Below are 144,179 nucleotides of genomic sequence, written 5' to 3'. Positions count from 1 at the left end.
CTGCCTCCTATTGTGAGACTAAGTTCACATCTTATGGAGGGGCCATTGAATTTTGGTGATTATTTGTGAAGTTTCTACAGTTTTCTATACAGTGGTACCTCTGGTTAAGAACTTAATTCATTCTGGAGGACCGTTCTTAATCTGAAACTGTTCTTAACCTGAAGCATCACGTAAGCTAATGGGGCCTCCTGCTGCCGCCGCACGATTTCTGTTCCTACCCTGAAGCAAAGTTCTTAACAGTGGTACCTGTATTGGATTGTCAGAGGAAACAGTACGATACATGGTGTCTGCTTATTGCTACAATTTTGCAGACTGCTTTTCTGAGCCTCTTTGTATTTATGGTGCTTGTGTCATTGTCCTGGCCTTAGTTCGAGGCTGTGATGGGGACTTGGGATTTTTGGGGAGTCGTTTAACTGCCCCCCCATTCCTGGTTACAGTCAATATGAGGGAAAGGGAGAAAAGCTTTGTTGCAGCGTAATGATTCCATTGCTGGCTACCGTAAATTTATTCTTTTGATTTTCTTTCCTTCCCCACTCCTGTTTCATGTGTGTGTCCCCCTTTGTTTAATGCTCCTCTTCTGGTGGTGTCTTCTGTTGTTTTCCTCCAATGTGAAACACAGTTTAAAAAGCTGCCGTTGATTTCAACTAAAAGCTCCCTGTGGCATTATAGCAAAAACAAAAAACACACACAACCACACACAGAATCACAGAGACCCCTTTGATGGTTTCTGTGGTAGAAGTAATAATAATAAGTAATTGGGAAAAGCTGAAGGATTTCTGGAAAATTGGCGTGGCTCTTGGGGGTGCTGATGGGGTTTGTGGGGGAAAGCAGCTATATTGCTACATTGCTACATTGACTGGGGGCATAATCAAGTTCTAATACTGATCTGCAGGATATAGTCTGAGGGTGGGGAACCTGAATGCGGCCTCCAGATCTCTCTCTCTGGCCCTTGAAACTCTCTCCAGCTCATACCCCTCACTGTCCTGACTTTGCAACCCCAAGCATTTTTGCCTGGCTGGAATGTGTCTTTTTTTTTTAAAAAAATAATAATTCCTAGCTGCTTTGCTCCCACCCCCTTTTAAAAAAACCCATAATTTTATTAATCTAGATTTTCAGGATAGCCTATGAAAGAGAACCATAGAGCAGCTATAAAACAGATAAAAAACATTAGAAACAAAAGCAATTATCACAGCAACAGTAAAAATACAAAAACCAGAACAGTAGATATAAAATCAGTTAAAATCCAGTGGGGAGGGGGAATGTCTAAAACTTGGCTCTTTGGGTTGGAATGTGTCTTTGAGCTCTGATAATGCATTTTGCTTGTGTGGATGGAGAATAATTTGTGTGTAGAAGCTGTCCTACTGTACAAATGTAATATTTTAATATTATTATTAATTATCATCAGTTATTATTATTATTAACATTTATTGCTCCACCCATGTTTGCCTCTGGCTCCACCCAAAAGGGACTGTCCAGCTGAAAATGCTTTGCCCTGCAAATAACCACCAAAAGGTCCAGTAAATAAATGTAAAGGCTCATATATTTTCTGTTTTGTGTTATGTCCATCCAACATGGCTACAAATACTCAGCTATAAAAGAGCCAAGAGTCCCTGGAAAGCTGACCCAGGGTGATTTATCTGCAACGGAAGGCCTGTTCCGTTTGCTTTCGCTCAATGGCAGCGATCATTTAGGATCCTCAGTCTTGATAATAATTGATGTCTCCTTCCCCACCTGTTCTATTTCCTGCTTTATTAAGCTTTTGCAAACATTCTCATCTCGGGGGGAAACAGTGAAGGGGAGGGGGAGGCAGCTACTGGAAGCAAAGCAAATCCACTTGTTCTTAGCACCCAAAGCTCAGTGTTTCAGCCAGCCTCTTTTGCACGGAGTCCTAAAATGCTCTCTGAAAGGCAGCATGGAGTTTTGATTTTCTCATTGTCGTCGGTGGCTATCACATTATTAGGTAAAGGTAAAGGGACTCCTGACAGTTACTGTAAGTCTAGTCACAAATGACTCGGGGGTTGCGGCACTCATCTCGCTTTACTGGCCGAGGGAGCCAACATTTGTCTGCAGACAGTTTTTCCGGGTCATACGGCCAGCAAGACTAAGTTGCTTCTGGCGAAACCAGTGCACGAAAATGCCATTTACTTTCCCACTAGAGCGGTACCTATTTATCTACTTGCACTTTGATGTGCTTTTGAACTGCTAAGTTGGCAGGAGCTTGGACCGAGCAATGGAAGCTCACCCCACTGCAGGGATTCGAACCGCCGACCTTCTGATCGGCAAGTCCTAGGCTCTGTGGTTTAACCCACAGCACCACCTGCGTCCCTAATCACATAATTAGCAAAGTGATAAAACCAAATAGCAAGAGCTGGTGTGCAAAGGGTGGAGAGCACTTGCTACGACTCGAAGAATGCAAAGAGCTTGGTTTATTCATTGCTATGCAATTTTTTTTTTGGGGGGGGGGTACAAGAAGGTTCGCTTGCTTCCTCTGTGCACTGGAAACCCCCAGAGGGTGATGACTTTATATCCAGGGCAGTGCACATTCTCTAGCCTCTCCCTGACAAGTCCAAAGTCTACAAGAAGAAAGCCAGAATTTGGTGGCTGCTCCTGGACTTTGGGACATCCTTCCTAGAGAATTAGACTGGCTCCACCCTTCAATGTCCTTCTGCTGGTGGGGGAAGATCTTTCTAGTCTTTGAGGTCTTTGAGGACTGACTGTTTTTGAGGAAAGGGCTGTTGTTGTGCTGTTTTGTCTACATGTTTAATGGCTCTTTTTATCCTATTTTAATCTTATTAATGCTTAATTACATTTTAATTATAGTATTTTCTAGTTTTATCCGGGTAAGCCACCTTGAGTCCCAGACTGGGAAAAGGTGGGGAATTACGGTATTAATAATAATAATAATAATAATAATAATAATAATAATAATAATACTGCAGGCCTTTGGGAAGGAGGTGTCAGGGGAGCATTTAGGGGACCAGCCTAATCCCCTAAATCCATGGGTGCTAAGCTACCCAGTTCAGGCCCTAGCAAAGTAAGAAGTAAGTCCCACTGAGCCTAGGAAGACTTATTCCCTGGCTGAGGTTGAAGGAGATTGAGAAATTGTCTTTTGCTTCATTTCAGGGTTTGCAGAAACGGCTGCTCCAACCACGTGGGGACACCTCTGGGGATTTGACCTTCTGGACCTAAAGAATGGCATAGTTGCCATAGTAATCCAATACCCTCGCAAGCCAAACAGGGCTGTATCAGTGTAATCAGCAATCTTCTGGCAGAAAGAGCAAGCAGTGATATGAAACCAATAACTTTTCAGGTTCAGTGATCTGCTATAGGCAGCTGATGACTTTTTCGGAGTAACCATAATTACCTGGTGCAGAGACCAGAGGTGTGCCGACAGCAAATGCCTTGCTTCCATTGATGTGCTCCCGCAGCCCAAGTTGTTTTGACACCCTCTAGCACACACCTGTAATTTTACACAAATATAAGCTGTCCTCTATTCTCCATCTTTCCCGTCACCTTGTTCTCCACCTGAACCTCATTCTTTTATGCAGTACAGCGATGACACCAAAGGCTTATTAGTCAGCAGGCTCACAGGATTCACATGACAATGAGATCTTGTTCTTCCACTTCCGTTCAACACCTCCGTCCTTGGGCCATTATTTAGGCCCCATAGCCTGTGGGGCATCTTGGGACCACTCTCATGCTCACATCTGACACCCCATGGAGAGTTAGACTGGAACATCTGAACTGGTGATGGGGGAGAAATTTGATATGGTTAAGACTGCATTGCCCTGGTTAAGACTGCATTGATATGGTTAAGACTGCACCCAATTCACTTTCCAAAACAATATGTGAATCAAAACAGCCATCCTTTGAAATTAACATGAGCTGATTTTTGTAGTGCAGTTCTCCAATCAACAATATGCATTAAAATGCATATATTAATGGAAATAACATAAAATGCATTACATGGGGGGGTGGCTTTGCAAAACTGGGCATATCAAGTACACAAAAATGTGTTTATTAAGAGAAATGTGCACTAAAATGCTGAATGAATTTTCAGGAGGACTATCTATCTTTCTAGCACAAACTGATGCAGTGATATGGAGAACTTAGTTTAGGACTGGCAACTGACAGATTTGCCATCCCCAGTCCTAACCGGGGATGGGTTACATAGCTCAGCAGGGAGCCAAGGAAGTGGAAGAGTAGCATACACAATGGAATACCAATTGCCCACACACTGCTGGAACCACTAGTGGCAGGAGCAGGTTGTTAGAATTCCTGCTCCATGATTGCAGTCATGGGATTGTTGTCTTTCACATGACGGTATATGTTTCAACTCCACAAAGTAGGAAGTGATAGAGACAGGATGTTTGTGTTACTGTGTTCCGTGAAGTGGGACTATTGTCCTTTGTTTTCTCTCTTTGCTGTCTGATGCTAGAGAGAGAAGAAGCCATGCTGCAGTGCTCCGTGTGTGTTTATATGTAAATAAAGTAGATTAGCCCAAATGCTGAGTTGCTGAGGTCTGTTATGCATGATGCGCAAACGCTGTGGATCCCTAAGTGTGCTGGTGTCGGTTGGCATCGGTCGCTGTGATGTTCAGGCTGAAGAAAGCTTTTGAAGCTCCCGAACAATCAACCAGGAGGGAGAGAACATGCCAGTCGGGCATGTGTCTCTGCCAGGGTCCTATTTGAGTGTAGGCTGAACTCCTGACATAGGTTACTACAGAGTCATGATCCGCTGTCACAAAGGCTAAAGCCAGAAATTGTTGGCTCTGTATTTACCTGCCCAGGTGCTGAGCCACTAGAACTGTGGACTGGAGCATCTGCCCGTATGGTATACAAATTAATCTCAGGGTTATGAGTTCAGGTCCCACATCATTCCTGTATTGCAGGGGGGTTGGACTAGATGACCATTGAGTCCCTTCAAATTCTCTCTCTGTGATTTTTCATATACAGTAGACATAATGTACATAATAAGCATAATTCGTCTCAGCTTATTCTGCTGGGTCCCTTCCAGCTTTGTCAGCTGGCAATTCCTCTTGCTCCTCCTATCCTTCATTCTGATGATCTGACCAGCCCCTCCGGGACATTTCCTTGGGACTCATGACAACTTTGTTCTGCAGTCTTTATAAGAATCCCAGCAACTAGGGGATGCTAGGTCAGAAGTGGGGAATCAATGCCCCTCCCCCGATGTAGTGGGACTCCATCTCTCATTAATCCCAGTAAGCATGACCAAGGCCACAGGTAGTGGGTGCTGGAGCCCAGCAACAGACTGAAGGCCATAGGTTGCCTACTCCTGTGGTAGGTGGTCAACATGACATTGACCAATGGCCCATCATTAGGGGACTCAAAGGCAGATATAGGGGAGTGCGCCCAGGTCCCATGGAAGGTGAGAGGTGGGGGGGCATCAGATTTTGGCATTGCATAGGATGCCACTGAAATTTGAGGCACCGAGGTCTGCCACTGGTAGACTGCATGCTGTCTTTCACCCACTTCCGCAATATCACTTTGTTTCCACTGGACCCAGACATAAAACCTAATACAGATGCTTCCTTGAGCTCCTGAGTTAAGGAGGAAACATCTGAAGGAGAGGAGACATATTTGGTACCTTGATAACAAACGACCCCACAGGCACAATACACCTCCCTTGTCTGAGAACCTGGTAAACATCTTAAAGCAATTGAATTGTCCCAGAACTTTTCTAACCCGAGAGCAGCATCAAGAAAGGGCATGATTTGCCCATTTATCTCTTCCGGCATATTCGGCGGCAGCTCACAGCACCTCTTCAAATTGAATTGAGGAGGACTGAAAGAATGAGCCTGCCTTTTTAAATTTCATGTGCTGTGGAACCAAGGAGACCCTATGAAGCCAATATCCCCCTTGGCTCCAGGGTGATACGAGGAGGTTTTCATTCACCGTCGCACTGGAAATTGTTTGCTTAATGGGTGTTAGAAGGCTGCCAATGTTAATAGGGACGGGACACAAGCTCAGTGGGTGCAGAGCAGACTCTTCTGGGCAAGATGGAATGTCAAGGCTAAACTTAGATCATCAGGTGGACAATGTGTGCTTTAAGATTCAGGCTGGAAGATGCTGGCACAATGCTAAGGCTGCCTCCAGATCAGGGATGGGGGAGAAAGCTGATTTTGTTTGCATTTCGGCAAGAAACACCCCAGTCTGCAATTTTCAAACTGATACCCAAAACAGAGCACAACAATCCTTTGAAATTCAGACTTATCTGAATTTTGCTATGCAGTTCTCCAACCAAACGATAGTGTAATGGCTATGAGTTACTCGTGCGTAAACTGGTGCCTCTCTAGGCTAATTTGCCTTGTTAAACCTTTCTGACTGCACAGCCCTTACTCATCGCGGCTGCCTCAGTCGCTGGCAGAATCCGTCAGTGGGCGTTTCTTGAACCTCTTCCAACATAAAAGTTGTTTGACACCCAGTCTCCTCCTCCTCTCACTGCGCGGGAGTCTTCTGCCCAGGGAAGGCATGGGTAGTGGAGGACCTGGGCTCTCCTCACTGATGTCCAGTGAAGAGTCTTGGAGCCCTCTCTCCAATTCCCCCGTCTGCCCCCCTTTATCCCTGGTGTTGCGCTGATTGGCTTCCCCCTCTACTGAGCTGTTTCTCCCCCTGCTGCTGGGTCCTTCGCCAGCATCATCTGGGAGCCTCCCCTTCGCCTCTCGCTCTGATGTCAGTCCCCTGACAGATAGGTACGGAAATGCATGTATCAGGAGATAGTTTGCATTAAAAAATCCATGCATTTGTGAAAAGAACATTATACACATTAAAACAATGGCATGCATTATATCAAGTAAAATTGCTTGTTATAGGCCACCCCAATTTCTGCCTAGCAGTAGCAAGATACCAGAAGTTTTGGCACTTAACCAGAGTTAAGTTAATTCCGTCGGGATGAGGCACAGCTGAAACTAGAGTCTTTATGAAAAACAGTGGGACCTCAGTTTACGAACTTAATCCATTCCGGAAGTCCGTTCTTAAACTGAAACTGTTCTTAAATGGAGGTGCGCTTTCCCTAATGAGGCTTCCCACTGCCAGTGGCCTTCCACCATTTGGCTTCCGTTCTTAGACCGAGGTAAAGTTCACAAACCGGGACACTGCTTCCGGTTTTGTGGAGTTTGTAAACCAAATAGTTCGTAAACAGGGCTGTTCTTAAACCGAGGTACCACTGCATGGTTTATTTTACACATATTTACAACCTGAGTTATCATGGATGCGGTGCAGAACATTGCACCCCAAGAGTGTCTCTCATTGCTCCTCTCATAGTTTCAGCCAGCTTGGGTGTCCAGTGCCACAGTCAGCCATGCACCCTGGTCTCTTGGAATAGCCCCCTCTCACCAGTGCCACATTGAGTTCTTCCCACTTCTTCCTCCTTCTTCCCAGCAGCCTTTGCAGATGACAACTCCTCCCCTTCTGCTTCCAGAACTCCCCCCCTGTCACCCTGGCAACCTCTAATTCAAGAGCCTCCTGTGAAAGACACGCCCTGGCAACTTTCCCCTCTCAATTCTTCTTTTGCCTTTTGCTAACTAATACACAGCTGAGGAAGGGACTCCCCACTCCTCTGTGTCTGACACTCAATGTCTCACCTTCTACAAGGATAATGATTCTGCTATCACTTGTCTTTGTTCTTCGATGGCACTTCTCTAAGCAGAGCTCCAGGGGAAGCTGACTTGACTTCAGATCCCACATTTACTAATTTCAGAAGTTATGGGGAGAACATGGCACCCAAGAATTTTAGGAGATCCTTGCCCACTCCAAGTGTCTATAAGGAGAAATTTGCACTAAAAGGCTGATGGGTTTTCATTTAAATCCCCCTGCCCAAATAAATATTGCAAATTGCTGCAGAAATGTGGGGATCTGAATTTAGGACTGGGGAAAGGAGAAAGTGAAGGAAGTTCATCACTATATTGTGGGAGGGACTCCAGCACATCCTGGGAATTTAAGTTTGTACAATTAAAGTGGATGGAAGCATCCACTTAGGCAACAAATATACTTTTGCACACCTAGTTCAAAATGGCAACAAAATACACTTTTGAATATACAGCTTTGAAGGGGAAATGCACTGAAAATTGAACTATTAATGGGAATATGTGTAAACACCCTGCAAGCAAATCAGGATGGCTGCACATTTTTGTATAACAGCGCTGTAAATAAATGAGAACAAATGTTCAATTAGGACTGGATATTTCCCAACTACTGCAAAAGCTTGTGCGAATGAATGAGGGTGAATGATGAATAAACAGGGGTGTCTTTGAGGAGCCTCAGGTCTTATGCTCATCTTGGAGATTTTAGGAATAGTGCAATTTGCCTTATAACCATATCCAGTTATTTGTCTGTTTAGTACAGTCTTATTTCTCTCGCTAGCAGTAGCCTTTACCATCAACTGCTCCCTGTTCTATATAAGTGAAGCTGCCAAGAACTGAACCCAAGGCTTTTGTGTGGGCGAAGTATGTACTTTGCCTCAGAGCTACAGGGCCTCCAACATTCTGCTTGTTTTAGCCTTCAGCTAAAGCATGTTGTTTTATTTACTTAAAGCATTTATACTTTGCTCTTCAAAGGAAGCAAAACAATAAAAAGCGATCGTCAACATGAGATGCAAAATATGAGGTTGCCTCTCTTTGGGCCTTGCATCTCCCCAGCCTTACTTCACCTTGAGGGTTTTTGCCTAGCTGGGATGGGTCCTTGGACCCTGATAATTTTGCTTTCTCATCTGGATGGAAGACAGAGGGGTGTGTAGTAGTAGTAGTAGTAGTAGTAGTAGTAGTAGTAGTAGTATATTTATACCCCACCCATGTGGGGCAGCCCAACAGAATATTAAAAACACAATAAAACGTCAAACATTAAAAACTTTTCTAAACAGAGCTGCCTTCAGATGTCTTCTAAAAGTCAGATAGTTGTTTATTTCCTTGTAGGAACCAGCCTACTGTACAAAGCTAAAATATACATCAGTTGCTCCACCCATATTTTCCTCTGGCTCCCACCCATTCCTGGCATTTGGTCCTCAGGCAGAAAAATCCCCACTCCTCACCATACTAGCTCCTGCCATATCAACACCCCGGTTTTTAACTTTTCTTCTCCCCATTTGCATTTATTTCATGGGCACAACCATTTCCTCTATTTCCTCTATTTCTTACGACTTGCCATTCATCTCCCGCCTTTTGCTCCAATTCTGTTAGGGGAATGGGAATGTCATAAGATGAGGGATATGCTTTTGAGGGTGGGTGGGCATCTATAATAGAAATATGAGATGCAGATGTTTAAAAGTGTTTTTAAAATACCCCTCCCCCCAAAAAACCCTCTAGAAATATGCCATAATTTATAGACAGCCCCTTTCAAATAAGTCTCCAGTAACAAAAGTTGAATAATTCTGCTACAAAGAAAGATAAATTCTGCAACTTGCATAAATTATGCAAATGACACAATGCTTCAAATACCTGCTTATTGTTAAGGCACCACAGGACTCAAGCCTGGAAGACAGAACCCTCACGATAATCAGGGTTCCTTCACCTTTGCTGCTGAATTGCATAGATGCCCAATGGAATTGTAGTAATCTAAAATATTTCTATATAAAAATGCAATTGGACAAGGCCATGATAGATCATCTACTGCGCTGCTCATGTTTTAATGGGTATGAGTAGGGCTTGGCCATATTGCATTGTTAGATGACCATTTTAATTGGGTTTTTTAAATAAAAAAACTTTATCTGTTTGCATTTTATCTTGCTGTTAAGTTGCTTTGAGGCATTTTTTTTTTTGGTAAAAAGCAACTAACATATGATGATGATAGTAAAATCCCTCCCCTTTTAAAATGTGCCATTATGATGTATGTTTTGGTTCTCTGACAAAATAGCAGCTCAAGGAGGTGATTCTGATAAAGAAAACTGAAGAATGCCAAGGGTTAACTGCCTCCCCACCAGGAGCTATTGCCTTATCCATGGCTGATTTTGTCCCTTTTAAACAAAACAAAACAGAGCAAAAAATGAAATGGCAGATGATCGGATCACAATCCCTCACATTCTTCTCTAGTTAAGCGCTAATGTAGAAAGGGTAGTATTCCTCTAAATGTTTATTTTATGCATAGATTGCAAATGGCAGTTCAAGAGATAGTGTGGACCGCTGTCGTCTCTTCATCTCCGTAACTAATTAGTCCCTCTGTGCATTACGCAAGCCTTAATCCTGAACCCTTGGAGCAAGAAAGCTGCGACGCCGCTTGCCAGATCGGTACGTTTGCAGAAGACATCCATATTTAGGCACAGATTTAGGGCACACTAACAGCACAAACAGAGAGAAAGCCTGATTCAAGGGCTTGCCACACAACTATGTGGGACTGCTGCAGAAAAAACGGATGCTCTGCAAGTCCCCAGTGCACTTAGGTTTGGCAATGGGCCCGAAACAAGTTTGAGAAAGAGAAGCATTACAGGGAAAAAAGAGAGAAATATTGTCGGCAGGTGCCAGTTTTTCACCTTCCCTTAAGTGAGAGCAAAGAGAGAGAGGGAGAGGTTTCTCCTATTGTAAAGGAGTCCCTGTTATTTTATACACATGGCTGGTAATGTGAAAGCGGAATTTACAAGCATGTAATCTGAGGTGTCCAAAGTTCCATCTAAAAGGGAACAATATCACACAAAATAATGATAATAGCCTTGAGGGCATTAAATGCACGGACTGTAACTGTAACCTTGAAGAGCTTGGGGACTCGCTGGGAAAGATAATGGACTGCTTTTTTTCTGACCCATTAAACAACCCACCTCATTTCATGTGAGAAACAGCCAGCCACAGAATAATCATTTTCCTGAAGAGGAAGCTGTCATTGTTCAGGAAGTGACACTTAGTATTTCGGGGAGCAGCCAACCCGCCTGCCTTCTCTTCAAAACCCATAACTGATGGAGGCGTTCTGTTGTCAGAGGTGAAGGAATTTCATGAGAAGGAAAATGTCGAAGCAGAAAGGTTCATGCTCCAGCCCTAAACCCACTTATAGGGGAGAGAGCCCCATTGAAATCAGTGGAAGTTGCTTTTGAGTAGACATGCACAGGATTGCGCTGAGAGTTCTGTCCCCCCCCCATTGGTCCATATAGTTCAATGCATACTCTGACATTTCTCCCATGAAAATAGGGACATTCTGTTCAATACTACTACTAATAATTTTATTATTTATATCCCGCCCATCACAGCCACTCTGGGCGGCTTCCAACATAAATAAAAACATAATAAAACATTAAACATTAAAAAAACCTTCTCTATACAGGGCTACCTTCAGATGTCTTCTAAACATTGTATCTTACCTCCTTGGCTCAGTGGGTCACATAACTCCATACCTGCCAACATTTCTCCCACAAAAAGAAGGAGGTCTTACCAATACCCTCCAACGTTTTGCTGGTGAAAATAGGGATGTTCTAAGGAAAAGCGGGGCATTCTGGGATCAAATCAGAAACTGGGGTGGCTTCTGTAAATCCGGGACTGTCCCTGGACCCATGGCCTAGGACCCACATACCTACAGGACCATCTCTTCTGGTATGCCCCACGGAGGACCTTAAGGGCCACAAATGACAACATTTTGGAGGTCCCAGGTCACAAGGTGGTTAGATTGGTCTCAACTACGGCCAGGGCCTTTTCAGTACTGGCCCCAGCTTGGTGGAATGCTCTGTCACTAGAGACCAGGGCCTCCAGGACTTGACATCTTTCCACAGGGCCTGCAAGACAGAGCTGTTCTGCCTGGCTTTTGGTTTCGACTCAGTCTGACCCTTATGTTTCCCTCCCCTTATGGTCTTGATCAATGGGCTACTTTTAAAATGAGGCTGCATTTTAAATTGCATTTTAACCTGTATTTTAAATTGTTTTTTTCTTTTCCCATTATGTTTTTACTGTAATTTTACTGGTGTTAGCCACCCTGAGCCTGGCTTTGGCTGGGGAGGGCGGGGTATAAATAAAATAATAATAATAATAATAATAATAATAATAATAATAATAATAATAATAATAGAGACACTTGGAAGATATGTCAATATTGCTGATACTGACAACCAATTGGTTTCCAGAGTTTCAGACTGTGGTGTCTCCCAGCCAGAGCTGGACTTGCCAGGGACTGAACCTGCAAAGCTCTACCACTGAACTATGAGCCTTCCCCTTAGGAAGATTGGCAAAGGCTGGCCTAATGTAGACTTCCTTCCATATCAGTCCCAATGCATTTTACAACCTTAGATGTTTAAAAGCCCTGGCAAACCACCTCCAGCCTTTCTCCTCCTCAGATCTTTTATCGGGTCATCCAACCCCTTGGTTATAACAGGTCATAGAATCATAGGACTGCAGAGCTGGAAGGGGCCACGAGAGTCACCCACTTCTGTGCAGGAATCTTTTGTCCATCGTGGGGCTTGAACCCAAGGCCATGAGATTAAGAGCCTCATGCTCTTCTGACTGAGCCATGGCTACACTGGCAGCTGCAGCACCTGAGCTATTTTGAGAATTGCTCATGCAGGAGTCGCCCTCCCCATAAAATGGTTGGATGGCCATCTGTCCTGGATGCTTTAGCTGAGATTTCTGCATTGCAGGGGGTCGGACTAGATGACTATAGGGGTCCCTTCCAACTCTACAATTCTATGATTCCAAGTAAGTTCTCTTAAACCTTTGATTCGCCCATTCATAGCATTGCACAACAACAACAATTTAATATTTATACCCCGCCCATCTGGCTGGGTTTCCCCAGCCACTCTGGACGGCTTCCAACAAAGTATTAAAATACAGTAGTCTGTTAAACATTAAAAGCTTCCCTAAAGAGGGCTGCCTTCAGATGTCTTCTAAAAGTCTAGTAATTGTTCTTCTCTTTGACATCTGTTGGGAGGGCGTTCCACAGGGCGGGTGCCACCACTGAGAAGGCCCTCTGCCTGGCTCCCTGTAACCTAGCTTCTCACAGTGAGGGAACCGCCAGAAGGCCCTCGGCACTGGACCTCAGTGTCCGGGCAGAACGATGGAGGTGGAGACGCTCCTTCAGGTATACTGGGCCAAGGCCATTTAGGGCTTTAAAGGTCAGCACCAACACTTTGAATTGTGCTGTCTCTCCCTGATTTACAGCATGCACCACATGCTGTCATCATGCAAGCTATCACAGACCCCCATTAAAAATTCCTACTGCAAATGCTACGGATTCATAATGGAAGCAGCCTGTACGGCTATTAGCTACTTAATGCAACCCTTTCCTTTGGGTTTAGCAGGGTGACGCCAATTTGAAAATAATGATTGCGGGCACTTGCTGAAAGTGTAAACAATTCAAGCTGGAAATACTGAAAGGATGAACGGGCAGGCATGCTCACCTGCCTACCCACAGAGAAAGTGCAAAGAGGAAAGAATTGCAGGTTTGGCAGGTTGGTATACAGATGGGATTCTTACGTCTTTAAACTTGTTAAAGAACCTGGGAATTTAGTTACCTCTCTTAGCAAGAGTGTTGATCTGTTCTTCTTTTCATTTTTTTTTTAAATAAAAAACTTCTATTTTTAAAGAAATTGGCTTGCTTTTATTGTTTTGAACTTTTAATTGCTCTGGGACATCAGTGCAAATGGATCTAGTCTTAATTGCCATCTGTTTTGCTTTTAATGGTTATATTAAACATTTGCTGGTGGGTAGTTATTTATTTATTTGAAACGTTATTTATATCATTGTTGTGCTCAACTTCTTTTTTTTTTGTGTGTGTCATTTTCAAAGGCCTTTGCACCCATCCAGAGCTCAGTGTGAAATCAAATGTGTCTATGAAGCTTCCAATCAGGTTGTGCAATTTGGCAGGGATGTGGCAGGGCCATAACGCCAAGGGTGGGAATTTTTTTTCAGCCTAAGGGCCTCATTCCTGTCTGGGCTTGCTTGGTGGGTTAATACCCTTCAGCAGTCTTCCTTTGAGTGGGACATCCCAAAATGACAGAAACCACCCCAGCTTTCGATTGGATCCTGGGATGTCCTGTTTTGGCTCCTGCAAGAGCACAGCCCTGAAAGATGCACATCCCAATTTTCCTCTGCAGCATCTATGTGAGTGGGGCCAACAGTCATTTGTTTATAAAAGGCCTTCATATACTGCTTAATCATTTGCTTTCCTAACCATTGGCATTTACCCTTTGGGGCAGTAGACTAGTTGAGGCAGTGCTGTGTAGTGGTTAGAGTGTTGGACTAGGACCTGGGAGCCCGGGATTCAAATCCCTACTCAGCCATCAAGTTCCCTGGGTGACCTTGGGCAAGTCACTGTCTACCTCAGCCTAACCTACCCCACAGGGGAGGCTGAGAAGGATTTTGTGATGGCCTGGCAATCGGATTCAGAGGCTGAACCTGAGGAATCCCAGCCTGCACAGGAGTCCCCACCTCCAGAGCCGGCTGAACCGGGGCTGGGCTTGAACCTGAAAGGCCCTCACCTGTGCCGGATCCTCAGGAGCAGACACCAGCTGAATCCGCTCTGGCTCCAGAGGTGATCGAGGACCCATTGCCTGCAGGTGCGCCTCTCTCAGCCCTGTCAGGGGAAGGTGAAGTTGCCTCTGGGTCCAGTAACCCTCCAGTCTCTCTGGAGCTGCAGAGGCTCAGGGCAGAGAGGTGGAGGGAACTAAGTTCTCACAGTAGGAGTGCTCGCCTTAAGGCCAGGAGAGGCGAGTCACCTGTGGACCGGGGCTGCCGTATGCCTCAGAGGAGATAAAGGCCAGCCAGCCCAGTCCCAGGTTGCGGGAGCAACATCGTTGGTATCCTGTTCCTGCTGGCACCCTGACCTGCTCTCCTGCCAGAGTTCCTGACCACGCCCAACTCCTCGCTTCGCTTCGCCCCTGAAGGACAGCCTCCTTACCCTCAACCTAGTACTGGACTTAGACCATGCTGCATGGTACCCACCCCCCCGGGACCAGCACATATTTGCACCACACTGAGCTCCTTGCATGCAAGGGGGCACCTCGCTGTTTCACTTCAGGTGGCGAAATGGGTTGGGCTGCCCCTCCCTGCCCCTTCCACCCACAAGGTTTGGCATGTATGATGAGCCCAGTGCGCTGGGTAGGATAGCCCTGAGTGTTTATCCCATTCCTATTTGATGATGTTTAAAATTGGCTCAATCAACTTGAAAGGCATATTATTAATGCTGATAACCCTGTTCACTATTTCATGTTGATTGTTGCAAGCAGGAATATTAAACATCACCAGCCAAGCTGTTTCCCTGGCTGTAATTCCTCTTTCCCTTAAGGCAACAAGCACTACCTCTGCCACTCTAAGATTTGTGAGTTGGGAGTAGTGGGTTGTTACCCTTCTGGGCCACTTAATTACATTCTCATTTCTATAGGAATAAAGCTGACATGTAATTATTTCCATGATTAACACTCTTGTTCAGCTAATTGTAATTATACCTTATAATCACAGTTATGATCATCAATTACTCATCCTGGTCTCATTTAGATGTTTTTCTTTATATGAGTTTCAGGAAGTTGCCTTGAACTGATAATACACAGGGGCGCACGCACCAGCAAACTTTGCAAACTTCTGTTTTCCTCTGCAGTGACGTTAAGAGAAGCAAATATGAAATTGAGCCTCTAGGTGGCACTGTGGGGAAATGTAGCAGTTTAGGGTGGAAGGCGGTATTCTGCATATCCGTGCCACAATGATATCTTCTGTTGCTGCATGCCACTGGTATATCCGTTGTTGTTTTTTGCTCCATTTGTGGCCAAAATTCACAGACTCATCTTAGTAGAGCTGAGTCAACAGGTTATACAATTCATAATTTTGAATTTGCAGATTAGTTATCCAAAGTATAGAATTAAACAACAGCTTGGAATAAGGGTGGGAGTAGATATAGGATTGGGACACGGGTGGCGCTGTGGTCTAAACCACTGAGCCTCTTGGGCTTGCCAATCAGAAGGTCAGTGGTTTGAATCCCCATGACGGGGTGAGTTCCCGTTACTCGGTCCCTGCTCCTGCCAACCTCGCAGTTTGAAAGCACGTCAAAGTGCAAGTAGATAAATAGGTACCACTCCAGCGGGAAGGTAAACAGTGTTTCCGTGCGCTGCTCTGGTTCGCCAGAAGTGGCTTAGTCATGCTGGCCACATGACTCGGAAGCTGTACACCGGCTCCCTTGGCCAATAAAGCGAGATGAGCACTGCAACCCCAGAGTCGGCCGCGGCTGGACCTAACAGTCAGGGGTCCCTTTACCTTTTTAGATATAGGATTAAAACCTTTGACTATTTGGACATTGATATAAATGTGCCATCTCCAGGTTTGGGGGACTTTTTGGCAAAACAGCCCCAATAGCCCACTCCTCTCTCATTTCCTCCTTGTTGTTGTTGCCAGCTGCTCTTGCTCCTCTGCCTCACCATTGCTACCATCTGGTTCAATGGTGGCTGGTGCCCACTGAAAGCGATAAGACAGAAAGCAAGGAAGTTAACAGAGCTGGAGCAAATAATAGGCAGAGCCAACCAATTGTAGCTTTGACCTATCGTCCTCCCTGCTAAGTTCTGGAAGGGTCACACTGTGGAAGCTGTCAGCCAGGGCTACTATCTGGACTGCTTGTAAGCAGGGCTTGGAGGAATCAAGGCTGAGGTTGGTGGGGCGCTGCCCCATTGGCACTTATGGACAAGTCTCCACCAATCTGGTTGTTGTTGCCAGGCAGTGCCAGAGAACAAGCTTCCCTCCTCTTTCTCAGCACACCTGTCATATGCTTGCAAGAGTGAGAGGCAGATGAACAAGTAGGTTGCAAGGATGAAGAAGAGGACCAGGAACGGGGGTCTTTGTCAGTGGACCTTCTGATGGGCTGTGGGCGCTTGGCAGGTACTCCGTTATGTCAGCCTTTGACACCAGCTCTTATGGAGTGTTAGCTGAACTGAAACCAAATATTTTGTTCCTTTATTCCCCAAAAAAGTTCTATGTTCTACCTCCACTATCAGAGGCTGTATGCAGCATTCAGAGCATACCTCAGAACGCTAGTTGATGGGAATCCTACGTGCGTTGAGCACTGCTGGAGTCAGGTCCTGCAGGACTCACATTGAGTGTGGTGTCAGAGGGGTAGGAGAGTCAGCAGGACTGGGACTGGTCCTGCTCCTGTGTAGAAAGGGAAACCTTGGACTGCTCTCTGTCTGCTTCCGCACTCACACTGCGACTGTTAGCCTCTAGCCCCGTCCTGGAAGAGCCTCCTTATTCTGGCCCACCTTGATTGCTCCAACCTCCTGCTTCCAGCAACTCCCAGTTTGTTCCTTCCCTAAACTGCTCTTCAGTGTCCCACCACCACGATCCGGGGTCTAAGCCATCTCCTGTGTCGTTCCTGGGGGGCTTGTTAATCTAACCATATCAATATTTGTTCACTGATTCTTGCAAAAGAGAGATGTTATGAGAAGTCACTTACTGTTGGGTTGAAGGCAGGGGCAGATTCTCTTCAGTGCAGAATCTTATTTACATGAGTGTCAGAACACCTGATGTAGAGCATCTGCATAGCATAGCATGGAGAAGGCCCCAGCCCTGCCTGGAGATGCTGGGAATTGAGCCTGGGGAATGTCCTGTTTGAAATCCTTGAGAGTCACTGTCAGTCAGCATAGACAATACTGAGCTAGAAGGACCAATGCTATGACTTGGTACATAGCAGGTTCGTATCTTCAGGGCTTTCCTCGGACTGCTGCCCACACACATCTCTGATGCAGTGGAGGCTTGAAGCTAATTCCTGGTGAAAGTGCTTTATTAAAAGGAGGTTTTCCTTCCTTAGCAATATGATCCATGGTGGATGCAGTCCTGCATGTCGCCACTCATCCCATAGCTGCTTTCACAGAACTCTATAATCAGAATCTTAAAATCAAGGCACTGGGCAACCCTCTGCATTGCAGAGAGTTGGACCAAATGACCTCTGTGGCCCCTTCCAATTCTGCAGTTATATGAGTCTATTATCTGGGGAACAGAAACGGCTATCTTAGAAGCATGAACAACAACAAAAAAACCCCAATGCACTACTTGTCAAGCATAATGGAAATAACTCACACATTCCAAATTATGATTAATGTTCAGTTTGCAATTCAGTTTTGATGTATAGCATATGTAAATATTTGTGTGGGGGAAAGGCTATGGAAATTTGCTAAACTTTGTTGCACTCTTGAAGAGAAATCTTTGTACTTTAAAAAAAAACAAAAAACAAGCCACAGCAATTCCTGGCGTTTTACCAGTTTGCAGCTTCCATTAATTTTCGTGTGGGAAAAAATGGGTTTCCTGACATATTTCACACCCTGTTAATAAATACAGCAAGCAGACACGGGTGCAATTTCTAGAGGTCTGGTTCTTCAAGAGTGAAGGCAGGCTTATTCTTGCCTGACGTCAGCCCTGACTCCAGCTTTTATCTGAATGTAAACTGTGATGGGAAGTGGAGTGTATGCTCTCCAACCTAAAGGTGGATTAGGCCAATGGCTGTGCTGTAGCAGTAGAGCATCTGTTTTGCATGCAGAAGGTCCCAGGTTCAAACCCAAACATCTCCAAGTCAGGGTAGGAAAGTCCCTAGAGAGAGAGTCAGTGTAGTGTGGACAATACCAAACTAGTTGGATCAATGGTTTGATTCACTGTAACACAGCTTCCTGTGTTCCTATTAGGGGAAGGACCATAGCTCAGTGGTAGAACTTTGCATGCAGAAAATCCCAGGTCTGAACTCCAGCATCTCCATGTCAGCTTAGGAATGTCTTCAGCCTGAAACACTGGAGAGCTACTGCTACTCAGTGTAGACACCCGCAGGGATGCGGGTGGTGCTGTGGTCTAAACCACTGAGCCTCTTGGGCTTGCCAATCAGCAGGTTGGCAATTCGAATCCCCACGACGGGGTGAGCTCTGTCCCAGCTCCTGCCAACCTAGCAGTTCGAAAGCATGCCAGTGCAAATTGATAAATAGGCAGGAAGGTAAATGGCGTTTCCATGCACTCTGGCACTCATCACAGTGTCCCCTTGCGCCAGAAGCCATATAGTCATGCTGTCCACACGACCTGGAAAGCTGTCTGTGGACAAATGCCAGCTCCCTCGGCTTGAATGTGAGATGAGCGCCACAACCCCATGGTTGCCTTTGACTGGACTTAACCAACCAGGGGTCCTTTACCTTTTTACTTTAGACACTGAACTAGACAAACCAATGGCTGACTCAAGTTTCCTATCTCTCAATGAGCGTGATTTTGAGTAAATTCTAAATTGTTGTGAGTTTCTTCCAAAGCAACACTGGCTCACGGTTTGGGTTTTGAATAGCACCAGTACAGCTACAGCTCAGCGGCAGTGGCTTTGAATGCTGAAGGTCCCAGTTTGATCCCTGGCATGTTTAGGAAAGACTGGGAAAGACTTTCTGAAAACCTTTCTGAAAACCAAACAGTCACTGGCAGTCAGTGTGGAAAACACTCAGATGGGCCAGGGGCCTGACTTGGTATAAAGGAGCTTCCCATTTGTTACATCCAAGTAAGCTTTACTCAGAACAGCCCAAGTGAAATTAATGTACCATTGTTAGTCATATCTATTGACGTTGATGGGTCTGCCATCTACAACACCTCATCCCTGTTCACAATTTAAAGCCCTAAACAGCCTCCGTCCAGTATACCTGAAGGAGCGTCTCCACCCCCATTGTTCTGCCCGGACACTGAGGTCCAGCTCCGAGGTCTAGCTTCAGGTGGTTCCCTCACTGCGAGAAGTGAGGTTACAGGGAACCAGGCAGAGGGCCTTCTCGGTAGTGGCACCCGCCCTGTGGAACACCCTCCCATCAGATGTCAAGGAAATAAACAACTATCAGACTTTTAGAAGACATCTGAAGGCAACCCTGTTTAGGGAAGTTTTTAATCTTTGTTGTGTTTTTAATATTTTCTTGGGAGCCTCCCAGAGTGGCTGGGGAAACCCAGCCAGATGGACCAGGTAACAACAACAACAACAACAACAACAACAACAATAGCTGCACTGTTTCCCATGTATCCCCTGTATTGTATAGGATCATCAGAGAGGTCTTTCTTGTCACACACTACCTGATCCTTTTTTAAACTGAAGAGGCCAGGGATTGAACCTGAGATCTGCTGCATACGAAAGCTTGTGGTCCACCACTGAGCTATGCTCACTCCCTTTGCTGTGAATTCAGCACACAACAAGCATGGCAAGAGTGTTCAGCAGCATGTAATAACTGTGATGCTCTACTAGCACTGGGGTGTATGGAGTGCTAGTTTCAGAATAACTGTTTTGGTTCGCATATTGTTTCACAAAACGTGAATTGGGTAAATTCACATTGATATGCACTACATTTCTCCCTACCTGACAGAGATGGCGATTTTCCAGGGACCGTACTTGATAATGAGGGACGGTGAGATCTTATGGGGGGTGAATGAACATCTCCAATTGTTCTTGCATACATCAGTGGTTTAGGAGGCCAGAGGTACACTCCTTAAGCCTTATAGATTTTGTTACAAACGCATAGTACCATTTTAAGCTTTATGCTGATAGTGGTGGCGTTCTCATATCTAGACCCGAGGGAACTGATGAAACCCAATAAATGCATTTGAATGTCTCTCATGTTATGAAGTAAAGTGGCCTAAATAGAAACAAAAAACAAAATAAAATTGACCTCCACAAAGCAGGCTACTTGGTTTTTTCTTTTATTTTTATATTTTGCTGAACAGGAATTTTAGGCAGCAGTTTTGTGCAATTAAGAGTTCCAGCACATCAGTTGCTAACACTTTGGCTAACCCTTATGAAAATGAACATGGAGGCAATTATTCTTTGCAATCGTTTTGTGAAAGCCATTGTCCTGGGATGTTGGCTGTTGCAAAATCCTTAAGGTTTGAGCTTTGGGGAGATAAGCAATATAATGAAATGGAAAATGCATCCACAGAGAATTGAGTTTCTTATTGCCGTCCCAGTTAAACTACAAAGTCAGAGCATGGGTCTATTTAGCTCAGTAGTGCCTACACTGACTGGCAGTGGCTGTCCAAGTTTTCAGGAAGAGGCCTTTTTCAATCCTAACTAGAGGTGCTGGGGACTGAACTTGGAATAATCTGCATGCAAAGCAGATGCTCTCAACTCCTGAACCATGGCAACTTTCATAAGATGAGGGGTCCAAACCAGGCATGGCGTGGGAGAACCAATGAGTATTTGTTCATTCATTCATTTATTGCAAATGTCTAAAGATCAGAGAATCAGCCCTCTGGTAGAAGTTGCTTAGCCCTTCTTGTGTCTTTCCATAATAGATGGTCACCCCACAGCTGCTATTAGCTTCACTGGGGTGGGGAATACAGGTACAGTAGGTATCTGTAGCTGCTTTCTCTCTAGATAATTCTCTCTGTGTTGGGAATTACACTGAAGAAAGGGCATGAGAGTTAAAGTTTAAGCTCCATTCCTAAAATGTCACTTCCTTAATGGGCAAAACAAAAATATGAGCAATCTGAATTGCAGATCCTGTATCTCTCAGGGGTCCAGGCACCTCAATACCCTTCAGCTCAAGTCCCCAGATGAGTTTCAAACGCATGGGTTAGACTAGAAATGGGGATGATGAGAGTGGAGGCTTATATCTGCCTAACATTAATCTACAAATGGCTGACATTGAATCTGCTCCCCCGAGGAATAGCCCCACTGATCCTCTGTGGCCAGTTCCAGTCAGGCTAGCAGACAGCAGTCCTGAACACCCTCTAGAAACTGGGTTTTGCCCCTCAAGCCCTTCTAAGCCTGGGGTTGGGCCAGGCAAAAGCTACAGTCAGGCAAAGAATCACAGACACTGAGAGACAACGGGACTGCTCAAGGTGCCCCAACTATAAAATTGGAGAAATCGAGAGATATATAGCCACACCAGCACCATATCTCTTCTTTCTCATATCTAAAAATTCAAGAAGGGCCTTTACACTCACCAGAAGCTTGGTCCTGCCCTCGCTGGTCCTGGAGGGAGCCTTTAAAAAAGTCCCATACGCTCAGAGATTTTGCGCCTGTTCATTGGGGGAGATAGGAAGCCCAGAGCACTTGTTCATTAGATGTCCCTTTTATGAAGAGGCACGTAGTAAGACCATTGATCCCCTACTGGTGAGGCTCGCTGGCCTCCTGGAAAAGAAAAAAACCGACTTTTTCCTCTTAGGCAAAGATCAGAAGACGACCCGGATGGTCGCCAGATTCTGTGTACAGATCTGTAGGTGCAGACCATCTCCCAACTCAAACTAGTTTGTTAAGAAAATCCCCAAACTCAGTTCTATGGGTGGCTCTGGGTCATCTCTCTGCGGTAGTTTATTGTTGTACATGGTGTGTGTTTTATAAGCTGGTCTCCAACTGTAATAAATTATCTATCTATCTATCTACCCTTCAGCTCTAGCATTGTTCATTATGATCCATGCAACCACAATCACAGGGGCCAAGAAAGGAAGGCTGTTCCTGTTGCCCTCCACCATTGTATGGGTCAGCCTCACCGCTGATGCATTGTGACTCAAGGTCTGCAGTAAGGAGCCTGATGTATACGTCTAGCTTCCTCACACGATTTAGAACCCTGCACGGTCAGTGCCTTAAACCATGCTGGGAGCCCCTCTGCATGGAAAAGGTTTCTTCTTCAGACCTTGATTTCCACTGCATAGCTGACAAGGGATGCAACAGACAGCCGTGGCTGATGGGAGGCTCATAGGTTCCCTAAACCTGTTTTAAATCATGGGATGGATTATTGTTCTCTCACAGATCCTCAGCTCATCAACATGCCACAACATGGCTCCACCTTCCCAGGTCCCTATAGTGTAATACCACATTCCAACCACCCATCATTTTTAATGGTACACCATGCTTTATTCCTTATTTATCCTCCCACCCCCTTAAGTAAAATGTTTTACTATGCTTTGTTTGGATCCTGGTGTCACCGAGGAGAACGCGTTTTCATTAGAACTGTCACTTCAATATATTTCCCTTCAGCATGCTGGGAGCCACATACTTTCCCTTTTTTATATATATCCCTTTATATTTATGAGCTATTTTGGGGTTGTTTTTAGAAGTATGCACCTGCTTGATCATATATTAAATGGCATTCTCAAATTCGCTTTGTCTAAGCATCTGAAAACAGGGTGAGCTGTATGCATGTGGGTGGAATTCTGTTTAAATTATTGTTGGGTTCAGTCCCTGCACTGGTCTTTTCCCAGTGTGTTGCCCTGTGAAAAAGGCAGATCCCGTGCTAAGAAAGGAACTGAAAATAGAACTGTAAAATAATAATGCTGCTACACAAATCTATGATGTGATCGCATCTGGAATATGGTTTATAGTTCTGGTTGCCTCACCTCAAAAAGGGTATTGTAGAGTAGGAAAAGGTTGGTGCCTGTGATGCTCTGCAATGGCCAGGAGTGAGCAGCAATGGCTGCAGTACAATGGTGAGGCTCCACGACGTGAAGGAGGTGCTGCAGCCAGCTGCAACTGCTGCTCACCGCAAAATACTACTACTACTAATAATATGGCTACTAATAATTTATTATTTACACCATGCCCATTTGGCTCCCAACAGAATGTTAAAAACACAGTAAAACACCAAACATTAAAAACTTCCCCAAACAGGGTCGCCTTCAGATGTCTTCTAAAAGTCAGATAGTTTTTTATTTCCTTGACATCTGTTGGGAGGGCGCTCCACAGGGCGGGTGCCACTACCGAGAAGGCCCTCTGCATGGTTCCCCATAACCTCACTTCTCACAGGGAGGGAACTGCCAGAAGGCCCTCGGAGCTGGAGCTTAACTGAGGAGGGGGAGAACCTTTTGCACCACCTTGAGCTCCTTGCAGAAAAAGGTGGGATATGAAGGCAATAATAAAACAAATAATAATAATACAAAACAAAACAAAGGGTGTTCTGTGGACACACAATAATAAACACAGAAAACCAAGAGTCATGAGGGAGTGCAAGACCTTCAGAAGGCTCGAGTCGGCAGAGAGAGGGGGGGAAGGTGATATAAAAGAGTGGCAGATTTCATGATGGGAATTACAGATGATTTTGAGTCCCGTGAAGAATGCAAGTCTTGGCTGAGCTCAGCAAATGAAGATGGACAGAGACTGCCTCTGGCAAGCCAGCCCCATCTAAGGCACTGCCATTGGAAGTGGTTTGTGCACAAAGTGTGTGTGTGTGTGTGTGTGTGTGTGTGTGTGGTGCAGGCTTGTTTGACGCTCTTGTTGTTCTTTCCAGGTCACTCTGACAAAGCTCCCAGCTGGAGTTCTGGGCTTAGGCTGATGGGCTATTATAGCTGCCGCTTTTCATTTATTAGTGTGACAGGCGATTCATATTAATAACGCAAGGAATCATGCCTGTGCTGAGAAGAGGGTGGAAGAAAGGATGTGACAGGGGGAGGAATGGGGAGAGGGAGGAGAAGTGCTCTAGTGACATGGATTGTAAGATGCAGTCCTTCCAGAGCTGGGCTATAAGATGTAGGAGCCCAATACTGCTAGCCATAGCTCAGTGGCCGAGCTTCTACTTTACACACACAAAGTCCCAGGTTCAATCCCCAACATCTCCAGGTAGAACTGGGAATATTTCTCGTCTGAAACCCTGGAGAGACGCTACCAGTCAGTGCAGGCAACACTGAACTGGATGGACCAATAGTCTGACTCAATTTAAGGCAGTTTCCTAGGTTCCCCATGAAATGTAGGTGGGTTCCTACGAGGCAAGACACAGTGATAACAGCAAGAACCCTTTCTGAACTACATAACTGGGAAACAGAGGCAAAGCAACTTCTTATATACATTTCTGAAAGCCTGGGCCACTCCCACTCCCAATGTGATTGGCTGTCTAAACTTCCAAACTGCGAATCACGGCTCAGAGTTCAAGGGCCAATGGCACAGGCCCAAATCCTGAAATGTTCTGTGATTGGACATCATGTATCGAATCAGGACACGGGAGCTCAGAATCCTTAGTCCAGACTAAAGCTCAGGCAAACACAGACCACTGAATGAATAACACCCCAATCCTTACTACTACTGCTATATTATTTAGGGGCCTTTGGGGAAGAAGGAGCTATAAAAACCCCATGCAGCCAAACAGTATGTGTCACTGATGTATTTCCAGTTCTATGCACTTGCATTGCTTCTTTACCACATGGTCACAAAGACAGAGGTGAATTTCAAACCGGTGCCAAAATAGGGCTTACTCTTAAAGTACGAAAAGCCCAACACATATTGATTTTTCAAAAAGCTTCCTTGTGCAATGATGAATACTGTCCTTTACACACACAGAGGAACCGTGTTTCTCCAGACCCCTCAATAAAAATGGATAATGAGAAAAAACTGCCCCCCGCAGTGCTTGTGACATTATAATTGCCTGATTACCATGAAATCAGAAGCATCTCTCCCCTCCCCCCCAAACTCTGATTGCATTAAGCGTTTATCCCTAATCCTAGAGATTTAGGTTTATTGATAAGTTAAAAGCTCATATCCCCAAGTTGACTGGCAGCCAGAGGCTAATGAAATTGTGCAGCCGCTTTAATTTAACATGCACACATATTAAGTGGTTATGACTTTATCGCTCTCCGACAGCAATGGTGCCTAAACCATCTGGTGAGATTATTCCGGCCATGACAGGTGTCCCCTGAGTTTCTGCCAAAAATAACAAGCCCACCTCCGCTATATGAGTCTCATTTGGCGATATTTTTTAAACAATCTTTTGAGTAATTTTTTAACATACAGAAAAAGAAAGATACATTTTAGTATAAGCTATATAACAAAGGGAAATTCAACCTAATTGCAACAAATAAAAATTAAACTACGGTTAACTTTCTGGGCAAGCAAATAATGAAAACCTTTGTTAAGGGGTCTATTCAGGCAAGTACATCAGGTAAGCATTTGAACCAATTTTTAATAACTTTTCCTTTTTTTGTTTCATGTTATAGGGGCAACAAAACAGGAAACACTATAAGGAGGTATGAACACTGAGAGAACTCACAGAATTATAGAGTTTGAAGGGACCACGAGGGTCATCTAGTCCAACTCCCTGCAATGCAGGAATCCTTTGCCCAACCTGGGGCTCAGACCCACGACCCTGAGATTAAGAGTCTCATGCTCTACCGACTGAGTTTCCAAGGCAGATAATCCAAATCCCTTTAAAGGCTGGAAGTGGGAACTGCTCACTTTCCTTTAAGTCACATAAGTTACAAAATCATACTATATCAAAATAATTTAATTTTTTTTACTTTGACCTCTAAGAACTCTTAATTCAAATGTGAATTTTTCAAGCAATGAAATCCCATACCTTTGCAAACCAATAATCCAGATTAGCTCCTTCCAAATCCTGCTAGCCCAACTTTTTAAATTGTAAATTGTGTTGCAATAAGAAAATCTTCAACTAATTCCTTGCTGTTCATGGTAGTAGCATCCTCTGTAAATATCCACTCATATTATTGTCATGATGTCTGCAATGCTTCAAAAATGGGGGGGGGAATGCATGATATCCCTTTTCCCACCATAAATACAGAACCATGGGTCAGTGCTTCTGGTTTTGCATGGAGAGCAGATGCTCTGCCACTGAGCTATGCCCCTTCCTTTTCTTCATCCTATGTCACATTGTGGACAATCTGAATGATAAATTAAATGGTCAAGACTGTTAAGTAATGATGTCTGCTTGAAGGAAAAGCTGGGCTCCTTTAGTCTGCAGCTTGAAGTCAAGGCTGAACTCAAGTGTAGAGAGAGTCTTCTTGAAGGATCTGTGCCAGGTGTGATCAGACAGGTGAAGGGCATTGGTGTTGATTATATAGCTTTGACGGCCTGACAGGTCCGAGGTGACAGCAATCTCACTGCCCCACTGTTTTGCCAAAAAGTATTTCGTTTCATTTCATTTTTAATTTGTATACCGCCTTTCTATCTTACAATACTCAAGGCGGTTTACAAGCCGAAGAAACAAAAAATGTACATCTTATAACAATCTAATGCAATACAAAAATCTGATAATAAAGCATAACTTTAAATAGGCAACCTCCATCAAGAAAGTAACATCCAACAATCATTAGAATGGTATAAAATAATAATATCAACCTCTAAAAGTTAAACAGAAATCCACTCAACAGTTACAATAATATCTAAACTATAATCCATAAAACAACGGGAAGCCACAGCACATAAAACATTACAATACACATTGAGAAGCAGAGGGTAGAGCAAGACCGGTGGAAGGATGCCTTGCCTGGTCTCTCCCCTCACAGTTCTTCCTCCAGGAACAGCTTCCTTATGAGGAGACCCAGGGCTGGAGGGTGGAGAAAGGCAGGTGGAAGGAGGCCTTGCCTGATGGAGTCTCTCCCCTCAGTGATAGACAGAGACCTAAAAGACCGCTCACCTTTGCTGGTGGGCGGCTCTGGGGCTGGGCATCCGGGACCCAACAGTGATTTGGTACGAGGGTGGAGATTGACGCCCCCTTTCATGTTTCACCCCAGCCACGTCACCAGCTCTGGGCAGCGCCACACCCAGCATGGTCCCGCTGGCCAATCAGCACTGGCAATGGGCGTGGCCACGAGAGATTTAACCGTGGCATGGCCAGGGTGCCTTCCTCTCTCACCCCTTCTGTCAGATCTCCCTAACCACCCACCATCTTTTTTATGCTTTGTTTGTTTATGACCTTGCTATGGACTACTTTTGGCCACCATATTGTTGGGGCCGTGTAGGAATTTTTTTCTGCTTGGCAAATTGGCACCAGCCGTTTGGTTTTCACCTACCTGGTAGCAATCATCACAACTTTGTGAGGTTAGGCATTGGGTAAGCCTTTGTTTGGATAGAGGGGAGGTTGTAGCTTCCGCCTGCCCCTCCTAATTAAGGGTATCCTGTTAAAGGGATCCAGGGGTGAGGATTCTGTCCGATGTCCAGATGTGGGCTAGGGCCATGCCACGACCCCTTAGGGTGCTCCTATTTGATGTAACTCACAGGGCTCCCCATATTGGTGGTTTACCCTTAGTTGGACTGCCTACAAATGGGCGAGAGTCCAGATATAGCCTGGCTTCAATCAATGCCTAAGCCAAATCCCTCACATCTGTAACCAATAAAGTTGTGGCATATTTGAACCCATAAACCAAAATACTTGTGTATGTGTGTTTATTATCTACTAGGGAACTGCACGCAAGGGCCAGGCATAAAGGAGCTTTTAAAATAATTTCATTGTTCAGGGGTGAAACTAGGTTTATTTCACCTGGGTCAAAGACCTAGTTTGGCACTCCCAATGGGCATTTGCATACACACACACACACACACACACACACACACACAGAGGGTGGGAGCCTCAATGGGGCACCTCTGGAGGCTTCACCTGGGGCAAACCACTTGGCTAGGCCCCCTCCGCCCAATCTGTAGCTATGACTCTGCATTGCTCACCGTTGGAACACTCAGGGAAGCAGAGTATCAGCTGGGAATCTCTGCCCCACTTCCCCCCTTTCTGACACCACACAAGTTTCCAGGGGCGCATGCAAGCAAACACATCCTTCAATGGTGCCTATTTAGGGTGAGACTGTAGCTCAGTGGTATAGCGCATACTGTGCCCACATCCTCAGTTAAAAATGATCAGGTAACAGCGTGAGTAAAACGGATGTGAGTAGAAAAAACCATTTGCCAGATTCCCCTGTGGAGCCACTGCCAATAGGAGGAGGCAATACTGGGATCAATGGGGAATACAGTGGTACCTCTGGATATGCACACCTCTGGTTGCGTATCCTTCAGGATGCGAATGTGGCAAACCCGGAAGTATTTTTTTGGGTTTCGCCATGCACTCATGCACAGAAGCGGTCCCTCCGGTTGTGGAAACCTCAGGATCCGACCAGAGCTCTGGAATGGATTCCGTCCACAACCGGAGGTACCATTGTATAGGACAAAATTGATATAATGCAAGTGTGTGTTGCTATGGTTGAACTTGATGTCTAGGAGAGGGGTTGGGAATGCAATTCCACCTAAGGGTTGCATTTCTGTCTTAGGTTGGGTGGGAGCAGATACAAAAATGGGTGGAGCAATGAACATTTTTTTTTTTTTACCTTTCTACAGTAAGCTAGTTTTTGTGCTTACCTCTCTAACTTCTGGTGAAGCAAGAAGTGTGTTTAGAGTTCAAGGGGAATGAGAGAAGGGCAGTCATTCAGCAATGCCCATTGGCATGAGAACACTGGTGTGTCTCTATTTTTCAGTTAGAGAGAGTGGTAAAGAGCTATTCTCGTGGCGTTGGGTTTCGAGACGAGTGAATCCGTTAGTTTCAGTTTCTATGTTTCTCACTTTTTCCAAACTTGAATTTAGTCCGACACATCTCCACATCGGTTTGCAAAAGTCCCCATGAAAAATTGTCAGCATCTGAGTGCAAATTTCTCCTAATATGCATGCATGTTTATGCAATTTCCTCTTATCCAATGTACTTTTGTATGCAGCAGGTCAGTAGTGGCCACAATGGGCAATTTGAATGACACTTTAAGGCTTCACACATGGCACATGCATGTGGGGCATGTAGGTGTGGTTTTGGGGGAGCGGGCTTGTTGGCCAAATGGGGAGCCATGCCAGGCCTAATTGGATCCTTGAACCAACACAATGCATTTTTGTACATTATTTTTACTCAATGTGTGCACTTCCCCACAATATACTCATTTTTTTGGCTGGAGCGCTAGATCTCAAACTTCAGAGAAGTGCAGATTCCAAGGGATAGCTGTGTTCAGGGTTTTGTAATGGTTCAGAATGTGCAAATCGGGTAGGTTTTCATTTAAATGCAAACTGAACCGATTTCTCAATCATCCCTTTCCACAAGCCACTTTTCACAGGATTTCACACACTGTCTGAAGTCAATGGTCAGATCTTCATCCAGTCATTCCTTCTAATTACCGTATTTTTTGCACCATAACACTCACTTTTTTCCTCCTAAAAAGTAAGGGGAAATGTCTGTGCGTGTTATGGAGGGAATGCCTACGGGTGGCATGCCTACGGATTTTCCTCCTCTAAAAACTACGTGCGTGTTATGGTCGGGTGCGTGTTATAGAGCGAAAAATACGGTAGGTAGTTTTTCTCTCATTTCCTCACCACCTCCATTACCAGTTCTGCTGTACAGAATTTTTATGATGCTTTGTTTACAACCCACTGCGCTCTTAATCCAGTGGCGTAGCGTGGGTTCACAGCACCCGGGGCAAGGCAAGTAATTTGCGCCCCCTAACCCGTGGATTTTAGCACTCGAGTCTCTTCCGCGCCCCCCCCCAGATGTTGTGCCAGGTGCGGCAGGCCCCCCCTGCACCCCCCCACTGCTCCCACCACAAGTCTTCAGGACAGCCATCCGAAGGCTGGCGCGGGGAGAAGGTCTCTCCGCCCCACCGCCAGGCTTTGGAGCAGCCTTCCGAAGGCTGGCGGCGGGAGGAGGTCTCTCTGCCCCACCGCCAGGCTTCGGAGGAGGTCCGAGGACAGTGGGGAAGACGCACTGCGCTTCCCCGCTGTCCCGGAGATTTCCCTATGGACTTTTGTCTTGCGAAGGGCCGGCCAAACGCGCCCCCCCCAATGTTGCGCCCGGTGCGGCCGGCACCCCTGGCACCCCCCACGCTACGCCACTGTCTTAATCCCCCCCAAATGGTTTACAGTGGAATAACACACACACACACACACACACACAAGTATTTCCAATATTGGGTTGAATAAAAATGCTGACTTCTACCATCTGTTGTTGTGCATTTAATGAAATGATAAGAGCAGCAGCAAGCTTTATCAGGGAAGGTGAAATTGAATACTACATAGATATATATGAGAAAAACTCTCGGGTGAATGATGATGGAATGTTTTTCATAGGGCTGCTCTGGGAGCTACAATATAGGTATGCTTGCAGCCATCTGTCTGGGCAAGGCTTTAGAAGACCCCTTGACTTAGGGTCTGGGCCAGCCAAGGTTAAGCATAAGAACATAAAGAGAGTTTTTCCTGATTAAAACAAGGTGAGACCATCTAATCATCCTGTTTTCTTAGTGGACATTCATATGCTTCCAGCAGCCCATAAGTAGGGCAAAAGCTGTTATGCTAGTCATCATCATCATCATCATCATTAGAATTTACATATTGGCCTACACCCAGCATTCATTCTGATTTGTTTGCAGGGAGGTTCTGTGAAAAAGAGCAGTCAGCCTGGATCCATCCTAATTTGCTTGCAGAGGGTTTATTAGGGCTACACACAGCCCTCCTGCCCTGCCCTCTCCCCTGTGGCTCTAGTCTGCCCCCGCTGATAGACCAACCTGCCCTAGTCTTTATATTTAAAAACTTAAAATTAAACACATGGTCTGGTGGGGTGAGGAGTCACTGCATCCCCCCCCCCATGCCAAGTGAGAGAAGAGCAGTTCACTTCTGCAGGGTGCTCATTTACAAGGGATAACTCTATGAGGAAGCTGCTTGTGAGTGAGCCCCCAACAGGATTGATGCCCCTACTCAACAGCTGTTGAGGAAAGAGAGTCTGGTGGTATCGGGTGCCTGCCTTCTTCTGGGGAGATGCAGCCCATGGTCAGGTGGGTCTCAGCCTTTATGCAGGTTTTCCTAACTGATGCCCACATCTCCTTTCTGCCTGATGCCTCGCCCCAACATCCTTGTATCACTCTGAGCCATCTAACCTGGCTCACAAGGACTCATAGCAATCTCAGCCTGACTTGACCAATGCCCAGGGGTGGAGGAAGGGGGGTGGGGGCTGGTCACCCTGGTTGTCACCACTGAGGGGGGTGACAAAATGCTGGGCGGCACTCACCGCGGGGCCTGCAGTGCACCTGAGCCACGCATTTCTCCTGGGAGAGATGCAGTGGCTTGGGAGTGCACAGGATCTGTGCTGCCCAAACGGTCCACCCACTGCCTCCCTCCCAGCTGTAGGGCGGCTGAGTGGGAGGAGGCAGGCAGACTCCTTGGAGGCCCCACAGAGCGTCATGCCCCGGCTGGCCCCACCCCCAGGGGCAGCAGGCCCCGCCCCTGGGCACAGGGCAGGCGCACCGCCCCAGGCACCTGATCAGCTTGCTCTGCCGCTGCCAATGCCTGCATCTCTCTGAATAGCCATGATTTGACTCTGGACTCAGCCAAATCTGGTGCACAGCCCTTGTGCTTTAACATCTCCCCATTAACTATTTGTTCACTCAACACACTTCAAGGCAGTGGCATCGCAATGGGGCGGGTGGGGGGTGGCTCGCCCTGGGTTCCACATCTGGGAGGGTGACAAGGCGGCACCCTGCGGGGTGCTTGCCCTGGCGTCCTGGCGCAATGGCGCAAGCAGCCATCGCGCCGCCGCAGCCTCATGTGGAGAATCCTCCGTTTGTAGCTGCAGCCGTGAGCAGAGGATCCCGGCGCCGGCGGCAAACTGGTATGTACAGCGGATGTGCAGCGACTCATGCATGCACTGTACGTAACGCCAGCACACATGCGCTGTACATAGTGGTTTGCCACCGGCACCGCTCGAGTGCCATATGGACAGTGGTGGGATCCCTCTGTCACCGCTACAACTGCGGAAGATCCTCCATTCACAGCTATAGCCACGAGCAGAGGATCCCAGCACTGTCCGTATGGCGCTGGAGTGCCAGCGCTGGCAAACAGCTATGTACAGCACATGTGCGGCGTCATACGGCACATGCGTCGTACATAGTGACACTGCACGGGCACCCTACATGGCGATGTCCCGCCCCAGGTGTCACGGCGCCTTCGTTTGCCCCTGCTTCAAGGTACTTCTTAGCTACGAAAAGTCCTTTTCTCTTTTTAAGGTGGAATTGCCAGCACACCCTTAAAGAAGACGTAAGAAAGCATTTCCGTGATATTAATTCAAATATAGCAACACAGAGCATCTGCAAACAGCCAAATAAGCATAATTAGTCTGGGCAAGGTTGTTTCCTAAGGCAGGAGGGATTGGGTCCTCCCCACTTCTGGGCCCATTTACAGGCTCCTCCTGTGGCCCCACAGCAAAGGATTGGAAGGAATACTTCCTCGTTGGTACAAGAACCTTGGGTATGTGGACTTCACAAGTGCACTGTGACTGCACTGGGTCAGTGTTAAACTCAATAATGCCTCAGGCATTGATTGAAACATCAAACATTAAAAGCTTCCCTTTTCTTCAGATGTCTTGGTAAAATTGTGCAGTTTTTATCTTTTTGACGTCTGATGGGAGGGTGTTCCGCAGGAAGAATCCAATAATAGCCTGGTTGACATGTTTTACTTACACCTGCTTGAACACAACTCATATCAGTTGCTGCCTTTGCCTTCTGGTATTTGCACCCTTGTTTCTTCTTTTTCTGCAGCTGCTGTGGAGCAGTTCATTGATCTGGCTATTATTCTGCTGAACTGCCCTAGCATCAGCATCCAGAAATGTCAGGAAGCTCCCAGGCAGGGCCAACACCCATGGTCTGATGGGTCTCACTTTAAACAATGCCTTCCCCTGCCCTTGTGCTATTCTCCAGTCAGTGCCCACTGGATATGTCAGGGATCTGCCATTTTAATTCCCAAAATAAAGTTCTTCCCTGCTCTTTTACAACAAACTAAACTTTGTTTTTTGCTGCCTCAGTGCAAACATTCCAGAGTATATTTCAGAGGGCTAGTTTTTTGGTTTTGTTTTTTAAAAATATCTTTTCACAGAAGAATGTAATTTCTTTTCTGCCCAGCTATGAAATTAAAATATTCCAATTACTTCTAAGTGGTTTCCAATTTACTGTGCCTTCAATGTTCAGCTGCCACTCAGCTTGAATGACACCACTGAGGCTTGTTGTCAGGCTTTTAGCAGGCCGGTACTGTCTGGTTTGGGGAGAAATATTTTCTCATTCTTTGGAACCCTTGTAATTGGTGACAGAGGACCTTTATAAATAGAGTCCCCAAGTAATGGCAAGAAACAGGAAACCGTCAAACCAGTGAGATCGTGCAGGAGAAATATCTTGTTCTTCCGTCTGATCCCAGCATTCAATTTGGGGCCAAAACCACACATTAAGTATAGTGGTGAAGTAGGGCAGAAATATGTTGGAGTGTGGTTCTAGCACTCCCCCCCCCAAAAAAAAAGCAGGAGTGACGGCCCCAATTGCTGGAGGGTATTTGCCAGTTGGGAGACTGGAGGACAGGGCTGACTGGGCCCTAGGCTAGAGAGGGGGGGAATTTGATCAAGTTAAATATTTGAAATATCTCATTCACACCTTCCAAAACAGAAACGGGCATGCTTAAAAAATTCTACTTCTTTGAATTTTTCCACATCGTATTCCAAACGAGTAACGTGTAGAAAAATGCATATGCTACAGTTTGCTTCTGTCTGTCTCAAGAGACGATGGAGTGCACCTTCGGGAGTTAAGGCGAACATCTGGGTGAACAGCACTGAAGTGTCCTCCTTGGGGCACAAGCCTGGGTGCTGTGTGTGGAAGTCCTGGGCTGCCCAGGCAGCAAAAACCCCTTCTCAGCCTCACTGATGTGGTCCAAAGGAAAGCAGAGCAATATGTTGGGCAACAGCTTGGCTGCAGGAGTTGCTGGAAGGATGCGTACAAGGCACCATTCAACTGCCTGAAGAACTCCACTCTGGATTTGTGTAGGATATACTCTTTAGCCCTTTCTTCTCCTGAACATATCCTGCTAGGCAGCAGAGGTTTAGGATAAGACTTTTCCTTCTCCTAGATGGGCTACCTTCCCAGGCGGACATGTCTCATCTGCTCCTGACTTCCCTACACCAGCATGTGCAGAAACCACCTTCTGGACCATTGGCCCCAATATTATATGAGAACTTTTTTTTTATTAAATCACAAACTGATGAGGAAATGTGGATAACTAAATTTAAGATTGGAAACACGAGAAACTGAGAATAATATAAAATTAACAGCATAGATTGGGCCAGCTCAACTGATCACCTAGATTGCCTCACAGGATTGTTGGAAAGATGCAGTGAACTATGAACTTGCCCTGGCATTAAAGGGATTTTCTTGTTTGACCTGCTCTGCTACTGCTGTTTTATTGTTTTATGCTGTATGTCTTTAGTGATTTTTGTGGGACACGCCCACATGGACCACCCCCAAAGAAAAAGGTTATTAAGGGGCGGGCATGTGGCCCTAGGATTGCAAAAGGTTCCCCACCTCTGTCTTTTCTCTTTCGCTACATCACATTTTTTACAAGTTGCTTCATTCCAGTTAAATAACTTTTTTGATTTGGTTTAATATTTATATCCTGCTTTTCAAACAATGATATTGAAGAAGAAGAAGAAGAAGAGGAGAAGAGTTTGGATTTGATATCCCGCTATATCACTACCCAAAGGAGTCTCAAAGCGACTAACATTCTCCTTTCCCTTCCTCCCCCACAACAAGTACTCTGTGAGGTGAGTGGGGCTGAGAGACTTCAAAGAAGTGTGACTGGTCCAAGGTCACCCAGCAGCTGCATGTGGAGGAGCGGGGATGCGAACCCGGTTCACCAGATTACGAGTCCACCGCTCTTAACCACTACACCACACTGGCTCTCTATTGAACTCAAAGTGGCCCACAAAAAAAAATGCAATATCATTAAAATTAGTGAGCATTGCAATCAGATGCCTGATGATTGTCTTCCAAAGCAACTACTCTGTTCCAAACTTAAAAATGGAAAGCATAATGCTGGTGGTCAACAAAAGAGGCTTAAAGACTGTCGCAAGGCAAATTTTTAAAAATGTAGTATAAACATCAACAATGGGGCAACACTTGCCTGTGAGTGCTCCAATTGGAGAACACCCTTTACCAAAGGTGTCATGGGCTTTGAAGACACTAGAACTCAGGATGCAAGGGAGAAATGTGCTAAGAGGAAGGCACGCTTGGCAAATCCACACTGTGATCAACTCCCTCCCGGAAACCAATGCTCCCACTGTGGAAAGACGTGTGGATCCAGAATTGGCCTCCACAGTCACTTACGGACTCACTGTTAAAATCGTGTTTATGGAAGACAATCTTACTCGGCTATGAGTGATCACCAAAGAAGAAGAAGAAGAAGAGTATCTAAATAGGACAGGAAACAAAACCAATACAATTCAGTACAAAATCATAGTGGTTCAGAATATCAGAAAGGGCTGCTGAGCACCAGCCCTGTTCCAGTTGATATGCTCTCTCTGGGAAAGCGCTTATTCACTCATTGCAGCAGAGCACATCCCCAGGCAGCAAGATCTTTCATAGCAAGCTATCTTGATCACAGGGGCAGTGCTCCCCCAGGTGAAGTGCAAGTAGGCATTGAGGCTTGTTCTAAGTACCTGACCTTCCAATTGAAGCTCCTTTTCCCTAGAGATACATAAAAACCTAAGTTTGTTTTTCCATGTGATGCTAATAAGCACCTTTGAACCACTCCTGGGCTGTTTAATGTTCATGTGAATATCAATGAAAAGGAGGAATGCATGCGAGGCACAGAATGCCCATTCAAGCTAACAGAGGCCTTACATTCATATTCTAGGCTGATTTCAGCCTAGACTGATTTAAGATTGATATGTGAAAAAGCCCATGTTGGAGCACAATGTTTCCAAGACCTTATCTGAGCTAGTTTTTCATGTTTGTAGTTTAACAGGAATGGGGTTTCTTTTTCTTTTCTTTTTTTAAAAATCATTTGAGTACGGAGTATTTTGAGTTCTAATGCATATTTCACCTGGTTGGTTTTATTGGAGAATCGTTTTATGGGTTTCAAAGCTACAGCTGTGATTGAATGTTGTAGTGGGAAATGTGTGAGTATCTTGTGTAGCATTTTAGGGTGCATACAGCTGTGAATAAATGCAAGTGTCAGCCTGTTTCTCTTTCTCTCTTTTGTCCCTGCAGGGTGAATCTGATTTTCTTCCACCTTCATTCTTCATATTTCCCTCCATCTCCCAGCAGGTACACTCTCTATGGCCAAGAATATGAGCAGCTCTTCTTCATTCAAAATTCAGGTGGCCCACAATTAAGACAAGGGTGGACTGTTGGGTGGACTCAGTTAAAGCATATTGAAAGAATTGTTACATTTGAGCTTTTCTTGCACTGTGCTATATGAAATTAGGTGGTAACCAACTCTGAAAAGAAGCTTGTCAATACGTTTTAGACTATTATTATTATTATTATTATTATTATTATTATTATTATTATTATTTTCCAAAACTGAGCTCTTCATTGACATTGAATAAGTGTCAACTAAGGCCTTGACTCTCCGGGATAGAATCCAGGAGGGACCTGCAACTAATCAGAAACACCCAGTTTCCTCCTTGGTAGCCATTCCTGAGAACAGAGTATTTTAGATTTAGTTATTTGACTAAATTCAACAGCTTCCTTAAGAAATGCCTTTACTGAGTTGAGTTTCCAAGTGATGCCCACTGCAGTCTTGAATGGCTGTTAGAGACAGAATTTGTATTTGTGGCCAACTTCAGGTGGAAGACATCACTTATTATCTGTTAGCCTGTTAGCTTATATAGAAACCCAAGAGTTTATTTATTTATTTATTTAATTTATATACCGCCCCTCATCATAATATCTCAGGGCAGCTCACAGAATTGCTTTCTGAAGCCTTTGTTCACACAAGCAAGCAGGTACAACTCAGCAGAAATGGCTCGGTTTCTTTTGTGTGCCAGTAATAGCTTCATAACACACAGAGTAGCCCTCCACGCACCAGCTGGAGAGAAAAAAATCAGGAGAAAGGAATTAGATAAAATCTCTGTAAGTTGTTTTGATGATTTGGAGGCTTAATCTGAACTCCAGCTAGAGTTAAGCTTGTTGGTGTCTCTGGTATCTTCTCTCCCTCACATTATGGATGTCAGTTTATGTTATGGATGAATGTTCTGTATTATTTTATTAATACTTTTGCTACAAGCTCGGCATGGCCTTTGGCTAAAACAATTAACTTATGAACGTATTTGCTTATTTACCGTATTTTTCGCTCTATAAGACGCACCAGACCACAAGACGCACCTAGTTTTTGGAGGAGGAAAACAAGAAAAAAAATATTCTGAATCTCAGAAGCCAGAACAGCAAGAGGGATCGCTGCGCGGTGAAAGCAGCAATCCCTCTTGCTGTTCTGACTTCTGGGATAGCTGCGCAGCCTGCATTCGCTCCATAAGGCGCACACACATTTCCCCTTACTTTTTAGGAGAGAAAAAGTGAGTCGTATAGAGCAAAAAATACGGTAAATAATATCTATAGCATTTTACATCCGCCTGAAAGAAAATCTCTTAAGTGGTTTACAAGCTTCTGAAAACATCAACTAGAACATTACAAATACAAATAAATAAATAAATAAATAAATAAATGCAAAATATACTAAAGATCACTGTTTAAGGCAGCATGGGAAAGAGATAGCACTATTGTAACATTTCCTTCCAATTGCTTGAAACTAGGCCTGTATTACTGGCTGATGAAGCACACTTCCTGCACAATATCTCTGGAATCATGACGCTAAATCCCCACATCTACAAAAATAGCATGCTTAGGCCAAATGTCACAAGGAATGCATTTTGCAAGACTGAGATGAGTCAGAAAAGGATGAAGTTCATGCATGTGCCAATCCTAAATTTGCTGCCATTTCACTGCTGCATCTTTGACCAGTTCTCTCCTTGGCTCCCTAATTCCAAATCTTGCTGCAGTTTCACAAATGCACTGGAGCAGTTGAGCATCACATAGGCCTTATTATGCTCATGGAATAATAATTCCTTACAAATAAAACCCCCCATTATTCCTGCTTTTGTTAAAACTGCCACTAAAAATATTTAAAGCATGCTTTATTTATTTTTTTGCTGCAAAATAGCCTTAGCAAAGCACCCCCGAGACGGCATAAATTGTTGGCATGATGCAGAAAAAACAAACATCAAAAGAGAAAATAGCACCAGACACTACAAAGCTCCTTTCCCCCCTCCCTCTCGGAGCCTCTTTTTGCTAGGCTTGTTTATGCAGCTTCGTTTAATTCTAGCTAATTGTATAAATCCTTTATTTTTGTTTGAAACCTCTCCCAGATGATGCCACCCCCTGACAATTTTTGATTCCCTTATAACGTATCCTCTCATTTTAAATAAAGAAGCATGCTGTAGGGGGAAGAAGAAGAAGAAAATATTAAGATGGCATTGTTGTCTTTGTGTGCCTTTCTTTGATTTGGGTTTTCCCTTGGAAGGAAATATGCGTCTGGAAGAGGAATGAACGTTGGTGGAATGAACAATTAATTGAAGGGAAAATGCATTTGGGGGAGGAATTAATTTTTTAGGGATGGAGAAATCTGTGTGAGAAATGATCCTGGGAAGAGAGACAATATTTTAAGTTTATACCAAGTCCAGGAATGATAAGTCAGAGTTTGGTTTTTATACAACAATGTTAGAAGAACCTTGCTTCCTATTCCAGACTGGGATCTCACACAGAAACTGCTAAGCCTTGACAAGTGGACATGGTAAGATGGTAATAGGAGTTCAGGACCCTGGTCAGCTCCCCATGGAGAAAACTACCTGCATTTTCTTCACAGGGAGCTGAGTAGCGTCTTGGTTTCCTGTTATTTATATGACTTGTTCCCTTGTTAAGTTCTACCAATATCTCTGCAGAGTCACAACCTGGAACACTAAGGATGTTGTTTCAGTAACCTGAGGGCAAAATTCAAGAACCAGCTTCTTTAAAATTCAAACAATGGGTACCTATGTGCCTCTGGAAGCTCACCAGAATGGCATGATGGTAATAGATTTTCCCTGCTGAATGCCCCCAACTTCTGCTAGCCAAAGTGATGATGACGATGACAACAACTTTATTATTTATACCCCTCCCATCTGGCTGGGCCTCCCCAGCCACTCTGGGCAGCTTCCAACAAAAGATTAAAAATACATTAAAACATCAGTCATTAAAAACTTCCCTAAACAGGGCTGCCTTCAGATGTCTTCTAAACATCAGATAGTTGTTTATTTCTTTGACATCTGATGGGAGGGCGTTCCACAGGGTGAGCGCCACTACCAAGAAGGCCCTTTGCCTGGTTCCCTGTGACTTCGCTTGTTGCAGTGAGGGAACCACCAGAAGGCCCTCAGCGCTGGACCTCAGTGTCCTGGCTGAACGATGTGGGTGGAGACACTCCTTCAGGTATACTGGGCCGAGGCTGTTTAGGGCTTTAAAGGTCAGCACCATCACTTTGAATTGTGCTCGGAAATGTACAGGGAGCCAATGGAGGTCTTTCAAGACTGGTGTTATATGGTCTCAGCAGACTCTCCCAGTCACCAGTCTAGCTGCCGTATTCTGGATTAGTTGTAGTTTCTGGGTCACCTTCAAAGGTAGCCCCACATAAAGCACATTGCAGCAATCAATGGAAGCAATGCAGCAGTGGAATATAACTAGAGCATGTACCACTCTGGTGAGACAGTATGGGCAGGTAGGCTCTCAGCCTGCGTACCAGGTGGAGTTGGTAGACAGCTGCCCTGGACACAGAATTGACCTGCGCTTCCATGGACAGCTGTGTGCCCAAAATTACTCCCAGGCTGTGCATCTGGTCCTTCAGGGGCACAGTTACCCCATTCAGGACCAGGGGGACTCACATACCTACCTGTCCCCTGTCCTCCCAAAGCAGTACTTCTGTTTTGTCAGGATTCAACCTCAGTCTGTTAGCCCTTTGCAATTGGAAGTTCTGTTGAGACACATGGTCAGCAGCTGCTGAGAGACCCACGTCCATCAATTTGTTGAATCTTTTGAGAACATTTGACCAAGTTAGCAACATCTTGTATCAGTGCATACATTAATTAAATGATACTTTATATATGGTTTTTTTTTTAAACCCACACATTTAAAATGAATATATACAAGTCACAGCAATATGGAACATATCTGTGTGAAGTGAGGAAGTAAAATCTTACTCCTGTCCAGGTTTTGGCAACACCAGGACCAGTGAGCAGGTGACTTTGAAGGCCTCCTGCATCAGTGAACACACTGCAACCATCATCATCATCACCATCACCTTATCAGCCTTGGTATAGCTATTTGTCTGCTCCATAAGTTTGCTTGTTGATGAGCTTCCAATTTTTTTAAAAAAAACTTTTTAGTGAAGGTAGACATGGTCCCTGCCAACCAGTCTACTTGAACCAAGGCTGATCTCCTCCACCAGGTCCAATTAGACCTGAGGCTCAAACATTTGGTGGATTTTCAAGAGCATGGCCCCAAAGTTAAAAAAAACACACATTCCAGGCAGAAGCTTTGCATTCTCTTGTCAGTTTGAAGGCTTGTTAGCGATTCTCCTCTGATTTAATTCCCTCTGATTAGCAAGATTGCTGACTTCCAGAGCAAGAGGTGAGGGTGAAAGTTTAACAATGTTCTGATTGCATCCCCTATTTAGCAAGGAGAAGTTCCTGCATTATGTTTTACAACAGATCTTGATTTCTGTAGGTTTCGCAAAGACCGTTGGTTTAGTTTGGCTTGTTTTTTGTTTTATTGTTTATGAGTGGAGTTTAAAGGAAGATGGGCAGCATAAATGTCACAGCAAACTCAGGACTATGTCAATATATAATTATAGAGCTGAGGGGTATGTTGGTTGGGTATTTTTAGCTTGGTAAAGTGCAGCCTGAGAGGAGAGATGATAGCCATCTTCAAATATCTAAAGGGCTGTCACGTGGAGGATGGAAGAAGCTTGTTTTCTCCTGCTCCAGAAGCTAGCACCTGAACCAATGGATTCAAGCTACAAAAAATGAGATTCTGACTAAACATCAGGAAGAACTTTCTGATGGTAAGAGCTGTTCGACCATGGAACAGACTTTCACAAGAGGTGGTGGACTCTCCTCCTTGGAGGTTTATGAGCAGAGGTTGGATGGCCATCTGTCTTGTATGATCTAGTTGAGATTCCTGCATAGCAAGGGGTTAGACTATATAATCCTCAGCATCCTTTCCAACTCTACAATTCTATGATTCTAAGGGACCTCAGAGGTTAAAAAGTCTAATGCACTGCTCAGTGTAGGAACTGCAATACAGATGCAACATCCCTTACAACCCCTGCTTAAATATCCAAGGGAGTCTCTTTCACTGTTGTGCGACTCTTGTCATTAGAAAGCTTCTCTAAATGTTTAACGAAAATATATTTCCTTGCAAATTCCATTGATTGGTTCTAGTCATATCCCCTAGTACTAAAGAGAACAAGGTGGATCCATCTTCTTCTTGATCACAGTGGAGTCACATTGGGAGGTGGTTTGGGGGGACATGACCTCCAGCACAAGGAGGTTCCCCCACAATAGAAGAAGAAGAGTTTGGATTTGATATCCCACTGTATCACTACCCTAAGGAGTCTCAAAGCAGCTAACATTCTCTTTTTCCTTCCTCCCCCACAACAAGCACTCTGTGAGTGAGGCTGAGAGACTTCAGAGAGAAGTGTGACTGGCCCACAAGCAGCTGCATGTGGAGGAGCAGGGAAGTGAACCCGGTTCACCAGATCACGAGTCCACCGCTCTTAACCACTACACCACACTGGCTCCCTTGTTGAGGCCAGAGCTGCAGTGAGGGAACCATGCGCGGGCCAGGCCTTTGGCGCCTGGCTCCAGAGCAAGAGGGATCTACAGAAGCAGCTTCTGTCAGCTGGCTGCAGCTCCACTCCCAGGTCACACCTGACCCGGGGACGGGGGGAAGAAGCAGCAGCAGCGTTGCCACCCCTCTCCTCCACTGGGACTGGATAATCTAACCCCAGCCACACAAAGCCGTACAGGGCTGCCAGGGCAGCATGTGTGTGCCCTTGAAGCAAGTGGCAAAGGCTCCCTCTGTGCAATGTATGCCACCCCGGGAAACAGTAGCACACACTTCATCTCTGCATGACCATCCTTTAGATGTTTGAGGACCACTATCTTGAATCCTCTCAATTTTCTCTTCTCCAGACTGAACACACCTAGCTCTTTCAATCATTCCTCTCAGGACTTGGTTTCCATTGGTCCCTCAACATCTGGAGGCCCTCCTCTGGACATGCTCCAGCTTGTCAACACCCTTCTGAAAACGTAGCACCCAGAATGGGACACTGTGAGAGTAATTCCATGGAGGCGCAGGTCAATTCTGTGTCCAGGGCAGCTGTCTACCAGCTCCATCTGGAATGCAGACTGAGACCCTATCTGCCTGCGGACTGTCTCGCCAGAGTGGTGCATACTCTAGTTATCTCCCACTTGGACTGCTGCTATGTGAGGCTACCTTTGAAGGTAACCCAGAAACTACAACTAATCCAGAATGCGGCAGCTAGACTGGTGACTGGGAGTGGCTGCCGAGACCATGTAACACCAGTCTTGAAAGACCTACATTGGCTCCCAGTACATTTCCAAGCACAATTCAAAGTGATGGTGCTGACATTTAAAGCCCTAAAAGGCCTCAGCCCAGTATACCTGAAGGAGCGTCTCCACTCCCATCGTTCAACTCGGACACTGAGGTCCAGTGCCAAGGCCCTTCTGGCAGTTCCTCACTGCGAGAAGTGAAGTTACAGGGAACCAGGCAGGGGGCCTTCTCGGTAGTGGCACTCACCCTGTGGAATGTCCTCCCATCCGATGTCAAAGAAATAAACAACTATCTGATGTTTAGAAGACATCTGAAGGCAGCCCTGTTTAGGGAAGTTTTTAATGACTGATGTTTTGATGTATTTTTAATCTTTTGTTGGAAGCCGCCCAGAGTGGCTGGGGAGGCCCAGCCAGATGGGAGGGGTATAAATAAATTATTATTATTATTATTATTATTATTATTATTATTATTATTATTATTATTAACCATAGGGCTAAAGAGCTGATACCATCAGCACAAGCATTTCTGTTGGTCTGACAGAACATCATCCCTTCTCCTCTACCTGCATTATGTTCTGGGCTTCTTCCAACCCTCCAGAGCAGATTTTGGGGAGGGAAGAGAGGGATAAAAGCCCTGTTGCGCTAGCTAGAGTACTTGCACCGGCTTCTAGCAGTGGAATTGGGTAGCTGAAATTAATAGATATGGCTAACTTTGACCATTAATTTCAGTGAGTCTCCTCTGAGCAGATGTTAGTTGGTATGATTCAATATTCTAGCTGCCATCTGACCAATGAAGAATTGCTTCCCAGGAGTTCTGTGTAAAGCAGAAGGGCATGGCTAATTGCAGACACCCCTTTTTACTGTACGATAGATCTGAAAAGAGCTATGTAATGTATAAAATATACAATACAATATAAAAATACAATAGGTATATACAATATTAAAATACAATTCCATGCATGCCTACTCCAAGGTATGCCCTACTGCGTTCCAAGAAACTTGCTTTAAGGTAAATGTATCTAGCCTTAAGCTGGGTTTCCCTTTGAGTTCTTGCTCTCTAGTCGGTGCTAAAAACAAATATAGGTTAAGAAAAAACAACACTAAACATCAGAAAGGAAAAGAACATGGGATATACATTTTTCAAAAAAAGATAATTAATTCTATGCTTGTGGTTTGTTTTCAGGTCTTCCTACAGTATTAGTCAATTTGGCAGCATCAGCTGTGGAAACAGTGGCTAAATTGCATTTAGTTTTTAATTTAGAAGCAACGTTGAAACAAGGGTGGTGTATTTCATCTTTAAAAGCTGTAAGCATTTTTCTTTTTTAAAGAAACAGTAGATTTGTCTTGGTTCTGCTCTTTTTCATTTGAGTCAGCTCTTGTAGAGCATGGGGATGGAACCTCAGGTCAAATATAGTCCTCCAGTCATCTCTAACCATCCTTAGGATTCTCCCCCGACTATGCTCATCACTGACCCTGCTTTGAACTCTTCCTGAGTATTTTTGCCTGGCTGGGATATGCCATTGAACTCTGATAATGCCTCTGGCTTTACTGGATCATGGCTACAAAGAGCTTGCTGTACAGGGGTAAAATTTGCATTTGTTGCTCTGCCCACCTTTTACTCTGGCCTTGCCCAACCTTGGCATGTGGTCCCTCAAAGGCTGCCCAGAAGAGACTTTGGCCCTCAGCTGAAAAAGGTGTTTTGAAATGATATTGATCTAAACTGTGCTGGACACTTTGGAAATTAATAACGTATTAACACGGTTCCCTAACAAATCTGCACTTAGCAATACAGAGAGACTCTGATGTCCTGCGTTCTGGGTTAGAGAGGACAGTTATGAGCAGTTCTCTATATAGCCAGAGTACAGTTTTATCCAAGAGAGAGCCATGTCCCATGAATTCATTGGATAAAGATATTGCTTGCACCTTCCATTTTCACTGATGTTGATAGATTACATGCTGCCTCCCTTCACATTCCATTGTGATGGCATTTAAAACCCAGGTGCTCTATACAATCCAAAATAAAATCACAGAGCCATTGGAGTGCTAACTGGCTTGGACATAAATGGCCTGACATTCCTCTGCCCCTTTAACAGAGATTGATCTGCAGATACAGTGGTGCCTCGCAAGACGAAAAGAATCCGTTCTGTGATTCTCTTCGTCTAGCGGTTTGTTCGTCTTGCGAAGCAAGCCCATTGACGGATTAGCGGATTAGCACTATTAGCGGCTTTTAGCGGCTAATCTGCTGATCGGATCAGCTGATAAACGGCTTAGCGGCTTAGAAAAAGGGGGGGGGAACCAGCAGGAACTCGCAAGACATTGTCGTCTTGCGAAGCAAGCCCATGGGAAATTCGTTTTGCGAAGCACCTCCAAGACGGAAAACTCTTTTGTCTAGCGAGTTTTCCATATTGCGAGGCATTCGTCTTGCGGGGCACCACTGTACCAGCAGCAGAAGTTTAGTGTTTGTGTGTTATGGAGTTAAACATGGCTTCATGGGGAGGAGGCATAGCTTAGTGCAGGCATCCCCAACCTTTGGCCCTCCAGAAGTTTTGGACTACACTTCCCATCATCCCTGACCACTGGTCCTGTTAGCTAGGGATCATGGGAGTTGTAGGCCAAAACATCTGGAGGGCTGCAGGTTGGGGATGCCTGGTTTAGTGCAAGGTGAGGGGACTATAGCCCAGTGTTAGGAATCTTTGGTCCTCCAGGTGTTGCTGGTCTTCACCTTCAATAATCCTTGGCAATTGGCCATGCTTGCTGGCCTGATGGGAGTTGCAGTTCTGGAGGGTCTAAAGTTCTCCAAACCTGCTGTAGGCTTTCAGAACTTGCTGAACTACAGCTCCATTGGTTATGCTGGTTGGGGCTGATGGGAATTGGAGTCTACTGTCATCTGAAGTGCTTAGGCTTCCTATCCTTGAATTAAAAGGTTCAGGTAAGCAGGTGATGGGAAAGACCACCACCAGAAAGCTGCTGCAGGTCAATACTGGGCCAGGAAGACGGATATTCTGAGTGGTTTAAGGCAGCTTCCTATGCCAATTGTAGCATTTCAAGTTTGTGTGAAATGGACATCTAGCAGTGACTAAACCAAAAGCTTGCAACTCTATCAAGGCAAGGAGAAGTATTCTCTTTACAGGTCTGAAGCAGCAACACGAGGCATTTATCCTAGGCTATAGGGATGCTTCTGAAACCCTGTCCACCTGCCATTTCTTCCTAGGTTTTGGAGTTCCAGATTACCTGGTCTTATTTTTGAAATGGAATTCATGCATCAGGAACCTTCATTGTCCTGTTTTTAATTTCTGAATTTTGTACAGAGTGATTCCTGGGCATTTGCTGCAGCTGTCATTCCCTTCCATTCTTTTGCTCCTCAGGAAGTTCAGTTTTATCATTTGTGGGATGAAACAAGACATTTAAAAAAAATATATTATTTTTAGATCTCATTACAGGTGTGAAATAGCTTACCAGTGCTACACCATTTGTGTTATCAACACTATTTTGTGAGTGGTCACTGTAATTATTTTTACATTTAAGTGTTAATGGAATTACTGCAGTCTGTATTTCTTCCATTTCATTTCCCGCTGACCTCCGTGCTAACAGTCCCTCCATCCAACCATATGCATCTAAATATCTGCTAACTTAAGATAACATTCCATTAATCTGATAACAAGTACTCTAGTCTCATGCTGTAACAAATGTTAGTTTTCAAGGTGCCACAAGACTCCTGTAGTTTTTCTTGCTACAAAAACTACCCCTCCCCTTCTCCTCTAGAAATGGATCAAACACTTTTTTAAAAAAAGCATCATTGATGTGATTGCATGATCAGTTGCATCAAAAATAACTTTCTGTGGGGTTTTATTGGTGCCCAAGAGTACCCCTTCTCTCTCAGATGCACGAAACCTCTTGATGCAGTTGTACATATTGCATCAGAATTGATAAAGCATTGCCACAAATGAAACAAGCATCAGTAACATAGAGGGAGAAAATGCAGATGAATTGGGGGGGGTGATGAAAATGGCAGCAAACAGTGTGAGCTACATTTCTGGAATCAATCTGAGAAAGTATCTTAATCATATGACAATTAGGCATATAGGAAGTTGCATTATACCAAGTCAAACATGTCTATTGGCACAGTATTAAATACTGACTGTCAACAGTTATCTAGGTTTTCAAATAGGAGTCTTTCCGAGCCCTAGAACTGCAAGGGAGTAAAACCAGGGACCTTCTGCATGCAAATCATATACCTTACTACTGTGGTATAGCTCTGAAAGTAGAATGCAGTGTAGAAACAAAACAATAAATGAAAAGAAAATCTGCTTATCTTTGCTTAGAAATGGGGCATCATGTAGACAGACAGTCTTCACCATGCTTGCTTATTTTTCCTAGTTGCAAATTTGCAGGTTCTGGGATAAAGAGAGTTACTGTTCATATTCAATGCTGGGAGGACTCATCAAGTCTTTTTTTGGACAACATCTGCCTGTATGTAGCTCTTTTCACTGTTGTTAATGAGCATCTGTTTTATGAAGATGTGTTTGATGGTTTTCCTTCTGGAGATGGAGCGAAGGAGGACTCATTTGACACTGGTGTATTTTTGCTGCATTTTTTTAGGTGCTGTTGAGGTGCTTCTGTAGCATACAGAAGAGTTAGTTGATATTACTGATCTCTCTCTCACACACACACTTTGAATGTAACTCAATATCTCGGTGTATTGCTCCATGTTGAAAACAACTTCATTAAATAATATGGTTTTGTCTTGAATATTTTCAGTGTGGTGCATTTCAGCTTTTATTGACCATATTGCTTAGAAATTGCTAAATATTTTGAGCCAGTGGGCACATTTGGAATTCTGAGACAGTGCCATGGGTGGTAGTCACAAAATAGCTGCTGGGGGGGGCATTCTTATTGTTTGTACTACTACAAATTATTTATTTGAACTGTGCCTGTAAACAGACCAGCACCCAATACAGCTTTTTCTAATAAAGGAGTTGTATGCTCCCTATAACCAGCAATCTGGCTGCAGCTCTTTGAGCCAGCTGAAGTTTCTGAATACTTTTCTAAGGTAGCTCCATGTAGAATGTATTTGAATGGGACCAGTGCTTTTCCCCCCCTTCCTAAAAAAAATGTTTAGGGGTACTCTCATTCCATCTGAAACTCAGGAAACACTGTGACAGGAAATGAGGCAGCCATCGGTGGTAGCAACGGAACTGATGATTCACTATGCTAGAGAAGAAACTAATTTTTATAGTTTCTTCTCCCATTAGAAATAAATTTTAAAAATTAAAAAAATGTCCAGTAGCACCTTAGAGACCAACTAAGTTTGTTCTGTGTATAAGCTTTCATGTGCATGCAAACTTCTTCAGATACCATGCGCACAAAAGCTTATACCCTGAACACACTTAGTTGGTCTCTAAGGTGCTACTGGACAATTTGTAATTTTTAAAATTTATTTCAACTGCGTCAGACCAACACGGCTACCTACCTGAATCATCTCCCATTAGATTCACAAAATGTTTAGGGATATACATACCCCTGCATCCCCCCAGAAAAAAAGCACTGAGTGGGACATCCTGGAATTACAGAAGCCATCCCAGCTTCTGACTGGAACTTGGGATGGCATGTTTTGACTCCCATGAGAGTGTGGCCCCCAAAAGACGCTGGGTTTTTTTTTTTGGGGGGGGAAGCTGTGCTCTCAAACAACTCACCTGGCTGCTATGAGAATGCAGCCCCCAAAGACGTGCATTTTTGGGAGCTGTGCTCTTGTGTGAGTCATATAACTCACGCGGGAGCATGACCCCCAAAGAAGCGCAGCCTGTTTTTCCTCTGTGGCATGTTGGAAAGTATGGGTGCTACTGCTGTTGGGAGTCTTCATTGTGGTTCAGTGATTAGTTGGTTAATTGGCCCCAGGACAGCTTTTGAATATCAGTTCAATGTCAGGGACAAGATCCCTTCCCTAAGTGACTAACATCCATATGTTTGTTATCAGAAGTGGCTGAATAAAGCCGACTGGAAACCCATTCCTGATGTAGACAAGAGAGTAAGAAGAACTTGCCTGATCTGGCCAATAGCCCATCTAGTACAGCATCCTGTCCTCACAGTGGACAATCATACAGACAATCTATGAGAAGCCCAGAAGCATAGCAGCACTCTGCCCACTTGTGATTCCCAACAACAGACATTCAGAGGCATATTTACTCTGATAGTGGAGGTAGAACATAGCCATTGTGGCTAACAGCCATTGAGCTCCTTATTTTCCATGAATTTGTCCAATCATCTTTTAAAGCCATCCAAATTGGTGTCCATCACTACTTCTTGGAGGAATGAATTCCAAGTCTTGAGCTAGATGGACCAATGGTCTTATTTTGGTGCAGCACAGTTTTCTATCTGCTCTTTGTATATTTGCAGTAATGCCCCCTGAATCTAGGGGAATAAATCTATTACAAGTATACATGAGTGGGTAAGACAGGCCATTCTCTTCTTCATTGGTCCATGTAGGGTGAGATTAGGGAGATTAGGGCAGGGAGGGGAAACCTATTTTGTTGGTGCATTTTTCTTCAGAAGCCATAGATGGTGCTATTGTACTTATTGTCAAGTAGTTCTATGTATGCATAATTGTATTAAAAACAAAACCTGCTCCAAGTCACAGGGCCAGCAGTTTAAAAATCTGTTTACAGTCATAGTTAGAGTTCATTTGCTTAATTCTTTAAACTTTGTAAAAAGGCACCAGACCCACTCGGTAACAATACTGTAAATATCATGTGAAATTGTTAAGAAAACCACCTACTCAAACCATCTAAGAAATCATAGAATTGTTTCCGTGTGCCCAAGGGAGATTTAGACTTGTTTACTTCCTCAGGGATGGTCTGAGATGTGTTGCTGCCTGAAGTGAAGGACAAGATGCCCTAAATTGATTGGCACTGACTCTTCAGGGTTTCAGGCAGGGTACGTTCCAAGACCTACCTGGAGATGCTAGGGATTGAACCCAGCACCTTCTGCATGCAAAGCAGAGTCTGTATGACTGAACTACATCCTTCTTATTTCAGTGCTGACAATGGGACAGTATCCTCCTCTGTTCTTGAGGGCAGTGGTCAAGTGTAAGGACTCAAATGGGGCACGGCAGGCTATGTGCCACACACACTCCAACATCCTTCCTCCAACTTCCTCCCTCAATATCTGTAACCTGTGGCTGCCCCCTCAATCTGCCTTATGAGATGGCTGGCCCCGTTTCCCCCCCTTGAACACCACTCAGCTTCACCATGCTACATCGCATGTCAAATTGCTTTTGCTTTTTTGAAGGGGATTTCAAAAGCAGCCTGTGATATGGAACGGAGGTCAGAAGTTCAAAGAGAAAAGACCTCGGAAAACTCCATGAGGTTAGTGCAAAAAAGTGTCTAAATCTCCTGTTTGGATCCCAGTTATCTAAAATCAAAAGCCAATCCATATGAGGCCTGAGTGGAAAGAGATGATTTCTGTAAATATTTTCACACCCTTTGATAAGCCACTTTTCAATGAATGTTCATAGGTGAGGCAGAAAAGGAGATTAAAATGTCTGCAATGGAGCTGCAAACGCGCTCCTTCTCTTCCTTACCTTCTTCACACTAACTGCAACAGGAGGGAGCGCAATACCTTCTTTTGCCCTCATTGAGATGATCACATAGCAAAAGCTCATTTGCTAGGTGATGCAGCGATGTCATTGTATTTTCTCTGTGATCCCGAGTTGGCTGGGATAACTCAGAGCAGAAAAAAGACAACAGATGTGAACCACTGCAAATAATAACAAATAAAACGAGTTTTAGACAGCAGTATTTCACACTCTGAAATACTCACAGAGGTCTAGTTTCCCCCTTTTAAGTATGGGAATTTTGATTTGCGTTCAGTTTAACTACAGTACCAATGGCTGATAATAATTTGACTTAACAAACTAATCTGCATCAATAAACACTGTGTTATATAGTTCCATCCTGTATCCATGGTTGTATTAGGATGGATTCGTACAGAACATTATTTACATGATACCAGTTATCACTCAGCATCCTGAATGTGAAAAATAGCTATGATCAAGCACTGATTCATCACAAACCATTGCCTCATCTCAGATGGAAATTGAGAGACAAGCCAGGCAGTGGCTGATACTGCGTACTATGAAATTGCTTGAACAAGTCACATCACAGCTAACTGGCAAATGAGACACTTCCTAATGTTAAATGCCTGAAGTTGGTTCTACTGGGTCATAGCAGGAAGTGAGTCAGTGAATACGAATGACTGGTATGAGAAGTGTTGGAGAGAGTATCCCAAGCTGAAGATGTTTCACTGTGTGCAGATGGCAATTCTGCAATTATCGTTATTTATTTGCACTAAAAAGTCAGGTTATTCTGCTTACCATACTATCCTATTCCAACTGAAACCAGGTGATTAAAATTTTCAGAGGTCCCTAAGGGCTCAGGGTAGATGGTTCCTCCCCTCCCCAGTGCTTCTTTCCCACGACAGTCTAGCTGAAACATGGGTGGGTGGGTGTATGTGTGTGTGTATGTGTATGTGTATGTGTATGTGTGTGTGTGTGTGTGGGGGGGGGGTTAATCCATTTGATTCCTGCCTGCAGCCTTTTGACTTTTGGAGACCAGAAAGGCTAATTCTCTGCTGTGCAAATTTCCTGTGCCTGAGCTTCCAGTTTGACTCTTTATTTGTTTCCAAGCACAATAATTGAAAGTGCTGGTTATCATCTTTATTATGTGAGGGGTAGCCAACGTGGTGCCATACAGAGGCTTTTGGACTACAGCTCCCTGATCATTGGCCAGGCTGCCTGGGGCTGATGATGAGAGCCAGGGGACAACAACATCTGGAGGAAACCATGTTGTCCTTATAGAGATTTTGCACAGGGTATATAATAATAATAATAATAATAATAATAATAATAATAATAATAATAATAATTTATTATTTATACCCCGCCTATCTGGCTGGGTTTCCCCAGCCACTCTGGGCGGCTTCCAAAAGAATATTAAAATACTGTGATACATCAAACATTAAAAGCTTCCCTAAACAGGGCTGCCTTCAGATGTCTTCTAAAAGTCTGGTAGTTGTTGTTCTCTTTGACATCTGGTGGGAGGGCGTTCCACAGGGTGGGCGCCACTACCGAGAAGGCCCTCTGCCTGGTTCCCTGTAACTTGGCTTCTCGCAGTGAGGGAACCGGCAGAAGGCCCTCGGTGCTGGACCTCAGTGTCCGGGTAGAACGATGGAGGTGGAGACGCTCCTTCAGGTATACTGGGCCGAGGCCGTTTATATATAAAACACATGGATCTGGTTGCCTGCTGAGGTCACTGAATGAGGCTTTGTTCTGGGTCCTGCCATCATCAGAGGTGTGGGTGTCTATCACCCAGGCACTGGAGCCAACTCTGGTATTTCCCCCCTCCATTTGATGCTTCAGCACCCACCATAATATATTTGTGGGGGCTGGGTCCCCCAAAGTCAATGGGCAAAGCTGAAGCCCTTTGTTGCTGGTACCCACAATCTTCGGTGTGAGATGGCACCTATGCACCTGGGACAGGGCCTTTTCCATTCCATTGACTGGCCTATGGAAATATGGTGGCCATGGGGTGGCCATGTCCTACTTTTCATGGGATAGTCCTCTATTTGAAGGGATGTTAGAGGACAACCATCTGTTTGAAGGAGCTTTCTGTCTGAAGGTCTCTCTGACCCAAGTCTGCTTTACATTTAAAGTCTGCTTTAAATATAAAGAACCATAAGATGGAAGAACAGCAGGAGTCTTGAAATTGCCCAACCTGAGCAGGCACCACTGTGGCCCCCACTATGCTGAGATAGATTATGTTTCCATTTATATGATAGCATTTCGTTCGTTCGTTCGTTCGTTCGTTAGTTAGTTCGTTATAAACAGCTCCTCCTCACAAGTGGAGAAGCCCAACAAGTGATAGAAAAATAAAAATATGTGTTAAAAACACACAATTTCAATACAGATGCAGAAAGAGTTCTCCTCAAAAATACTTCTAAACTTGCATCTAGACATGTAAATTAGCATATGCAAAACACTGTCCTCTTTTGTTTTTCCTGGCAATGCAGAAGTGACCACACAGTCTGCTCTCTCCTTCTAATGCAGGTAAAGTACAACAACCACTGAAGGTCTTTTATTAGGATAAGAAAACCGGCCTTTGAGCTGGAGATGATTGCTGTTGGCTTGGTATTCTTGATAACCATTTTTCTGATCTACTTCTCCCTCCCCTCTACTGCTACTGCTGGTATTTCCCCCCTCCATTTGATGCATTTTAATTGTTGGTGTTGATGGGAATTTTATGTGGTAACCACCTTGTGGGCTTTTGAGCAGCCTATACTGTAATGTCTAAACAATCACACACACATGCAAGAGGCCTACAAGAAAGAAGTCTATTTTAAAACACCCCATGTAACCAACATGTTGCCCTCTAGATATCATGGGACTCCATCAGCTGCAGATTGCCAATGGGCAGAGATGGTGAGAGATGTAATCCATGACATTTGAAAACCACCACATTGGCTACCCTGGGCTAATGCCCACTGAGAAAAGAGGCATGCCTCTATCAGGCCTGTCTCTCTGATTACTCTGGACCAGGAGAAAGAAAAGGCTAGAGATTTCTCTCTCTCTCCTTTTTCTTCCCATCTAATTATTGTGAATTTTGTGGAACTGTTTTCAGTGTTTACATCTAAATGTTTCATGGATTTGCCTTCTTTCCTGTCATTCCCTATGATTTAGGTAGCAGCTGAAGAACAGCTTAAACTTCCCTTAATAGCTCCACTCAACAAATGTGCCTGTAAATTGTTCTCTCAACAGAGCACCCTCCTTAATGAATTTGGGATGATCGCTCACCATTGTTAGCAAAGCAATGAAAATCTACTTAGGGTCCCCCCTCCCCTTATAGGAACTTAATGAGGCAAAATTGGGAGCTGATCATCAGGAGCTCTTCCTTTCATCTCTTTGGGTCTTATTTACAAAAGCTTATTATGAGCAAAGCATAGGGAGGGTGATATGCAGCGATTAGAATTCAGCTTAATGGTCTCTTTCTCTCAGGCAGTACAAAATACTCTGAAAGAGGCAGATATTTGAGAAATAACCAAGTATGTGCTGGCAAAGGTCCATGAGCTTAAAAATGTGCTTTGTTGTAGAATTGGACCATTCTGAGAAGTGCTCTTTTCCTCAGGAGGAAGCTCCAAAGGGCACAGTTCATCCTGTACAGATGCTAATAAAGCCATGCCTGGGACCCCTAGCATTAAATGATGATGAAGAAGAGTGAGCCATAGCTAAATCAGGATCCACCAAATGATAAGAATATAATAAGATACTTGTGGCTCATATCAAAGGTCCAGCTATTTCAGAATCCTGTTTCCTGCAGTGGCCAACCAGATGTTCCCAGGAAGCCCAGAAACAGGTTGTGAAGGCAGTAGCTCTCTACTGTTGTTGTTCTCTAGGATCTGATACCAAATGATATCTTGCCTCTGAACCTAGAAGTTGCATACAGCCATTATGACTACCAGCCATTGATTTCTTTATGAATGATTTTTTCTATGTACAAGGAGGGGGGGGGGAAACCTGTGTACATCCAGATGTTAATTCCAAGTCTCTTCATCCCCAGCCAGCATGGTCAATGGTCAGTGATGAAGGGACCTGCCATCTAGCAATATCTAAAGAGTCACAGGTTCCCGACATCAGGGCTGTGAGAACAAAATTCTGGTGGACCACCTAGTGCCCTCTGCTTGCCTGGATTCTTGCAAAGCATGTGAAATGAGGTGGACCTGCAACTGATCCAGGAAGCAAGGATCCTCTTGCAAATTAGTTATGCCCTACCCTGGTTAGTGATCCTGAGTATGCACTCTTGCTTTGTACATTTTCAAGTAGATCACATGGATTCTCAGGAAAACAAAGCAACAGATCCAGTGGTAGTGACCTTTAACCCTCTGCCTGACACTGTCTTCACTGGAATTGTCACCTCCCTGGCTCCTGTTTTTCCCAATTGGAGGAAAGTTATTTGGCTGCCACACATAAACAGTTCACCTGAGCCACTGCCCTCAGCAACAGAACAGTACCAAAATTCTGTTCAAATGCTCAATTGGCAACCATTTGAAATGGTTTTGGGTTTGTTTGCCTCCCCCCCCCCAGTAAATCCAGGCACAGCAATTATAACCTTTTTGTGTGTTTGTTTGCTCATCTGTGCAGTAAAATGCTTGCAGGCTTTCATAGGCATCTGATTGGCTCCTGTGAGTACGGAGTGCTGGACTTGATGGGCTTTAACCCAGGAGTCTCTTCCAAGGATCAGAGTAGAGGCTTTCCAGTCACTTTTAAGTTCTGATGCCTTATCTTAGAATATAACCGAAGAAAACAGTGGTAGAGTCAGGAGTTCTCAGCTCCCAGCTGCCTTAAACATCACCAACAAATGTGCTTTATTCAAAGTTAGTCCTACTCAGAGTGCACCCATTGAAACTAAAGTACTAATTACTAACTCAGGTTCATTCATTTCAGTGGGTCTACACTGTGAAGTGTAGCATCATCCACATCTTTCCAAATCCACTTTGCCTGCACCATTGCTTCCTCATCAATTTGCCAGTTATTTCTTGGGCCTGAGCATCCTTCTGCTGCTCTCCACTCCCTGTCACCTAAGCTACTTTCCTTCATGCCACAGTTTGCTCTCTAAAATTCACTCAGCTGCCAAATGAAGAAGAAGAGAAGAGTTTGGATTTGATATCCCGCCTTTCACTCCCTTTAAGGAGTCTCAAAGCGGCTAACTCCTTTCCCTTCCTCCCCCACAACAAACACTCTGTGAGGTGAGTGGGGCTAAGAGACTTCAAGGAAGTGTGACTGGCCCAAGGTCACCCAGCAGCTGCATGTGGAGGAGCGGAGACGCGAACCCGGTTCCCCAGATTAGGAGACTACCGCCCTTAACCACTACACCACACTGGCTCTCTAAGCAAGTTCTTCCCCTATCCTGCCACTCCCAGCATCTCTGCCACCAAAGTCTCCTTGGCCAACCAAATGTCAGCCCAGGTGAGGCTCCTTTCTAGTGCCCCTTCCATTTGCTCCACTTTTGAATACCCTATTCTTTCATTGCATGTGTAGCGCATTTAATGACTTTGATGCATGGTTTGCCTGCGTGATTTATCCCTGTCATATAGGATGATGGATCTGATCACAATTCCTCACCAGCAGGCTATTTGTTGAGTAGGCACTGATGCTGTACATTTTGCCATGAAGGAAGGAACAGCAGCAGCAATGACTATTAGTGCAACATTGGGCAGTGATGAACACTGGAGGAGTGCTGTAACTCAGTAGCGGAGCACACACACCACAAGAAAAACCTTTACTTCCAAGCAGGCAGGCATATGAAAGTCCCTAATTCATTCATTTGTTAAAATACTTATATACCACTGTATCCTTAAAAAAAATCATAGTGGTTTACAAAACATAAAACCAAACAATAACACCACAAAAAGTTACAAACAAGTTAAGCAAAACTAACAACAAACACCAATAGTCCTTTGTAGGGGATGCACTATTAGTTGCCTGCCTAGACCTGGAGGAATAGAAAAAAATTAAACAGGCATTTAAAAGTTAGCACAGAAAGTCCTGCTGAATCTCTATTGGCAGGGTGTTCCACAGGAACGGGCTGATGACACTAAAGACTTGATTTATTCTTGTTGTCGAACCAACCTCACCAACTCGGGAACAACCAAAGACGCTCTTGCAGATGATCTCGGTGATCAAGCTGGAATATAAGGGTTCAGGTGATTCCTGAGGTATCCAGGACCCAAGTTGTTCAGCACTTATAAATCAATACAAGAACCTTGAATCTGGCTTGGTAGCAGATGGGCAGCCAGCCCAGCTGTTTGAACAATGGTGTCCCATGTTGTTGGACAGCAACATGGCTGCAGCATTCTGCACCAGCTGGAGCTTCTGAACCAGACCCAAGGGCAGCCCCACATGGTACATTACAGTAATCTAGCCCTGAGGTTAGCAATACATGGACTATGGTAGTCAGGGCATCACTGCCTAGGAATGGCCATAGTTGGTGAACCAAATGAAACTCCTAGCCAAGGAGGATACTTGGGCCTCTAGTAACAAAGATGTATCGAGGAGCACCCCCAAATTACACACTTGCTCCTTCAGAGGGAACGCAACTCCATCCAGAAGAGGCAACTTGCCAATTTCCTGAAGAAGGAAAAGCATGCACCCAAAGGGCATGGACCCTCTTCCCAGGACATAAACACAGTTTATTGGCCTCCATCCAGTCATCCACTGCATCCAGACACTGATCCAAAGCTTTCACATCCTCTCCCAATCCAGATGTTTTGGAGTAGTAGAGCTGCTTGCTCCCAGCATATTCACCCCAAAACTCATCAAATGACAGCACCCAACGGGTTCCAAGACAGATATTGTGGCTGTACATTCTAGAAAGATGCACATGCTTTATTCTTTTCTACTGCAATGCAATCCATCCTTGCTACATTTCTTGACACCCTCAGTGTCCTTTTAGAAAGGCAGGCTGATGCTGTGGAATGGCACATCTCCTTTCCTGAACTAAGGATAACAGCTTCCCAGGGTGATAGTGGCCCAGTCTTTAGTATAGAGCCTGACAAGGGGTACTATGTGTCACATACAGAAGCTGATATGGCTCAGCTCTCTTCTGTTGGATTACCTCTTCACTTTGGTCTCTGCTAAGCCCTGCAGGGAGTATGATTTTTTTTTGTCAAAAGAGCAGTTTCAACATTTCCCTTACTCATCCTCCCACTGCAACCCGACGCTTCTGCTTCATCCTAGCAAGTGGAAAAACGGAGTCAATGTATCACAGGAAGCAATCATGCAATGCACAAAACAAGCAGTCTCAGTAATTAAACAACTTCCATCCCCTTTTCTCTGTTCCCTTTCAGCACTAGGCTGATGGGCTCTTTATCTCTGGCACAACATAAGACAATGATGCAACCAAACAATCACACGGAGAATGAGCGAGGGAGAAAGCACTTAAAACAATAATTTTCATTCTTTGCTGCCAAGGCATTGAGTTTGGGAAGAAGAAGAAAAATAGCCCATGACTCGAGATGCAAAGCTTTGATGCAATTGTGCAGGTGTTGAAGACCTCCAGGACCTGCTTACTGTCTCCTGGTAGCCCCCAGGCTCCTCCGGGTAGTATTTGTTGCAGATAGAGGTTTGAAAGAGAGATATCTTACTCTCTCATAGCAGAGTAAAACACAAAGGTGATTACCCCACACACATTAAAACTTGGTTAGTTTTGCATCTGCCCTCATCCACCTTTAAAGCAAATGTTCCCTGTGAAAATGAATAACAGACTTAGCTGAATACTTTACTCAGAGTTTCCAGAAGTTACAGCAAACAAGTCTCCATGCACTGGCAGTAAATAGGAAGAAGAAAAAGATTCCACATGGCTTTAAAAACAAAGAACTTGGTTTCTTTACAAAAAGGATCATGCAATCTTTGGGTTAGAAAAAACTATAAAACCTCCCTTTTGGAGAGATTCAGTTCACTTGGCTTTTCTTGCAGCTGGGAGCCATTGGCTAGTGTGGCTCTTTCTTGTTTGTTGCAGTAAGCACAAAGAGAAAAGACTTTTTATTGGGGGGTAGGTAAGCAGAGGCTGCTTTGAAATCATCTCACCATGCCCTCCTAGGACCCTTGTACCTACAGGACCGCCTCTCCCGGTATGCCCCACGGAGGACCTTAAGGTCCATAAATAGCAACACTCTAGAGGTCCCGGGCCCTAAGGCAGTCAGATTAGTCTCAACCAGGGGCAGGGCCTTTTCAACACTGGCTCTGGTCTGGTGGAACACTCTGTCTCATAAGACGAGGGCCCTGCGGGAGCTGATTTTTTCCGCAGGGCCTGTAAGACAGAGTTGTTCCGCCTGGCCTTTGGCTTGGAATCAGCCTGATCGCCTCCCCCTCTTTCCTTTTCCTTCTGTGATGGAAGGAAACTTCCCTGGCATTTTTTTTTGGCCCACGTAGGACCAGTCTGGATAGTTGGCCCTGGTGAAGATTTGACGTTTTGTCCCCCCAAACAGTTTTTGATCTGTGTTTCCACTTAAATGAGGCTATTTTTAAATTGTATTTTAATCAATTGCTTTTATACCTGATGTTAGCCACCCTGAGCCCAGTCTTGGCCAGGAAGGGCAAGCTATAAATAAAATTCATCATCATCATCATCATCATCATCATCATCATCATCATTATTAGGGTCTCCCTCTTTTTTCTACAAATTTTGGGTTTGAGCCTTCTGATACCTGCTTTGTGTGTAGATGGTGCTTTTTTCTAGATACATGGGGATCTACACATGGGCAATTGAGTTTCCTATTCTAACATGAGATAGGATATGAATACAAAGAATTAACATATATTAGCAAGCCAGGTCTGAGAGATCAAACGCACGGTGGGCAACCAGAACTCAGCTGTAATCCCAGCTTTGCGAACAAAAGCACAGTTTCAAGAGATGTCTGTGCTTTAAATAAGGAAAGGGATTCCTGGCATTTTCCTAATGGGGCTAATCTTTGATCTAACAGAACCGCCTGTGCGCCGCAGCTCTTCACTGGCACGGCTGAAAATCTGGGTCTGTGGCATCATGCCAGTTCCCCATTGACAAATGAACAGCTCAAGAGCCTTCAATTTGCATCTGTCATTATCTTTTGTGTGTGCTAAGGTTTAATGTGCAATAAATGTAAATGGGTGATGTATATTCTGTGTTTTATTAGCTCTCATTTATGTTTGGCATCCAGAGTGCCTAGTTTGCATCAGAGGGCATTTAATCCTCTCCCTGATCTGACTCATGATCATCTTTCCAGGTGCCCCTTCCCAGCAACTGGCATATTTATTTTACTTGCTGAATTAAAAAACCCAAAACCCATATATACTGCCTTTCTCCCATGCAAAGAGAGTTACCATTTGAAATATTAAAACAAAAATAAAACACCAACAAAACAACATCACTGTGCATTGAATCCCCAATGCTCCATTGATCATCAGGGCTGCATAACTCTGTCCAATGATGGTTTAGAGTGCTAGTTTCTTACTTCACGGTTTCTCCTTCATGTTGTAAGAAGTCCAAGGTGGCTTCAAGCTATTGACCTAAAGCAGTAATATTTCAATGGACACAACTGCGGAGAGTTTTTATTCATAGTGGGGAACCTGTGGCCCTCTGGATGTTGCTTGATTATTGGCCATACTGGCTGGGGCTGAAGGGAGTTGTAGTCTAAAATATTTGGGGGTGGGAATGCTTAGGTTGCCCCTATTGCAGATATTAGTATTGTGCAGTTTGAAGTAACTGGAAGCATAAGAACTGACTCCTTTTGGAAATGAAGCATTGTCCAGACACCCACAAAAAATTATCCAGACTTTTACTTGCAGAACTCTTCAAAGCAAAACAGAAACATCAAATGATACACCCAAAATATTCACACAATGTCTTGTGCTATCCACCCAGTGGCGTAGCATGGGTTGTCAGCACCTGGGGCAAGGCAAGTAATTTGCGCCCCCTAACCTGTGGATTTGCGCCCCCTAACCCTAACCCCCAGATGTTGTGCCCGGTGCGGCCGGCCCCCCTGCACCCCCCACGCTACGCCACTGTATCCACCACAGGCTCAGCATCTTGGGAAAAAAATGAAAGAATCCATGCAGACCTATAAGCAAAGGTCTCTCTCCTTCAGCATCCATTTTGCCTGGAACGGTTTTCCTGGAGAGCTCCCATGTACATCTTCACTCCGCAGTGTCTTGAAACAAAAGACTAAAGGCAACACCTTTCAAAATGGCAGCTTGCAACTCAATACCTTTGTCACATGATCAGAGGTTACACTCAGTTTAGAGCTAGCAGAAAACAATCAGCAATTAACTCAGCAAGAGCTGAGAGTGCTCTTCTTGGCTTCAGTATAGCCCCATGGAAAATCCCCACATTAAAGCCTTCATTAATACACATAGCCATTCACATTTCAATGTGAATTAAACCAATTATACTTAGCAGCGCCTGCACTATTATGTCTCCCTCTGGACAGAGAGATCTGGTTCTGGAGCCCTTTCTTCATGATCCAGCATGAATACATATTAGCTTGCTAGATTGAAGTATTGGCACTTTAAATCCTATTTAGGTGTAGCAGCATTTGTGCTCTGGAACTCCCTACCTATTGCCTTAAGGCAGGTACCTTCACTATACTGTTTTAGATGTGTGCTGAAAGTTTTCTGTAGTAGCAAACCTATTCAGAGACATGATTTAGTTATGTTTGTTTTCATTGATTTTTTAAATGATAGTTTTAGGTACAGTGGTGCCTCACAAGACGAAATTAATTCATTCTGCGAATTTTTTCGTCTAGCGAATTTTTCGTCTTGCGAAGCACGGTTTCCCATAGGAATGCATTGAAAATCAATTAATGTGTTCCTATGGTCAAAAAAAGTCCAAACAAAGCCAAATTTGGTACAACAAGAGTTTATTAAGTGCTCTTTAAAGTCACACATACTGAAAGAGCATTTCAAAATTCAAACCCAGAATTTTTTTTAAAAAACAGCAGAGTGGCCCAATGGTCACAGAAAATCATAAAAATTCAGAAAAAAACCACAAGCTTCCAGATTCTTGCAAACCCCTCCCCAAGTGTTCCCCCAGCCACCCAGCACACAGAAATTCAAATCCAGAATTTTTTTAAAAAACAGCAGAGTGGCCCAATGGTCACAGAAAATCATAAAAATGCAGAAAAAACACACACAAGCTTCCAGATTCTTGCAAACCCCTTCCCAACACCAAGTCCTTGAATTCCAAACACTCCAACCCCCCAAAAAAAAAAGTTTTAAAAGCTTAACTTACCAAATGGCTGCAAAAGAAGTTTTGGAAAAGCTAAAAAAATCACCAAAGTCTTTAAAAACCTCAAAAAAGGCTACTATGTACACTGCGGTCTATGAGTTGCTCCTCGAAGTCAAGTCGCAACTGTATTAACGGTGTTAAGAAAAAGGAAACAAACTTGCAAGACGTTTTCATCTTGCGAAGCAAGCCCATAGGGAAATTCGTCTTGCGAAGCAGCTCAAAAACGGAAAACTCTTTCTTCTAGCGAGTTTTCCGTCTTGCGAGGCATTCGTCTTGCGGGGCACCACTGTATATTTTTAACTGGCTTCTGTATTTTTTGTTACACTTTATTTATAAATTGGACTTTTACATTGCTTTGAGAAATTGTTTCAGCAAGCTGTTTATACATTTTCTACAAATAAATAATAGTTTGTGGGTATGCGTAGGGGAAGAGCACACTGCAGAAGACAATGGCAGAATTTTCCTTAGAGACAGTGTTCAAGGTGTTTTACATCTTTACATTTATTATATTGTATAATAGGGTTATTATTTGTTTCCATTTTTTAGCTTAAAAAATCTAACTCTGTGCCAGTTCCCTCATTTCCTACTTCCTGACTGGCCTGGGGAAAGTTGCCGCTTACCTATTGCTCCAAGTAATTGCTGCAAATTATTTTTTGCCGATTTTATTTCCCCATCTCTGAATAAAATAAAAATGAGTTCTCTGAGAAAAGTTCTAGTTCTCTGATTCTGGTGGCAATAATCATTGCGGGAAAATGGCAGAGCACAAAATTTCCAACTGGAATTTTTCACCCCAGTGAAAAATGGAGAGAGAGAGAAGTCTGGAGGGGAGACTGTGCAAGAGCTGATGGGGATTTTTTTTTCATTTGCCTTATGGGGAAGGGCTGTAGCTCAGTGGTAGAGCATGCAAAAGACACCAGTTATAATCTCCAGTAGCTCCCATTAGTGTTGGGAAAGACCCCTAAGCATAGCTTTCAACTTTCCCCTTTTTTAAAAGGAAAATTCCCTTATTCCGAATAGGATTCCTTGCAAGAAAAGGGAAAAGTTGACAGCTATGCCCCTAAGCTAAGTGAAATAGGACATGGGTGATGAATCTGTGGTCCTGCAGACACCGTCAACATGCACGCTGGGACTGATGGGAGGTGGAAACCAGCCAGGTTTCCAATCCCTGGCCTAGAGGCTACATTTCCGAACATACTGCCTTTCCCCCTAGACTTAAAGGCCCTGGTATGTTCACCCCATGGGATCATAGATGCAGTGCTAGGGAGAGGGGAACTAACCTTTTACCTATGTTGTTTCCCTACAAAGCCTACCATTAGCCAAGGAGGCTGATCACTTCCAAACCTGCCATTAGTCAAGGAGGGGAGAAAGACAATTCAGCTGTTGGCTTCCCCTGCCCCAACTAACAGTTATTGCTTGATGTCTCTGATTTGATTTGGAGAATGACATGGACTGGGGAGAGATATCTTCTACCACCAGCATTTTGAGCCCAGCTCAATTTGCCCCTCCCCCACTTCTGCTTTGAAGCTTGAAATGAAGAGATCAAATGTAAAACACCTAATCATATGTGGTTAGGTCCCCGATAAGGGGTGGGGGTGGGGGAAATAAGTTATTTATTATCTATTCCGTGCACTTCTGCCCGTAAGGCACTCTGAGAAGCGTCACAACATGAGAAATACCAAACAAAAAGCACACATCAAAAAGCAAAATACTTTAAAAGCATTACTATAAATAAACGAAAAGCAGCAATTTCAAATAACACTGGGGAAATAATAGCAGCGGTAAAAGCTTTAGACTTCAAAAGCCAGTTAAAAAGTACAACTTTCAGTTTACAACAAAAAGAAGCCCGAGAGGGAATGTGATGGACTTTTACAGAAAGGGTATCATCAACTTGTGGCACCGCCACTAAGAAAACCATGCCACATACACTCTCTTCCCTAAAAACAGGAAGCCTGCCTTCAGATTCCCTCCATCTGCCCTTGCTTCCTTTGAATTTTACACAAATGCCTCATCCCATTTTAATCCCCTATACCAAGATGGGGAAATTCAGCCCTAGAGGCTGAATCTGGCTGCCAATGGCTCTCTATCTGGCCCTTGGGATGCTCCCTAGGCCTGGCTCAATGCCCTTCTCAGGTGCAGGGGGGCCGTAGCCCCAGGTGCACAATTTTGAGTGAGCACAAACCAGGTTCTGCCCTGCCTGCTATGAGGGGTCTCTGAGCCCCAGAGTCCAGCCTGGCCTTGCTGCTACGTCCATGGCCCCCTGGCTGAATGTCCGCCCAGCCAGCATCAGGGGGATGTATCACCCAAGGGTTGCATCAGATGGTCAGGCTCCCACTGTGTGAGCAGACAGGCAGCACAGCATGGCCCTGTGAACCATCTGTGCCCCACACCGACCCACTGGTAGTGGTGGCGAGAGCTGGGCTGGCACAGCAGGTTTTGTTCACCCTCCTGGTCTCGCCTGGTGTGTGTGAGTGTGCCCTGGGCACCAGCAAAGGACACAACACCACTGCTTTTGGATTTTCCCAAGTCCACTGATTTTTCCTCCTTGGTGCTATATTGGCTACCCACACTTGTAGCACAACTTCACTATTAGTAGATACGATATACTCACAGTGTACTTTCTAAGATCTGGTTCATACCGCAGTTTATCAGAGTTTATGAGCTATAAACCAAATAGAGCCCCCCCCATTTTTTTCAATAGTCACAATTTCATACCTTTTCATTTTCCCCACCCTCTCTTTATTATATTTGAGAGCAATCCTTTTGCAATATCCTGCACTTGAAGCAAACATATAGCTCCTTATTAAATCTGGAAGTGGGAAAATGTTATTAATCTGATCTTTCCTTATTGCTTTCCTAATCACCTTGATATTAAACAATGGCATTCTGTTAGTGAAAGTGGGCTTGCTTTTAAATATTTTTCCCACTCCTCTGGTAAAGGAGGAAACCCAGCCAAGTGACTCTTTCAGCCAGCCACGGAAACAAAACTGGAAAAGGGAAGTGTGGACTGGCTACTGGCTTGTAGAAGTTTTCCAGGGCTAAGATCATTTAAGGTGTGGAGTAGAAATCAAAACCCTTATCGCCCCAGTTCTATTACTGGGAAGGGCTGCAGCTTAGTGGTAGAGTATACTTGTGGCATGCAAAAGTTCCCAGGTTCACTCCCTGACATTTCTACTTCAAAAAATAATCAGGTGATGGGACTTCAGCAGGTCTGAGTTGATGCAGACAATACTTGACAAGATTGTCAAGATTTGTCTGATTGGTATAAGGCAGGAGTCTCTGTACGGTTTGCAATTTTGCAATTCAGGGTTTGGTATTTGCCATTGGGTGTCCCCGACACTGTTTTTCTTGTAGTACAAAGCTTGGATCTGTCACATAGCTGATGTGCACTGATGGCCAAGCAAACTGCTCAGCCATTGCTGTGCCATTGCTTGGACGCTCATTGTATGTGCATCTGATCTCCACATCAAGTACAGAAGCTGACTGTAGCCACCAGTAAAAATGCATTGCCACGTTGTTCTTATCTACCTGCTAGATTTGTATCATTCCCTTCCTCCGAAGAGCTGTGGACACATGGTTTATCTAATTTTATCCTTGCCTCTAGGGATGGATCAGTCTATTTCTGGTCCATGTCACTTTTGTATGTGTACATGCATGTCTGTTACATCCTGTTTCTGCATTAATCCAGTTTAAAAATAAAAATCTAGGAAGTCCACATTAAGGGAGGGCCACAACTCAGTGCTAGAGCAACTTCTGTGCATGCAGAAGGTCCCAGCATTTCCAGATAGGGCAGCGAATATCTCCTGCTGGGTGGCTCAATGATCTGACTCAGTATAAGGCAACATCCTAGGTTCAGTCCCATGCACGCCCCCGTTCACCCCACTTGAATATTTGAATATTCACCTTTGAATCCATTTTCTTTTAAAATAAGCATTTCTAAACTTATTTGCTATTACAAATTATACACATGTGGGGTGTTAAAGGCACAGATAAGCCCATCAAATGGTGAATTTTCAAATACCGTACGTATCAAGTAACCACACACCCCTTGTGTACAGCAGAAACTAGAATCAATCTTGACTGAGAGCAACATGTTGAGGAGAGATTCTGAACTGAGAAAAATAATGTTTTGGGTTAGTGCATATGGCAGCCATGCTCAGTGCTCCCCCTCCCCCTAGAAAAATAGGTGCCGGACTCACCATGAAGGTGTTACAGTTAGTGTTACACTTTTTAACAGCAACAAGAAAGAGGTGCCGGTATTGTGTATCCTTGAGTACCCCCTGTTGGCAAATGTTGCTGCCCATGTGCCTGAGCAGGGGCCACCACTCTTGAGTCACTGGTGCCCTTGACTAGGATGCTTGGCTGTGAGTGACTATTTTCGATTTCTCATAATGTGCTGGAGCAGCCAATGTAGTGTCAGTTCATTAGCTGGTTAGTCAGGCATTGCCAAATTAAGAGGATGTGCTTCACCAGCAAGGGGGATGAAAAAGGTGGTATTGTAGCCTCTTTAAATGGGGTGGGTTCTGTTAAGTCCTGCCTTTCATTGGTATGGCTGTGCTTTGAGGTTTTTACTTGGTTCTTTTAAACTGCTTTTAATTTAAGTTGCTTTGGCTTACTCCGCAATAAAAGCAATTGACAGTTATAACAACAACAACAGCAACAACAACAACCACAACATGGCTCTGTTCAGCACCAGCATTTGAACATCATCATGTAATTCCAGTTAATTTACAAAAACAGTATCATTTCCTAAAAACTGAAACTAACCAGCCGGACCCAAATAATCCAGAGATTCAAATGTTAGCTGCTGCAGGATCTTTGCTGAAACAAATCAAAACAGGGCTCATTTTTTTGCTGGCAACGAGAAAAGGTCACATTGATGGCATAAGAGGAGAGGGAAATTAAAAGGGTGGTTTCTCCAACAGCCCTGTTTTACAACATTTTCTTTGCTTACAGCTTGTTAATTTTCACAGCAGAGTTGCCGTGGGATGAGAACAGAAGAAGAAGAAGGGGGGGTTAAAAAGGCTGCTGCCTCTAACTGTACTGAAGGCCTCATGCATGCTGCAAAAGCCTTTGATGAGAAACATTAAACATTTTTAATTTAGCACCATCAATTTGAAAATCTAATTTTTTTTAATGCTTTGTAGCGGCAGACGCTTTTTCACGGTCCTGTCACTCCCCTCGAAGAATTATGAGAAACTTGAACCGCAAAAAGTAAATTAGAAAAAAAAACTCATTTCAGTTACTCTAAGAAGAGAGGAAATTAGATTTTGATTAAAATCACTCACACATACAATTTTAGGTAAACTAATTTAGCAATACTGACTATATAATTTTCCCTTGGCTTCTGTGTTCTTTTAATAGCACTTCAGGGGCATTTGTACTGTTGTCCTTCTCAACAGCCTGTTGTGAAGGGAAAGCGCTGCTTAACGAAGTCTTTCTTTCCTCCTGTTCATATGCTGCCTCATTTTCCAAGAGATGATTGACTTGTTAGCCTGTCATTAAAAGCCACCTACTCCTTCCTAGGGATGTGATCATCTTTAAAGTGAAAGGCTCACATGACTGGGAAAAATGCAGGGTCAACTGGCGGAAGGAAGACGATGTCGCTCTGCAACTGGGTGGGTGAAGAAGGCAAAGAGAGTCCTGATGTGTGGCTATATTTGCACATAAAGCCAGTGCTTTTCCTTCTGGGTGGATGCAGGGGATTGCATACCCCAAAACATTTTGTGACTCCAACAGGAGAAGAAACTATTTTTTTTTTTAAAAAAGAATAGTTTCTTCTCTAGCACAGTGAATCATCAGTTCCATTGCTACCCTCAATGGTGGCCTCATTTCCTGTCACAGAAGTGAGCGTTTAATGTGTGAAGTAGGACTTGGTATATATAATTATTATTATTATTAATTTTCAACAATCCAATAAAAGCCACATTAGTAAAGGTAAAGGGACCCCTGACCATTAGGTCCAGTCGTGACCTACTCTGGGGTTGCGTGCTCATCTCGCTCTATAGGCCAAGGGAGCTGGCGTTTGTCCGCAGACAGCTTCCAGGTCATGTGGCCTGCATAACTAACCCACTTCTGGCGAACCAGAGCAGCACACGGAAACGCCATTTACCTTCTCGTCGGAGCGGTACCTATTTATCTACTTGCACTTTGACATGCTTTCGAACTGCTAAGTTGGCAGGAGCAGGGACTGAGCAAGGGGAGCTCACCCTGTCACAGGGATTTGAACTGCCGACCTTCTAATCGGCAAGTCCTAGGTTCTGTGATTTAACCCACATTGCCACCCACGTCCCTTAAAAGCCACATTAATACAATACCAAATTATAATTCAATTTTAAAAAGCCAATTATCCAATTTCAAATGAAATGATTTTGGATGACTTCCCATGTTCTGGATTTCAGTAAATCATGTTCCTCTTCCATCCTGCTCCAATAGGAGTTGGAATCTAGCACAGTGATTGGTCACTTTTGTTGTTACCACCTCCGATGGCGGTTTCATTTCCTTTCCCAGTGATTTTCTTGAGTCAAAATGAGAGTACCCCTAAACATTTTTAAAGAAAAAAAGCACTGCATAAAGCTCAACTAAATTGTGGCTTAGCGCACATGTGCAAAGATGCTAACTCATGGGGGACAAGATTACTACCACTTTGCTCCTCCTGGACCCTTGGCAGATAAGTCAAGGTTAGGCTTAGCATGTCATCCAAACTAGGCATTGTATTTAAGCAGACCCTCCAAGTATCCCTATTTTCCAGGGACATCTCGGTTTCTTATTTGATCCTGGAATGCCCCGCTTTCCCTTAGGATGTCCCTATTTTCAATGTAGAAATGTTAGAGGGTATGGAGTTATCCGACCCCTGAGCCATCTGAACACAATCCTGTATGGGGGAATTTTTTTAATGTTTAATGTTTTATTTTGTTTTTATATATGTTGGAAGCTGCCCAGAGTGGCTGGGGCAACCCAGTAAGATGTGTGGGGTATAAATAGTAAAAATATCATTATGGAATGGGACGTTCCTATTTTCATTGGAGAAATGTTGGAGGGTATGATTTCAGCCCTCTCCTCCTTAACCACAATCTGTCACCACGTTTGCTTTTGGCTATAGACAGTAGTTTGAGAGGAAATACCTTAGCCACAACCCTGGGTTTGGATGACTTGCTAAGCTGAATTTGGCCATAGCTGCCATGCTGCACTGAGCTAAAAGGACTTGGGGGAGCAAAGTAGTGCCTTCCTGGGAGCCAGCATGTTTACATGGTCCTGGTAAGCCATACTTTGACTGTGACATGTGATTCAAGCTGGGGTGTTGGTAGTTGCTCAAGATAGGCCCATGAAGGAGCATTCAGGCTAAACCATTGCCTTTATCAGTGGTTGGGTTACCAAGTGCATGAAACAGGGCTTTCTCCACATGGCACCTGGGCTGTGGAATTCCCTGCCTTATGGTTCTGCCACCTCCCTCCTTCTCATCCTTTGGCTAGCTGGTTAAGATTATTCTCTTCAGTTCTATTTTTTTGAAAATTGATGCTGCATGTGCATCCCTTGACAGTGTGATTTCTACTGTTGGTTACAACTGACTGAGGATAGGATAATAGAAAACTGACTTATACTGAGTCTGCTGGTGTATTGTTTATACCAGCCTTTCTCAACCTTGGGTCCCCAGATGTTCCTGAACTACAACTCCCATCATCTATGACCAAGGAATGATGGCAATTGTAACCCAACAACATCTAGGGAAGTTAAGAAAGGTTGGTCTATATTAAAGGTAGCCATTTGAATGTGACCTTTGCATTATCAGCACCACACTCAAACCAACTGAGCCGGCCTCTACATGTTGCTGGACTACAACTCCCATCATCATGCCAGGACATGTCAGAGAAAGAAGGGAGCTCCCCAGAAGACTTAAGAGCAGCAATCACAATGAGACAATTGGGGAGAAATATGGATGGTGGGAAATAAGGTCACGGACTGCAGTTTCTTGAAGATGGACTTCTGGCAAGTGATGGGCTGCACCTCACAACGGTTGGGAGAAATGTTTTTGCCAAAAATCTCAGAAACCTCATCAGGAGGGCTTTAAACTGACTAATGTGGGGGAGGGAGACAGTGCTCCTGAAGGTAGGAGTCTATCAATTAATGAAGATGATCATCCAAATGTCATAGACCAAATGGAGCAAACAGCACGCGGACCTAGTGGTGGGAGGAAAAAATCCTTAAATAAGAGACACGGGGGAATGATTAATGGACTTCAATGTCTGTACACTAATGCGCAAAGCATGGGAAATAAACAAGATGAGCTTGAGCTCTTGGTACAGCAAACTAAATATGACATAATAGGCATCACTGAAACCTGGTGGGATAAGTCCCACGATTGGAATGTAATAATGGGGGGATACAATCTATTTCAGAGAAACAGACCAGACAAGAAAGGAGGAGGAGTGGCGTTATATGTCAGGGATGTGTATACCTGTGAAGAGATCCAAGATTTAGATCCTCAAAGCCAAAGTGAGAGCATTTGGGTCAAAATTAAGGGAGAGAAGAATAACAGAGACCTCATTGTGGGAGTTTACTATAGATCCCCAAGCCAAACGGAGGACATAGATGATGCCTTCCTGGAACAGATGGCCAAGCATGCAAAAGGAAGGGAGATAGTAGTAATGGGGGACTTCAATTACCCGGATATTTGTTGGACGTCAAACTCAGCCAAGAGCATAAGGTCAAACAGATTCCTCACTGGCCTTGCAGACAACTTCATTGTCCAGAAAGTGGGAGAAGCAACAAGAGGAACAGCCATTTTAGATCTGGTCCTAACCAATGTTGATGACCTGGTTAGTGGGGTAGAAGTGGAAGGATCATTAGGCGCGAGTGATCATGCTCTTCTGAAGTTTACTATACAACGGAAAGGAGTAGCCAAGCATACTAGGACTCAATTTCTTGACTTTAAGAAAGCTGACTTCATAAAACTTAGGGAAGTGCTGGGTGAGATCCCATGGACAACAATACTAAAAGGAAAGGGAGTTCATGATGGCTGGGAGTTTGTTAAGAGGGAGATACTAAAAGCACAACGTCAGGCAATACCAATGAGACGGAAACATGGAAGGTGCCTAAAGAAGCCAGGGTGGCTATCTAAAGAACTTTTAACTGAATTAAGATTAAAAAAGGATGTGTACAAAAAATGGAAAAGGGGGGAAACCACCAAAGAGGAATTCAAACAAATAGCCAGCACGTGTAGACACAAAGTCAGAAAAGCTAAAGCACAGAATGAACTCAGGCTTGCTAGAGAGGTTAAAAGCAACAAAAAAGGCTTTTATGGGTATGTTCGTAGCAAAAGGAAGAACAAAGAAACAATGGGGTCACTCAGAGGAGAAGATGGTGAAATGCAAACAGGGGACACAGAAAGGGCTGAACTACTCAATGCCTTCTTTGCCTCAGTCTTCTCCGATAAAGAAAACAATGCCCGACCTGAAGAATTTGGAGCAAATGATTCAGCAAAGGAAACACAGCCCAGAATAACTAAGGAGATAGTACAAGAATATTTGGCTAGTTTAGATGTATTCAAGTCTCCGGGGCCAGATGAACTGCATCCAAGAGTATTAAAAGAACTGGCAGATGTGATCTCAGAACCACTGGCAGTCATCTTTGAGAATTCCTGGAGAACAGGCGAAGTCCCGGCAGACTGGAGGAGGGCAAATGTTGTCCCTATTTTCAAAAAGGGGAAAAGAGAAGACCCAAATAATTACCGCCCAGTCAGTCTGACATCAATAGCAGGGAAGATTCTGGAGCAGATCATTAAGCAAACAGTCTGTGAGCACCTAGAAAGGAATGCTGTGATCACCAATAGTCAGCATGGATTTCTGAAAAATAAGTCATGTCAGACTAACCTGATCTCATTTTTTGACAGAATTACAAGCCTGGTAGATGAAGGGAACGCAGTGGATGTAGCCTACCTTGATTTCAGCAAGGCATTTGACAAGGTGCCCCATGATATTCTTGTAAAGAAGCTGGTAAAATGCGGTCTTGACTATGCTACCACTCAGTGGATTTGTAACTGGCTGACTGACCGAACCCAAAGGGTGCTCATCAATGGTTCCTCTTCATCCTGGAGAAGAGTGACTAGTGGGGTGCCACAGGGTTCTGTCTTGGGCCCGGTCTTATTCAACATCTTTATCAACGACTTGGATGATGGACTCAAGGGCATCCTGATCAAATTTGCAGATGACACCAAACTGGGAGGGGTGGCTAACACCCCAGAGGACAGGATCACACTTCAAAACGACCTTGACAGATTAGAGAACTGGGCAAAAATAAACAAGATGAATTTTAACAGGGAGAAATGTAAAGTATTGCACTTGGGCAAAAAAAATGAGAGGCACAAATACAAGATGGGTGACACCTGGCTTGAGAGCAGTACATGTGAAAAGGATCTAGGAGTCTTGGTTGACCACAAACTTGACATGAGCCAACAGTGTGACGCGGCAGCTAAAAAAGCCAATGCAATTCTGGGCTGCATCAATAGGAGTATAGCATCTAGATCAAGGGAAGTAATAGTGCCACTGTATTCTGCTCTGGTCAGACCACACCTGGAGTACTGTGTCCAGTTCTGGGCACCACAATTCAAGAAGGACACTGACAAACTGGAACGTGTCCAGAGGAGGGCAACCAAAATGGTCAAAGGCCTGGAAACGATGCCTTATGAGGAACGGCTAAGGGAGCTGGGCATGTTTAGCCTGGAGAAGAGGAGGTTAAGGGGTGATATGATAGCCATGTTCAAATATATAAAAGGATGTCACATAGAGGAGGGAGAAAGGTTGTTTTCTGCTGCTCCGGAGAAGCGGACACGGAGCAATGGATCCAAACTACAAGAAAGAAGATTCCACCTAAACATTAGGAAGAACTTCCTGACAGTAAGAGCTGTTTGACAGTGGAATTTGCTGCCAAGGAGTGTGGTTGAGTCTCCTACTTTGGAGGTCTTTAAGCAGAGGCTTGACAACCATATGTCAGGAGTGCTCTGATGGTGTTTCCTGCTTGGCAGGGGGTTGGACTCGATGGCCCTTGTGGTCTCTTCCAACTCTACGATTCTATGATTCTAAGGATAGCAGGATAAGAATGAGGACAAATTCAGACCACTTTCTGCCCACCTATTGCCACGCTGGAAAGAAGATGTCAAGAGCACACTGGATGAATCTTCCTCTGGGGCCTTATCCTTGTTCATGGTCTTACGTCTATCTAAGCAGCAGGTGCTAATGGAATCATTGCACAGCTGCCCCATGTGGTGAACCTTTGGACTACAGATGGACTACAAGGAAAAACCTTCAGACTAGAATGACTCTGCCCACCCAGGCAGATCCTCCTGGACAGGATGGAGTATTAAGAGGACTTCCTGTTCCAGTTGAGCCTTGTTTGCGCAGCATGGTCTTCCTGGGCTCTAGTGTGCTCCTCCTTTGTTCATTGATTCTGGGTTCTCACTTGCTTCTCAAACAGGCCTCCTGGTTTTTCCTCTGGTCTAGCTCTGACTAACAGCTTGCTCCATGGCTCCTGGGTCACCTCTGGCTACTGACACCAAGCTCACATTATTTTACTTCACCCCCCCCATTCATTCTCACATGATTTTTAGTTATTCATTCTCTGCTTCATGGGGAGGGTGGAAAACTCATATTAGACATTATGCTTCTGGAGACATGGGAGATATTTCTATGCTGTAAATATATTAGCATTGTACATGTATGAGCCCCTTGGCAGAACAAATGTACCTCCAGATAATTGGAGAATGAGCCCTGCGTGTGTAATAATATTCATGCTCAACTAGATCTCTGATGTGTGGGACCCTTAAAAGAAACAGCTGTGGCCTTGGAGACTAATACAGCTGAGGCCAAAACTGCGCAGGCTTTTAAAAATGCTCTAATTACTACTACTACTACTAAAAAAAAAAATCTTCCCTGATTTTTAATAGGCATGTAGGAAGCGGCCTTATAGTGGGTCAGACTCTTTGCTCATCTGACCTAGGAATATCTGCTTCAAGCAGCAGAGGCTATCCAAGGTCTCGGATGGAGAGGTCTTTCATAGCCTTACCCGGTCCTATTTGAACTTGAGAAACCAGGAGCTGAATCTGGAACTGTCTAAATATGTGTTTTGCTACTGGGTTGCAACTTATCTTTCACCAATACGAACCACCTTGAATACTACTATTTTTTAATCTTATGCTTTAGATTTGCAATAATGCTTGTATTAGTTTTTCTCGCCTTGCCCTACTTGAACCTGGGACCTTCTGCATGCAACTACTGCTGGACTACACACCCTCCAAAATTTCTCCAATGAAAGCAGGGATGTCCCATTCCATAATAATAATTTCTCTGTTTATACCCTGCCCATCTGACTGGGTTGTCCCAGCCACTCTGGGCAGTTTCCAACCTATATAAAAAACATAATAAAACATTAAACATTGGAAAACTTTCCTATATAGGGCTGCCTTCAGATGGCTTGGTGGGGGGGTGCATAACTCCATACCCTCTAACATTTCTCCAATGGAAATAGGGATGTTCTAAGGAAAAGGAACGTGGGTGGTGCTGTGGGTAAAACCTCAGCGCCTAGGACTTGCCGATCACATGGTCAGTGGTTCGAATCCCCGCGGCAGGGTGCGCTCCCGTCGTTCGGTCCCAGCGCCTGCCAACCTAGCAGTTCGAAAGCACCCCCGGGTGCATGTAGATAAATAGGGACCGCTTACCAGCGGGAAGGTAAACGGCGTTCCGTGTGCTGCGCTGGCTCACCAGATGTGGCTTTGTCACACTGGCCACGTGACCCGGAAGTGTCTGCGGACAGCGCTGGCTCCTGGCCTATAGAGTGAGATGAGCGCACAACCCTAGAGTCTGTCAAGACTGGCCCGTACGGACAGGGGTACATTTACCTTTTAAGGAAAAGTGGGATATTTCAGGATCAAATCAGAAATGGGGATGGCTTCTGTAAATCTGGGACTGTCCCTGGAAAATAGGGATACTTGGGGTTACTGGGACTACAGTCCCAAACAGGTTGTGCTTTTCTGGCTTTTACTGTCACTGCAAACCCATCTGCATTCTAAGGTCTCAAATACAGAATAAATATTCGTAAATGCTCACATATTTAAATCTATAAACCATGTGTCTGAAATAGTACAGGAGTGCGATCCTGAAGCCATTTTGACTCTCCCAATGACCTCAAATACTCACCTGCAGTGAGGGAGGCAAATGGGGAAAGCCTCCCCATTGTCTTTTCACTTACAAATCCTGTCTTAAAGGTGTATTTGTGTATGAATAGGGGGAGCCTGTGATCTGGATTCAGGAACTAAAGTATTAACCATCACAAAAGAATGGCCAGGCTGCCCAGATAATGCAGTCAGCGACCCTTATCAGGTATCCTGGCATGATTTCTGCTGTAGACCACCTCCAATGATGTATGTATGATGATTTTGGGGTGGTCTTTGGCTAAGGGGGTTGGGCAATGTCAAAAGTCTTTAAAGGTTCCTGCACACTTTTGTTCAGGGTCTCTCTCTCCTTGGAAGGAGGAAAAATAAATCTCTGTCTTGTTTTCCACCGGATCCAGTCTCTATCCATTCTTCTTTGACCAAGCATGGATTTAGGGGAGTCCCATGGGGAGTTGGGCAGCAAAAGCCAAACCCCAATTTTTACCATGCAATTTGTATTATATCTTTTCTTATTATATAAGAAAATTGACTCTTCCTTGAGTCCAAGAAAAGCAGCAGGAAATATCCTTTCCTAGCTCTCACCTTGCTAGGAAGCATAGGCGAGATTGGCTTTAGCATTTTAAATAGTTGCAGATCAGACAGGTAAATCAATGGTGTTGCGGTGCTCCGTTCAACCCATTTACTGCGTCTTAATTCCAGATGCCTTGAGGGGGTGGGGTGGACCCAGTGGCTGAAAAGTTCATCAAGTCAAACATGGCATCCAAATGTTTTGACAATGTGGAACAAACAAAAACAATAGGCTGTCACTGGGGTCCCTCAGGTGGGACTAAGGAGTCCTCAGTTGCAGCTATATATAGACATGACTTTTTGAAGCAAGGAGAAACTAAATTTTTAACGCTAAAGGCACTGGATAAACCATGATTATATTCCAAAAGCCACCTGAAGATAATTTGAAAGGTGTAGTTGCAGAAAATTAAACACTGTAAAATGCTGTCTGGCAAATTATAAGATGTAATTGATTATACTAGCTTATCCTCAAAATTAAATGCTGCTAATTGCTGGCGACAGTACTTGCTTGGGACTATTTTCACCAGCCAATATAAGTTTGCAAAACTGACAGGTGAGGACACCAGAGTCGCTAAATGAACGAGTTTCCTTCCTCCACCCACATCTGTGTCCCAGAGTCACCTGAGCCTGTGGAACATACTGGAAAATGATCATTTTTACAGAGACTTGTCCTTCCGATAGCTTACCAGATGAATGGCTTAAAGCCACCCTGGTTTATAAGCTAAGGTTACCAGATTTTTTTCAATGAATCCGGGGACACAATCAATCAATCAATCAATCAATCAATCAATCAATACTACACGTTCGGGACACTGATGCTGCAGCAGTGGCAATGGCAGAGGGGCGGCTGCAGCCTTGACCTCAACCACCATGTTTCCCCTTCCTCCAAGGCTTCTATCTCCTTTCTCCACGAGCCTGGGCGGCCCCTGAGTTGTTTGTTCTTCAGTGGTGGTGGTGGGGAAGTGGTGCGCAGTGGGTCAGGCATGGAAGGCGGAGAAGGAGGGCCGAGAGCGGCGGAGGCGGCAAGGTTCGGGCAGCGCAATGCCTCCCTTCCCATCGGAGCAGCCCCAATCCCATTCCTACTTGCGTGCAAGCAGGAGGGGGCGGGGATCCCTCAGCTGGGAAGGGAGGCTTCCCGTTGCCTAACTGAGAGATCCCTTCCCCCTCCTGCTTGCACACAAGCTCTGATAGGCAGCATGAAGCCTCCCTTTGCAGCTGCAAGATCCCTGCCCCGCTCCTGCTTGCATGCAAGTAGGAGTTGGGAGGCTGCTCCGATAGGCAGCATGAAGCCTCCCTTCACAGCATAGTTGCTGGGGTCAGGGAAGGTGGAGGCAGCCCAGAAGCTGCATCTTTGAGCCCCTGCACCACCATCATATGGGGGCTTCCGAGCAGCTCCTGAAGCCAGCCAGAGCCAACTGCTGAGACTGCCGCTGCTGCATTTGCCGGGGACATTAGATGAAATCCAGGGACATTTGGGGATGGAATTTGTCCGGGCACTTATTCACAAATCCGGGGACTGTCCCCGGGAAACAGGGACATCTGGTAGCCCTATTATAAGCCTATACAGCTGCTTTGTACAACTGAATTTCTTCCATGGCTAAATGCTTATTGAACGGGCAAGGACTATAGTCAGTGATAGAACACCTGCTTTGCATACTGGAAGTCCCAGATTCAGTCCCTGGTGTCTGAATGGAGGGCTTGGGAAATCTCCTCTTTGAAAACCTAAGAGAGATGCTGCCAGTCAATATTGCTCAAAGGTCTGAAGTCACTCCCAGGTGACCCATTTACGGAGCACTCATGCTGATTTGCTTGCAGGGAGGTTAGATGACATTGGCTACTATTTATTTAGCATCTATGCTTCATTGTTTGTGTGTGGGGGGGTGTTAGAAAGCATTGCATGAAGCGTCACCCCGCACTTTCCAGTCAATTCCTTTATCAGAAAAAGTGGACATAACATTTGCCTACATGGTGGGGAAGACACAGGTGGCACTGTGGTCTCAACCACTGAGCCTCTTGGACTTGCCTATCTAAAGGTTGGCGGTTTGAATCCCCGCGATGGAGTGAGTTCCTGTTGCTCTGTCCCAGCTCCTGCCAAGCTAGCAGTTTGAAAACATGCCAGTGCAAGTAGATAAATAGGTACTGCTGGGGCAGGAAGGCAAACGGCATTTCCGTGTGCTCTGGCTTCCGTCACGGTGTCCCGTTGTGCCAGAAGCTGTTTATTCCTGCTGGCCACATGACCTGGAAAGCTGTCTTTGGACAAATGCTGGCTCCCTCAGCCTGAAAGTGAGATGTGTGCTGCACCCCATAGTTGCCTTTGACTGGACTTAACCGTCCAGGGGTCCTTTAACTTTTTACCTTTTACATGGTGGGTGACACCACAATACAGCCCCCTTAATCTTGTGCATGGTAAAAATACACCCCCCAAATCACCTCTAATTGCGTTCTCAGCAAGCTACCTGCTGTGACCCCAGGCAATGAAAACGTTAATTAATTAACTTCCCCTCCTCTCTATTGGCACATCTTAACCATGGCACTGATAATGACGTTGCTTATGAGATTAACTCAAAGACAAGAAATTACAACCCTCCTTGTGTTTACATGACACCCTGCCTTAAAAGCATTATTTTCTTACAAGCAATAACAAATTGAGTTGTCACATTGTTTGACTCCCGAGCTAATAGCAACCCTTTCCCCCGTAAAGCGGGTTTTCAAGTGCTGTTCATTAAATTCCTTTATGTGCAGGGTCTTTGCTTGGATGCCATAAGAGGAAAACATATCATCTAGGATTCATTGCTAGATCCTATGGCCCCATTCTTCTTTTGGAGGACTGCTGCGGGCATTCTACTGGGTAACCCCTAGCTAGCGTGAGCCGGGCTACAGCTGACAAAGCAACGTTGAGTTTGCATCCCTGGAAGTGGCCTTGCCATGTGCAGATTGTACAAAATGCTTTCTGACAGATTTTCTTTCGTAGCAATCAGGGTGGGATTTGCGTCCCGGACATTTATCTTCCTAACATATAGCCCTCCACGCAACTTCCTACTTTATCACCGCCAGGAAAAGAAAGAAAAGAAAACAAATAGTTGTTGCTGCCGAGCATTCGTCATTAATACAGGGGACTTACAATGGCGGCTTGGCTCTGCGCCCCCGATGCATTGTCTAAATTAAGGCACTGAGGAATATTGAATCACTTAATCATGGCGGAGCCTTAGTGCCTTGGTAAGCACGCTTTCCCTTCATTAGATTTAATATATTTCTCATTATACAAATCTGCCACTGCGACAATAAGTCTTGTTCATAAATCAGGATGCCCTTTTGCTTCATAGTCTCAGAGAACTTTCATCAAACAAGACATAAATGGGACCCGTTAAGGCAGGAGGTCAGAGCTGCCCTAACAGATATTAATTTCTATTCATTAAGCTTATTTTAATAGTGCATTTTAATAGCTTCTGTAAAACAATTATGAGTCCTTCCTGTCATTGCCTTATCCGTGTTTCGACCAAGTAGGGATATAAATAAAAAAAGACAGAAATTATTGCCACCATCATAGCGCTGTCATTAACCGCCACAGTCAAATGATGTCCCTGTTACACTAGCCAGGGCTTTTTCAAGATGAATCATGTATTTATTTTTATTTCATAAATTTATATGCCGCCATTCAAAATAGACTGTCTTTCCACGTTGGTTTACAACATATAAAAACAATTTAGAAACTTATAAAACATCATACAATAAACTAATAATAAGACCAGAAAACCCCCATTTCACTGCTTCTAATTATATTCCATCATAAGAATAGACCTGGATCGGATCAAAGACCCATTGAGTCCAGCATCCTGTTCTCATTGTGGCCAACTAGATGTCTTGGGGTAGTCCACAAGCAGAAGCAGAACACAACAGCACTTTCCCCACCTCTGATTCCTAGCAGCTGGTATCCAGAGGAATATTGCCTCTAACAATGCATGGAGAACATTGTCATCAGGGCTACAACCCACTGCTAGCCTTATCCTCCATGAATTTGTCGAACCCTCTTTGAAAGCCATCCAAGTTGGTGGCCACCACAATCTCTTGTGAAGACATATTCTACCATTTAAGTACACACTGTGTGAAGGAGTGCTTCCGTTTGCCTGTTATGAATCATCCAAGAATCAGTTTCTTTGGATATCTCCAAGTTCTACTATTATGAGACAGAGGAGAGGGAGAGAGAGAGAGAGAGAGAGAGAGAGAGAGAGAGAGAAATATCCTAATTAAAAATAGTGGCCTCTGCCTCTTGTACACAATAAATCATTCACGAATAAAATTTTTTTTAGAGCCCACAAGGGAGGAGAGCTGATTGTATGTCTCAGGGCAAGGAGACCCACAGCCATGGCATCACCGCTGGAAAGGGCCTATCTCTCATGCTCATGATTTTCACCTCTTCCTGGCAGGGAGACAAATTGAATCCCTGTCACTGTTCCATCTCTGGCTCATTTTGGGCACAGGTGGTCCTTCAAGTAACATGGCCCCAAGCCATTAGGCCACATACTTTTCTTACCATGGTGCTGATATTTTGCAGGATGGTTCGAAGAAAAATAAATTTCATGTGGGCTCCTCAGTTATTATTATTTGCAGTGATTCCAATTGCACCAAAACACTTTGATTTTGAGTTGAGAAATTAGGAGTGCAAGAAGCTGCCTAACCCAAACAGGCAATAGAATTATTACAGTTGCAATATTCCATGCTAATTAATGAGGAAATAGCATGGAAAATTAAAAAGTCAAAACATTTTTTTAAAAAAATGGTAATAAATCAGGGGAGCTTTTGGCATGAAAATTGAGAAAAAGTGAACAAAAATCATATAAATAGGATAAAACAAAGGAAATAAGGGAAGGCTTTGTAAAATATTATACAGATCTTTACAGAAAAGGAGCAGAAAAGAAGCAACTGATAGAAGGATATCTAAAAAAGAGTAATATCCCCAAAATCACAATGGAACAAGTAAGGATTTTAAACCAAGAAATAACTATGCAGGAAGTGACAGAAGCAATAAACCAAGCAAAGGCAGGGAAATCACTGGGGCCAAATGGAATAACGGCTAAATATTACAAAAAAATGAGTGAACATGTGATGGCCTGGGAATCGGATTCAGAGGCTGAACCGGAGGAATCCCAGCCTGCACAGGAGGCCCCGCCTCCAGGGCCGGCTGAGCCGGGGCAGGGGCTTGAATCTGAAGGGCCCTCACCTGTGCTGGATCCTCAGGAGCAGACACCAGTTGAATCTGCTCTGGCTCCAGAGGTGATGGAGGACCCATTGCCTGCAGGGGCGCCTCTCCCAGCCCTGTCAGGGGAAGGTGAAGCTGCCCCTGGGTCCATTAACCCTCCAGCCTCTCTTGAGCTACAGAGGCTCAGGGCAGAGAGGTGGAGGGAACTAAGTTCTCACAGTAGGAGTGCTCGCCTTAAGGCCAGGAGAGGCGAGTCACCTGTGGACCGGGGCTGCCGTATGCCTCAGAGGAGATAAAGACCAGCCAGCCCAGTCCCAGGTTGCGGGAGCAACATCGTTGGAAACCTGTTCCTGCCAGCACCCTGACCTGCTCTTCCGGAGTTCCTGACCACGCCCAGCTTCGCCCTTGATGGACAGCCTCCAGACCCTTGACCCAGGACCGGACTCAGACCACGCCGCACGGTAACCCCCCCGGGACCAGCACAGAACAGCTTGTAAACTCATTAAAGGACACTTAATGATAGGAACAGAAGCCCATAAAAAGTAAAGTATTTAGGTATATGGTTAACAGCAAAAAATATTAACATATATAAGGATAATTATGAAAAAGTTTGGCTGGAAGTTAAAATAAATCTTGAAATATGGAACAGGATGAGTCTATCTCTTTTAGGAAGGATTGCAGCAATAAAAATGAATGTACTTCCAAGGATGTTATTTCTCTTTCAGACAATACCAATAATAGCAGGGACTGCATGCTTCAAAGAATGTAAAAAAGAAATTTCAAGATTTGTCTGGAATGGGAAATATTCGAGTATAAAAATAAGATACTTACAGATGTAAAAGACAGAGGTGGCTTCTCACTTCCAGATTTAAAATTGTATTACAAAGCTGCAACAATGGCAAGAAAAACTGAAGAGCTATGCGGAGTTGGCAAAGCTGACAGGCAGACTTAGGGAAAAGTACAATAGGGATTTTGAAAAAGAGTGGGAACCTTTTGTATTATATTTGCATAAACAAAGAAAGAACATCAACCTGATGGTGGGTTTTAAATAAACACTCACAACTTTTTGGATAGGGAATAGATATTGTAATAGAAAGGAAAATATGATATTGGTAGAAAACAGCAGAATATACTAATGAGGGTAATAAATCAGAAATGGAAGTTGAGGGAAATCCAAAAGGGGGGAGGGGGAGATTTTTATGTAAGCTGTATGTTATAAGTACTTTTGTAATGAAAGAAAAGAAAATTAATAAAAAATTAATAAAAAGAAGAAGAAGCTGCCTAACAACCCAAGCCACTGGTCGATCTAATTCTATATTTCGTACACACACCAATGGTTTTCAAATCTTGCCGTTTGGCAGAACGTTAAAAAAATTCTGCGGATCTCCACGCACCAGTTTCTCTCTCTTCTCAGAGCCAACATCATTACATGGGAAGCTTTTAAGGGGGAAATTAACATTTACTTATTCATCCAGTTACTCTCCCACCATCAATATATGATTCCAGAGAATGCTACAGCCATTGCAAAATTGCAATGAATACACTGTTTTGCTGTTTATTGATTATATGGGTTATGTACTGAAGTTCTCACCCTGGGGCAGCAGGGGGATACTGTAGATAGTTTTCACTCAGGTCCACATCAGTTATTTTAGGCGGGAAACCCTGGGTTGTTGTTGCTACAATGTTGACAGCTGGCTGCCTATAAAAGCAGGCCGGCTGAGCTGTTTGCTGTTCAGTTCTGTTCCAGCTTACAAAATAAAGAGCTGCTTTGGAGAAATCGCTGTGTCTTCTGCCATGTCTACCCACTATTTAACAATATGTTTTGCTGCTATTTTACTGAGTACTCCTTCCAGCAACCCCTGCAGCCAAGCTGATGCCAAACCTTTGTGCTTTCTTTTGGTCCACATCAGTGAGGCCGAGAGGGGTGGAGTCTTGTAGTCTGGGCAGCCCAGGTCCTCCATAGACAAAGCCCAGGCTTGTGCCCTGGAGAGGTCACTTTGGTGCTGCTAAAACAACATGGGAAGTAGCAGTTATGAGTCACTGATCACTGCAGCCACAGCAAGCACTACGATTCCCCACTTGTTTGACTTCACCTCTGGAGGCGCACTCCATTCTCTCTCAAGACAGATGGATGCCAGAAACAAAATCGAGTCCATTCTATGAGTTACTGCACTGTTTTTATTATAATGTAGTGTTCCTTTTTCCTGATTTTGCAAATCCATTAGAGACTCCTTATGTAGCAAGTGACTGATAAATTGCACAATGGTGATGATTATGATACCTTTGCGAAGATTCCTGGGTAAATGGATGCACCTTGAGCTAGTACTGAAAAATCAACTTGCACACCAGGCGCAGCTCAGAAGGAAAGGCTTTCAGTGATCAAGAGACCACCACTGGAAGTTCCTGTTCTGTGTCCTAACACTATGCGCCCCACTCAGGAATGGGACCATGTGCTGCCTGCCAGTATTTTCATCCCTCCCATTGCAAAGATCACCAGATCATGTTTGTTTTACTTTCTGTCTGTGAGAAAGGAGGGGGCGGAACTACTCGTCCAGAGTTCTGTCCCTAGCACTGTGCCTGTTTTTCTTTGATCTGCCTAGAGACAAGATGACAGTATGAGAGAGCTGTATCTCTCATACATGTTTGTTATGTTCTTTTATTTGTTTAATCAGTAGAAATAAATTAGGTGTGCAACAAAACCTCCACAGATTTGTTTCTGTTACTCTGCTGCTTTTGAGGTGCTCACAATAGGACCTATTCTTTGGGAATGCTGCTCTGATGTTCCTGCGTTCCTGTGATCGGAAGGTCAGAGAAGGTCTCCCAACACCCAGCCCAAGCAGGTGCTGAAGATGTAGGCTGTATATGGGTGTACGCTCGTCCTGCTCAGATCTTAAAACACACAACATCAGTGTCATATGATTAAAACCATGGCCCTATAGCAGGGCCTTGTTCATCTGTTCAGTTTGTTTTAAGTACCATAACTGAACTAAGCTCACAGTACTTCTACACAAAAATCCACTCCCGAGTACCCTCCAGGGTTTTGTTTTGTTCTTGTTTAATGATTAGAAATCAGAAGCCCTTGGTGATTTACTTCGAATCACCTAGAAATTATGGATCCTGTCCATCTCTGACCCTACACTTTCTGGCTGGCAGATGTTCTCCAGGATTGCAGTCAGAACCAGTACCGGAGTGTACTCAAGGCTGCGCAGTACCGGCACCTCTTTCTGTTGTTGTTAAAAAGTGTGACACTTACTGCAACAACGTCATGGTGAGTACCGACACCTCTTTTTCTAGAAGGAAAGCACCGGTCAGAACCCTTTCCCAAATCTGCCAAGAGATACTAAGGTTTGGACCTAGGATTGAATCTTGTGCAGCCTTAAGAGTTCAAATCTTCCCTCTTCTCCAGTGTTCAAAACTTTAACCTCTTCCAGTGCGGTTATGATGCCATTGCTGAGACCACAGTCAATCACTGCTTCTTTCTCCTTGAGGAAACTCAGTGACATCACAGTTGGCTCAAATTCCTTTAAAAAATCTCATTTTGGGGTGTCCCTGCTTTGTTGCTGTCTCAAGCATGTGCTCAGTCTGCCTCTTGAGTAACCCAGCACTGATGCAGGGCTTCCAAGTTGAGCTTTGACCTCATTGCACTGACTGTTGCTAATGCTGAGACTGACACTTTGTCTCTTTGCAGATGCCTGGGAGAGTCATCCCATCATCTTGAATAAGGTGACAAAAGCCACCACTTGAATAAGGTGACGAAAGCCACCACAATTCTCCACTTGGACTGTACTGAATAGCAAGTGAGACGTAATGACCACTTCCTATTCCTGGGAACATAATTGCTTCGAAATCTCCCTTTTGCCGCATCATGCTGTGAGCTGCACCCGTGTCTCTTTTCGTTTCCTTCATTTTCTCCTGAAGGATGCACATCGCATTATTTATCTCAACTTTTCTTGGCGATGCACAGGCAAAGATCTCAGCTGCCTGCTTGTTCACGAGTCATTTATCTTTAGATTTGCTGCCCAGATCCATTCCTTCTCTCCTTCTCTCGCTCCCCCTCTCTCGGCACAGAACATGCTGGCTCCCCAAGAGGGCTGCACACGAAAACTTGCCCAGCGTTAGTAATAAGCTTGACAAATCACTCTGTCTCTCTGACCTGCTTCTCTTGTGCTATATTGTTAGCCAATTAAGATGTAAGGGCCTGGAAAAGCTCACTCCTTGGCAGTTCGTAGGTGAACACTCTTGTTCAGAAAGTCTCTCCAGGGGCCTCTGGAAACGTTAATGTATGGCCCTGCAATGCATTTTCTCATTCTGCTCCTCCCTATACCCCACGTTCAGAACAAAAGGATTGCCTGGCAATATTTTCGCTTATTTGTGTGAACCTTAACATTGCCCTCTGAGCAGTGGTGAATGGGGCTCATTGGGACTTCCTTGCATGGAAGGCAAGAAGCCCAAACATTAGGTGCAGCCAGAGTCAATGACAGGCAAACTAATTCTAGTTTTCTCCTCATTACCCTTTCTGCAAGTGCAGTGCTGAAACTGAGGAGGAGGAGGAGGAGGAAGCTGAGAGGGACTGGCTCTTGGACTGGCTGTAAGTAGGAAGCCCGACAGGCAGCTGGTGGTTGGCTGAGGGCAGACTGAGAATGATGGGGCAGTACCCTATTTGCTCGTACGCACTGGTCTCTGCAGCCTCCAAGTCACAAGACAGGAAGGAGTTCATCCACAATAAATAGATGTTTCCAGGTTGTGGAGGCCAGGTCTTTGTGCACAGAAATGAGAGATAACGGTGAATAAATCCAATAATTTAATAATATTATTAATAATAATAATCTACATTTGTTTTTAGACCAGCCATTGAAGTGCAAAGTAACCCTTTTCCAAGCACGTCAGGGCACCAATAAAAAGTGGCCCTTCTAAGTATGTAAGAAGGTATGGATTTCCACTCTAATTCATGTTCTCTGTTCCCATTCGGCTGCGGTTCAGCTTCTGTCCTAGGCAGGACTTTCTTTCAGCCGGAATTCACTGGAACTCAGTTTTGGCACCTCTCAGGTAGACACCATTGCCATTGTTAGAGAACAAGGAAGGTGTTTATGGTGAGTTCTGGCCCCTCTTTTTTTCTAGAAAAATAGCACTTGCTCTAGGGATGTTGGAGAAGAGGGATTTATGAAGCATTTATCATTAAACCACTCTGGGAATTGTAGGTCTGTGAGGAGAAGAAGGCTTTTCCAAGAACCCTCAGAACCCCAAACAAATGGCAGTTTGATATTTTGCCATAGTAGTTTGCGAGTGTGTGTGTGCGTGCGCGCATAGAGGCTCAGGGAAGTTGCTTCTTGTTTTTAATAAAAAATAACGCTTTCCACCCACATCACAAATTGTTTCTCAAAGCTGCAATTTGCTTTGGGATGGAAGCTGTCATTTCTACCAATGATAGTTTCCCTCCTGGGGCAAATTGCAGCTTTGGTCTGTGAGCATGAATTGAAGCACTGAGTGAAAGGGTTAATGCCCCCCCCATGTGCTGCTGCTCCAATCCAGATAAGATCTCTTTTGCAATTTTTATTTTAAAAGCCCATGTATAAACAATGGCAACCTACAACGTAACTTGGTTCTAAGCCTTAATGACACCTCTTCTGTTCCATCCATTACACTGCAGACTGAAGCTTTTCCAGGAACATCTGAAGAACAGATCCAAGAAAACTGAAAACTTTATGTGATTTTTTTTCATTGGGCCTAATGAAGATATTACTGTACTGCTGCTTTTGGAGCCTCCACCCCCTTAATGGGCAGACATTACACGCAATTCTTTTATTTTTTTTAAATTGCATTCAGCTAATCACTTCCTTTCAAGATCAACGACCAATTTTTGCTTCTCTTGATATCACTTTTAGTGTTCTGCTTCTCTGACCCCTTTTTAAAAATAAAAAATAAAAAATAAATGTGGCCTTTGGAGAGGATCATTCAAATCCTCCCCCCAATAAACTGTAATCTGTTTACTTTCACGAGGGCTATAATTTAAGCTGTAGCCTCAGCAGAAATCCATTCAGTGCCAACTCTTTCATAAAGTGTCATTTAGGCTGAAGATACAATCTCCCTCCCTGGCTTCCATTCTCGCGCAATAGCATGTTTGTGGAATAATCATCATGGCTTCGCTCAAACCGCCAAGGCTTTATTTAGATTCTCTCCCTACCCACCCCCCTTCCATATTTCTCTCTGCAACATACAAATGCTGCCACACTAAACAAGTGCTCTTTTTGGAAACCTTTTACTGGTATGTAATTTTCTTTCAAAATGTCATAATAAAGCATTGCTTTTTGTTGCTAAGGAAAAAATATGCAGCCTATATTATTATTTTTTTAATAGGAAAAAGCCAGGAAATTCAACTAAATAGAACATCAGGTGCAATTGGGGGAGCACGCAGGCATGAATGGTTGATGGCACTACAAATGACAAATACTTGGTGGGCTCGATTCCTTCTTCTAAGAGTCTCCAATCCATTCGCTTTTTGCTTTGCTATTGAAAACATCCACATGAAAGTTGTATTCCTGCTGCTTAACTCTCGCTGGGTGAGCAGGGTTGCTACTGTGCAGAGCTATTTGAAGGATGTGAGCTCAGAAGTGAAACACTTTTTTGCACGGCCATGCACGTAGTGGCTCGTCCCAGAGAAACCATTTGTTCCACCAAGGGACAGAGGTTAATTTTGGATTTGAACACAACACAATGGAATGAAAGCTATTTTAAAAAAATTAAATAGCTAAGATAAAGCTACAGAACATTACATTTATGCCCACATCCCTCCTGTTTGTCAGAAAACCTCATGATCTACAAAGCGTGTTCTCACTAGCAGAGAGCACGTGTTGCGGTTGGGGAGCAGGCCACCATCATGACTAGGCAATTTTGGGAACCCAAGATGAAAGGGTTAATTGGGTCGCTGGGGAAATTTGGGTGTTGGAAAATTGGAGGAGGGGTTTAGAGTCTATAAATTGAGGAGCTAGACTAGGGGACTTCCTCTTGGCCGTTTTGCATCGGATCACATGGAGCACTTGGACAATCTTCTCATTGTCTGGTTACATTCCTTTATTTCTTTATTTCCCCCTTCTTTTTAATCCTCTCTAGTCCCTTAAATAATTTAATTCCCCCCTTTTCCTGTTCGATTTCCCACCCCACCCCTTACCCTGCCCTGTGGGAAGATTCTCCCTGTATCTGTGGCTTGCCTTTCCCAATAGGGAGAGAGAGCCCCCGTTAGGGGCTTTCTTTCGCAAAAAGGTTTCCCCCATTTCTCTTGTTGAAATTGTGGGGCTAGTCAGGGCTGTTCCCAGCTTAGCTGGTATCACTTTCGTTTATAGTATCCCCGAAGGTTGGCTTTATGGCTCCCTGTGCCTCCAAGGACTATGAGCACTCTGTATATGCTCTTGAACTATGCTGTTTCTGAACAAGTTTATTTTCTTTAAGTTTGTTTTGCCCTGATAGTGGCAACTGCCATTTTGGAGATGAGCCATTGTGGCTTAGTGGCTAAAGTGCAGGACTAGGACCTGGGAGACAGGGTTCATATACCCCTCTTAGCCATTGTTATAACAAAACAAACCAAACTGCTCCTTATGGGTTATTCTGTTGCTGGGTAGTTCGGCCCATTTGTGTAAAAAGAACTTTGGGTTTCTTGAAGGGGTGCTTCCCTCTATTTTTTTTTTTTTTTTTTAATAATAATTTTTATTACATTTTTTACAGAAATAACAGAACAATCAAAGAATAAAAAGAAAAGACAAGAAGAAAAGAAATAAAAAAGAAAAGAAACACGACCACTTCAATGACTTATTTCAAATTTCCATTGGACTTCCCCCGTCCCCCGCACAATGCATTCTTAACAATAAATTTATCAGCAAATTATACCCTTATTTCGTGTATTTCTTTATATTTTCAATTGCAATTTAGATTTAAATCTCTTGATCACCATATACTCTAAAAATATACCATAATATCGTTTTTACCCATTTAAATCTTGGTTCTTTCATAAATCTTATCAAATTTCATAAATATTCAAGTTTCATTACTGGAGCTAAGTTCCCAATCATACGACAACTTATGTTTCATATAACTTATAATACTTTTGCAAATAGTCTTTAAATTTTTTCCAGTCCTCCTCCATTGCTTCTTCTCCCAAGTCCCGGATCCTTGCAGTCATCTCGGCTAGTTCCATGTAGTTCATCAATTGCGAGTGCCAGTCCTCCAGTGTGGGCAAATCTTGGGTCTTCCAATGCTTGGCGATAAGAATTCTTGCTGCTGTTGTAGCGTACATAAAAAAAGTTCTATCCTTTTTAAACACCTTCTGGCCGACAATGCCCAGAAGGAAGGCCTCTGGTTTCTTGGGAAAGGTGTACTTAAACACCTTTTTTAACTCATTGTAGATCGTTTCCCAGAAGGCCTTCAGTCTTGGGCAAGTCCACCAGAGGTGAAAGAATGTCCCCTCAGCTTCCTTGCATTTCCAACATTTGTTATCGGACAAATGGTAAATCTTAGCTAGCTTAACCGGGGTCATGTACCACCTGTATACCATCTTCATAATGTTTTCTTTCAAAGCATTACATGCAGTAAATTTCATACCGGTGGTCCATAACCTTTCCCAGTCTTCAGACATAATATTATAACCAATGTCCTGGGCCCATTTTATCATTGCTGATTTAACTGTCTCATCCTGAGTGTTCCATTTAAGCAGCAAGTTATACATTCTCGATAATAACTTGGTCTTTGGTTCAAGCAATTCTGTCTCAAGTTTCGATTTTTCCACCTGGAAACCTGTTTTTTTGTCTAACTTAAAAACCTCATTAATTTGGGCATAATGCAGCCAATTTTGCACCTTATCCTTTAGTTTTTCAAAGCTCTGCAGTCTCCAATTACCTCCAATATTTTCTATTATTTCCCAATATTTCGGCCAATATGCCTCCATATTGGTTGTTTTCCGAGCTTTGGCCTCTATTGGTGAAATCCACCTCGGAGTTTTACTCTCCAATAAGTCTTTATATTTTTTCCAGACCATATATATTGCTTTTCTGACAATATGGTTTTTAAACATTCCATATGATTTACCCTTGTCATACCACAAATACGCATGCCAACCTAACGAATTGTTAAAGCCTTCCAGATCTAGGACATCAGTGTTTTCTAGTAAAATCCAATCTTTCATCCAGCAGAAGGCCGCCGCTTCATAATATAACCTTAAGTCCGGCAGGGCAAACCCCCCTCTCTCTTTTGCATCAGTTAATATTTTGAACTTTATTCGGGGCTTTTTGCCCTGCCAGACAAACCTAGAAATATCCTTCTGCCACTTTCCAAAGCATTCCACTCTGTCCACAATCTGCAGGGCCTGAAACAAAAACAACATCTTTGGCAAAACGTTCATCTTTATAGCTGCAATTCGGCCTAACAAGGATAATTTCAGTCTTGACCAAATTTCTAAATCTTTTTTAACTTCTAGCCAACATTTCTCATAATTGTCTTTAAATAAATTCAAATTCTTAGAAGACAGATTCACCCCCAGGTATTTCACTTTTTTAACAATGTTTAGTTCTGTCTCTTTCTGAAACCCTTCTGTTTCCATAGCCGTCAGATTTTTCCCTAACACCTTAGTTTTTTGCTTGTTCAGCTTAAAACCCGCCACCCGACCAAATTTCTGGATCAGATCCAAAACTCTTTTTGTACTGGGTTCTGGCTCCTGTAGTGTTAAAACCAGATCATCTGCAAATGCTTTCAGTTTATATTGTTTCGCTCCGACCCGTATTCCTTGTACCTGCCGATCCTCCCTTATCATGTTCAGCAAAACCTCCAGGACTGAAATAAACAATAAAGGGGATAGGGGGCACCCCTGGCGTGTTCCTTTTTCAATATGAAGTTCTTCTGTCACCACATTGTTCACTATCAACTTAGCTTTTTGTTCAGAATAGATTGCCTCTATTCCATTCTCAAACCCCCTTCCCACTCCCATCCCTTCCAAGTTTTTCTTCATAAATTTCCAAGAAATATTGTCAAAGGCCTTCTCCGCATCAATAAAAATTAACACTGCTTTGGTGTTAATATTTGTTTGTAAAAGTTCCAGAATATCGATAATATTCCTGGTGTTATCAAACAGATGTCTACCTGGGAGAAAGCCTGCTTGGTCCTTATGGATTACTTCATTTAATACTTTTTTAAATCTGTTAGCCAAAACATCCGCAAATATTTTGTAATCCACGTTTAGGAGTGAGATGGGGCGGTAGTTCTTAAGTTGAGTCTTTTCAGTTTCCACTTTAGGTATCAGTGTGATGAATGCTTCTTTCCACGTATCTGGTGCCTTCCCTCCCCCCATAATCTGGTTACAAACCTCCTCTAATGGTTGTATCAAATAGTCTTTTAACGTCCTATAATACTTGGAGGTGAGTCCATCCGGTCCTGGAGATTTGCCTAACTGCATATTCTGAATGGCATCCTCAATTTCCTGTTGTGTTATTTTGCAATTCAAGATTGATCTCTTCTCTTGAGATAGTTCTGGAAGGCCATTTTCTTTCAAAAATTGTTCTATCTCGGCTACATCCTCGGATCCTTGTGTGTATAGTTTTTTAAAATATTTCTGGAAGCACTTTCTAATTTCTCCGGGTTTCTGGATGTTCTTTCCTTCAACTTCTAGATTGGTAACATAATTTAATTTTTGTCTCTTTTTCAACTGCCAAGCTAGCAGTTTCCCACATTTATTTGCCGACTCAAATGATCTTTGTTTCATTTGTTTAATTCTCCATTCCACTTCTTGGTTGATCAGTTGCGCATATTGTGACTGGTGGAATTTAATTTCTCTTAGAGTCTCTTTTGATTTTGGATTCAATCTTAATTTTTTCTCACCGTCTCTTATCTTCTCCAATATCTTGTCTTTTTTACCATTCCAGAGTTTTTTCTTAATCGTATTCTGTTGTATCAGAAACCCTCTCATAACAGCTTTACTCGCGTCCCAGATTGTTCTTTTTTCCACCGAGGTATTTAAGTTGATTTCAAAATAGTCCTTTAAAGCTTTTTAGGCCTTCTTTACAATCTCTTGATCTCTTAGCAGGTTGTCATTCATTTTCCATCTGAAGGAATCGGCAGTAGTAAATCTCATTTCCATTTTCAAAGCGTTATGGTCGGAGCAAGTCTTTGGGCAGATTTCTATTTTTGTAGTCTTAGGTGCCAGCCCTCTAGTTGTCCAAATTTGGTCGATTCTTGTCCATGACAGGTGGGCTTCAGAAAAGAAAGTTCCTTCTTTACCTAGGGGGTTTCTCGTCCTCCATAGATCGATTAAATCCATATTGTCAGTTAGTTCAAAGAAAGTTTTTGGTAGTCTTCCATCTTTAGTCAAATTCTGATTCTGTGACTTATCCATCAAAGTAGAGACAACCCCATTCATATCTCCCATCATAATGATGTTGGAATAGTCCAGATAGTCCAATAATGTCTCATGCAGCTTCTTATAAAATTCTGATTTCCCCTCATTTGGTGCATAAATTCCCAATATCAAAACTTTTTCTCCTTGGGTCGAAATTTCAATAGCCAGGATTCTTCCTTGTTCATCTTTAAACAAAAATTTTGGTGAAAGATTCTCTTTGGCGTAAATCACCACGCCTCTCTTCTTTACTCTGTCTGATGAGATAAATTCTTGGCCTAATCTTTTATTTGTTAACACCTTCCTGTGTAGCCTGGTCACATGTGTTTCTTGCAAACAAATTATATCCAAATTCTCTTTCTTTAGAATATGGAAGATCCTTTTGCGTTTTTCAGGGGAATTCGCGCCATTAATGTTCCAACTATACAGCTGCAGAGACATCTTGTGTCAATCTGTTGTTACTCTTGTTGGGTATCTTCTTTTTTGTCCGAATCCGAGGGTGGTAACTCTTTTCCTGACTCTGGTGGTGGCCAAATAGCTGCCGCTCCTTTCTGTAAGTCTTCTCCGTGATCGTGTAGAAACTTCTGGCTATCCTCTTTCGTTTTGATTTTTATCTTCTTTCCTTTGTATTTAAACGAAAGACCTTGTGGAAACTCCCACCTGTAAGGTATTCCGTTACCTCTCAAAAGTCCAGCTAGGTCCGTGTAGTTAGCTCTTAGATCCAGTAATTGTTTAGGAATATCCTTGTAAATTTGTGCTCTTCTGTCCTGGATCACAAGTGCTTTGTTGAAATGTAAATCAAGTAGCTTGTCTCTCTCCTGTTTAGTCCTTAAAATAATCAAACAGTCTCTAGGCCTGTCCTTCCCGGCAACTCTTCCCAATCTAAATGCAGTCGTTATTTTGAAGTCTGTATCTTGATTTATACCCCAGAATTTGGAAAATTCTGCCGTTAAGAAACCAGTCAAATCCTCTTTCTCAATCTCTGGGATAGAGCGTAATCTCAAATTATTTTCCCTGTTTCGCAATTCCACCAAAGACAGGTAGGCCTGCTGGTCCGTAATATGTTTGTGGAGCGGCCTTACCTCTCCTTTCAGTTCCTCCACTCCTTTGGCTGCAGCCTCTGCTTTCCCAATCGCAGCCTCCGCCAATTTTCGATTTTCAGATGTTACGTCGTTTAGATTACCAATATCTTGTGAGTGCTTAGCCACCTGTTCTGAAAGTTTGGTAATTGAGGATGTGGCTAAGTCAATTTTTGCAGTTTGATCATCCACTTTTTTATTCAAAATTGCGAATTGTTGTAGCATTTCCTCTAGCAAAGTGTTAGATCCTCCAGATGCCATATCCTCGCCTGTTAATTGTTCAGCTTCTTCAGCTGGAGTTGTTGGCGAGGGTGCAGTCTGTAAAACAGCAGGGACCGAAGATCTACGTCCCTGAGAAAACAGGGTTGTTTGTGTCAATTTGCCTTTCCCTGCCTTCGACGCAGCTCTTGTTTTCACTCTGTCACTCATTCCACACCTGTCTTAGGATTCAAGGTCAAACTGTCAAAAGTTTCATGAGAAAGACAGGCCTTGGAATAAACAACCAAACCACAGAGAGACAAAGCAAAGTTGGTTCCCAGAAAGTTGTAAATCCCAAACTCCACTAGAGGGAGTGATGTTACAGTTCAGGAAAGAAGGAACAAAGTTTCAGTCGCCATTAAAGTTCCTTCAGTTAAGTAAATTAACAATAATCTTTGGAAAAGACCTTTTCCCTCTGGCAGAGCTCTCACAATGTTGCCACAAGTTTCTTAAAAGGTGCAAGGTACAATTGTTTAATTGTATCCAACAGTAATGCCTCTAAATATCCATTTCAGGTTGTAAATGTATCCGCAAAGTAGCCTTTTGTCCCGCTGCAAGTCCGGAGACTGGGGGTTTTAAAGTCTTTAAAGTTTTTAAAGGTCTAGCAGAGGAGAAAGTCCCCAGATAAGGTACAGAAAATAACAAGAAAATAAGAGTAACTTGCCTCCTTCAATTTCCGACTTCTCTGGACGTATGATGTCTCTCACTTTAAAACCTCTCTGTGCTGCTTCCAGCTTGTCAGATCTTTGCCTTTGATCACTAAGCATCGTCGGGAGACGGACTTCCTTTTTCTCGTCTCCCGCTTTCAGCCGAATTCATAAATTTGTAATCCAATTTTGAGTAAGTCTTACTCACGAGTAGTTGATTTGTAATCCAATGTAGAAGGAAGAAAGGTCGGCGCTCATCAGTAACAGCCGCGCGGCTTCACTCCCGCAGAAAGAGCGATGAATCCACAGCACCGCTTCCCCTCCGCGCTTCCGGAACCCCTTACGGGGTCCCTTCTTCGTTTCGGGGGTCGCTCTTGGTGCCCGCCGGATCCCACGGCCACGAGCTCACTCTGCTCGTGGTTTTTCTTAGTGGGTCGTCGCTTTGCCGCAGCGAACGACCCTTTCCTGCGGAGCCCCTCTTCGCAGCGCAAAGAGGACCGCCATTACTTGCTTCGCGCCGCCTCCGGAAGTCGAAGGGGTGCTTCCCTCTAAAAGGGCAAGCAGGGGTACCTGGACAAGCTGCGGGCTACCTCAACTCTGCTATTTCACTGGAAACATTTATGCCTGGCCTAGCAGGTGATCCTAGGGCTTTGCCCTAGAATTCGATGGCCTGGAAGCGTTTCCGGCCTCAATAGTGTCCCCATGTGGTCCATGAAGCATTGGTTTCACTGGGTCAGCGGATAGTGCCAGTAATGCCTAGGTTGCAGGATTGGTCCCTGTATGGGACAGCTGCATGCTCCCCCATTGCTCTACCTGGACACTTAAGTCCTTTTGGTGGTTACCTCACTGCGAGGGATGTAACGGGCGCCATGTTTGCAATATGCAACTGGGAGAAAGCACCTTTGCGTGCCCGCATTGCAGTTTGCTCTGTACGTTGCAGAGCACGGCGCTGCACGGGCTGCAATTGCATTGCATTGCTAGGAGATTTGCAGGTGCATTGCATGGAGGGTGTGTGTGCATTGCACGGAGTGTGTAGTTGCATTGCATGGAGCGTGTAGTTGCATTGCACGGAGTTTGTTGTTGCATTGCACGGAGTTTGTTGTTGCATTGAACAGAGGGTGTGCAGCGCACGGAGTGTGTAGTTGCATTGCATGGAGTGTAGTTGCATTGCATGAAGGGCGTGTGCATTGCATGGAGGGTGTAGTTCTATTGCACAGAGTGTGTTGTTGTTGTTTTTTGCATTGCACGGAGTGTGTGTGCATTGCACAGAGTATGTAGTTGCATTGAACAGAGGGTGTGCAGTGCACGGAGTGTGTAGTTGCATTGCATGGAGTGTAGTTCATTGCACGAAGGGTGTGTGCATTGCAGGGAGTGTGTTTTGCATTGCACGGGGTGTGTAGTTGCAGTGCACGGAGGGTTTGTGTGTGCATTGCACGGAGTGTGTAGTTGCATTGCACAGAGCGTGCTTTTTGCATTGCACGGAGTGTGTAGTTGCATTGCATAGAGAGTGTGTGCACTGCATGGAGTGTGTTTTTTGCATTGCACAGAGTGTGTGTCTGAAAAGGAAGCTGGCTCGGCGGCAGCTTGGTTGGGACTTCTTTAGGGGTTCTGGCCAGCGTCGGCCCTGTAAATTTACATATCATGATGGCAGCACAAGATGCCCCCTGCCCAAGCGGGGGCTGGAAGCTGGCAAGCAATAGCTCAATACCTTTTGCCCATATTCTCATTTTATTTAGGGATCCAGTTGGATATCGTTGCTAAAACATACCACTTGGCTATGGAGAAGCTGTCTGCCTTGAAGGAAGTTAATTTGTAATACTTCCTCTGTAGCAAGTGATGCTTCACCAGATCCGATCTTGCTGGGTCACTTAACTAATCTTCCCACTAGGCCAGGCTGCCTAGATTTCACCCCTCCCATATCCAAGAATCTCCTGAGGAGTCTGCTGATTCTCCAGAAAGGAGGAGGCGTGTTCTGGTCTCTACTTATTCTGCTCCAGCACCAAGTCAGTCAGTCAGTCAGTGTCGGAGAGGGAGAGAGACTGAGTCTTAGAGATCATGTGTAGAGATAAGGTTGCTGCTAAGGGCAGCTGCAGACACTCAGTGCAGTGCAGCATTTATTTATACTTAGACCTATTAAGCTCTGTATATAGTTTGTATAGTTGTAGATAGAATAAAGAAGATATTCTACAGAGCTGCTCTCCGAGTTGTTTATATACTCTGCTAGACTCTGCTGTACTCTGCTGTGCGACGACTGTCTATTTGTTGGAGTGAATCTGGTGCTCACAACTCTAAGCTGTGAGTCCACAGCACTTTGACCTGTTCCTGTGCAGAAGGTGGTCTCTGGAAGTGCTACCCACCCAGCTCGCCTAGCCCAGTTGGGGCTGAAGTGGATGAGTCCAGTTGGTGGCACTGGCTCAAGGGCGATGCTGACAGAGGTCCCCTTACCTTTGTGTATGCCTACCAAGTGTGGTGAAGGCAGATATCAGGCGATGGTAGCAATTCCTGAATGTATGCAATAGTAGTTCGCCATGGCAGGATACCTTGAACCCGCTCAGGGATTTTCAGGTTCATGCTGGTGCTGCTGGATCTTTGCCCTTTGGTTTTTATTTCAAGGGCTGCTGGTGTGCAAAGCTATGGCCTCAAGCCTGGTGTGGTGAGGCAATCATGTGACATAACTTTTCTTGAGTTTTCCCCATTGTAGTAGCAGTTCACATGTGGCCCGAGGAGTTCAGTGACCATCAGATCTGCTTTTGGTCTGATAACCAGGTAGTGGTGAGCGTCTTGGCAAAACAGTCCTCATGCTGTAGCACAGTCTCCGCCCCTCCGCTCATGCTTTCGAGCTGCGCCACTTAAGGTTTAATATTGTGCTTTCTGCTCTCCAAATTATGCTGACACTATCCGATTTTCAGATGAAGCGCTTCAGATCCTGGGCTCCAGACTCAGCTATTGCCAGACTTTTCCAGACCTGTGGCATTTTGACAACAATTAGTAATTTCAGAGAGCGGCAGCTTCCATTTCCCCTTCTGCTTTTACCTCTTATGGGAAGGCCTGGATGGATTTCTTAGCCTTAAGCTGGCAGTTCTCGGCCATTCAGAAGAATTGGCCCCCATCCTCTGAGCAGATCCTGCAGTATTTGGTCCACCTGCTGCAGATTGGGCATGCGGTTATAACTATCCGAATTCAGTCCGCTGCAATGTCTGTTACATTGAAGCTTTATTTTTCAGAGACCCTTGTATAAAGTTTGCAGTGCGCAGGGCCTTGGAAGGTTGGAATAGGCTCCAACCTCATAGGACAGTGGGCAGGAAGTCGGTCAATTTTTACCTATGCAGTATCTGCAACAAGTTAAAACTTGTCTGCGGGTTAAAGATCAAGGTGAGACTCCTTTCAGTAGTCCATTGCATTTTCGCACTGAGGGTTGGGGAAATGGTTGTTGGTGCCAGCACGGGGCTGAGAGTCTGGAGGCTTATTGCTTCTGGACTTTTCCTTATCCTTTGGAGCTTGTCATTAGAGTTGGTAACTCTAAAACAGACTTAGTGGGCAGGAGTGCCATAATCAGGCTTCCCGCCACAGGTGAGGAGGGCCCTTGTCCGGTTATGGATAACAGAATATTTGGCTTTTTATTCCCTGGGGGCTGGCCCGCTCCCAGTGCATGAAAATGGGTTCCCGTTAGCCCGGCACCAATGTGCTTACGTCGTGCACCAGTTATTACAGCCTGCGGCTTGCTTACCGCTGAACACTCCTCATTCCTTACGATTAGGTGCTGCTGCAAAGGCTGCACACTGGGGGCCTGTCAGTAGACAGGATTGTGAATACGGGTCATTGGAAGTCTGACGCTGACAAGGGTTATATCAGGAAGTGTCACAATGATGTCTGTGCTGATGCTTGTCTGTTGTTTCCTTTTTTCATAGGAGCAGCTGTGCACATTTGGGCCACAGCATTGTACACTAGGCTGGCAAGCATGTTGACGGGTTTGGACTGGGGCGTCATCTCAGTCTTCCTGCCCATGTGAACATATACTGGATGTTCAGATGGGGAATGCTTTGGGAGGAGATCCTTCCTTTGGTGCGGTCGAGTGTGACCTGTGCAGGTCCTCCCGCAGTGCTGGTGGTACAGCTGGGCGAGAATATTTGCTGTCTTCCTCCAGCATAAGTTTGCATTCCTGCATGCAAGAGGGCTTGGATTGAGTTGATGGCAGCTCTCCCTGGACTCAAAATAATTTAAGGCATTGGTTCAAGGTGGTTTGGAGGGGGGGTTGGAGCACCTGTCCCCTCCAATGCGCAAAGATGTTCCATTAAGGGAATCCAAGGATTCGCCATGCTCTTGTCGACCCCTTTTGAGGGGTAGGGCCATGCAAGAGTCCCTGGGAGCATTTGGGGTGAGCTTGAGTCTGATCCTGGGTCATTGCTCCCCCATGCTGTTTACTGGAACTGACGATATGGTGGGGCCCAGTCGTCAGTGCTGCCCTGCTGAGGTCAGGTGCAGTTAGTTGGGAACCAATGCCTAGACAAACTACCACCGAGCAGGCCAGAAAGCATGTTAATAAGGCGGTGGATAATAGAATAAAATAAATAAAGTAAATAAAATAACAAATAAAATAAAATAGGTCCTTGCTTTAGGTGGTTCTGTAATATTGCACCCTCCTAATTTTCTTCAAGGCTATTGCCCTCTTTAGGGCAGATGGGGTGCATCTTTCCCCTATGGGGAACGACACCTGGCGGGATGCGATTGCCTTGGGATTCATTGCTCCCCCACAATGTTTGCTGGTACTGACGATATGGTGGGGCCCAGTCATCAGTGCTGCCCTGCTGAGGTCAGGTGCAGCTAGTCGGGAACCAATGCCTGGACAAACGTACCACCAAGAAGGCCGGAAAGCATGTTAATAAGGCGGTGGAAATAAAATACAGGTCGTTGGAAATCGAATGCATTCAAAGATTATGTTCGTTAACATTATTGGTGTCTTACAATTTTTGCTTGTTTTATCTTATTATCAGGTTTAGCGGTGACCCGTGTTTGGATTGTGGGGCACAGTATCGTCCATTGGGCTGGCATCGCAGCACGGCAATCTGGATTGGGTCCAGATCTCGGCCTTCCTCCACATATTCGCTTGTCTTGGCTGTCCAGACGTGGGATGCGCTGGTCGGAGTTCCTGCCAAGTATCCGGAGGCAGTTGCTCCTGGAGGGGCCGCCAGCTGCTATTGTGGTGCAGCTTGGTGAGAACGGCCTGGTGCCCATGGACTGTTTGTCACTACGTGCTGCAATTTTGGGTGACCTGGAGACGCTGCGTGCAATGGTGCCGACAGCGAAAAAATTTTGGTCAAAGCTTTTGCAACGCTGCGTTTGGAAGGGCAGTCGTTGCCCAGCTGCCACTGAAGGGCCAGAAAACGCATCAATTCTGCCGTGGTTAAAAAAGTTTTGGAGCTGGGTGGCGATGCAATTTCCCACCCAGAGATTCTTTTTGAGAGGCCATCCTTTTTCCAAGCTGATGGCATGCACCTTTCCGCTTCAGGGAATGAGGCTTGGATTGGTGTGGTGGTGACCAAGCTGGAAAAAGGATGGTTGGGGCTGTGAGTGGTTTGGCGGTGAGCTGAGGGCTCCATGGCGGTTAGGCATTGGTTAAATTGGTGCTTGGAGGGGTAAGGTGCCTATCCCTCCAAATGATGCGAATGGGAATTCCGTTAAAGGAATCCAGGGGCTTGCCATCCTTTCATCCTTGTCCGTGGAGCCGGACTTGGGCCGGGCAAGACCCCACCGGAACATGAGGGTGAGAGGTGTTGGACTGCATTTACCCAGCCTCATTTCTCCCCAATACTTGTTTCCCACGCTGGCTTCCGGTGGTGTCCGGAAGTGCCAGCGCTGTCCTTGGGGGGGCAAGGACATAGTCATAACCAATGCCTAAGCAACCACTCACATTTTCTGTATTTAAATAAAGTTGTGGCCAAAATTATGCCAAAAACCTTAAACAAAAAATTAACGTGTGCTGTGTGAATTTTTTTGGGGGTGGCACTGCGGAACTCAACACGCAATGGATGCACTTCTGAAGCTGGGGCTGGTCGGTACAGAACATTTTCTATATCTATTCTTTGTGTTGTTATTTGGGTTATACTTCAGATATCTTTACAATGGCTATACATTTTTGCAAGGGTGAAGGACTACCTAGGGCCTGGCATGCAGCCAACACAGATAACTCTTAAATCCATCCATATAATCTGTAGCAGATTGTGATACCCTGCTAAGGGCTTATCTTGAAGATTAAAATTCCCAAGCTGCACCATCTCAGCCTGCAACTAACTTTTAGAAAATAATATTGTATATAATAACAAAACAATATAGAAAAGCAGAATTAAAGGCCCCATGACCCGCAGGATCTCTAGGCATGAGAGAAACATTGCTGTATGCCACCTAGGTAATGGTAAAGGGATCCCTGACCATTAGGTCAGTTGTGACCTACTCTGGGATTGCGGCGCTCATCTCACTTTATTGGCCGAGAGAGCCAGTGTACAGTTTCTGGGTCATGTGGCCAGCATGACTAAGCCACTTCTGCTGAACGAGAGCAGTGTTTACCTTCCCTCCGGAGCAGTACCTATTTATCTACTTGCACTTTGATGTGCTTTCAAACTGCTAGGTTGGCAGGAGCAGGGACTGAGCAATGGGAGCTCGCCCCGTTGCAGGGATTCGAACTGCCGACCACCTGATCGGCAAGTCCTAGGCTCTGTGGTTTAACCCACAGCGCCATCCATGTCCCCGTATGCCACCTAAAATTTCTCAAAATCGCAACGATCTACTACTCATGCATTCTCTAGTGGTTGCTCAATACATTTTGCTGTCTAGTGCAGAGCTCAAATGGCAGTCCCTCTGTTTGAAATTTTAAAAGCCTTTCTGCATTATGCTGAGAAATCAGTTCCTGCTTCTACCAACCCTCTTTTAATGGTGCCATCTGAATCAGGATGCTTCATTCTGTTGATTGGCAAGGCAGGCTCTGATGTTGGCATGCTGTTCTCTGGCCATGCCTCTGATGCCCATGAGTAGGTCCTTGGCCATCCCAGCTCTGCCCTTCCCTGCTCTCAGAAATACAGTGGTGCCTCGCAAGACGAAATTAATTCGTTCCGCAAGTCTCTTCGTCTTGCGAGTTTTTCGTCTTGCGATGCACGGTTTCCCATAGGAATGCATTGAAAATCAATTAATGCGTTCCTAGGGAAACCGCCTTCAGACCAGGTCCGAGGACAGTCTGTCCCCGGACCTCTTCTGAAGGCTGGGGGGGGGGACAAGGGCTTTTCTTCCCACCCCCAGCATTTTAAAAAACCCCGGGACAGCGGAGGACTTCTCCGCTGTCCGGGCGATCTTAAAATGCTGGCGGGCGGCATTTTAAGATCGCCCCGGGACAGCGGAGGACTTCTCCGCTGTCCGGGGCGATTTAAAAGCCCCTGGGAAGGCAGGCAGGGGGGGGCAAAGACTTTTGCCCCCCGCCAGCCTTCAGAAGAGGTCCTGGACCTCTTCTGAAGGCGGGCGGGGGGCGAAAGTCTTTGCTCCCCCCCGCCTGCCTTCAAAAGCCCTCCGGGACAGGCAGGCAGGGGGGAGCACCGTTCCGAAGCCGGGCGGCGGCGGGACGTGTTCCCTCCCCCCCGCCCGGCTTCGGAGCACCGTTCCGAAGCCGGGCGGCGGCGGGAGGTGTTCCCGCCCCCCCGCCCGGCTTCGGAGCAGCGTTCCGTAGCCCGGCAGCGGCGGGAGGAGGCGTTCCTGCCCCACCGCCCGGCTTTGGAGGAGGTCCGAGGACAGTGGGGAAGACGCGCTGCGCTTCCCCGCTGTCCCGGATATTTCCCTATGGGCTGTCGTCTTGCGAAGCAAGCCCATAGGGAAATTCGTTTTGCGAAGCGCCTCCAAAACGGAAAACCCTTTCGTCTAGCGGGTTTTCCATCTTGCGAGGCGTTCGTCTTGCGGGGTACCACTGTAACACAATTGAGGGTTTCTGCTGGCTACTGGAGGTGAGAATACTTCTAACTGCTGTTGCTTTTTGTTGGGCACAACAGGGACCTCTGCAGCGGCGAAGTCCTGCCACTGGTGGAGTGCATCAGAGGTCAGTGCATCCAAACCTCCTAAAGCATGGTGGATCAGGGCCTTGGATTGCTCTGTTAGAGACAGAGCTGCCAATTGAGGTTTAAATCATGCCTCTACAGTGAACTCACTAGATGCTCTGCGACAAGCTGTTATCTGAGCCTTAGGCCGCCACTCCACTTCTGCACTAACACTGCTCTACCTAACAGGGTTGTTGTAAGCGTGACAGTGCAAGGTAACGTATGTGAAGTGCTTTGAGAACTCAGAAGAGCTGTCTAAACACTAAGCGTTGTTGTTATGTTGTCAAACAACGTGCTGCTTCAAATCCACAGCCTAGTAGGCAAGGTGAGCCATTCCAATAAAGGGTTCAGACAATCTGTGTGATGATTTGTGCTACATGAAAGCTGTACTGTATGTATGCCTTCCGCCGCCTCATTCACACATGCTCTGGATCCTTGTGCAGTGCCTCTCTTTTATCTCAAATCAGCAAGCTTAAGATCTGGCTGTCAGTCAACTTAATCAATCCAAACAGCCTTCATTTATCATGAGATCCACACGCTGCTTACACAAGAAAGTTCAAACAAGATGTTGAAGCTTTTGAATGATACAGAATCTCAGCTTGAAGGAAGGAAAGTTAATGGAGATGCTGCAGTTCAATCTGTCTGTGGTAATTCAGTCAGTCATGGATGGAACCTTAACTGCTTTGTGGTTTCTTCAGCACTCTCAATAACCCCTCCGCACATATAGAAGCAAGGCAGAAAGGAATTCCAGGGACTGTATTCAACCAAACCATTGTGCTAGCAGAAACCCAGTGCAATGATGCCCACTAGTGAAATGGGACGTTCACCCTCTCCTCCTCCTCCACTGTCCCCCCAATCTGGGAATTATGGGAGTTGCAGCCCCAAAACATCTGGAGGATATCAGGTTGGCAAAATCTACTATAAACTGCTGACAATGGTTGCAACAATCTTGCAAGGTGGGCAGAATCTGCATATTCCAGAAGAGGCACTTGAATTGGGATTTGCCTATTCTGGATGTGGCATTGAGGTTGGATTGTGTTAGCAGACCTGGATACCAACACCGATCTATTTATGTTTGTGGCGATCACACAGGGTCCCCGGACGTTTCACCATCTATTGATCCCTGTGCCACCACTTTATTTCTCGCTGCCTCCACCCAGGCCCTACCTGGTGCAATACTGAGTCCAGTCAGGGTTAAATTGGAACATAAACTTCTGTTTATTCATTGCACTTTAACAAGCATGTGGTTTCATAAACTGTATCAGTCAATTACATTCATGGGGTGCCTATCCAGATCTATAACTTCTGCTACCTGCTCTCACTCACTAAACCACCTCTCAGATATTTACTTGTCTTCCCAGCCCCTAACTGTTCCTGACTCAGCCTATTTCGTTACACTAACTCAGCCTTCCCACAAACTCTATCCCAATTCACTCCCACTCCAACCAACCACCCAACTCCCAACAATCTCCCCCCTTTGCCCCTCCCAGAGCTGGTTTTATAGTCCCTCTGACTCCACCCCCTGGGTCCTGATTGGGTCACCTGTTGAACTATTTCACCTTCAGCACTCTCGTATGTTAGTGTCACAATGTTCGGCCAGCAAAATGAGTTGACCAGATCCTTTATCCCAGCCATGGTCACTGGGGAGGGAAAGGGAGGCTCAGCCCTCTTTCTCTAAATTGACTGTGAAGTGAAGAAGGGGGAGCTTTTTGACAGGCACATGCTGATTTGTTTTCTCCGCAACTAATACCCCCTAGTCATCCATCAGGCAGCCACAGGAAGTGATAAGTCACTGACCACTACTCCAGCAATGTGGACACCAGATCACCCTTGGCTAATCATCTAAGGCCCCACATGTCAGAGGTGGATGTGGCCAAAAGTGGGTGTAGCCTTCCCAACACTCCCACAGGCACAGAGAAGACCCCCCCCATCTTTACAGATCAGCTGAGGAGAGAGGTTATTGCCCCCATCTCAGAGTGAGGGTGAATTGCATCTGCGTTAGGGTGCTGTGCTGTGTTGAGATGTTTACATTTCTCCACCAGCCCCAGTGCTGCATGTAGTTTAATTCCCCACTTCCTTGCCACCACCAAAATCAGTGGATTTTAGTGGGCCAGAAAAAATTGCTTGGGAAGTCAGATTAGGCCTCTGGGCGGAGGGCTCATACCCTCCAACATTTCTCTGGTGAAAATATGGACATCCTATTTGATCATCTCCTGCCAACCTAGCAGTTCGAAAGCACGTCAAAGTGCAAGTAGATAAATAGGTACCGCTCCGGCGGGAAGGTAAACAGTGTTTCCGTGCACTGCTCTGGTTTGCCAGAAGCGGCTTAGTCATGCTGGCCACATGACCCGGAAGCTGTACGCCAGCTCCCTCGGCCAATAAAGTGAGATGAGCACTGCAACCCCAGAGCTGGCCACGACTCGACCTAATGGTCAGGGGTCCCTTTACCTTTATTTGATCATCATCATGATACTATTTATACCCCACCCATCTGACTGGGTTGCCCCAGCAACTCTGGGTGACTTCCCACATATATAAAAACATAATTAAACATTTAAAAACTTCCCCATACAGCACTGCCTTTAGATGGCTTGGGAGGCAGATAACTCCATAACCTCCAACATTTCTCCAATAAAAATAGGGACATCCTACCATACCCTGCAACATTTGTCTGATGAAAATAGGGGCTACCTGAGGAAATAGGGACATTCTGGGGACAAATCAGAAACTTGGATGGCTTCTGTCAGTCTGGGATTGTCCCTGGAAAATAGGGACACTTGGGGGGGGGGTCTGAGGGTTAACAACCTCTAGTAGCTGCATTAACTGGCTAGCAGAAACTCCCCAGGTTTTCAGACAGAAGTCTTCTTCAGCCCTACTGGGAGATGCCAGAGAATGAAGATATTTTGCACGCAAAATATGCACTCCCTACTGCTAAGGCAAGAGTCCTTCCCTGACGTAAATGTGTGGAAAGGTACAAGAGAGAGCATCTGTTCCATTGCACTCCAGACCCTACCAGTAGAGTCATTCCATCACTGTTGGGTGGCAGGTTTCCTCCAAATGGGGAGGAGCTGTGCTGCCGTCCCCTCGCTTTGATCATGCCAATAAAGATAAGAAAGAACTCAGTGCATTCTCTTTAAGAAAGCAATGGATTTTGGAAAGGGCATTTTGGAGCTAAAAGTTCAGAAATAATAAGAGAAGGTGCTTTGAGATATCTGAGGCATGCTTAATTATTCCTGAGGGAGCTTATTTGTTCTGATTGCCAGCAGCCTATGTTTCTGTTTTTAACTTGAAATGGAAATAAAGGAGAGAAGTTTCACGGGGGTGGAGGGAAGAACGCAGAAGGAATAATCTCAGAAGGCAGGGGACAAATGTCTTGACACTGTCAGTTTGAGTTTCTTTCAGTTTCTCATTTTTCTAATCCAAAATCCAGTTCACCACATTTCCACATCAGTTTACAATTTGAAAATTGCACGAGCGATGCATTTTTAAATGCTATTTCCTTATGCAATATGCGTATGCAATATGATAGCCTCACTTACCGTAACATACAAGCTTTGGGTCAAAAACTGCATTGGACAATTCAGAGAAGGGCAAATTTCCAAGGAAAGCTGGAGTTTGACATATGTAAAGTTTGGGGCAGTGTTAATTGTGTGGGCCTAATACGTGCGCAATGCAAAGGCATCATTAAAGACATTAAAGACAGACCACCTATTTCTGGCCATTCTATGATTGCAGTAATCCCGACACTGATGTAGGGAGTGGCATTGTAGTGACAGTCCTTGCTATGGGGCCTTCTGATGCATGTGTGCAACATGCTTATGCGCTACAGGCACAACATGTATGATGAGGCAGGGCCCCTCATCACAAAGAGAGGTGCCTACAAGTGTGAAAGCCTTTGCACCTAGGCACCTTGCAGATATGCACTGCAATGTACACAGGGTGGTGGTGAAGCCTGGAACTGCCCCCTGCCTTATGCACAGAGCCCCAACCACACTTGTGTAAGTAGTTTGCCTGCAGTGTTTCAATTCAAAGATCAGATGTACTCACTGGTGGAGGAACGGGAGTGCAGAGGGAGCGGACCGCCCCTGGCACCACTATTCCGGTAGGGTGCCATCGTGGCGGCCCCCCCGACATGCGCCGCACACTCCCCTGGGTGCTGGGCACCACACCTTTGCGGACAGTGCATCACACTCCCTCAAATGTGCACCATGCCCCTGCGGGTGGTGTGCCATGCCCCAGGATGCATACCATGCCCCTCGGGGCACATGTCATGCTCCCCCCAGGGCACCAGCCACGCCCCCGCCTGCTCTCCGCCCCTGGTAGTGGAGCATGCAGCTTCGCCACTGGATGTACTGTACAGTGGTACCTTGGGTTACAGACGCTTCAGGTTACATACGCTTCAGGTTACAGACTCCGTTAACCCAGAAATAGTACCTCAGGTTAAGAACTTTGCTTCAGGATGAGAACAGAAATCGTGCTCCGGTGGTGCAGCGGCAGCAGGAGGCCCCATTAACTAAAGTGGTGCTTCAGGTTAAGAACTGTTTCAGGTTAGGAACGGACCTCCGAAACGAATTAAGTTCTTAACCCGAGGTACCACTGTATATGACACAAGCACTATAGTAGGAATGGTCAGTGCCAAAAACCCTACTCAGAAATGTCACTCATGTGTTCTCAATAGCCATGACCCTGATATCTTGTGAGCCAGCCAGCCCAACACACTGGCATCCGAGTGAACTGGCAGGATGGAGCCTCCATGTGCGCAGCTATATGTGCAGATACCTAGGGTGGGGCTAGTTTGAACACATGACATAGGGGGTGCGACTAATTGTTGCAGGCGTATTACCCCTTCATATGCTAAGGAAACACTTGAGATTGCTTCTGAACAGGGTGACAATTTCCCTGGTTGCACTACAATGCTAGCTTTGCATTCTCCCCCACTCCTCCTCATTTTTGGCAGTTCCTTGCTGTCTCACTAATCAAAATTGAAAAGTAAATATAAATCATTCTCTTTCCCCCCAAATGAGTTCTAATAGATTATAATAAAGACATTTGTACTTGAGATAGCATTGCTACACCCATTCATTACAGAATATTATTACTCCTGGGTTATGTCTTAACACCAGGTAATCAATAGTTGACAGTACGGGGTAATCTGCGCTGAAGTGTTCTATTAATTAAGCGCCCTGACGCGATAGATGACATTCCCCATTTCCTGTAATTTTAGTGATGAATTTGCTGTAATTATTCATTGATAATATCTGGTCTTGGATGCCAACTATCAATCCCTCCCTTTTGGCACAAGCTTTTCTATTTCTCTGCCATGCTATTGATTTTCCATTGTTGATGCAATTATAATGCAGCCTCCTGGGATATTTACCATGTCCCCCTGACATCTTTATATTTTGCACTTTTCAGTGAATAAAACCAGGATTAAATAAACCTCCGGCTCTTAGCAGTTCAATCTATAGTAACTCACTAGCAGCCAGATGTAATTTGTGACAACAGGAACCTTCGGAGAGGTAAAGGATTGGGCAGTAAACTAACTACAGCTCACTTCTTTGCCTTCTCCCCTGGAATTCTGTCCGGCAGGAGGAAGGAACCCTCACCCAGTAGCAGGTGACGTTCTGGAAAGGGCTGTAGGTTGTATTTTCTTGCCCAGTGCAAAGTGAAGGATGAAGGGAGCATTTCAGTGCCTGCCTCCTCCTCTGAAGTAAGGCTTCCCACCTTATTTTCACCCCTTCTCCTTTTTTCTCTGCTATCACCCCACCCCTTGTTTCCATGCCCAGAGTCTTCCCTGCCTCCAACAGCTTTGCTTTATCCTCTGCCCTGAGGCTGCTTCAGCCCTCTCATCCTGCCTCTCAAGATTTGGCCCATCCAAATCATCTTTGTTTGTTTTTAATTTTTTTAAAATTACATTTTCTGTTTTACCATTTCAGATAAACGTTTTGCATACTTAAGATATCAGTGACTTCCCTTCTTCTCTTTCCATGGTTCATTTTACATATATTATATCCCTGCACATTTTACAAGACCTGTACCAATTTGTTTTCCATTATTACATCCATCAAAACTTATTTATACTGATGGATTTATCTTAATGCTGCCAGTGTTTTCAGCTTTACACAATTATTTTCCATATATTTAATAAACATTTTCCAATGTTCTTCGGACGTATGTTCTTCTTGTTCCCTTATTCTGTATGTTAAGTCTGCAAGTTGTGCATATTCTGTCAACTTAAGTTGCCATTCTTCTTTGGTTGGGATCTCGCTCACTTTCCATTTTTGGGCTAACAAAACATGGGCAACATGTTGTTGCATACATAAATAACCTTTTCTGACACCTGGGAATTTCAGTCTGAATTATCCCCATCCAAGTCATCTTTGGGTCAGTCCAAAGGAGAAAGAATGCAAAAACTGTCACCCCACATTACTATCTCGTGAGCGACTAATTTTCCATTAATCCGAGTGATTCTGTTTTACTTATTTTGCTATGTGTGCATGTAAAGTGACTTCAGTTTCTCATCGATCTCAGGCTATTTTTATTATCCTCAAAGCTAATTATTATTGCTCATTGCTTGTGTGTCTGATGGCTGCCCATCTCACAGACCCACAAAGGCTTACCTTAAGCAACACACAGCTGTTGGCTCTGTTTGCAACTCTGTTTGCATCTCCTTAGCATCTCCCCTATCTGCCACCAGCTGAACCATCCTTGAATTATGAGGTTTCTACCACAGCTCCCTGCCACACCTCTCTCCATCTTCCATGCAGGCAAATTGTCACAATTCAGGAACACACTGGAGCCAGGCAGAAAGACTCGAGGAGGCTGCAGAGGCTGATAAGGGGTATGGAATGGGAAGTGGAGTTATTACATGGGCTGCCGGGGAGAGTCCTGAGGGTCAGATAAAGAGGCTTGCATACCCTCCAACATTTCTCCAATGAAAATAGGGATGTCCTAGTCAATAACAGGTGCTGGAGGAAACTCTTGAGAGTCCCATGGACTGCAAGAAGATCAAACCTATCCATTCTTAAGGAAATCAGCCCTGAGTGCTCACTGGAAGGACAGATCCTGAAGCTGAGGCTCCAATACTTTGGCCACCTCATGAGAAGAGAAGACTCCCTGGAAAAGACCCTGAATTGGGAAAGATTGAGGGCACAAGGAGAAGGGGACGACAGAGGATGAGATGGTGGGACAGTGTTCTCGAAGCTACCAGCATGAGTTTGACCAAACTGCGGGAGGCAGTGGAAGACAGGAGTGTCTGGCGTGCTCTGGTTCATGGGGTCACAAAGAGTCGGGCACGACTAAACAACTAAACAACAACAATTTAATAATAATAATAATAAGAATAGTAATAATAGTAATAATAATGTTATTATTTTTGCCCCAGCAGCTCTGGGCAGCTTTCAACATAAATAAAAACATAATAAAACATTGAATATTTTAAAAAAAGCTTCCCTATGCAGGCTGCCTTCAGATGGCTCAGTGACCATACCCTCTGTTGAAAATAGAGACATCCTAAGGAAAAGTGGGACATTCTGGGATCAAATCAAAACTGATGGCTTCTCCAAATCCGGGACTGTCCCTGGAAAATAGGGACACTGGGGGGGGGGTGTCTGGGTTTGGTGGTCCTCATTTGTCCCCAAGGTCTGAGGTTCCCCACCACTGTGCTAGGACAACCAAACACCCCAACATTTCCAAAGGCTTTATGGCCAACTATGCATTTAGAACCAATAGATGAAGCAATAGGTGCTTTAATTCTTTCTCCACTGGAATGTTCAGGTAGGCTGAATACATACATTCAAAGCACATTTTAATTCGCCCCACCCTAATAATCCCAGGAATTGTAGTTTGTTAACATTGATAGAAGCTGTAGCTTTGTGAGAGATAAATTACAGTTCCTAGGATTCAGGGGTGTGTGTATTCTAAATGTATGGCGTTTATGTAGCCATTGTCTCCGCTGAAACGCCTAAGCCTGTTCTCAGATCTGAAGAATTACTCAATCTCTGTGTCTAGACCTTTCTGTAGTTATCAGCAAGAAATGAAAGACATTAGACAGACACCCCAAATATATGATATCTATCTATCTATCTATCTATCTATCTATCTATCTATCTATCTATCTATCATCTATCTATGATCTATCTATCTATCTATCTATCTATCATCATCTATCCATTTTCGAATGAGATAGATAGCCAGATACTCTCAAATCTTTGTAATGATGGCAACCCATTCTGAGCAGCCCTTGAACGCTGCTGGTGAGACAATTCATCACCATTACAAAAAGAATGAATTAGTTTGAGGGCCAATTCAAATTGTCTATTGAGGTTTAGTACAGTTGCAATAACAGGGTTTTCTTTTTCCAGCCTTGTGGAGCGAAATGTTCCCTTCATCTTTCACTTTGCATGAGGCAAGAAAATATATTATTCCTTGAGTGCTTATAGGACACATTTTCAGTCAGCGGAATCAAGCTCCTATTAAAAGGGCCTTTTCTGTAGTGGCTCCCCATCTTTGGGACACCCTCGCCAAGGACTCGTCTATTGCCTTTCCAATGCCAGGCTAAGACATTTTTGTTTAATACACAAGCATTTGCACACTGTTCCCTGTCTTTTGCTTGCTCAGTTGATAGTTTTTAGCTGCTTGGTATTTTATACTGATTGCTTACAATAATGTTAAGGTGGCAGATATGCTTGGTAGAACATTTGGTGGGAACACTTTTAGTTATCATTGTAGTATTTTTTTAAAAAAAAGTTTACTGTGTAAGTTGCCTTGAGAACTTAAGGAATAAGGTAGGTCATGAATGAAATAATACTAATAATACTGATAATATTAAGTTGTATTCAATGTAGCCCTAAGCAGGTAATTCTGTCAGGACAAAAAATTATCCTTGCACAACAGAATGATCTCGATCTCTCTCCTTCCACTATGTACTACCTAGAGGGGGTCAGGAGATGTTGTAGGGGGAAGAAAGGGGAGAAATTCCCTTGCATTAGCACAAAAGTGTGGTTGAATAGCACCCAATAATAATGATTAGAGTAGACCTGCCCAGACCACTCCAAGACCATCTGATTGGGTTGCCCCCGCCACTCTTGGAAGCTTCCAACATATAAAAAAATGTAATAAAACATTAAACATTAAAAAAACTTCCCTATACAGTGGTACCTTGGGTTAAGTACTTAATTCATTCCAGAGGTCTGTTCTTAACCTGAAACTGTTCTTAACCTGAAGCACCACTTTAGCTAATGGGGCCTCCTGCTGCTGCCATGCCGCCGGAGCACGATTTCTGTTCTCATCCTGAAGCAAAGTTCTTAACCCGAGGTACTATTTCTGGGTTAGCGGAGTCTGTAAACCTGAAGCGTATGTAACCTGAGGTACCACAGTAGCTGCCGTCTTCACCCTCCCCAAAATGCCTTTGGGCCTGCCCCAGCATAGCAACATTACATCAGAGGCTGCTGGTTGAGACAATGTCCTCTTTTTCCAGGACATGTCCTCTATTTCATGGGTATGTAAAATGAGAGTCGCCATGGCGATCCATAGTTAAAAGCAGAAGTCTGCAAATGTGTCCTCTTTTTTGATTTTCAAAATATGGCAACCCTACATTTGGGGAAAGAAAAGAGGGTGGTGGCTGTTGCAGACCTGCCCAGACCACTCCAAGACCGCTCCGGCCTGCCACCAGCTCTTTCCCTATCACCTTGTAAGCTCAGGGCTTCAGGACTGGATCACTGGCCTGAGAGATTATACATTTTGGTGTGCCTGAATCACCAGCCTAGGAGATGCTGTGATCAGAGTGGGGTGGGGGGCTGGCCTGGGAGGACCAGGGGGAAGGGGCTGGATAGCCAACCCAGCAGGTGTGGAGGAGTTGCAAAGGTGGTGGAGATCACTGATCCCACCCTTCGGAGAGCTTTCACTATGGCACGGTTTCAAACATTGCCAACTGCATATCTGACAGGTAGATTCACAAAAACCCCAGTAGAACATCGTTTATGCCCTTGCCTTATGAAAATTAAAGAGGATCTTACACATTACCTCCTCTATTGCCCCATCTACTCGGGCTTTAGAGACGCATTGCTGCAAATTATACCCAACTCTATAACCAATCCTGAAGATAGAGTAAAATTCTTGTTAGTTGATGCAAACCCACGTATTACCCGTGAGGTAGCGGTTTTTGTGATGAAGGCCATGAAAGCCAGGGAAAGATTTACGGATGACAATGTAAAGACCCCTTCATCGTCTGTTTAACTCATTGCTTGTTTTCCCTCTCTTTCTATTTTGTGGGATGAAGGTTTTGTTGGCATAGTATGTAATGAATTTTAATATTTTTAACTATTGCTGTGTTGATGTTTGTGTACAGGCATGGTCCTCACAATAAACGGATTTGTTGTTGTTGTTGTTGTTGCAAAGGGGACCCTCTGAGGGTCTGCAGAGGAATCCTTGTTCAAGGCCACCTCAACCTTGATGCCAGGTCTGCATGGGTGAAATGGAGCATGGGAATCCAGGCTTCCTTCTGACATGCCTCTGCTGTGTACCAAATATAAAAGCATATAGAATGCCTCGTAATTCACTTTTTCTATTGGCTGTCTGCAGGCTGGTTCTACAGTCCAGTTAAACAACAGTGCTAGGAACTGCAAGCTGGCTGAGTGTGGTTATTTTCAACTGGCTGAACTGGCTTACAGCTCATCATGTTGGCTAAAGTGCTGACTTCATCAAGAAGCAGCTGCTCCCACAAAGCTGTGTCTTGATCGATAGGTTTCTGTATTTAGTGTCTCACCTGGAATGAGCGTATTAGGATAATTGAAGGGCTATTGCGATCACTGATGAATTTTGCTTTTATTGAAAATCAGTCAGCATGCTTAAAAAGAAGTGCTGGGGGAACTAGCACAAGTTCATAAAGATCTTTCGGCACACACAGCAATAATAAAAATAAAAATGTTCATAATCTTGTGATTGTTGGCTGAATTTCATCAGCCTAGCCAACCTTGAGCTGCTTTTGCATTTCTCTACAAATCGCTTTTTGCTGACAGATAGAGGAATGTCAGTGTAATGGAATCAGTAGGTGGATGCTTACTGGAGTGCCAACGTATGTGTTTTGAAAGAGGAGCTGTTCAGGTGAAAAGATGCCACTTTCAGCCCAGTCTGAATATCATGACAAATTTATCCAAGGCAGAAAAGGGCAACTGAGTTGACTGATTTTATCCTCACAGCAATGCTGTGAGGTAGCTCAGGCTGAGAGACAGTGAGCAGCCCAAGGTCACCCAGGGAGTTTCATGGCTAAGTGGAGATTTGAGTCTCCCAGGTCCTCCCACACTGTAGCCACTATGCTGTGCTGCTTTGCACGTTGCTTTTACATAAAGGGGCCATGCCTGAAGTGAGCTAAGAAAAATTGCAAGGCTGCGGTTGTGTGTGGAGTTAGAATTACTGTCGTCTCCCTCCAACTTTACATGTTGCTCTTAGCAATGGTTTCACATCTGTTCTGCACTCATCCTGCCAGGCAGTATCCCCACCTCCCAGGCAGCTCAGGGTCCCTGTCCTCTGAGGAATTGAATTGCATTTTCTCATCTACAGTACATCTTAATTCTTGGAGTGCTGGGGACTTTCCCTGAAAGAAGAAGTGCTTGCTTGAGAGAAGACAACCTGTTTCCTTCTCCAACAAATAAACGACAATACAGTGGTACCTTGGGTTACAGACACCTTGGGTTACAGGCACTTCAGGTTACAAACTCTGCTAACCTGGAAGTAGTGTCAGGAAAAAGCAGCAATGCAAGAGCGAGCTGCAGCTGCCTGGAATGCAAAACAGGATGTTTATGTTTGGGACTGTACTATTGGAAGAAAGGGGCAGTCTATTCACTGTACTGAGCACTGGATGTTAGCTCAGAGTGTCATCTGACCTGTACTGGAAGTACAGGGGTGGAGTCTCTCACTCTACTGCTGGAGACTGGAGAGTACAGACACGTTTCTCTGTACTGCTGCAATGACAGAAATAGAGACATGTAAATAGATTTCTGTCTATCTCTTTTCCCCTCCCTGAGGGAAGCAGGGAGGAGGGAGGAGTTGGTGTGTCCCTCTCACGCTGAGTGGGATCACAGATAGTGACCTCGCCTGTATCCTGCCGGGAGACGTAGACGGGGAGGTCAACCAGGATCTCAAGCCGAATGCCTGGAGAATGGCCAGTTACCTCTGACTGCGGCCTGAGAATCTGACAAGTAGTACCTCGGGTTGCGAACTTTGCCCCAGGATGGGAACGGAAATTGCACGGTGGCAGCGAGAGGCTCCATTAGCGAAAGCGCGCCTCAGGTTAAGAACGGTTTCAGGTTAAGAATGGACCTCTGGAACGAATTAAGTTCGTAATCTGAGGTACTACTGTAGTCTGTTTCAGTACACTATACAGTGGTACCTCGGGTTACATACGCTTCAGGTTACATACGCTTCAGGTTACAAACTCCACTAACCCAGAAATAGTACCTCAGGTTAAGAACTTTGCTTCAGGATGAGAACAGAAATCATGCTCCGGCGGCGCGGCAGCAGCAGGAGGTCCCATTACCTAAAGTGGCGCTTCAGGTTAAGAACAGTTTCAGGTTAAGAACGGACCTCAGGAACGAATTAAGTACTTAACCCGAGGTACCACTGTACCTGGGTTGAGTGACAAGCCCTTCCTTGGGATAGCACAAGCACAGGTGGAAGAATGTGGCAGCTTAAAAAAAAATGACAAAGGAGTAAGACTGCCGTGATCCTTTTGCTGAGCCCGAGTTTCCAGATTTCACTGCCAACAATGACTGCACCTGGCTTCCTTTCTACTTTGACAGCGGGGAAGCAATTTCGGGATAACATCTTCCTAATGCCACTGCACTCTGCAACTGTCCTGAAAACCGAAGAGAGCAAATTTGCTGGGGCCTTTTGTTGTTTTGTTAATAGAACTATTAGCTTTGATTGCTGCCTCAAAGGAGCTCATTGTGTTGGGAGGAGATCTGTCTGCGTCTCCCCCTTCTTCTTTTGAGCTGTTGTATCATTTCTCCCCTGCCAGCTATCTTTCTCTTTCCATCAGCTCTCAGCTTGCCCTAGAAGTTACAGCTGCTTTGCTCTCTTGGTGCTCTGGTGCCTTCTCAGCTTTGCCACTGAAGCTCTCTGCGGCCATTTTGATTGCCAGGAATGCTTTGTGTGCTACCCGTGTGTTTAACTGCTGATATGCCAGAGGCTCCAGACTGCACCCATGAGTCATACTCATGAGTCAACCTTTTGTAAGAAGTATGCATGGATGACTTAGGCGCATTACATATCCTCCAACATATCTCCAGTGAAAATAGGGACGTCCCATTCTATAATGATAATTTTACTATCTACACCCCACACATCTTACTAGGTTGACCCAGCCACTCTGAGTGGCTTCCAACATATATAAAAATATAATGAAATGGCTTAGGGGTCAGATAGCTCCATACCCTCCAACATTTCTCCAATGAAAATAGGGACAGCCTAAGGAAAAGTGGGACATTCCAGGATCAAATCAGAAACCAGGATGACTTTCCAGGGACATCCCTGGAAAAGGGGGACACTTGGAGGGTCTGCCATTAATCTCAGTGGATCTACCCTGAGTAATACCATGCCATCCCAGCCTCTCACCCTGGGAGACAGACATCCCCCCCCTCACCCAGGGTCCTCCAGCAACCAGCAACCATCTACTACCCCCAGGAGTATGCAATCCCTGGACCTTAATAAAGGCCCCAAACACAGGAAAAAGAAGAAAAGAAAGATGAAAAGGAAGGAAGGAAGGAAGGAGGGAGGGAGGGAGGGAGGGAGGGAGGGAAAGAGAGAGAGAAAGGAAAGAAGGAAGGGAAAAAGAGAAAGGAAAGGAAAATGATTAAGGGAAAGGAAACAACTGGGCTGGAAAAGTATGCAAGTGCTGCCAAATTATAGAGTAGGGCTGGAGAAATTGTGACCCTCCCTCCGACTCCCATCAACCTCAGCCAACACTTCCAGTGGTCAGGAATGATGGGAGTTGTGATTGAAGAGCAACTCCCTAGCCTGGCTGTAGAGGGGAGGGTTCCTTTGATAAGATACAATATTGTTGTGCCCACCCTCACTTCTCCAAGTAGCCAGGAATTTTAGGAGCATAGCTTACCCAGGTTTTGTTTCTTGTTGGAAAGAGATTAGTAGGTGCAAATGTCATATCTGCATTTATTTACAAATACTGTATATAGGTTGAAGGGAGATGGAGCGGAACAGCTTAAAGACTCTAAGAGACAGCCAAAGTCCACTGCTCGCACCTAAGGTCTCCTCCAAGGAGGCAACCAGCACTCCATGACACTGTTAGCTTACCGAATCCAAAACTCCACTCTCTTTCAGTCTTTCCCACATTGCAGTCTCTTCAGATGCAGAGACCTGCACCCCATCATCCTTATTAAAGAGTTAGTCTTCACTGCTTCCATCATGTTCTGAATGTCTTGCCTGGTTCCTGAACCATGAGTCCTGAACTCTGCATCTGCTGCCAAGCCTGTACCATTGCTTGCCTGAATAAATATCTCTTACTTACATGTAAGAGCCTCTGTCTGCATTTGTTGGGTATGAGGCAGGACACCAGGAGAGGGAAGGCTGCTATAACCACTACACCACAGTTCCTCTCTGTTGTTTGTGTAGGCCACCCTGCAGTCCGTAAAACCATGGCTGCACTTTCTTGCATCTAGAATCAAAAGCAATAAGCATATGCCCCCTTTAAAAAAACCTTTCCTATTCACATTACTTCCATCCCAGATCTGGACAGTGCTTGCATTTATATTTATGCATATATTTACCTCCAGCCAGCCTCCTGTTGTTGCTTGACAAATTCTGATCGAGAATGCGCTGCTGACTAGTTAGGATTTAATGCCAACCCATGGCAATAGTCGTAAAGCTAAACTAAGAAATGGAGCAGACAACTTGGGGGCTCCTCTGATGGCTTGTGAGCTGGTTGCGGCATCCATAATCGGAAGAGCCATTAGAATAATGGCGCTACATGAATATTTTACTTTCGCATTGCTAGGGGGGAGTGATAGAAAGCCACAATTGGAGGGAAATTTGGGACACAGGGAAAAAGAGTTTCACCCTTGCACTTCTTCTCTTGGGCTGCACATATTTTGTGCCCAAACCCAGGAAAATTCTATACACGTAGCCTTCATAGTCTCCATGCAAACTAGGCATGGGAAATCAATAAAATGCATACAGATATGCCTATTTAGTTTGCATTAACAAGCTTGATTGTAACCCCGATCTTCAAGCCTTTTTTTTTGGGGGGGGGAGGAGAAATAAACAGTGATTCCAGAGACAGGAGAGAATATGGGGAGGCAATGGGAGGGCATAGGATCCCATATCCTTATTGAGTTGTATTATACATCTTCCCTTCTTCATTCCTAGTCCTGTGCCCACCTGCTGCTGCTGCTAGCTATGTGAGATGATTGCATGGCCTTGTGAGGTCTTCAGGCTTGTTTCCGTAGCACTGAGGACTAGAAACATGCTTTCACCCTTGCCCCCATTTCTCTACTCTTCCTCTGCACTGGGTCTTGGATTGTGAGTTCATCAGGGCAAGAACCTATCCTCTTATTTTTAGTGCTATTAGAAGGTGCTATTCTAACAATAGGGACGCAGGTGGCGCTGTGGGTTAAACCACAGAGCCTAGGACTTGCCGATCAGAAGGTTGGTGGTTCGAATTCCCGCGATGGGGTGAGCTCCCGTTGCTCAGTCCCTGCTCCTGCCAACCTAGCAGTTCGAAGCACGTCAAAGTGCAAGTAGATAAATAGGAACCGCTCCGGCGGGAAGGTAAAGGGTGTTTCTGTGCGCTGCTCTGGTTTGCCAGAAGCGGCTTAGTCATGCTGGCCACATGACCCGGAAGCTGTACGCCGGCTCCCTCGGCCAATAAAGCGAGATGAGTGCCGCAACCCCAGAGTCGGCCAGGACTGGACCTAATGGTCAGGGGTCCCTTTACCTTTACCTTTTATTCTAACAATAATAATATAAAAATTCAGTCATTGTGCTGTTTGATCACAGGAGTATAGAATAACAACTGCAGCCATATTCACATGTGCGTGGAAGCGTAGTGGAGAGTGGGATCATGATTGCTGTCCCTACTCCCAGTCTCCTGTGTGGAAGCCTCCAAACCTAGAAGTTGTATATGTGTAGGATCACTGTTTGACTGGGAGCCCTGGAAGTAGGAAGGTTCCAAACTGCATATACAAGACCTATACTTGTAGGCACATTGGACACACATTGACTCTGTTCAGGCTCATCACTGGCCATACAGTAAGAGCCAGGGTTTTTCCCCATCCAGAACTCACTGGAACTGAGTTCTGGCACCTCTCAGTTGGGCACCATGCCCATTATAAGTGAACAAGGGTTCATGGCGAGTTCTGGTACCTCTTCTTTTAGAAAAATAGCCAATGGCCGCTTTGAGTCCAGCATCCTGTTCTCACAACCAGACGGAGAAATCCTCAAGCAGAATCTGAGTAGAAGTTCATTTTCCCCTCCTGTACCCTCCAGAAGTTGGCATTCAGAATCATTACTGCCTCCAACTGTGGCTGGCAGCCTTCGATATCCCCCTCCTCCATATGGGCTCTCTCTCCTACCGTGGGGTCAGTGATGGGGTCACTGGGCACTGTTATGAGAATTATAAGGTTAAAGATATAAAATAAATGTTCATAAATGTACCAGGCAAACACATACATAAATAAATATATAAAACACATGTCTGAAACAGGACAGGAAAACAGCCCATTTTGACTCTTTCAGTGACCTCAAATATTCCTCTGCAGTTTGGATGGAAATGGGAAAAGCCTCCCCATTCTCTCTGTGCTCACAAATCCTGCCTTAAGGGCACATTTGTGTATGAATAGGGTGAGTCTGTGACCTGGACTCCAGAATTAAGTATTTATCATCACAAAAGAATGGCCAGGCTCTCCAGCTAAACCCATTAACAGGTTTCCTGCCAGGCAGGATTCTGCTGTAGACCGCCCCTTCTGTGATGTATGTATGATGTATTGGGGGGTGGCGCTGTGGTCTAAACCACTGAGCCTAGGGCTTGCTGATTGGAAGGTCAGCGGTTTGAATCCCCGCGACGGGGTGAGCTCCTGTTGCTCGGTCCCTGCTCCTGCCAACCTAGCAGTTCGAAAGCACATCAAAGTGCAAGTAGATAAATAGGTACCACTCTGGCGGGAAGGTAAACAGCATTTCTGTGCGCTGCTCTGGTTTAGACAGAAGCGGCTTAGTCCTGCTGGCCAAATGACCCGGAAAAACTGTCTGTGGACAAACGTGTGTTCCCTTGGCCAGCAAAGTGAGATGAGTGCTGCAACCCCAGAGTCGTTCATGACTGGACTTAACTGTCAGGGGTCCTTTGAGCTTGTTGTTGTTTAGTCGTTTAGTCGTGTCCGACTCTTCGTGACCCCATGGACCAGAGCACGCCAGGCACTTCTGTCCTCCACTGCCTCCCGCAGTTTGATCAAACTCATGCTAGTAGCTTCAAGAACACCATCCAACCATCTCATTCTCTGTCGTCCCCTTCTCCTTGTGCCCTCCATCTTTCCCAACATCAGGGTCTTTTCCAGGGAGTCCTCTCTTCTCATGAGGTGGCCAAAGTATTGGAGCCTCAGCTTCACGATCTGTCCTTCCAGTGAGCACTCAGGGCTGATTTCCTTCAGAATGGATAGGTTTGATCTTCTTGCAGTCCATGGGACTCTCAAGAGTCTCCTCCAGCACCATAATTCAAAAGCATCAATTCTTCGGCGATCAGCCTTCTTTATGGTCCAGCTCTCACTTCCATACATCACTACTGGGAAAACCATGGCTTTTACTATACGGACCTTTGTTGGCAAGGTGATGTCTCTGCTTTTTAAGTCCTTTGAGCTACAGGGTGGCAATTTCAAAAGTCTATATAAGGGCTTGCACACCTTTGTTCTGGGTTCCTCCTCCCTCCTGCGTGGGGGGAGGGGGTGAGCACCCTGTTGCAACAGTTTAATAAAAATCATGCTTACTAGCTGCTTTGTTTCTCAATATTCTCTGGTTGGCCTCTGTTATTTTCTCCTATGGATAGAGAACCTTCTTAAGGACTCTGTATGAGCTCTTGGGTACCCCATAAGGAAAAAGGAGCAGGTTTTTTTTTTCTTATAACAGCACAATACCTCTTCCGTCTCCATGGATTCAGTGTAAACATGGAGAGATCATGTGACTAGGTATCTGACTCACCTTTTCTGCCTGCTGCCTTGGTTTGCAATGTTTCTGTAGTTAGGACCCCTGCCACTCTATTTTCTGGGCAAGATATGGGGAGCTTTTCGGTGTGCACCATGTAATCCAGAGCTGTATTAAGAAGAAACAATCCCGGAAATTGATCGACCGCATGAAACATCACAAGACACTTCATGTTTTACACAATTTCTAGTTACACCAACTTTGCTTTTATGTCCTCTAGTTAATAGCCTCATCATTACTTGCAACAAGATTTCAATGGCTAATCAATACTCCCAGGGGGCATTGGCACCAGTTAGAAACACGCCGGGGGAGAGCAAACCGTGAGGACAAGCAATCCACTTGGTGTCAGAGCAGAGCTGCTGTTGGCCGGCCAGGCAGGTCAGGCAGGTGGAGCGACACCGCTTGAGACTTTGGCCCCTGGGGTATGGAAACAGACATTACAGTTATAGGTGTTTGCGACCTGTGGTGTGAAGTCAGTGCAGCCGGCAGAGTGAGTGCATGGATTAAATAGCACAGAGCCATGGCCGAAAGGTTTGTCTCTTGGAAGAATTTGTAATGAACAACAGCAAAAGGCAACATTGCAAAAAAAGAAAAAGAAAAAAAAGAAAAAAAGAAAGTACATTATAAATCTGCTCCTTATTGTGCAAACAGCTTTAGGCTGACTTAAAAAAAAGCAAACTTTTATTAGCTGCGCATTAGAAGACATTTTTAAAATCATTTGATTATTGTAAGAGAAATGCCAGAAATGCACATTTCCATATAGATAGAACTTTACTGCTAGCATTATAGCGCTGCATTTTAAAGAGGGAAAGGCAGGGTTCACGCGGTGAGTTCTTTCTGAGGCATTTGCACAGCAGTGCTAGGCTGTGACCAGCTTACAGGGAAGGGCTTGCTTAAATAACCCCCACATTCATGAGCAATTAGGGAGTGAGCCTGCTTATTTTGCTTTACTGTGTCTTTACTGTTCCTCTGGTTGTCTCTGTCCTGTGTTCCGCTGCTCTTGAAATCCAGTTTAGGGATAAAGGAGAAATTCATTTTAAACAGTTTTATACACAGAATTCTGACCCAATCCAGTCTGCCTACATCAGACTTCTTCTTGCATCAAGTATATTCGGACGTTGAAGCTGCTTGTGCATTGTTGGTTGTTGTTGTTTTTTTTAATAGCCCATAGATTTGTATGCATTTTTTCCCCTAAATAATAAAAATATGTATATTATAGATATTTATAATGTGCATAACAGAGTCAAGCCCCATATGGTATAATATTTATGCAGCATAATTTTATAAGTATTAATACATAACTAGTTATATACAATTACAGTTGTATGCATTTGATTATGTCACTCTCACCCTTGAATGGGGGCCAATTTACCACACCCCATGTATTATTATTTTCACCATTTTTTTATTATGGTAAAGCCACTGCCATCAGCTCCAGTCAACATGGCCAGTCATCAGGGATTATGGGAATTGTAGTCCAACAGCATCTGGCAGGTACCACATTGCTGTATGTCCCTCCCTGTTTTTCTAGTGCTCAGGCCATGAGAATGGGACTGCTTCATGATACTTTCTTCAGACTCTCTGTTGCATCTAAAAAAACAATGCGAGAAGGTTTTGCTTATACAGATAAAAGAAGATGGCAAGTTCCAGATCCACATTACGGATCAGAGGAGAGAATTCCACCCTTGTTTTGAATGTTCCTGGGACCCTAATGACTTGAGTCCTGCCGTTTTCCCCAAATCGTTTTTCACTTGCTAACTGCAAGCCTTCTCTGCCTTGAGATTTTCAGAGTGACAAGTGGAAAATTGCTCCATTAGCAGAACAAGGGGAAATTAATCCCCCCTAGCACTGATTTCTTTTTCTTATGGCCACAGGGAAAAAAAACTTTGTATTGAATGTGCAATAATGAGGAGAAGAAATTGATTAAATAAAATCACACAAGAGCAGAACTATTCCAAATTCACCTCCTCCCCACACTTACTTGACTCTTGCACTAATTTTGGTACCTATTTGAGTCGGCTGGAAAGTGGTGATTTTGAATAGAAGTTAATTCCAGAAAAATGTGCCCGTGGGGTCTGATGAAGGAAAGGGAAGTCTGAGTCCTGGACACATTGAATACGTGTTCGGGCTTTGTCAGAACATAAGAAGAGCCCTGCTAGATCAGACCCAAGGCCCACCTGCATAGTGGTCAATTAGATGCCTACTAGGGGAAACCCACGAGCAGGACCTGAATGCAAAAGCATTCTTCTCACTTGTGGCTCTAAGCAACTTGGATACAAAGGCATACTTTCTTAGACAGTAGTCATCATGGCTAGTAGCCAATGAGAGCCTTGTTGTCCATTAATTTCCTAGCTGAGATGAGACACCCCCCTCCCCAATTCAGCACCAACCAGCCAGCTTGGCCAGTGATCAGGAATTCTAAATCTAGGAGGCAAAGCCTAGCAACATCTGGAGGACCATAAGTTGCCCACACCTCCTATAGTGTTCTGTAATGCAAAATGAAGAAACGGCTCTCTCTCTCTAAGTTTGGTATAGTTTGGTCTTTCTTAGCTTGCTATCATCTGGTCATTAGTATATGACAATGACCCCAGATGGGGAAAGGAGCTGATCTTTGTTCAAAGCCATATTGTAATGCACATCAAATCAGTTTTTACCTGCAGACCGAGAGGAGAAAATTGTATGTGCTATTTCACGTGTGCTTCCTTCTATAGCCTCAACATCTGCATCTGCAAATAAGGAAAATAGTTAGAAAGGTTCCCAGAGTACTCGATCCTTTCTTCTCTGGAGAAAAGTGACCCTGGAAAGGCTGCCATGGATTTTTTATATGCCAGGGAAAGGTGAACGTGAAGGCTATATTGGTGCATCAAAATCATATGCAGAAGAAATGCCTTCAGTGCCATTTACTTTTTCAGGAAGGTGCAATATATCTTCTTTCAGGTCAAATGTCTCTTCATGAATAAAAATGAAACCCCTTAAAATAAATGCAGTGTAACATCATTTCTCTCCCTGCAGGGTTCTGAATGTAAAAAAAAAAAGGGGGGGGAGAATCAATGGGACCATTACAACTGATCATGAGTTTATAGACAGGGACAAGCAAGAGAGTTGGGTAAGTTGAAAAAAAAGAAGAAAAGAAAGGGATCCAACAGTGTTCAGAAAAATTGACTGGGAGCCCAGTCTACTGGATTAACTGCCTGGTTCAGCTGGAGAGTGGCTGCATTCACACGGCAAGTGATTTCGTTTGCATGGCATTTACCTAACTGTTGGTTTCTGCCTTATATTTGAGCTGCCACACTACATAAAAGGCACTTCCAGAAATATTGTGGGATATTGCACAAGTTTAGAGCTCATTGCTGGCGTGCCTGGAGACACACTGGGCCCACAATGTGCACTAAACTTGTGCTATGTTCCACGGCGTTCCTGGAAGTGTGTAAAGTCAAATATAAGGCAGAAATTAAAGTTAGGAAAAGGCTGTGAAAATGTAATAATCTGCTGTGTGAAGGCAGTCAGTGTCTCATGGGTGGTATCAGATTTGCATGGGGGTGAAAGCAGGCAAGGCACACCCAGGGGTGCTCTCTCTGCACTTCTGAGAATTGATCTCTAACTGATGCAAATAACTGGTCATCATGGGTTGCTCAAGGCTGGTCCTTTTTTTATGTTTAGAGCAGTGAACCTTTTATTGCAGCCTGAGGGGCACTTCCCCTCATGTGCTCTTTTGCAAGGACAGGCTACCCAAAATTGCCACTGACATCAGCTGTAACCTTAGGAACCTGAGCTTACTTTGCCCTCCTTCATCACATCCCTTTTCCCTCCTGATTCCTCTCTTTTTAGATTGGGAGCCTGAGCACAACATCCATTTTAGAAGTGAATTTTAAAAACAAAAGTACTCTGAGAGGTGTCTCCTCCCTCTTAAAACATGGTGTATAATGATGGCAAATAAATAACGGCAGCGCTGGCCTTTGCAATGAAGAAGCCAAACAAATTCTTCCGGAGTGTTAATCCTGATGCCTCTGAAGACGGCTTGCCCCATAAAAGCCACAGGGCCAATTCTCCTAAATAGCAGCCCCCCCTCTCTCTCTCTCTCCCATGCCCTCCTCTTGGCCCTTGATCCCTGTTATTGCCTCCATGAAGTCTCCAAGCCTCCTTCCACAAATCAAGCAGCAAATGTGATGTGCACTCAGAGGCTGGCAGGGAGCAGCCCCTGGCCTTTGGAGAATCTCACAAATCATGTCACAGTGGCTATGAGGATTGGATGACCTTAGCATTCATAAAACCGGGGGAACAATGTTGCTTAACAAAAACACCGAGACAATAACCGAAAGACTTAACCTTCTGTATTGTAAGAACAACAACTACTTTTTTCATCCTGCACGCCAGCCAGGGACCGCAGGAAGGTGCCTTGAGGTGAACACGGTGCACATATACAAGCAAGAACCTTCCATTCTTTGTAAAAGAGGAGGGCTACATTTTAGACATCTTCATCCCATATTATTTCACAGTTCCTCTGTGTTGCTTCAAATGTATCATCCTTCTCCTTGTTCTCCACCACCTGTACCAGCAGTGGGGAGCACTTTTACAACCAAGGGCCACTCTTCCTTCTGCAGAACCGTTTTGGGGGTCACATGCCACTGGTGGTTGGACCCAGGGGCAAAAGTGGGCAGAATAATTACCGTATTTTTCGCTCTATAACACGCACCCGACCATAACACGCACGTAGTTTTTAGAGGAGGAAAATCCGTAGGCATGCCACCCGTAGGCATTTCCTCCATAACACGCACAGACATTTCCCCTTACTTTTTAGGAGGAAAAAAGTGAGTGTTATGGTGCAAAAAATACAGTAATCTAAATTTTATCTTTGTTTATCAGGCTAGTTTGCACTCTCACTCTCACAGCCCTTTCTGTCCTCCATCCAGGCATGTAAGAGGCATGATCAAAGTTCAGGGATGCATTCTAGTCAGGCAAAAACACCCAAGGAAGGTGCAAGAGGTATAGCCTGGGAAGAAGGAATGGCTGAGGAGGATGAGTGACCCAGGAAGATTCCCAAGGGCCACATGGAGAGGCCTGGAGGGTCACATTTGGCCCTTGAGTCTGAGGTTCCTCACTTCTTATTTTCATTTAAAAATATATATAAAATTGTCCAGTAGCCCCTTAAAGACCAACTAAGTTTGTTCTGGTATAAGCTTTCATGGGCCAAATGTGACCCTCCAGGCCTCTCCACATGGCCCTTGGGAATTTTCCTGGGTCACTCATCCTCCTCAGCCACTCCTTCTTTCATAGAATCAAGACAGTCCATGTTTATGGGATATCAGTGAGAAAGGGGTATCGGTTAGTAAGTCTCGGTGATCATCTGTGAGGGGAAAGTCATAGTTCAGTTGTAGAGCATCTGCTTGGCTTGAAAACAGCACCCAGGTATCTCTCTCTCTCTCTCTCTCTCATACAACTTCGTCCACTGCCATAATAACACAGAATAATCACTCCAATCATCAATCCCATATCACTGTCATGTTGGCTTGCCAAATACCCTCAATAGGAACCCAACTACCAATCTGGTTTGCTAGACATTTTCAATCAAGGAATCCCCACCACAGACACCTCTGTGATGATGATGACATTAAAACATCCTCTTCCCCTAGTATGTCAAGGTAGAAGAATCATAGAACTGTAGAGTTGGAAGAGACCATGCGGTTCATCTAGTCCAATCCTCTGCAATGCAGTGCTTGGGGGAAAAAGTATTGCCTGAAATTCTGGAGAGCCACCGCCAATCAGCATTGATGATACTCAGCTAGATGGGCCAATGCTCAGTATAAGGCATGTTCTGTGTTCCATGCCAAATACACCCGGTGTACCTCAAAACAAGCACCTATCATCCAGTGAATAACACACAATCAATCAATACTCCTAATAATCCTATGCTTATCATTATAAATTATCAAAAGTAAATAGCTATTTGTGCATCACATTCTTTCTTCTCATATGTCATGGTGAATTTTGGAATAGTAGGTTAGAAAGTTTGAAAAAAAGAAAAGAATTTTCAGTCTTATGGAACTACAAGATTTGAGCCAAATTCTGCCTTAAAAAAAGTGGGTCAGTGATTATTAAATAATCTATGCCAATGATCATAAATTTAATGTGAATCTTCAGATGAAATATAATTATTAATGTTGTTGCTACTGTTATTAAACAACAACAACAACAACAATTTTAGATCATAGATCAATTTGGAAACAGGAGAGAACAGACTTATGAATGAAGACATGCAAAACGGACAGATTGGAAACAGATTGTCCTGTCCATCTTTATCTCTCAGGGTATTCCCCTCACCCTAAGCGGTAACCTCTTTTTTGTTCGTAGCCCCATTTCTCCTCCAGAGTGATCAGCACGGACCACTCTAGTTGGCTGCTAAAAGGAATGATCCATCTTTCTCTCTGTAACAAGCAGGGAAGGCTGGTGTGGGGGGAACATGCACTTCAGGCCTCTGAATGAATAAATGATGGCCTCTAGTCTTGAGGGTTGTCAGTCTGGTGTGTCTCGCCAGCAGCAGAGTCACTGGAGAGGAATGGAAGCAGCTATCAAAGGGCAAGCCTGACTGTCACACACACTTAAGATTCTCCCACTGCTGTGGCTGCTGGAGCTGATGTCGTGTTCATGCTGATGCTTCTTGTACATTCTTGTAGCGCTCTGAGTGCAATGGAAAATGCCCCACCATCCTCAGTCTGCCCCTCAGCCAGCCCCCCACCTGCCTGCCTCCTAGCTTAGAATCATCTAGGGCCATCTAGTCCAAGAGCCTTCAAGGCAAGAATCACAGCTAAAGAATCCCTGACAGATGGCCATCCAACCTCTGTTTAAAGATCTCCTATGAAGGAGAGTCTACCACCTTTCTGAGGGAGGCAGTTCTACTGCAGCCCTGGGGTTTGCAGCCTCTGCCCGACAGCTTCCTCCTCCTTAGTTTCAGTGGGAAGAAAAGCGGGAGAATCAGAATTAGTTGGCTCTGCCCATCATCGGCTCTGGTTCCACCTATTGTCCAGGCTTCCTGCCTTTGGCACTGCCAGTCTCAGTGGGCATCAGCCACTGCTTCTGAGTCACCACCTTTCACATCTGCATGGAGAGATACCCTCCCAACACAAGAGAATGCTGCTCCATGAAAGATGGCTAACCACCAGGCATATACTCCCCATAAGGATGCTTGGTAATTATGTCTTAGCTTGGGTTGAAGGAGGAGACTATTTAAAAAGGCATTTGTCCTCCTGACAGTTTTACAAGCCACATGATTTCACAAGGACATCCTCTGTCAGAATCATGCCCTTGGCCTTTACCAGAAGTAATTTCTCCACTCAGCTTAAGAATTGTGTCCTAAGACGGACCTGGGGCTGTGGGGTTGTGAAAGAGGTTACCACTAAGGGCCAGTGCATTGCCCTCTTTTGATGAGCAGATCAGATGTGCAAACCTCTGACCAAGCGTCATGCCAGCAACACCAGCAGATTCTTCTGTTTGGCTGTTCTACCACCAGGGGAACTATTATATGGTATGGTGCACCTGAATTAAGAGAGAACTTGCCATTATCCAACACAGAGATGGGGAACCTTCTGGGTGTTTTTGGACCTTCAGGTGATAGCAATTACTAAGGCCACAACCACACCATACATTTAAAGCACTGCAAGACCACTTTAAAGAGCCGTGGCTTCCGCTCCAAAGGTCCTGGGAACTGTAGCTTGTTAAGGAAGCAGCTGAGAGTTGTTAGGAGAGCCCTATTATCCTTACAGAGCTGCAATTCTGATGGTCCCTTAGGAAGAGGGGTCAATTGTTAAACCACTCAGAGGACTGTAACACTGTGTGGGGAACAGTCCTAACAACTCTCAGCACTTTTAACAAACTACAGTTCCCAGAATTGTTTGCAGGGGAGCCATGACTGTTTAAAGTAGTAGCTATCTGAACTAGTCAGGCACTTCCTATAAAGGCACTGTGAACTCCAGTATGTTGAATTTCATTCAACTAATCAGAACTTTAAACCTAAAGACACATTACATAGAGATGCTTAACTATTGTAATATGATATTGGAGATATCATAGCCTTGCCTCCCATTCATCCAAACACCCTATGACATTCCTCTAGTAGCAGAAGCTTCAAAACAAAAGCCCACCTGCTTCAATATTCTGAACCTACTACTTCACAAGCCTGTCTCACCTTTTACTTGGCGCAGTGTATCAAATGTATGAGGGTGAGTCTGAGTGCAATTGCACAAATTCAGCATTTATTAGGGGAGGGGGGAAATCTTCCTGAGCTTGCAGTTCCAAAAGGAGGAAGATGGAGAAATGTGTGCAGATTAGTTCCAGGATAGCAGCTAGGGACAAATGTGAAATGAAATGAAATCAGATGAGTGCTGATGCAGACATACCTTAAAAATAAGCCTCCCCAGGTCTTTCTTTTTGCTTTTTGTAGGCCAGCACTTGAGAGAATGAATGGAAGTAGGGGATCGTGTCATCTAATTGCCGCATTGTTTACAGCATTGTTGAATTGTTGTAATGTGTTGCTACAGTGCTACAGCACATCTTATTTCTTCTCAAAGAGAGTCCTTGGTGTATTTATTTGTTCTTTCCATTAAGTGGCTTAGGCTGAAACTCCAGAGTAGCATGGCATGTATTAAGTGCAAGGGCTAGACCTAGAAAGAGACTGTCAGCCACACAGAGCTGCTGACTGCTATTTTATCCTACCACTGCAGAGCAAAGCATAGAGAAGCATACTTGGGCAGCCTACCCTATCTCCCTCTCCATCCTATGCGAGGTGGGCAAGGGTGTATCCTGGAAGCTTTGGGGGCTGTTCTATTAGGGCAAATGGGACACTGCTCCACCAACCTCAGTTTGTCCTCAACCTGATGCCACCTGCCTGACTTCTTAACTACTGTACATCCAGTCCAGGGGCCGGTGGCACTAAGAATGAGGGTAAGGCCATGGGAGCAACAGACCTGTACAAATTATTGCTGGTGGCTGTCAGTTTCAGAGACTGTGTGTCTTTCTTAAGAAGCAGCTCTGGCTGGAACTTGCAGGACTTGACGTCTCCCTAATCCAGAAATATCATACTTGATATCCAACAGTCATAGTGGATACTTTGACAGGATTTCGGTGATGACCACCAGCATTTCATGACAGATGTCAACCAGTCTGAGAATATTTGATTGCTGATTTCATGAGTGCCTGTCAGTCTTCTAGTCTTGGCAGCAAGCACAGAGGAAGTCCTTTAAAGCTATTCACAATACATTTACTTTGAATGGTAAAATTGTTCATTTGACATTTCTTATCACAATCAGAAAATTAGACCTGACCTTCTGCGAACAAATTTCCAGAAATGGAACAAGGAAGGGAAATAGGTGAGGTGTTTTCTTCCCCCTTCCCTCTTTCTCCACACATTGCATAAAACTCAGCTTGTCCGACAAACAGGAAGGCAGGTGAGTTTATTTGTAAGACTTTGGAGCCACACAGCTAACTGAAAAGACTGACCTGTTAGTGACTTTTGTATAATTCTATTTGCCCCTGTTTCTCACATAGGTCATGGTTGGGCATAATGATTAGTCATGGTGTGGAATGGGAGGAAGAATCCACAAGATCATCTGCTTACTCATCAGTAGCCTGCCAACAATCAGCTTGAAGGAGCTGCTGTTGGGCAAGGTTGAGGCTGCTGGCGAGATGTTGCAAGCATTTAAGCCTCAGAAGAAGTTATAGAAGGGAACCAGAAGCCAGAAGATGAAGCCAGAGGCCACTTCTTGGGAGAGGAAGGTGGCAGGAGGTGGATAAGGTGAACCTGAAGGATTTAGGAACTTTTGGGAAGGGCTAAGCTGTCTCCTCCCACCACCAGAATGAGTTTGGCTACTGCTGCCTTTCAGTAAGATGGAAAAGCTGTCAAGTGACAGTCACCTTAAGAGTCTACCAATGTCTTCACTTGGGGCATGGCTCGCTCTAGATCTGATGGCCTAACATGAAGTGACAGCAGGTGACATGATCTGGCTTTTACTGATGGCATTGCATGGCAGCAGCATACCTGGTGGTGGCTGTTTCACCACTGCAGTCATCACCGGCAGAGGTGTGGGTTGGTGACATCTTACATCTGGGCCTACACTTGATGCTTCTGGTCTGTCAGCAGCCACAACCTTGAACAGTGCGGTTCTATTTTATCCAGTGCTATTTTTCTAGAAAAAGAGGTTCTAGAACTCAACATAAACATCTCCCATGTTCTCTTATAATGGCAATGATGCCTACCTGAGAGATGCCGGAATTGAGTTCCAGTGAGTTCTGGCTGAAAAAAGCCCTGATTTTATCCTGCCTTTGCTCTTGCTATACAGTGGTGCCCCGCAAGACGAATGCCTCGCAAGACGGAAAACTCGCTAGACGAAAGAGTTTTCCGTTTTGGAGGTGGTTCGCAAAACGAATTTCCTATGGGCTTGCTTCGCAAGACGACAATGTCTTGCGAGTTCCTGCTGGTTTTTTCCCCTCCCCCCTTTTTCTAAGCCGCTAAGCCGCTTATCAGCTGATCCAATCAGCAGATAAGCCGCTAAAAGCCGCTAATAGCGCTAATAGCGCTAATTCACTAATCCATCAATGGGCTTGCTTCGCAAGACGAAAAAACCGCTAGACGAAGAGAATCACAGAACAGATTCTTTTCGTCTTGCGAGACACCACTGTACTGTGGTCACTAATAGGCTGTACTCCCACTCTCCATCATTCAGTGATGACCACGTACTGCCCACCTTGCCACCTGCTGCTGCTAACACAACTATATGTAATAAGGACTCACACTAACAAAGCCTCTTTCTGAGCAGCTCCTTTTTCCTCCTCATCCTTTGCTTTCTAAGGGAGAATCGCTAATTGAAATTCATGCTCTTGGGCCCTATGAACCATTCAGAAGAATAAAAGCACTTAATCGCTTAATGAAATTATTGTCTCCAGAAGCGTGAAAAGGGAAAAGGGGAAGAACATAAACTATTTTATAGGAAACCCTTTGAAAACACATCTCACTGATGTTTCCATTCCTTTGTGGACTTTGTAACTCAATATGTTCCTTTCTTCACACTCCTTTTACAAAGAGTGATTGCTAATGCTATTGATATATTTCTCAGCTGTACTATTTGGCAATCATATACCACCTTGGGCTACAATCTTGCATGCTAAAGAGTCCAGCTTTTGCATTCTACCCAAGCTGGGTGAGGGGGCGGGTGGAAAATGATATAAATTTGCAATTTGGCATCCCCCCCCAAACAACAACACCCCAAAATAGCAACTCTTGGATGTGAATTTCTATTTGCAAATTTGCAGTCTGAGGATTCAAGCAAATCACGCCCGCCCCCCCCCCCCAGCTAGAGCATTTTGTTTTTAGAATGATAGATACACCAAAGTTCCATATTCATATTGCAGGAATAGATCGGTTTGTAGCAGGAAAGAAGCAGCCCAAAATGTTGTTGCTATTATTAATTAATTTATACAATGCTTAAATGGATAGTTTAAAAAGTGGGTTAGATAAATTCATGGAGGATAACCTTGTCAGTAACTACAACCATACTCCACCTCCCTGCTCAGAGGCAGTGGTTATTATTATTATTATTGTTATTATTTATTGAATTTATGTACCGCCCTATACTCGGAGGAATAAAGGCAATTCACAGAAAAGATCAACGTAAAAACCACAATATATATTGCGTGGCAAGTACCCTCCCCCTTGTGAAATGAAGACACGGGGCACATTATTTTAGGTTAATGGGCAGAAGAAGGCCACAACTTCCATGGCCATCTGGTTAGTCACTGTGAGAACGTGGTGATGGCCTAGCTGAGCTACTGTCGTGACCCAGCATGGTGTCTGTGTAACCAGAAGTGGATCAGAATCATCAGAACCAGAATCATCAGGCTGCAGCAGCCTAACCAGGTTCAACTTGTTGATCCTAATGCTCTCATTGCCACCTCTCCTGTTTCATCATGTACAGCTCCTCAGTATATCAGGAAACTCTCTAAGGACACCTGGGAGTGATCAAGTTGATGACATTATGCAACCTGCTATTGCAAAGTGAGTCCAACCACAGCAATTGGAAAATCCCCCAGAGCATTCAGAAATCCTTCTGATTCCATTAGTCTCTAGGGGTGGGCCATCTCAATAGGTCCTCTATTCCAGCAAGGGGGCTGGGATGTGGGTACCATTACAGCCCATCTAAACCTTACTAGGACCAAACCATAATGATAAGACAATTCACAGTATTAAGACAGCAACATGACAACAGTGTGCTTCATCTTCGTTCTTATGCAAAGTTATGCAGTTTTAATCAATTAAACAATCCATTAGAACTCATACGATTAATCAGCGAAGATTCCTTTAATGAGGGTGGCAGTCTGAAAATAAAACATTTGCCCACGAAACCACAACTCCGCCATTTTGTCCTCCTCAATTGGTGAAGGACTATAGTTCACTTGCAGACCATGCAGATGTTCCAGTTTCAATGTAGAACATGTAGAACTGGGAGAGAACCCTGCCTGAAATTCCTTAGAGCTGCTGCCAATCAATGCAGACAATACTGAGATATATGGACCGATGGTCTGACTCAGAATAAGGCAGCTTCCTGCATCTTCCACGCTTATCAAAAGCACTGATGACAGATCAGAAAGGCTGCTTAACTTTACACAGAAGGGGCCATTGGGATGCTTCTGTACTCAGGAGATTTGTAATTTTTTCTCCAACCTTCGACCATCAGATAAGAGAAGTCTCTTCTTGGGCCACCAGGGGGCGCATTGGAAGATGGCCGACAATAACATCTCTCCGACCCACACGAGGTAATTAAGAGGCTGCTATGGGAGTATGTAGCCCTTGCCCCCACAAGAGGATGGGGGGGGGAACTGCCTTGCCAGCTGTGTCCATAATTCACCCCCGGATTCGAAATAAGGGGGTGCGGACACTTGGCACGAAGCCCTCGAGTGAGATCGGCTCTCTCTGATGCTGTCTCCAATCAGCGCACTGGTTCGCATTAGCTCGAAATATATAATTGGAAATATATAATTGGTAAGAAGCTAATGCACATACATCAAGTGAAGATCGGGAATAAAGACTGCTGATTAATGGGATCTCTGGGAGCGGAGCGACGGGCTGGATAAACAAATCAAGTGAAGAATCATCATTAAAAGACTGGTATGTCGGAGTGAAACGGAAAGGGGGGGAGGAAAAAACTTTTCTTTTTTTGCCTTATGTGAGTACCAATAACCCTCCCCTCCAGAAAGAAGAATCGTTGCGATTATTAATCACAAGCAGGAGACTAAGAACTGTGTGGGAATGAATTACTGATTAAAGAGAGAACTGGTGGAAACATCGGGGAATGGAAGGAAAGTTTTATGATGCAGCAATAAATGGAATCTCGTGAAGACAGGCTTGCCGAAGGAGGACGAGGGGGAGGAGGACCAGGGTCACTGGAATGTGAATGTATGGTTATCGGAACGTTATCTTGACCTGGCAGGTCCCTCTGAGATATAGATTGGCAAGCCTGTGAATCAACGGACAGACTGTGGGAATGTTTTTAACGGAGGTGTGGAAATGGCGTCTGTCCTTTATGTGATATGATTTTTGGAGAGTGTAAAACCCACACAGGAGATGTTTGTCTTTCACCTGCTTGTGAAGATTATCAGAGATCACAAAGAAAGGAATATATGATAACAACAAGAAGATGAAGAAAATAACAAAAAGACTATCTGGACAGAACTGGATAGAACTGTTTAATCAAAGCAGCAGCAAGAGTGATGTTTGGACCCCTTTCGGAGCTTGAAGTATGGGTACCCCCAACAAAAATTTTAAAAATTTGGCTGTATAATTTTGAATTAATGTGATTTGGAATTAATGTGATTTGATTGGCCTGTTAATAAAAATCATTATTATTATTTTTTTAAAAAAGAGGTCTCTTCTCTAACTGAATCTTCTAGCTTTGGAGTAAAAATAATCAACATCCCAAATGCTGTTTCTGTCTCCACAGTGAACGTAGAAATGGCCTTAATGCTGGCATCTGCAAGAAGACTAGTGGAAGCTTGTCACATTGCAACATCTCCAGATACCACACATTTTGCAGTTGACTGGCTGGGAGTAGAAGTCACCTGGACCACTCTTGGGATCTCTGAGATGGGCAGCATTGGGTATAACTTAGCGAAGAGAGCAAAAGCTTTTGACATGAACATCCTTTGTCACAACAGGAACCACAGAAAAGAGGAAGAAGAACAGGCAATTGGTGCCACTTATTGTAAAAACATAGAAGACTTGCTCCAGCAGTCTGACTGTGATGTTGGTTGTGAATCTGACATCTGAGACACACAAGCTCATTGGGAAAAGGGAGCTGCAGCTGATGAAACCCACGGCTACTCTCATCAACATCTGCAGAGGCGCAGTAGTTGATCAAGATGCCTTGGTAGAAGCGCTCCAAAATGGAGTTATTAAGGCTGCAGCTTTAGATGTGGCTGACCCTGAACCATTGCCAAGGGATCACCTCTTATTGCTACTGAAAAATGTTATTATAACTCCTCACATTGGAACTGCAACTGTGCAAGCCCTGCTTATGATGACAGAAGAAGCAGTGGGAAATATACACACTGTTCTCAATGACCTCCCCAGTGAAGTGATCACCAAATAGTTTGGTGGAGAACATTAATAATCAATGGCTGATCTGCAAAGTACACCAACTGCTAAGTCACAATGGAGTATGAGAATCAAAACTCATCCTAGCTTTCATTTATGGCCTCCCATATTGTAAACATTTTCTGCAATTATATTCTTATGTAAAAGAACTATGTATTTTGTGTTTTTATATAGCCATTTTATCTTGTGAGCTGCCCTGAGACCTGCAGGCACAGTATAGGGCAGTATATAAATTAAATAAGTAAATAAATAAATAACTAGTTGCTGAGTATGTAGACATCTGCAAGAAGCATTATCTGTGCTCGCGAGCCTTGATCCAAATGTTCCACCTTAATAAGAGAATCACTTTGAAGTGAGTGCCAATCTCCGCCTGGTTGGTTTAGCAGCCCTTTGGGATCTTATCAGAGCCAGCATCCTTCCTTGTTAAATATATGAAGGGCAGAGAGCTGGCCAACAACACATTTCGCTGAAATACCTGGTGCCATTACAGTCAAGGGGATTGGGGTAGCGGTAGCAATTATGCCATACACATGCAACTCTTGTTATTCCAGCACAGCCACCTAGAGGCCTTGGATCTGCTCAACAGATGATATATTAGCCCTCTACTGGCAGTCCAAGACAAAGTAGAATAATGATGGCCAGTGTGGTATAGTGATTAGAAGATTGGACTAGGACCTGGAAGACCTGGGTTCAAATCCCTGCTCAGCCATGAAGCTCTCTGGTTGATCTTGGAGCAGTCTACCTCTCCCAGTCTAACCTACTTCAAAGAGTGGTTGTAAGAATGAGATTGTGCAACCCAGGAAGGGGGATAGGGAGGTGGAGAGTGATGTTGCACCTACGCACAGGTGCATCTCTTGCTTCTGTGCTCACCTGGCGGCATCCTTCCCGCCTAGTAGGGATGGATGCATATGTCAATTTCAATTTGCAAGCCTTCAGTTCACCACATTTTCACATCAGTTCGCAATTTAAAAGAAAAATAAACATAAAAAATAAATAGCATTAAGGTGCATTTTTGGTAATAGACACAGTTTTATATGGAGCTTTGTATGCATATGTATGCAAATGTATGCATTTATGCATATTTCAGGAAGCAATTTCCCCACATGTGATGGTCTTTTCACAAATATATACATTTTTCAATGGAGGCTTTCTTCTAATGTGTCCATTAATATATGGATGGAGACTTTCACTGCAAAATCTGGAGCAGCGCAAATTTTTGAAGGATGGCTGCATTTTGATTATTGTTTTGGAATTGTGATTTAGGTACTGCATATCTAGTGCTATTTTTTTTAGGAAAAGAGGTGCCTGAACTCACCATGAACACCTCCCATGTTTTCCTATAATGGCAATGGCACCCACCTGAGGGGTGCTGGAACTGAGTTCCAGTGAGTTCCCACTAGAAAAAAACCCTGGGTATATCCACATTCAAATGTGAACTGAGCTGAATTTCTCCTCCTCCACCCCTGCTGCCTATTGTGGATGGAAGTGTTAGTTTCTGTTTCTCACTGTGCAGCTGCTTGCAGTCACAGGACTGTGTTTACATTCCAGGGATTCCAGGCTACTAGAGTCTCATGGGAAAGGGAGATGGGATGTGACGTTACTGGTTTCCTGTTTCCTTTGTTCAATTGCTCTCTGTATAGAGAAGATGTATATTTCTTTGCTCTCTGCATAGCTTAGTAATAAAGCATGACGTGTAGCTCATACCTATCTCATCCTTCCGTTGTGTTGTTTTGATGCTCTGCTGGGTGGGCTCGGAGGAAGATGAGCCTTATCAGCTCAGACGACTGGAGCTGACAACAGGAAGATGGTGGGATGTAAATGGCAAAAGAAAAAGGGAAGCAGCTCTATACCCAATGCAGTGTGAAAGCTGTAGCGTCTAGTGGACTAGTAATGACTGGGTAATGCTGAAAGCCTCTGATATGGGACCATTCTGGGAGGCCCAGTTGCATGCATATGAAGTGCAAGAACACCTGGGCAGATCAGAGGTCTCTCTCTCACACAGAGATAGCCTCCCTTCCCTAGTTAGGCTCTGAGCCTCTGCCAACTGCTGCCAGGAACATGGGTTAGGTACATCGAGACTCTCCACATGACATCTTCATCAGCATGGCAAATCCCTTTTTAAAAAAGACCTTTGTTTCAAGGATATTCATGGCCAGCACATTCAAACATTCCAACTAGGAGTGGTGAACTCACCCCACAGGCAGGCTAATTTTAGCAGCACTCAACAGGGTTCATTTCATGTTCTCAAAACTCCGCCATAATTTCTCAGTCCAATGAAGCCCTCTTGCTCTTGGAAAATGAATGCACCTGTCCAGGCACCTGTCTCCCGGGAGAGCTTTGGGGATGCCACAGAAAAGGTCCTTTTTCCTGGGGATGACAGTCTCACCTCCAAACTGTATATGATAGGACCTTTAGCAGGGATTTGGTAGCAGATAAAATACTTGTAAAAAGAAGTTAATTTCTGATGCATGTAGACTGAATTGAGACAATGTTTTGCTATTCTACTATAGGTATAAAGCGGCCAAGGGTGGGTTGGTGTGGACAGCATGGTGTTGTTTACCTACCATCCCAAAGCTGCACATTGCTGCTGGTTCCTGAGATGGGGAGGGGCAAGGGAGCACAGAGCTCAGTGAGATGTGGCTGCAACATTGGGAGCATCAGAATGGCTCTGCTGCTGTGCCCACATCATGCTGTGCGCTCTGCTACCTTCACACTCTGCTGTGCACTCTGCTACCCTTTCAGTAACTAGCAGCAATGCACAGTGTTGGAAAGCCAAGTGAGCAATGTGCTCGTATCACCACTTAGAAAAAAATGGGAATGTGCACATTAAAGTAGATAAATAGAAAAGCATTCTAAGCTATGCAGAAGAAGGTTGGAGACTTCTTTTACCTGAACCCCTTTTTGCAAGGATAGGGGTAGAAGGATCTGTCCATTTTAACATTCTCACTTTCCCATTTTTCCAATCTGAAATTCAGTTCACATTTCTGTAGCAATTTGTGATTTTTTCCCCTTAAAAAACACACACTCATGAAAAGCATTTTAGTGTTAATGTCTCCTAATAAACCCATTTTTGTATGCAGTTTTGACTGATGTCCAAATTTTTGCAAGCAAAAATGCATTTTATATCTTATTTTTCTAAGTATTGCTTGGTTGGAAAACTTCCTCACAAAATTCAGAGAAGTTTGGATTTCAAAGGATAACTGTGTTTCGGTTCTCATATTGTTTTGGAAATTGACAGAGTCACTTTTAAATAAGAGCTGAATCGAATTTCCCCCCGTTGTCTAGCAAGCATGAAAGCGTTGCAAGTGGACATGCAGGTTGCAAAGCAAGTTGGGAACCTGGCTGGAAAGTTTGTGGCTTGTTAAAGGTGTGAGGCTTCTCCTTGTCAAAACATATTCAATGCATGTGGTCAAATGACTGCCGGGAGCTAGTGCAAGCCACCTTGGAACCTTCAGCAAATGTGATTTGTGTTAGACATGATGTCTGTATAGGTTAAAAATAACATGCCTGCTCAAACGTGTTAAGCAGGGGAACGCAAGCATCGGAAACATTATGCAAGTTGCTGCAGTTGTTAGACATTTAATCAGATAAAGCTCAGCTGGCTCTGTCTTGGGCCTCTTCTGAGAATCTGGCTCCCCCCACCGTGTTTATGAAGGAGGAGAGCGCCATCTGTCATGTATGCTCATTAGCTGTGCAAGTGTGACTGCCATTACTTTGAAGGAAACAGCAGCAACAACAAAACAGCTTTCGTCACACTTTGCTGCCACCCAACAACTCAGGGATTCAGGCAATCTGTGGACAAACGCTGGCTCCCTCGGCCTGAAGTGAGATGAGCGCCACACCCCATAGTCGCCTTTGACTGGACTCAACTGACTAGTGGTCATTTACCTTTTACCTTACAGTCTGGAAATGGCAGCTGGGCATGTGAGGGTGAGATGGTCACACTCACAGAACAGAAACATTGTCCATCTTATCCCAGGGATGGGGAATCAGGAGATTTGTTTGCAGGACATTTTGGCAAAAAAGGAAAAAAGGTTCCTTGAGAAACAACTGTTTCTATACAGCCTAGGACCCTCGTACCTACGGGACCGCCTCTCCTGGTATGCCCCACAGAGGAACCTACGGTCTGCAAATAAAAACATCCTGAAGGTCCCAGGCCACAGAGAGGTTAGGCTGGCCTCAACTAGAGCCAGGGCTTTCTCGGCTGCAGCTCCAATCTGGTGGAACGCTCTGTCACAAGAGACTAGGGCCCTGCGGGACTTGACATCTTTCCGCAGGGCATGCAAGACAGAGCTGTTCCACCAGGCCTTTGGTCAGGGCGCAGCCTGACTCCCTCCTCTGGCAACCTGCACAGAATTTTGCTTAACGGTTGTCATCAATTTGATTTTAATTAAATTTTATAATGAAATGTTTTTAGAATGTTTGATTATTTGATTGTTTGATTATTTGATTGTTGTTAGCCGCCCTGAGCCTGGCTTCGGCTGGGGAGGGCGGGATATAAATAAAATTTATTATTATTATTATTATTTTATTTACAAGAAATACAAATCAGCCTGAGTAGCTTAACCACCCATGTTCTGACCATAGCTCTTCTTCATTGGTCTGTAGCAAACACATATAAATAGGAAACACATACAAAAAATAAATAAATGCCTATTCAAAATACTCCATACAATAGGAACAGAAGGAAATAAATTTAAATGTGAGTGACAACACCTGTAAACAAAAAAAATGTTATGGTGAAAATGTTGTAAAATGACTAAAAGACCATTAAAACAAACCAATGCATGTATATGTGAACCAACAGAGCGTGAGTAATGATATAAATTCTGCAGAGCTGAAATGGTGCATGGAGAAAAAAATTATCCTAGCTTTGAAGCAGCCTGCAAAAAATAAATAAATACAGTAATCCAAAAAGGTACAAACACACACAAATAAATGTGTACACACATATTGAATCTGGAAAATTGCTATGTACCAGTTATTGTTGTTGGTTGTCTTGAGAGACAATGGAGTGCACCTCTGGGGGTGAAGTCAAACTGCTGCCTTAGCAGCACTGAAGTGACCTCCTTGAGGCGCAAGCCTGGGCAGTATGTATGGAGGTCCTGAGATGCCCAGACAACAAGAACCCCCTCTTCCAGATGAGGTCCAAAGGAAAGCAAAGCAATATGTTTGGTACCAGCTTGGCTGCAGGAGTTGCCAGAGAGATGTGTACATGGTACCATCCAACCATCTTAGGGACTCCACTCTGGGTTTGTGTAGGGCTTACTCCTTAGCCTTTTCTTCTCCTGAAGATATTCCCACAAGGCAGCAAAGGATTAGGAGTAGAGTTTTCCTTCTTCTAGGTGAGCCAGCATGGTGTAGTGGTTAAGAGTGGTAGACTCGTAATCTGGTGGACCGGGTTCGCTTCCCCACTCTTCCACATGCAGCTGCTGGGTGACCTTGGGCTAGCCACACTTCTCTGAAATCTCTCAGCCTCACTCACCTCACCTCACAGAGTGTTTGTTGTGGGGGAGGAAGGGAAAGGAGATTGTTAGCCGCTTTGAGACTCCTGAAGGGGAGTGAAAGGCAGGATATCAAGTCCAAACTCTTCTTCTTCTCTTCTCAGGTTGACATCTGCCCCTCACTTCCCTCTACAGCACATGCATAAAACACCTTCAGGCCTATTGCATGGTTGGACCATTGGAGCCTGTCTTCGCATGCAGGGGAAGTTCCTAACTCATTGAGGATTTGATACCAACTGGCTACCCTCACCTGGTTTAGCCAGCCAATCGAAGTCATTTCCTGGGGTATGGCCGCTGTTGCATGATCATAGAATCATAGAATAGAATCATAGAATCATAGAGTTGGAAGAGACCACAAGGGCCATCGAGTCCAACCCCCTGCCAAGCAGGAAACACCATCAGAGCACTCCTGACATATGGTTGTCAAGCCTCTGCTTAAAGACCTCCAAAGAAGGAGACTCCACTACATTCCTTGGCAGCAAATTCCACTGTCGAACAGCTCTTACTGTCAGGAAGTTCTTCCTAATGTTTAGGTGGAATCTTCTTTCTTGTAGTTTGGATCCATTGCTCCATGTCCGCTTCTCTGGAGCAGCAGAAAACAACCTTTCTCCCTCCTCTATGTGACATCCTTTTATATATTTGAACATGGCTATCATATCACCCCTTAACCTCCTCTGATAGGTGAGAGCTGAGTGCAGGTTGGACAAACTACTTCAGAAGGAGCAAGACGTATTTCCCACCAGAGGTACTAGCCCTTCCTTAACACCCTACACACACTGGGGAATGGCTTTGACTGGCCGGCTAAACCAGGTGAGAGTAGCTGATGGGCCTTCAACCCTCCCTGAGTTAGGGACATCCCCTGCACATGAAGACCCGTATGTAACAGTACTGCCTTAAAATTCAGCAGCACAACTTACTTTTCTTTGCTTTGTAATGGTTTTCCAAACCTGGCTTCTGAAAGTAAAGCAATGGAAATTTTAGCACCTCAAAATTACAAAAGGAATTATAAATAAATCAATCAATCACACATTCTTATCTTTCGCCAACCCACCTTGGGATTTTGAATTTGTGCTGAATTTCACTGTAACCCAAGGCTCATTTCTTGCTGTTTGTGCACTGTAATTTTGATGTGTATATGAGTTCCGCCCATTCTCCTCCCCTACTGCACCACAGTATCTAGAAGACAACAAGGAATAAATTGACATGGTTCCATCACTGTATAAATTGATCATGGATTCAAACTCAACATTTGTGTCCCAATCTTTGAATGCCATGGAAGTCATCATTGCTTAAAGCTGCAAATCCACACATATTTATCTTGGCTCATTCTTTTCCAGATCAGTTGAATACTCTTCACCATCATGTCACCCCGGAATCTTTTCTTCCCTCATCTAAAATCTACTTTGAACTGTTCTTCATAGGACTTGGTTTCCAGACCCCTCATCACCCTGGTCGCTCTTCTCTGGACACTATCAGTTTATTCAGTGTCCTTCTTCAAGGTCTCAGCTGTGCTAAAGGATGCTTGTGTAGCAAGTGCCTGTGGAAGAATGGTAGCAACATCCATATGTTCAAACTGGGGCTAGCCTTACCATTAGGCAATAGCAGGCAATGCTGTAGGGCAGAGCTGTGGAGTTGTGGAGCCCATCTCTGGAGAATAGCATTGTGGCAGTTTTCCTGGATGGGGCTGAGCAAGGCGACACATGATGTCAATCTGGTTCTCTTGCTGATTTTTTCATGCAACCCCAATTTTGTGGATCGAGGGCCCCGACCCCACTAAGTGAAATAAATACACATGGACACGTGGTATAAGGTTAATGGGCAAGAAAAGGCCACAACTTTATTGATTACAGCAGTGAAAAGGTATTGGCTTAGGCATTGGATGACTATAGGTGGTGGGTTTATTCAACAGTAGGTGGAGCCTGTTGATGCTCATCCAACTATAGGCTCACCCCCTGATGTCACCGAGGGTCGTGCCATGGCCTCCCGCCAAGCAGGCATCGGACGGAATACACGACCGCCAGATTCCTTTAACGGAATAACCCACGGTAGATAGCATAGGCGATGGCCACACCTAGCCCTTGACACAGCACAACACATGAATCCAATGCTTAACCTACCCACCAATACCACAAAAGTTGTGACGATTGCTACGAGGTTGGCAAAAAAACCAAAAGGCCTAATGCCAAATGGAAAAATTCCTACCAGGCCCCCCAGACAACCGGGGCAACCAACCTAAGGTCCATAGCAAGGCCAAAAACCTAGACCCTGAGCTAAATGGGAGTGGAGGGTGGGTGACTCGCTGCAGGACGACGAGGACTGAGGGGGAGGTGAAGGTAAGGAGGGGCAGGGGCTAAGGCCCCTGCCAGGGCGGAGTCCAGGCTCCCGCCCACAACCACTCCCCTCTCTTGCAGGGAGGAGAGTCTTTGCTGCCACCCTGCCCTGCTCCATACAGGGGAGCTATATTAGTGTTGTTACTGGGAGGCTGGCTCTTAGTCTGATAATGCTGATTTTGGGTGTTGTAAAAGAGTCAAAATGGTTAAGTAATTTATTATACTTCTGATCTGTTGATTGTAATAATCTGATGATGTATTACTGCTGTGTTTCTACTGCCAGGAAGGAGGGTACTTGTTGGGTTTTCTGACTCAAGTGCCAAAACAATTTACCCAGCATTTGGTGCTATGCATTTTAGCCTGGGGCAGTGGATACTATTAGCTGCTCTTGTGTGTGTGTGTGTGTGTGTGTGTGTGTGTGTTTGGGGGGGGAGTTGGGTCAGGCTTGGTTCAAACATGTGAAGCTCTCATTTGTGCCTTTAATATGCAAGGAGGTGGCAGCTGAATACCTGCAAGGATCTTTAGTGCATATAACTGGGGCTGCAGTTATCAGAAACCCTCCCATGGCCCCGGATGAGGAAAACTACAGATTTGCCCAGAGAGGGCACAATTATAGGTGGCATGCTGATGTTTAACTGAACGTGTATAAATGTCTCACCCTTCTCATGTTCATTCATTATATCCTGTTTGAATGCCTGTATACTAGCATGGGTCAGCAAACTAAGGTGTGCAGGCCGGCTCAGGCCCAATTTCCTTCTAAATTCGGCCCGTGGATGGTCTAGGAATCACTGCATGGATCGCCAGCAAGCATGTTCTTTCCTTCTCCCTCCCTCCCCCTCAAATGGCTACAGCGGCTCCTCCTCCCTCCCTCCTCCTGGCTTCTCCCTGCCCTGCCTAGAGGAGGAGGGGGGTTGGGCTTTGTTGGTGCCAGCCCCTCTCCGGAGCCCTTTCACGTGCCACTCATCGTTCCTCGTTCATCCCCCCCCCGCAAAAAAATTATAGTCCGGCCCCCCACAAGGTCTGAGTGACAGTGGACTGGCCCCCTGCTGAAAAATTCTGAGGACCCCTGCTGTATAGCCTAATGTTGATATAATTGGGTGTGTGTGGGTGTATGTTTTGTTCTGCATGGTGATCCCCTCAGATGTTCATAGAACCATAGAATTGTAGAGTTGGGACTCCAACAGTCATCTCGTCAAACCCCCTGCAATGAAGGAATCTCAGCTAAAGCATCCATCCAACCTCTGCTTAAAAACCTCCAAGGAAGGAGAGTCCACCACCTCCCAAGGGACTCCAACTCCCATCAGCCCCAGCCCGCAAGGTCAATAGTCGGACATGACTG

At 44.7% G+C, this 144,179-nt stretch overlaps 1 pseudogene across 1 annotated transcript; it reads left to right on the top strand.

Moving 5' to 3' along the window:
• Positions 1-32,120: 32,120 nt before the first annotated feature.
• On the top strand, positions 32,121-135,001 carry LOC309519339 (glyoxylate/hydroxypyruvate reductase B-like; annotated as a pseudogene). The gene is made up of 4 exons (XR_014224627.1): positions 32,121-32,220; positions 33,146-33,214; positions 100,103-100,153; positions 134,354-135,001. The product of XR_014224627.1 is annotated as a glyoxylate/hydroxypyruvate reductase B-like (transcript).
• The last annotated feature ends 9,178 nt before the right edge of the window (positions 135,002-144,179 follow it).

Source organism: Podarcis vaucheri, assembly GCF_965113315.1.
Source record: "Podarcis vaucheri genome assembly, chromosome: 15".
In the NCBI taxonomy this organism is placed as follows: domain Eukaryota; kingdom Metazoa; phylum Chordata; class Lepidosauria; order Squamata; family Lacertidae; genus Podarcis; species Podarcis vaucheri.
The sequence above is the reverse complement of the archived record's forward strand: the minus strand, read 5'-3'. Positions and strand labels throughout refer to the sequence as shown.